Raw genomic sequence first — 104,076 nt, 5'->3', positions numbered from 1 at the left:
CCTTTCTGTAGATCTCATTGCATGGCCTTGTGCCATCACTGCCTGTGTCCTGGCTAGAAATACAAAGTATGGTTCAAAGAAAAAGGCAGCTCATTACTGAAACAACTACTTGCTCAAGTATGGCAAAATAGCATTTGCACAGTGAGAGAGACTGACTTCCTTAACTATTCCTCAACTCCTCCTGGTGTTACTTCCTTTAAGCTCATTGCAGAATGCTGTAGTGTCATGAGACAGACACAACAGACGGCTCAGTAATGGCCTAGTAAGGTTTAGTTTGCTTGAGAAGGAAGCAGCCATAGGACACTGGAATACAACAGTCTGTGATGGTGCATCCTGCACTGAAATCAGCCTGGGATACAGAGTTAATCGTGGAAAATTTGTACTTTGTCTAAATGAAAAGAGTTGTTTGGAATGACTGTGCTCTAGCCTATATTGCTTCCGTTTTACATCCACCAGATTTTCAGCTGAATCATGTTCACTTTGACTGTGCATCTGAAGGTACAACTGAGTTCCTGAGCAGAGGTGCATTCTGAAGCTACAACCCAGCATTATACTGAGACAAGACTCTTCTCCCTACATGCCTTCCTTTGTGAATAAAGGAGAGCTGAAAACATGGACGAAAGCTGCAACAAGAGGTAAGTAACTTCTGCCTTCAACTTCTACCACTTATGAACATGCCAAATACCCTTCTTCTCCACTCATCACTTGCACTCCTCTCTCTAAAGCTGAGACTTTCTTGCTGCTCTTCACTTGGGTGACTTGATGGGCCTTGCTCTGTGTTTGATCCATGTCTTTTGATCCATGTCTTTGTGCTCTTTTCATGTGAGGCTAGGCTCAAATTCAGACTGAATTCCTTTCCCAATTTCCCAGCTCCACTGTGTTTGACAAGAACTGGGATAATCACTTACCCTTCACACAACGGGAACAACAGTGAAATCTTGCTTTTACCTTCCACTAGGAAACCAATAAAAACACCATCTAGATCCTGAAGGCTGTAAATTTCTTTTTCTCTAGAGCTTTCCTTTCTGATAATCCAAGGGAATACTCCTGGATATTTAAAAAGTGGGTTGTTGTAGAAATGCCCCATTTCATGAAGCACACTGATTACTGAAGATTAAACATTCTGTAAGGCAGTGTTTAACACAAGAACAATCTTAATGGCATTTGTGACTGCACAGAGTTGCAACATAGTACACTACCCCAGAGGTATTCTCAGGGATAGATTAATGACAGGTTGAGCTTGACCTAATATTTCACTTCTGCTGAAAAATAGAGTTCTCACTCCCTTTCCTGTCCTTCACTCCCTCCTTTCCAGAGAAGCTATGGATACCCCATTCCTGGATGTGTTCAAGGCCAGGTTGGCTGGGGCCCTGAGCAGCCTTATCTAGTGCCTGATTTAGTGGTTTTCAACCTTGCATGTGACAGGGGGTTGGAACTACATGATCTTTGAAGTTCTTTCCAATCCAATCTGCCCGATGATTTTATGTTTCTACTGTCCATCTCCCAGTTGCTGGCTAGGACTCTCTGCTGTACTTGGATCAAAATCATTCTATATCTAACTTAGAGAGCCATCGTCCACTTTATATGATGGGCAAATTTTCTGTCATTTTGTGTCATTTGATTGTCTTGGTGCACAATCAGATGCACATCTCTAGCTCAAGATGCACTGCAAAGGTTACATTAGCGGCAAAGGGGCGGAAGGGGTGACCTGGCTGTCCCTTTGGGCAGAAGCAAACTGGTAATTCACCTCATGCTGTACCATGAAACCACGCACTGTTAGGCACATCCCAGACACTTTAGAGTTGTACCAGTGTTATGGATGGCACTCGAGTCTGGAAGAGATCAGCACAATCACACATTTCAGCACTTTCAAATAAAACAATAAAAGCCGTGTCTGCAGCTTTCTTTGCCTGTCGTGCTTACATGATTTCCTCAGCAAGCACAGCAGCAAGACCCTCACATGCTTATTAGGCACCACCACATCCATCTGGAGCAAGATTTTTCCCCAGTTCCTTTTTGCCGGAAGGGTCTGTCCTTCCAGACAGCTTCTCGATCGCATCAGCATTTTGAGGAACCGTAGAAAATTTGTTAGGGTTTCCTCAGGCTCATAGACAGATTTCCTATTCACCACCACCAAGGCTCTGTTTCTCTAAGCAGTCTCCAGTCTCTCTACTGTACTGAATCTCCTTTCTTGCGGAGCGCTGCTCTCTGCCTTCTCCTTCAACTGCCCCATATTGAATTGTGACCCTTACAGGTATTTTCCTCTCTGACCAGGCTGAAGTGCCTCCCACTAGAAAAAGCTTTCCCTCCTGGAAGCCTCTACCTCCCCCAGTCACTCCTTTTGAAAAAGATGAAATCAGAAACTCTTCACCTCACCCATGCAATCTAAAAGATAGAAAAATCACAGAATCACTGAATCACCGAGTTGGAAGGAATTACAGGTCATCTAGTCCAACACTCCTGCAATGAACAGGGACACCTACAGCTTGATCAGGTTCCCAGAGGCCCATTCAGCCTGACCTTAAGTGTCTCAGGGCAACTTGTGTCTGTGCCTCACCACCCTTATCATAAAAAACTTTTTCCTTATATCCATTCTAAATCTCCTGGATTACAAACTCTGATATAATTCTAATCAGTTAAGAAACATTGTGAACTATGCTCCATTTTGGATGACAGCATTAGTGCTGATAAGCAGTTCAAAAAATTGTCATTTGTCATCAACTTCTTCCACTTATGGAGAAACAGACTGTTCAGAATGAAAGATGCAAAATGCTAGTTGTACAGAGTATGACCTGGAAACCTTGAGAGCGTACAGCCTGACCTTGAGCTTTAGACTCTGTAGTGACATGGCAGAAGTTCCATCTGGACTTTAGAAAGTCTCAAATTCAATACTTAGAGGTACAAAAGTCCAGTGTGTCAGACAAAAGTCTGGTGTGCCAGGCAGCGCAGGTATTTTTTTACATACTATTCTAGATTTGACAGCACTGGCTTGATTAATTTTGTGTAGCAGAACACAGTCAGCACAGGTGGAAATCCGTAGTAACCAAACTTAAATTAGGTTTACCTCAAGGCAAATGAGAAGAGAATACAGCCACTATAATAAAAATTTCCCATCTCTCTTCCATAAGCTGTCTTTAATCAATGGGATAAAATCCAGCACTTATGACTAATGTGTACACTTAGTTTTGGCAAAGTCTAACACAAAAATGACTGTCTGAGAGAAGGCTGTGTTTTTATCTTTGCACTGTAAAATAATTAGAGCTTTGTGAAAAATGACTGAATAGGGATGGTCACATCTGCAGAAATCAATTTTTTCTAAGCCATCACCACAAAGAGTGAAATGCTTTCAGTATGACAGTGTGCCTGTGGTATCACTTGCAGGGCACAATTTGTTTGCATGCAGTGGTTATATATTTCCTTACTTCAGACCATTCAGAATTCTTTTCATTTTAAGAGTTATACCAATTCTGCTAGGTGATGCTGGAATAATTCTTTATGAAATGACATCATTATGAAATGGGCACTGATGCCTACTTTCTTAATATAACCTTTCTGGCCAGTTGGTCCTGCACGGATAATGCTGGGAGGAAGATGAGGAGACAGAGGGAGAATCATCATTATGATATGGTAGAACCAATCAGTACACACCCCACATAGCCAATGTATCAGGTGCCATACTAGACATCTTGTTATTTTCTGATGATAAGCAAGATACCAGAATGTAAATCTCCTTGGTGATAATGATGAAGAGTAGCATCTACACAAGAAATACAAAAACATACATCAACCTTATCCTCTAGTATATTAAATACACATTTCACTTTTGGAGGTGTAGTTAAACAAATATTTTTTCACATTCCATGGAAAACTAGAGCTGTTTCTTTAAAAACCTGCTTCTACCAGAGGTCAATGGCTTTACCATTATGCATTAAAAGTTAAGTAGAATTATTGACAGGCAAACCACAGAAATTGGCTTATGTCAATGAAGAATGGCAAATAGATACATGTATCACGAAAAGAGCCCTAGAGGAAAAGATCTTTGCACAGTGAAATTAGATTCACAGGTCACAGATGATTTGTTAGTTCTTTCTAAGTTGTAAAGCAGTAATTTATGGGAGAGCTCTCATGTCCCTTTACCTGCATTACAAAAAAGGAATCTTTTTTATTAAAGTTTAAGTTGCGTGTCCTCACAAGTGGCAACCCATAGATCTGACGGAATTAATATAATCCCCTCAGAACTGAGCTCTCCTGTCATTCTGGAGGTAATAGCCATTTCTTTGAGCCCTTCGTTTGTATTCTTCTCTGGGAAGCCTCCCTTTAAAAGCCCATATGGAGGAGTAGCTAGGGGGCTGGAAAATTTGCTTTTATTGCAAAAAGGCTTCAAACTGTCATCTATTCAGGTTGCCTTCTTCATGTAAACAGATTTCCACTGCCTACTTGTAATTTCTAGAAATAAGCTTTCTAAAAACAAAAACAAAAATAAATTCAACTAGTGCAGCTCACAAGGCAGAGATGCTCTACCTCAGCAGATACCTGTAACTCTTTCCCAAGATGTATTCTGTTTTGTTGCAGTAGTACAAAGCCAGCTATGAAGATTTATGTCTCTCATGGTCCTGCTGTGACAGTGCTTGTGATGACAGAAGAGTTGGGGCTCTCCTTAAGGTACTGATGGGAAGTCCCAACAGGTCGGACAGAACAGCCCCAACTTTGGGGCTCTCTCCAGCAACACTAGTCTTGCAGCTTGCCAGTTTCCTAGTTGACCTCTGCAGAGGAGGAATAGAGAGACTGAGCTTCTTGTAAGGACAAATTGCCATAGCAAACAATGCTGACAGTGAGATGCTATGAGATACACAACTGATATTCACTCTTCAGATCAGGAAAAACAAAGACCTGGAAGTTGTGTTTGCATCTGCTTCTTTCTATGTTCTCCACTGGAGAGAAGGACGTGACTTCAGAAGCCTCATGAGCCCATCCATGCTGGGATCCTGTTAGGAATGGGAGGTGCCGTCCAGTGCTGGTTTGCAACTTAAACATGAGGTTGTAACCACTGCTGGCTGTCTCTGAGAAGGAAGGAGGCAAAAGCACTGTTGGACAGAATTTTCCATCTTTTCGAGATTTCTGCTGCTAAGTTTGAACTGCAGAAGTAGCATCAGCTTGAGCATTTTATCTTTCATGACCTCCAAATACACTTGGCAAGGCCTCAGAATCATTTGTCCTTGGTGAAGAGTAATTAAACACTAAATATATGCTTCTGAGATTAACAGCTGGACAGCTGTGTGTGAAAACATCCCTTGCAAAAAAGGTTAGCAGGCTGAACAGGAGTGTCACAGAGCATTGTGGAGCGATGAAGTGCTTTAGACAGAGCTGTCAATAATGTATCTCTCTGGTATGACTGCTTTATTAATAGGCTTAATTATTTTCTCCTCCATTCTCCTGATTTCCATCCTTATTAGAGATTTCCTTATGGCTCTGGATAGCGGTGCCAAGGGAAAGTCCCTGAAGTTATTATCAAACTTGGGCTCCACAGAGGAGGCTGCATAGTGCTGGTTGCTTTCATAAAATCACAGGCTCATAGCATCACTGTCTTGAAAGGAACCCTTAAAGGTCATCTAGTCCAACCACCCTGCAATGAACAGCTTGATCAGAGTTCTCCCCTTCCAGCCTAACTTTGAGTATCTTGAGGGACAAGTCATCCACTAGCTCTAAGGGCAGCTTGTGCCAGTGTCTCACCAGCCTTATTGTAGAAAACTTCTTCTTTATATCTGTTCTAAATCTCTCCTCTTTTACTTTGAAACCATTTCCCCTTGTCCTATTACAACAGACCCTGCTTCAGAGTCTTTCCCCTTCTTTGCTTATGGAGGAAATGTCACGTATATACTGTGCTTGATTTCTTCACTCTTTTCTTCACCTACCCTGTAGATGACCATGTGATTGTACTGTACCATGATGAAGAAAAAGCCACTGCTATATGGGGAATAAGACTGTTCATAAATTAAAGATAATTCATGATTGTAATTGCTGATTTTTTCCCCAGTGTTTACTTTTGCTTTTGCACTGTACATTTGTGTATGGATGATCATGATTAAGAGAGGTGGACTGATGGAGAAAAATCATAGAATCATAGAATGGCTTGGATTGGAAAGGACCTCAAGGATCATCAAGCTCCAACCCCGCTGCCCCTAATATCCAACCTAAATCTTCCCTCCTTCAATTTAAAACCATTTCCCTTTATACTGCCATTATCTTCCCTCGTAAACGGTGGACTCCCTTCCCATTTGTAAGCTCCCTTCAGGTACTGGAAAGCTGCAGCAAGGTCACCCTGCAGCCTTCTCTTCTCCAGGCTGAACAAGCCCAGCTCCCTCAGTCTGTCTTCATAGGGGAGGTGCTCCAGCCCTCTGATCATCTTTATGGCCCTCCTCTGGACCCACTCCAATACTTCTTGTATTGGTGGTCCCAAGCCTGGACACAGTATTACAGATGGGGCCTCATGAGGGCCGAGTAGAGAGGGACAATCAACACCCTGTCCCTGCTGGCTACCCCTCCTCTGATGGAGCCCATCTCCTGGAGCACTCCTCTTTTAGTTAAGAAGGAGATATATGTTATATATTATATATAATATAATATATAATATATATATTATATAATAATATAATATAATATATATATATTATATAATATATATAATAATAATATATATAATAATATATAATATATATTATATATATATATATATAATATATGAGATATATATTTTGATCAAAGGTAACATCAGAAGTAATGAAAGGAGAAATAATCTTCAGAGAAAGAGGATTCTTTAATAAAGAAAGGATCTATCTTGGAGATTTAACTTTCTTAAATCTTTCAAATCCTTAAGCCAAACGCTTTAATATTCCAAAATTTTAAGACGGTATTTATTTCATGTGCATTAGGAACAAGTAACCATCACCCCCCTAACTGACAAACTGGACACTCTGTCCATGTGGAATTGGCACACTGGAGCCCTAAACATGCATTTTCTGTAAAATATTTCCAAGTTCCAGACTTCCATTATAAATCTTTCTATTTGCTGACACTCATGGTATTGTTTTGCCCTTAATGGTTTATGTACATATAAAAAGGCACTGGGTTGTATTTACCACCTTCCCAGCTACTGAATTGCTTAGCACAGATACATTCTTTCATGAGTACTGTCATTAAATGCATGAAATTATTGATTTAAACTGCTTTCCTGAGAGGCTGTTCCTTAAAAAGAGCAGAGTCGGGTCTTCTTTTGTCTGCAAACTAGGCTGAATTTCATAATAAAACTTTCATCAATCAAAACTCTGAACAACAATAACCTCCCTATGATACATCAATGACTAAATCTCCAAGAGAGCAGGCTTTATTTTTTTCTTAGGGAAAAAAAAATATGAAAAAGAGAGAGAGAAAGACTAGTAAGGATGCAGTTTTTCTTGTAAGGAACTCCTTTTGAGGAGATCATGCTAAAAAGGCTCCTAAAGGCATCACTTGCTGCTGTAATTTGTAGACGGGAGCTCTCTTAATTACAGCCGGAGTTTATTGCATCTCTCTTTCTCTCTCTCCCCCCATGTGCGTGCACGCAGAGAGCTCGAGAAAGCTGGCAGCACTACCTGAATAGCTATTGAAAGAGTGTGTGACTTCTCAGTGCCTGCTTCATTACTGGGTGCAGCTCTTCCCAGGCGTGAGAGCGCCTAACTGCATTCTCCCATCGCAAAGACCTCGGTAAGTCCCCTCCGCCGGCAGAGCTGCGGGTTAACCCAGCGATGGGGAGGAGGGAGAGGCAGGGGAGGTGGGGGCACTCGGCACAGCTTCACATCTGTTCCATTTCTGTGATAAACGGGTGGGATCTTCTCTGCTTTGCTGGGATGCAAAGGCAGTCGCGTGGAATGTTTTGCGTGCTCGGGAGTGGTGCTAAGTGCCTTCAGGAGTGCTGGAAACTGAGTGGAATTTTTCTATGGGAGATGAGATTGGTGAATGCTTTTCAGAACTGCAAGAAGAGTGTTTGTGTCTCGGTTTGGTTTCCCCTGTAATTACCCTCTTGTTTTCCTCTCCCTCCTTTTATTTATTTTGTGTGTGTGTGTGTGTTTAATATGCTATTAGGGTCAAAAAGAAGAAACTGTGTCTTCCTGCTGATTGATGGCTTTTGAAATGTAGAACTTTTATCAGGAGAGGGATGAGAGCTGCAGATCTAGAGGAGATCTGACTGCTTTTTATTTGCATGTGCCTTCTTGTCCACGTTTCTGGTGCTGATTGTATGGGTTTTACCATGCTCAGAAGTCCAAAAAGCTAGTATATGCACATTTACTTCTGCAGACGCTGATGTTTATGCTTGTTAAATGTGCTCGTGTCACATGTTTTATTAGTCACAGCCTGACAAGTGGCACTCTCCAGGTAGCTCCTTTCAGTAGATGCAGCAGAAAGTACTCCCAGACTCCCTGGCTCTTATTTACCCTGATCCTGTAAGTCAAGCTCATTAGACTCAAAAGAAAATGATAGAGGCCATTGAAGAAGTCAGCCTGTAACTCTCCTGGCCCCAGCTGAGCAATGGCATTAGAAATGAGAGCTGTGAATGATGCAGCTGTTGGAGGATCCCAATGCTCCAGAGCTGGCTGCCTTTCGATTTGAAAAGTGTGAACGAGTTACTCCAGGGATGGGCTGGAGGTTATTGGCTAGCAGTACAAAGTATTAACAGAATGACTGTCTCCTAACTGAACTCACATGCATTTACCCCATATGGAGGTAAATCCAATCTAGAAGAACTGCTTTTTAGTAGCACGATATGTAACCATTGGCTCATATCTTATTGCTAGTCCAGTCCAGATGTCTGTTGGCAACAGCTGTCCATTGGATATACAGATGACACAGACATATTTATGAGGGGGAAAGCTGCTTTTTCTATTTAGAAAACATACACTAGTTGTTTGAAACTGTTGCTTGGTGTCCCCAGACATCACTATCTCTTCTACTGAGCAAACATGATAGCTCAAAGGATTAAGTTTTAAGGTCAGCAATGCTTGCTTTTCAGTTAAAGTGGGTAAATTTATGTCTCTCCTACAGTCAAAAGGACCAGATTGACTTTTTTTTTGTTTTGTTTTCTTTTTGGAAGGCTTCAGTGCATAATATAACTTTTATAAGCTAATATTAAAACAGAGCTCAGATCTGTAGCCAAGAACAAAACAGGTGCGGCTTCTTGAGATCCAGTTATTTTACATTATAGTGATAGGGGAAGGTGTGCAGATGACTACAGAATTGAGACAAGGGAGCTCCTATAGCTTCATACAGTGGAGGCAGTAAGTAGGAATATCCTACATGTTCCAGGTTTTCAGAGGCAACATTACTTCATTGATAAACTAAACTGTTGTCAAAATCACATTGTTACCTGGGACACTTACTGCATCAGATATAACAGTGGGATGCAATACAGAGATGAATAAATCCAGGTAGATGTGTGTGTGTGTGGCGGAGGAGAATTTGTAAGAAAATAACAATTTTTTGTTGCTGTTTTGCTTTATTTTGTATTTGTGTGCAACAGCTCTCTAAGTTTGTTGCTAGAATACTTTCAGTACAACAGTGCATTGCCCTTTCTCTGTTTTGCTTTAATTATCTGCCTGGACATACAGAAAAAGTAGAAAAAAATCAATAAGAAGAATCTCAGTGTGTAGAGGGTAGGAACGTGTACTTCTGCTGAGCTCTGTGCCACAGCCTTCTGTCAAATTCAGCCTTGATCACATTCATTTTAGTAAGGAGGTCTGCTATCGGCATGGCAGGATGTTCACAGAGCAACTTGATAGCAGGTCAGGATGGCAGAAAAATGCTGAGGGCTGTTTGCCAGAAGCCAGATGCCATGACCCTTCTGCCTACTGGAAGTGAGTATTCTGAGTATGTTACAACCAAGAACATGATGAAGAGACAAGGTATCTTGGCTGACAGGTAAAATTTTTGTTTATGTTGTCAGTGTCTGCTCTGTAATGCCTCACCCATGGCACATGGGATCTGGCTTCTCTGTTTGTCTATCCCACCAGGAATTGGATGAGGCTGGAGCCATTTGTCTCTTCCCACACAAGAAACTATAGGCACCTGTCAGACAAGGCTGCCCTACACTTCAATATGCACCCACACATCCATTTAGTAGGAAACATAGTAAGTGGACATACTGACTATGTTTGGACTGCTCTAACACAGTTGAAGTCAGACAGCACATGGAAATACAACTTACATTCCCTCTCATCCAGTTGCGACTACTCTGGAGAAGAGGCCAACACCCTCTCTACCATAATCTCCTTTCAGGTGGTTGTAGAGAGTGACAAGGTCTTCCTGGAACCTCCTCTTTTCCATACTACACAATCATACTTCCCACAACTGCTCCCCATAAAACTCATGCTCCAGACCCTTTGCAGCTTCCTTATCTTTCTTTGGACACATCCCAGGAGGGTTGTGTTTGTAAGAAGGCTGGACTCACTGATAGAAAAAGTCTTCACACTTTGCCAGCAAGAGCTGCTGAGATCTAAATGTACCTTTAAGCCAACCTGGGTTTTCATCAGAAATTCTTTCTGTTGCTCTCTGACTTGAAATGAGCTTGTCTCCCTGTATCCCTGTCCCCCATCAAAGATTACAATTCATGAAGCAGAAAATGCCTGACGCTCAAACACTGGCAGAGTTCTTTTAAATTATGTTTCTAGTTTATCATCCTTTTGTATGTCAAAGTTTCCTATTTCCCCTCTCTATTTTTATATATAGCAAAATGTTTCAATCCAGGCATTTCAATACCCATCAGTAAAGTGTATGTGGCAGTATATCCTAATCTACTGAACAAACAGGGATTTTCAAAGGGCATTCCCTGCACTGGCTGTAGGTTTGGGCTTTTTTTGTTTGTTTGTTTTTTGTTTTGTTTTTTGTTTAACTTCAATTACTCTACAATTAGTAAAGCCAAACTGAAAGGAGCAGAGACTGGTGTAATTAATTGTTCATTGACCTAAAAACCCTCTCTGTTGCCCTCAGACACTTTCCTTCTTCTCTCCCTCTTTCGTGTGGTATCCCTCCGAGTTTAACTTCAACTGAAGCTCTTTGGAACAGCTAACATGTATCCACTCACTGCACACTTTCTTGTCCACCATACTTCATGGAAATATGAAATATTAACCATAGCTGGAGTGTTTGGAGTGGATAAAAACTAATGCAATCTTCTGATCTTAGCTGCATTTTTTTTTTTTTCTATGATTCCTTGCACCTTAGTGTGGTAAAAAGGAGAGAAACATCTTCAAACCTTCTGTGAACTTTTTGTTACTACCCCTGGAGAAGGAACTCAAAACCCAACATCTGTTGTCTTCGACCACTGCATGATCTTGGCAAGGGTGGAAGGACATTGAAAAACCATGCTCATGCAGTGGAAGAACAGTAAGGATGTTTTTCAGCATGGCATTCTTTTGATTAGAATGACTTACAAATTGGTTTTTGTCATTGCTAGGACAAGAGTGGAATTGACATTTAGTAGCATATGAATTCCCCAGAAATTTGTACCCTATAATATAAATTAGGTTAAAAGCAATTAACCAAACCTCGAGACAGCAAGTTTTCATTTTATTATTCTCTGAAAGGAAGAAAATCTACAATGTAAATTCTAGGAAGACAACAGTGGCACAAGAAACATACAACTCTAAATGAAAATAAACTGATGAATTCAATAGGACATTGTAGTCAAAATTCCTCACTAAGCTGAAAAGAATATCTAGATACAGAAGCCACACAGTCTCAGTTTTCCACTTACTCTGTTTTTGTGTTAGCTGTACAAAACAATTAAAGAAGGGGAAGGAGAGCAGAGCAGATAACTGGATAATAGCAGGAATGATCACAACTAGTCTGTACATTTCATTGAACTTCTACCCAAGTTTTACTTGAAATTGATTTTTTTTTTTCACTGAAAAACGATGACAGAATATGTTCCAGCACTACAACAGATGCTATTAAAGCAGCTTCTTTCCATTATGAAAATAAAGCTGAAGCACTATAGCATATGTTGTGTTGATTCATGTCTTAGGAAATACCATCCCATGGAGATATATTTGATAAATGCAATAAGAAAGCAGCTGATTCCTTGGAAAAATGCATTTGACTGCAGCATTAGCCACTTGCATATTGTACTTGACAAACACTCAGAGGTAATATGTTCTAATACATTGCCACAAGACCTAAAAAGTTTCATTCAGATGCAACAGTATTCCTTTATACTCCTGAATGTCTTATAAGATGCTACCTGCAAGATGAAAAGATTGGTAAACAATTCCTTTTATGGTCATCTGGCCCTGATGTTCTGTTGCTAGCACTCAGATAGTACAGTTCCTCATCTGCAAATTCAGATTAGTTTTTCTGCCTCCACCTTCTCCACACATCCTTCATCTGTATCCTTTGCTTGGACTGCATACTGAGGGCAAAGACCCTGCCTTGCTATATGCACATGGTTCTTGGCTGTAGGTGCTTCTGCAAAAGAACTTCCTCCCCCAAGCTAGTAACTAATGTTGTTGGTATCAGCCTCAGCCAATGCCAGTGATGCTGGGAGCACATACCCCAGTTCTGAGCCTGGAAGCACCTGCGGGCTATAGACCCCTTCTGGGTGTGATTGCCCTGTGCTGTGGCCACCAAGGGCTTCAGTTCCCCCTTCTACTACATCAACATTTCTTAGAAAATCCATACTTGAGTGTTTGAAGAAGAGGTCGTGTGTATCAATTCTAGAATCAGCATCTGGGAATGGACGTAGCAATTATATCAGTGACACTGAGAAATACCAAATTCTCTGACAGTTCTGTTAGCTCCACAGAGCTGCCTACAGTAAGTAAGCGTTTGCTTTTGACAGTTAACTAGATAAGGTGACTCTATGGGGAGCTGATAGGTGCCCTAACAAGTTATGTTGTTGCAGCACTTTCTTTCTGACCAGGATTTCACTCACATAACTGACAGCTGGCACCTTTGGTAAAATTCAGCATAAATCAATCAGAACAACAGCCCATCTTCCTGATGCAGATATGTCTTGAGTCTAACCCTGTGTGTTTGGATGCAACAGGCTCTGTGAAACAGGAGCAGGTTTTGGAGCCTGCTCTTAACTTTGTATTTAGTATATTTTATGTTAAAATATAATCTAACAGTACTGATAGAGTGTTCTGTTCTACCTTTAAAGAGCAAAAAACTATCTCTCTATTGAAGTAAGAGCATTCAGTGAATTGATCCTTGATGAATTTCTTTCAATTCAAGGAGGTTTACAGGTGTACAGACAAAGCACGGATCCTGTACAGTGCAGCTGTGCTACATGTTTCCTTGTCTTATTGCTCCATTGTGATCACTAGGAGAAGATAAAAATTAGAGTAGCTCAGCACAGGATAGGGAAAATAATTAAAATATTGCTTCAAAAAGTCCTGCAAAACTCTTATAGGGAATTACTTTTATGTTGCTTTTCTTGAGATAGTATAAAGGTGACCACCACTCTAGACCAACTAAAAGCCTAGTTTCTTACGGAGTCTTAAAAAGAAAACTCAGGTAGTTAAATGTAGAAGATCTCTCTCTTTCACTGTATTCCAATTGAAATAGTTGGAAAATGGCTCCAAATAAAGCTAGATCTGCCCAACTCATAAACCTCTCCTGTCTTTTAGCTGCATTCAACCAAAAGTCAAGTCACAAGGTGACTCAAGACTAGTGTCTAAGTTTCAGCTGGGATGGAATCGTTTTCTTCAGTGTCCGGTATGACGCTGTGTTTTCATTCTAGAAGAAAAGAAATACTGATAACACACCACTGTTCATGGTTGTTGTTTAGTAGTGCTGTGCAGAGCCAAGGCCATTCCGGTTTCTCAGTGAAGAGCTGGGAGGAAACAGAATCAGGACAGCTGACTTAAACTGGCCAAAGGGATATTCCATAGCACATGGCATCATGCAGAAAGAGAGTCTTGAAGGGTGTGGTAGTGCATCTCGCACTTTGGCTTGCTTGGGGGTTAGCTGGGCATTGGTCTGTGCACGAACAATTGTTTGCACATCATTTGTTATATACATTCATATATACATATACACAGTCATAACTATTTTCCTTTTCCTTTTCTCTATCTTAATAAATAGTTTTATCTCAATTCAGTAATTCTACTTTTTTTTTTTTTTTCTTTTTTTCAAGTCTCTCCTCCATCCCACCAGGAAGGGAGGGAGGGAGTGAATGGCTGTGTGGTGCTGAGCCACCTGCTGGGTTAAACCACAACACATAGATTCACTACAGAATAGGAAAATCCCTAAAGCTTTTTCTCCAAGAAACTGTCTACCTCCTAGAGCTGTAATCAGCTCCCTAGAGCTTATTGTCAGAACAAGCACCCTGAATTTGGCTCAGAAAAAGACAGTTATGCCTTTTCTGTACAGCTGGGAGTTCCTGCAGCTCTACATGTTGACATCACATATCTGAGCCTCCTTTGGGCACTGCTGGAGCTCTAGGGAAATAACGGTGGTGTGTGGTTCTTCACTCTCCAGACTTAAAGAGTCCAGGTTTCTTCTTCTGAGTGACACAGGCCGGCAGGCCACTTTCACAGAGTTAAACAAAGTCATTTGGTGGTGAAATCATTCAGCAATGAAGGAGAGAGAACTTATGTATTGACTGAACTCCCCACAGATGTTACGTGACATTGCTGAAGTACAGTTTGCAGGATCAGTTATTTGTGCCAGCAAACTGTAATACTAAAGCTGTAGAAATTGTAAGTAGGTGTAGTGTTATATTTAAAAAATGAAAAATTGATTTCTTCATGAGAATGCTGTGCTATGCAGGCAAGAATTCATTCTGCATTGCTTATTGGGAAGCATTGCTGGATTTTACTTTCCAAGGAACTACAGAGAGCAGTACAGATGTGAGCCTTAATCTCACTACGGATCCCCCTTTGAATTCTCAGAGCATATTTTTTAGCTCAATATCCTACTACCAGGTGTGTCTGAGGTCAGAGCTCAGCACCTCTGCTATTCAGCTAGCTGCCACGGTTTTAGCTTGGCCTCCCAGCAGAAGTGGCTAGTAATAAAACCAAACTAAAAGGCAAAGCATAAGGGTACTTCCATGTCCTTCCTCCCTAGGATTTGATTTTCTTGGCATGGAGCTGGGACAAAAACTGATATTTTTTCAGGCCAGCAGTGGGAAGGAGCGGAGCTGGTAACAGGATAGTGGAGGGAGGAGAGGACATGCATCATTGTAGTGTAGCATTCTGCGTCACTTCTATCATGCTCCAGATAAAATATCTGAAAATTCATCAGGCTTTTGCCATCTGTTCAATTTTTGGAATGCTTCCAGAAAAGGACAGTGCTTATAAAGAGCGTGTCCATTTTAACTAACAGATTCTTCCCTCTCCTCAAATGCAAACAATATACATTTCATTAGTGATTATGGACACAGGTGTATGTGCCTCAGCTCACATGGACACAACAATAACGAGGCTCCTAATTTGCAACTAATCCACCCGGCGACACGCAGACTTCTAAGCAAGCAACTCTACATCCCAGTAATGAGTATGTTATTTATTAGAGTTGACTAAGCTTGCCTGGTTTAAATCTGGATTTAATCTTATCTTAAGGTATTCAGTTCTGGGATTTTGCTTCAGCAAAGTGTCAGCATAGACATACATACTGCGATGTCTGGAAGTACCTACTGGACAGCCGTGCTCCAAAGCTGTTCCCCAAGAAACACGCAACACTTCTATGTCAGTGTATATCTCCTCTTTCATTTTTAACAAGTAGCAACTGAGAGTAAACCATAGTGATCACCTTCTGATTATGCACTGCATGAACTACCAGCCCTGTGCACTGCTGAAACTAGTGACACCCAAAGGAAAAAAATAAGGACCAGCACATTTCCACATAATACATATTAACACCTGACCTCAGGATGAAGTCAGGCAAAATCAGAACATGATTTACAGAAGTGATTTTTCTTCTCAGCTCTGCAGTTATTGAAGGCATTTAGTATACATTAATTAAAATTAAATAATAATAATAAAAAGAAATCTGCTCATGGCTAGCTTAAGGAGCAACATGTGGCACATAATTTGGATTTCTGGGTGATTTAGACAGTAAGCTGCATTACTCATCCCTCTCATTTAAGATATGTTGATTCCATAATCTTCCATTTGGATTTTCATCCAAACTTTGTTTTAGTGTCTGCCAGAGAAGGAGGTACATCGTAGAGTGAGCAGTGCAGGGTGAAAATTGTCCAGCTGAAAAAAGTGAATATGACAGAAAGTGACCCTGAGCAACAGCAGTGTATGGGAGCTTCTAATTTCTTTTTAGTGACAGAACAATTATTTTACTTTTTCTCCAGCAGCAAACAATCCTTCTGTATTTAGTGCAGGATACATTTATAATCAAGTGGCAATTTAGCGTATGACCTTCTCTCCTTGTTTGAGCTGAAAATCATCTCATGGAATCATGAGAGATCAGACTGAGAGAGATCTATGGGCAAACAAATCGAAAGCTTCCACTATCGGGAGGAAAAAATAAAAACAAAATATTTTTTAAAAAGAAGATTAGAGATAGAAAATGCACCATTTTCATCAAATAGCCCTGTGAATCAAATATCATTTATTTGAACATGCAGTAAAAAAATACCCAGCTGCTTGCATGACTGTTGTAGCAGTCCAAATCCATGTGTTCCTTTTCATTAACTAGTGTACTGGGGCTTTCCCCAGACACTATCTATCCATGATTCAGCAGAGACAAACCAATCTGTCAAGCAACCAAGCTAGAGTTAGGTGTGATAAAAAATAATCCTATGATAGGCCTGCAGCTAATACAATGTGATCAATTATGAAATTAAATCATGAAGTTTGAAATAGAAGAGATAAGAATAAAAGAAAGGAAAGGAAGAGGGAGAGGCAGAGTCAGAGGAAGAGGCAGAGGGAGGAGGGAGAGGGAGAGGGAGAGGAGAGGGAGAGGAGGGAGAGGAGAGGAGAGGAGAGGAGAGGAGAGGAGAGGAGAGGAGAGGAGAGGAGAGGAGAGGAGAGGAGAGGAGAGGAGAGGAGAGGAGAGGAGAGGAGAGGAGAGGAGAGGAGAGGAGAGGAGAGGAGAGGAGAGGAGAGGAGAGGAGAGGAGAGGAGAGGAGAGGAGAGGAGAGGAGAGGAGAGGAGAGGAGAGGAGAGGAGAGGAGAGGAGAGGAGAGGAGGGAAAAACTAATGCTCTCCAGAAAGATATGAACTGTGGTGGCATATCTGGCAAAGATAATTAAGTCATGTCCGTATGAAGGTTGAAATTAATCAGAAGAGGAAGAATTAAAGTTTATATAATTTCCTGAGCTTGTAAAAAATTTGTAGCGAAGATCACCAGTAGGAACAGATGCTCCAGGGAGATAGAGAAGTGCATACAATCACTGTTTCCCCTGCTCTGTCGCAAATGAAAGAGCAGTAAATAGGAGTGGCAGATTTTCTGAGCACATTTTTTCCTTGGCAGAAGCCCAACCAGGTTCACTGAAGCATCCTGATAGACTGTGTAGGAACTATGGGAATACCTGTTACTTGAACATGGATCTTGATCTGCAACTTTGTTTTTGGATGGACTAGGGAGGATGCTGGAAAGAGAAAACTGATGACTTCATGGTGAGTACAGTTCAATAGAGCTGACTTCCTAGACAATTGTTTTATAATTCAAAGAAAAGGGATAAGCTTGAGCATGGGAAAAAAATAAGTAACAAAAATCAGTTTGATGGCAAGGAATGCGAGGTAATTTTGGCCTCATTTGTTCATTTAGCCCACTGGCACACTGCAACATGAGATCAGCTTTGTGCAGCTGAAATGTTGGTCTAACATGCTGCCAAATCCCTGGCCACCCTGAAGCTGCTCAAGCCAAAATCTGGAAAAGCTGTGTGTGAGTGACAACACACAAACATTGAGAGCCAAGGGCAGATTCGTGCTGAGAGTTGAGGTGGGCTGCAGGACTTTACAGTGGAAGAGGCTTTACCGAACTAGGAATGATACTAATACAGCCCTTCCGGTGATCTCAGAAGGTTTTCTGTCATCAAGAAAAGATGCTATGGGAAAGAAGAATGCAGCAGTGTTGGCTGGTGGCTCTGTGGGGCCAAGATCACCTTGTAAAGGAGAGCAGATGAAAGTGGTTCTTCTCCATCTCTCCCTCCTACCTCACTGCAGAGAGATCGGCAATGTAGACAAAACCTGTTGGGGATTTGCATTAAGTACAGGAAGACTATTAGCTTACATGATAGGCATTCCTCCTGAGCTGCAGCGAGCATCACTTCACCAGCAAGATCACCAGAAGTTCCAAGATACACATCATGTTTATATCCTAGATTCTGAAGGGAAAATATGTGGAGGATGAAGGTCATTTGTCCTATCATGACAGCCCACAGCAGACAGCAGACAAAGACAAGCCCTAGTGTGGGCCAGAATAGAGCGTAACTTGACCTACCTAAAGGAAACAAAACTTCTGTAAAAAGCATTAGAAACAGATCTGTGAAAAAGCAGCATGACCACATTTGAGCTATTATAGATTAACTAAGAACGGACAAGAAGAATATAGGCTGTTATTCCCTTGGTGTGCCTGTTAATTTGGTGAGCAGAGTTTGGGAGTCGAGGTGGTAGCGAAGCAGGACCAGCAGCAGGAAAACAGGGGCTTCACTCAGAGCACAACTTCTCAGGCCAAGTTGTTTAGAAATTGGCAGCCTCACACATGCAGCAAACACCAACATCAGAATGAATTCAAAGCTGTTATCCCACAGATCCAGAACAACGACAACAAAAATATAGAAAGGTGTTACCAGTGTGAGCCCTGCAGAATTTGTGTTTGGCTTGGCATCAAAAGCATGTTGTGAGATTTTTGACCTGACAGTGTCAGCTGTGGTCTTCTACTGAGAAAATTTATGCAGCCCTGAAAGTGAGGAGTTGGCAATTAACAAGAGCAAGTTTGTCAACTGTGCTGCCTTATTTGGACACTGTAGAAAATTCTGTGCACACCACGTGAAAAAACAGTATCCTATCAGATATTTTCATTGTCAAGAAGGTATAAGCTTTGGATAATCATAGAAGAAGGAAATGCACTGGCAAAAGTGTGAAATATCTCAGTGTTAAAAAATCTAGACAACATTTCACACTCACTTTATTACAATTTCTTCATGGTTTTGTTTTGTTTTTAGAACAGGATTCCCTTTTAAATAGAACACAATCTGTTTGGAAACATTAGGCTGCATGGTGTCTTGCATATTTACAGGGCTAAACTTGCTTTGGCATATTTAAATAGGCTATTTTGAGCAGTGTTAGGTTTTTAGTGCATAAGAACTACCATGGGCAAGGTTCTCAAAAACAGACCTCTGAGAGGAATCTCTATCAACCTTTATATAGAAAACTACTGAATTTTAAATATGGCTTTCTGAACTTATCAACGGGTGCAGAATTGAGGTCCTGGAATTAGGATAGCTCTGCTAGGAGGGCATGTCCACCCGCTGTAGATCTAAACTGCAACATGCAGCTTCAAGAGCATATGCTAGCCTGGATACCTTCATACAGCCCTGTGTTATGCCAGGTAAACATGCCCCACTTGAAAATGTGACATCCAAGTTATCAGCTAATATTTGCTTTTATCATGTCTGTTTGAGGACAGTCATATCCTCAATCTTATTGGCACTGTAGTGGAAATTTAGGAAGTGCAAATGATTTTCCTTCCAGGCTTTGTTCATGTGACTACTTTTTGACAAGTTACAGTACTGTTTCTGCCAATGAAGGTGCCTACTCTATGAATAAAAACATAGGAATACTATGGATAATCTTTAAATTCATAAACAGTACACCCGTTATTTAATTATTTTATTATTACAAATAACTTCTGCTGTTTGTTGTCATTATTGGGTTATATAGAGTCTTCCTTTATTCTCTTTCCAACAGACAGAGTAAACCAGTCCTGACATCTGAAGGAATGTATCTATGGCAGCACATAATGTGTTGCTCTGTAGAATGGCTCACCAGCTTTTTTATTTTTCGCTCCCCCCCCTCCCTCTCCCTTCCCTCCCTGCCCCTTACCCACCTCCCCCTTCCTTCCTTCCTTCCTTCCTTCCTTCCTTCCTTCCTTCCTTCCTTCCTTCCTTCCTTCCTTCCTTCCTTCCTTCCTTCCTTCCTTCCTTCCTTCCTTCCTTCCTTCCTTCCTTCCTTCCTTCCTTCCTTCCTTCCTTCCTTCCTTCCTTCCTTCCTTCCTTCCTTCCTTCCTTCCTTCCTTCCTTCCTTCTCTTTCTCATTTTCACTCTCTCTCCCTTTTTTAAAAGATTTTGAAATGGAACATTAAATATGCTGCTTTGCTTTCACATTGAAAAACAATATCACATACTTGTATGAGGTAACTGAATGTAGCATCCACACTGGATGGATTTTGTCCTTGTCTCCTGTCTTCCCAGAAAGAGAGGAAGCATCAATTGTCACTGCTTTGTAAATTGTTCAATTTTTCCCCTTGGTAAAGAAGCGAGTTTTAAATGCCAACTGGCACAGTTTGCAAGGGCATATAATTTATGAGGAGTGTATGAGAAACTGAAAAGAAAGCTACAATCAGTATGAACATAAGCAAAACACTCAGCCTTCAGTCTCTGCCACAGAATGTAGCTGCCCATGCCTAGTTATCACTCCAAACACATTTCTTACTTTCCTGAACTGTAATTCTCAAGTCACTGGTTTTTTCAGTTGTGTTTTATTTTATTTTATTTTATTTTATTTTATTTTATTTATTTATTGGAAAGAAAATTGTCTTTTTTTTTTTTCTTTTTTTTTTTTTTAAGCTGGAAAGCTTCTCAAGGGAAAGAGGGACAGTCTGGAAAAAAAGAAACAAACAAAAAAGAATGAAAAAGTATAAAAATACATATATCTTGCCACAGACAGATCAACATTGATGAAAACTGTAGAGGATGGAGGGGATGTGAAGGCAAATTCAGGATTCTTACAAAGACAGGTTCTTACTGGAAATGGTAGGAACAAAGATGGGCAGGCAGCCTTTCACAAACAAGAGGGGAAAGGAAATGCAAGCAGGATTGTACAACAATCTTGAATACACAGAGCTCCTGCTATTAATTTTTAACTTTTCTAACCAAGCTATCTGCAGTTCTGGCACTATCTATCTCCAGAACAAAAGCCAGGTGTCTGCAGATTTGCATAGATCTACATATGTTTTGTGATATCTGAGCAGTTTTGCAAAAGCATATCTGATCGTATACAAAAAAGAAAATGGAAATACAGATATACTTCGGGATTTACATTCAGGTTTTTTTGCATATATGTTCACCTTCTTCCCCCATAGCAGGAGAATTTCACTCTAGTATCACAGCATACTGCAAAAGATTCACTTGATGATGATCCCCACAGCCCTATCTCCTCCCTTAAGTTAACTACGCTGCCCAGCTCCCACAGAAAACTACAGTTTATTCTCAAAGTAAACCAGCCTTAAGCTCCATACATCTCAGCCAGGTGTGAACACAGATAATGTTTCTTGGTGTAATACATATCCAATCACTTTATTAAATAACAGTCCTCTGGCTTACATAACACAAAGCACTGATGCCAGCCCTGCTGGGAGGGGTTTGGCAAGGACTATGGTGTCTGTGTTTGGAGGTGCACAAGATGCAGACAAGGATTTATGTTGTCATGTGAAGAGCTCTGGCTCAGCAAACAGGCTGTGCAAATCTCCATTACATACCTTTATTCATGCAAAATTACTTTTATGCGGGGGCAAAGAATGGAGGAAAAGATGGAGAAGACTTCAGCTTAGCATCGTGCTCCTGGTGTGCATGAATATGCACATGCATGAGAAACAATGCCTCAGTCTACACAGAATTGTGGAATCACAGGATGGTTTGGGTTGGAAGGGATCTCACAGCTCACCCAGCCCAAACCCCTGCTATGGGCAGGGCTGCCTCCTAGCAGCTCAGGCTGCCCAGGGCCCCATCCAAACTGGCCTTGAGCACCTCCAGGGATGGGGCACCACAGCTTCTCTGGGCAGCTGTGCCAGCGCCTCACTGCCTCAGCGCCTCACAGACAATGACAACTGTTTGATTCCATCTTCACTATCTTTGGTGGAATAATTGCAAAATCAATTTATTTTGGCTTAATATATGTTTCACGTGTATCCGAATTTCGCTCTTAAGTGAAAATAATGTTCAGGAGTCTCTTGTTTTAAAATCTTATACATATCTTCAGAACAAAAAATACTCACTCTTGAAGACAGATTTGTTGGTCTATCTGTCTTGCTGGAACTATTTCTAACTGGGGCAGCAGACTTAGACTTCAGATTGCAGTCCACAGATTATTTCACTATATCTTACAGCAGTAGCAGGCAGGATGATAGCACACAGAATTATTTATCAGAGTGAATATGATTATGTCCTGAAGTGAAAAGTGCAAGAAAGAAAGAAAGAAATCAGTAGACCAATATGGGTCAGTTATTTACTGAAAAGATATGAGAAAGCACAAAAGGAAATGCGCAGAAGAAAAAAATGATTATCTTCTCTCCAGTACAAGTAATTGTTTTAGCAGATCTCCTGTCAGAAAATGTTTTCCCAACTAGTTTTATTTAAAGATTCTGTGAAAGGGCAAATTGTCTAGTAATCAAGCCATTTCATGACTTAATTTACCTTGATTAGCATGGCACTTCTCAAAAAGTGCTAATCAATTTTAGCTTCTAGTAAACTGGGAACACTGCGCAAATTGCTGTTGCAGCCTCAAACTACTAATCAATTTTGAAAATCTAAATCAGCATGTATCTTATACTATTATTTTTCAGTCACTGGCTGAAATGCCTTCCTTGACCTTGAAGTGAGAAATGCATTTTCATGAAAAATAATTAAAGTATTGCAGTTTCTAGTTAAACTCCTGAGTGTGTAAGAAATATGAAGGGCAAGAATTTTTTTTTTTTTTGTAAATAAGGTCATCATAAGGTTATTTCACTTTTATTTTTTCATCTAATGAAGATCATTCTTACATATTTGGACCCTACACTCTTTCAGCATGCAGTGCATATTTACACTGCATAATGCAGTGTAACTGCTGGGCATGTTATAGTAACAGGTTTTTTAAAAAGCTTCAGCCAAAAAAATGTTTATGTTACATGAGTTTTCTGTTTTGCAAGCATAAATGTATCCCAAAGAATACCATGAGGTAATTGATAACACAATCACATAACAGTTTTCTATATTGTTATGCATCTCTTTCATGTTCTGTGTTACTGCAAATAAACCTATTACAAGTTTTTGGGCAGTTTAACTGTGTCTGAAAATTGTGAATTTTCAGATGTTAAAGGTTGAGACAATTTTTAACAACAAAATCTAATCATCCACCATCTGGAGCTTCTTTCACTTGTATGTTTATTAGAAGAACACAGGGACCTGCTGTCTTTTGGCAAGAAAAAAAATCTTCATTTTAATTCTAAAGACACAGAGATATAGCCTATTGCAGTGTGCCTATGTTTTGTTTTTTTTTTTCCCTCTGCGTGTTTCTGAAACAGACATATAAAACATTGCCAGCAAAAGGCAGGACATCACAAATGACCATCTGATACAAAGGAACTGGCTGGTTCAGGGTGTCATTCCTTGAACTGGAAGGAAAATTGCATAAGATGGGCTAAATTTTGGGAGAAAGAACAGAAGAAAGAAAACAGCTCTCTGTAATACGGAACAGCAGCAGAGTGGAGCTGATTTCCTCCAGAAGACACTGGTATAGATACATGTTTTCTGACTTAAGAATTAGCAATTAAGTCATGGTGTCCAGAGGCCAAATGACTGTGCCCTGTGTTCCTCCAGATGTCACCTGATCAGGAATCTTAAAACTACCTGTAGTTGTATGAATGCCTATATTTAGAAGTAAGTCTCTCTGCTGCTAGAGAGACCAAGAAAATTTCAGAGAAGTTTTTTGAGCTGTATTGCCTTTTGCCTCCCTTTGACTGCACGTAGAGTCTCCTAGGCTCGTACCTGCACCTCGGGTAGGAGTTTGTAGTGGCATGATGCAAAGACTTCTCAGTGCCTGCTCAGGCTGTGCCTTGCACTTCTTTATTGTTTCCTACCACTGTCATGTCCCTTCACTTGCGATAGGTGTTGAATGACTCCACACGGAGTGGAAGTCAACTGTTTTTTGTCTCCTTTGAGCAAAAGGCTGTCACTAAAGTGTCACTAAAACATATTAGGTAACTCAGGATGCTGGCTATTGAAGGTGATAACAATAAGTAGTTAATACTTTGAAGATCTGCCATCATGCTCCTATCAGACAACTAGAAGGTCAAAGAGACACTTACGTCCTGAAGGCCAGTAAGTGCAGGCTCTGTCAGAAAATGAATGGGTGGAGAATACACATTTGGGTAAAGCACTAACACATGAAATGCTCTGCTTCAAATGTCTGTAGACAGAGATTATGAGTCTAAGTGCATTCACTTCTGTCAGCGACATGAGAATGCCAATGAAGATCACATCAAAAGAATCTGCTGGAGCCAAATTAATGATCATTAGACTACAATTCATAGTAGCAAAAATATAAACCTTGTTTATATATGAAGGATGAGACAGAGATAATGAAAGAGAGAAAAGAAATTGAAAAGGAAGGAGGTTAAAAGAGGAGAGGAATTACGAAAAAGTGTATAAGAGCAGAGAAGGTAGGAATTCAAGGGAACAGGCAATATGAAAGTGAGAGAGCAGATGCCAGTATAAGAATTGTCATACCACATCTGAGCCACTACCCTTGATGCTCAGCATCTTGTTTCTTTTAGAAACTAGGACTAAAAAATGCTTCAAAGCATGGTGCAATAAAACTGTCCAGTGAAAATCTATAGTGTTGAGACCATCAAGGAAGTTTTCTTCCTACTGAGATTATTTGAAGCCCTGATTCTCTGAGTTCCACCACTAAGCCATGTTTCTTAGTACCATGTCCACACCTCTCTTAAATGCTTCCAGAGATTGCCACCCCACCATCTCTCTGGGCATCCCCTTCCAGTACCAGACCACCCCCTCCATGAGAAATTCCTCCTGATATCCAATCTAAACCCCCTCTCGTAAAATTTGAGACTACTGAAACATAGGAAGCTACCAAGCAACTCCACTAAAACTTCTCTCCAGCAAAGGGGCAAAGAGTGGTAATTGTCCCAGGACAGCACTACACCTCTTCTGACATTAAAACAGATACTGCTCTCCATGCTTGCACAGTCAGCATTGCCTGTGGTATCTGAAGTAGGATGAAAAAGCTAAGAGGGAATGTAGGAATGCCATTATTCAATAATTTTACTTCAGTAATTCAAGACAATGCAAAACCCAGTAGCCCCTTTTGTTCCTCCAGGTGAGCTCTTATGATGGCTTTAGTACCTAGATGTTAAGTAGTAGTGACAGCTAGACCAGGTCCTGTGCACCTCTGCATGACAGATATTTCTTTAGGAGGAGGAGAACCAGAGGCAAGAAGCTGCTGCCCAGCATTCACCATGAGCACAGAGGAGGGATCATATGTGAATGTTTTAGGTCTTTTCAGGACAGTGAATCATTATATCAGAGGTGTCTGATGTGTCAGTTTTGTCATTCATGGTTGTTCCTTCTGTTGAGACTAAATACAAGATCTACTAATTTTGTGGTATTGTCATCCTTACTGTGGGCATAGGCTTTTATACATGGCTTGGACAGAAAAAAATATAACAAAATGCTTCCTATACACCACCCATATGTCCCAGAGTGCTTCAGGTTGTGCACCTTCACTTTGTAATAGAAACATCACTTTCTGGAGAGTAAATGGAATTCCATCTTAGCAGGAAATCCTACTCCAGAAAACATGCAAATTTTTTCATCTTCAGAGAAATAAAACACTTTAAGGATATGACAAGGTGAAAAAGAGAGTATCTGGCAAGAATTCCCATGCTGCCATAGCAGAGAGACCCTTTACATTGCTGATTTAAATGGCATGCCTCTTTTCATACTGCATTAGTGTTTCAACTTCTGCCTCTCCTTGAGTTTAGCTTCTGAGATTTTGCACTTTATAGTCCAATGTTCTGCTTTTTTTGCTTCTAGTCTCGTGTTGCTGGCTTTGCTCAAGCCTGTAAAACCAGATGACCATCTTGCTCTGATAAATTTGCTCAGGGTCAGCAGGGTAAAAAGTCTGACAGGGGAGTTATAAAAAAAGAAATGCACAAAGACATGGGCAGAATTTCTCCTCAAGCACAGCTAAGTCAGCTCCAGACTCACTCTTTATTTATGGCATAGATGCCACTGTTTGCGCTCTGGGGAGGGAGAGGGAAGAGAAGCAGTGCTGGAGGAATTTGAATATGCAGTACAGAGAGCACACTTGTTTGCCGTGGCACCTGATAGACCCCCTCATCACCCAAATGTCGGAGCGTAACAGATTGCTTTTTCTCTGAGATTCAGATTGGAAATGCTTGGCAGACAAAATAAAGGAATGAATGTTTTCTAAAAATAGTCGATCTGTTTTCCCTATGACAAACAAAGATTTATGTGAACCCAAATTAATAACAACATGTTTCACATTTCCTGGTCTGACTGCTATCTGTATCTCATCAATTGATATCTTTATTCATAGGATACAAAAAATAAAACTTGCAAGAGTAGCATTTTTCAGAGGATGAAAGGAAGAGGCTGGTGTTTCCAGAAAATAAGGCTGTGCTTTGTGCAAGAGAGTGGGAGCACTGGGCAATAGGAAGAGAGACAGTGTGTACCAACTGTCCACCCCCTAAAGTGAGATGTGAACATTTATTTCTGCCTTAGGGCAAAGATTCACGACATATTAGCCCCTTGTAAACTGGGGAAGAAAGGATTAGGTGACAGACCAACACTCCTGTGAAGATTTCCTATGTGATACTAAGCATGTCATTTAGGGACTCAGCTGCCTTTAGCCGTGCACAAGTTAGAGAGCTTTTTAAAACTACTTAAAGTGGAGAGATGAATGAATCCAAGAAGAAATAAGCTCATAATATCAGGCTGATCTGCCTTGCAGACAACCCAGCAACTGCAGCTCAGTGCCTGGTTAAGCCCCACTGTGGTCTGGCTGCAGTGAGGGGTAAATGCCTGGTGCTCAAGACTGGCAGCGTGCTCATGTAGAGCTGAGTCCAAGCCCTGGATCTCCTGTGGGACTGCTAGGCCATTCTGCAGGAATAAGTGAATCATAGCAGCAGTTTCTTGCCTTGGGCATGGAAAACATGGAGCTTTATGGCAGGAGGTATCTTGATCTAGAGAACTGCAGTGTGAACAGGCTTCCTAACTGAGCATCCTATATAGTTTTGTGTTTCAGCTTCTGTAATTTATGAATCCACTGACAATAAAACCAGGAAAGCTGGCTCCACTAAGTGAAATATGCAGTATCCTGTGTCTTTACTTACCATTCATGGATGGAAATCTGGTGTGATCTCTTTAACACAGTAACACTTTTGCAGCTTGTTATATCAATTTCTCTACTGATTCCATCAGCATTCATGAAATCCCACTGTTCCTATAGTATGCCTGGGCATATCCAAAGTTTAATTCTCCTGCTCCACACTGTCATACAGCTGAGCCTGTGAGTATGTAAGCTATAAGTACAACGGTCTGAGTTCCTATGCACCCCTTGCAGCTGTGCTCTGATGCCCTTAGCCCCATGCACAGCTTCTTACAAAAGCATATGGAAACATTTTCAAAGTGAACTACTTCAAAAAGTTCCTGTCTCCAGTACAGATGGGTTTGGAAGACATGTACTTCTCTCAGATTTGACACAAGTTGGCAGAGTTTGCCTCACTCCTCCTGAGCTCTCCTCTCAGGAAGTCCATGGCACTGTGCATTTTGGTTTTGACTCCAAGAAAGAACTTCTTTACTGTCAGGGTGATGGAGAACTGGGACAGGCTGTTGACAGGATCAGTAGTAGAGTCTATTTCTATGGAGATATTCAAAACCAAGCTGGATACTTTCCTGTGCAACCTACTTTAGAGAGTCTGCTTTATCAAGGGATTGGACTCAATGGCCTCCAGAGGTCCAACCTCTACAATTCTGTCATTCTGTAATATGGAAAATGTAAGGGGGGGAACAGCAGTAGATGTTCGGATAGGGCCACTCTAGCAGAATACAAAGGGGAAATTTGTTGTGTTTGTCTGAACTCCTGTATGCTCAATTCTTGTCAGTGGGGTCTGCTCTTCATACTAAAAAACAGGGCATGTGACTTGACCTGAGAAGTACTTGTCCCTGTCATGGAGGAAGATTTCTGATCCTACTCTTTCTCCTGAGCTGGCCTTGAAATTCTCAATCCCTTCTCATGTAAGTTGACATTTACCCTATTTTCCTTCTGCCTCCATTCTTCGAGAAATTAAATTTTACAGAAATAAAATAAGCACATTGAAAATGGACACACGTTTCATTTACTCTAATTATGCAGAGCCAAAAGTTTCCATTTTAACAAACCTCATTGATATTCTACTGTGAACATGACTAGGGGAAGGAAAAAAAGCACACAAAAGGAGATTTTACCAGCCAATCGACTTTACCTTAAGGAAAAAAAAAAAAAAAAAAAAAAAAAAAAGCTTCTGTGGATTAAAAGAAAAATTCATTTTTCACTTAATTTCCTTCCTCTCTCTTTAAGATTGCTGCAGTGACAAGACGCCTCTCGGAATCACCCTAAGATTCTGAAAGGGCTGTGGTACCCTAATATCCTGGTACAGTAGCTAGTGTTATTTTGTGGCTTAATTCCAAGCAGCAGGATATAAAGTGTCAATATTGCACAGGGCTTTGTGCTGGATGTGAACATGCCAGCTCTTAGGCCTCTGGGAGAAATATTTATTTATCTCACAGATGTGGTTAAATCTCTCAATATTTCATGACCCCTGTCACTAATGCACTTAGACTCTACATGATCTTTACAAACAGCGTTTATAAAACTTACATATACAGGGATTTAATAGATCTGAGAGCAAGCTCAAGAATCATGATGTGAGGCATTGAATAATTTATTAGAAAATGTAGAAAACTCCAAGACAAAAAAGAAACAAGAGCATTTTTCCTTACAAACCCCATGAACATTATTTTAGTAGAGGTGGAACCTATTACATTTTGCTGATCTTGGGAGATTTTCTTTATTATTATCAGTAATAAGTAACTTAAAAATAATAGAATTATGATTTCATAAGTGTCAGTATTCTTCCTTCCTTCTCGAGCTAAAACATTGAAATCTGAGCTGAACCTACTGCAGTAACTGTCTGTACCTTGAAAAATATTGGTGTTGTCATGAAAAATACCACACCAAATCACTTCCTGCATTCTTGGACGTGAAAGCCCCTTGTTATGCTTGAATAAAAGTCTTTAATATGTATCAGTGACTTAAGAGAATAAACAATAATAACATCTTATTGCTTAATAGTCTAAAGATCAGGAGTACAAGATGATACCAAAAACTGAAAAAAACTATCAGCTGTACTATGAAAATACAGACAGAGAGAATAGCACAATGGTTTGAACCTGGTCCCTATATATATAGGGATTTTGCTGTTGTTGTTTTTTAAACTCCCAATTTTGTCTGCTTAAGAAATTGGTCAGAATTTCTCTCAAAACATATATGCAGCTAAAAAAGTGAGATGAGTTTGTGAATGTTGTCTACAATATCAGTAGGTTTCTATCTTTGCCCTTCTGAGAGGCACTATGCCATAAACCTCCTACAGGGCGACTTGGCTTGATAGTGGGTTCATACTATCCCCACAACCACTGCTCTGCTGTGTATTCTCCTCCATCATATCTGAATATTTCATCTGTCTCCCCTATCAAGTCTGGGACACTACTATGATAGATGCCAGCATATGTGGCCCATGCCTTAGTTCTCAAGATGGTCACCTTCACACCAACTGCATGAAGAAATAACAGCCTTTCTTCCTTGTTTTCTTGCTCCCTTCTTTTTATTCCCCTTGTATTTTGGCAAAAGAATAGCATTCCCTCAAGGCCAGTATCCCAGTATTAGATAAGATGTACTGATACATGAACCAAGGCTTCCCCTGACAACCAGCTTCATGCATATGTTGGTTTGCTTCTAATCTTTTCATGCACAAATACAATTTTCTCCAGAATTCCCCACTGTGCAAAGCTCTTCACCCATCAGTCCCCTGACTCCACAGAAGCATCAGGGCTGATTTTGCTGCAGATTTAACAAATCCTCATTACATCATTCAAAGCACAAGCTTTGCTAACTCAGTGAAGAAACATTTATGTGTTTCCAAGGAGGCGTGGCTCTCTAGTCTTTATCTGTCTCCAGAGCTCTTTCTCAGCTCTTCCCTTCTGATAGTATTAGCGAAGAGGAGCAAGTAAACTTAAATGGATTTACTAACTTAAACCTACAATAAAGGTTTAGAGGTTGATACTGTACTGTATTACAGTATTGTTACTTTTGATTTTCTTTTTCCACTGCTCCTTGTGCTGGGACATCATTGCACACTACTATAGACTGTCATAGTTACTGTTGTAGCCATAAAAATATTCCTCACTAATACATCTCTTCAGTGGGTGTTGCTGGATGTCAACCAAACGTAAGATGAAAGCAGAAATGAAGCTTTGCGTCTGGCATACGAGACCTGGCCAATGCCAACGGTATTAATGTCTCCATTTGGCCTACTGGTTCCACAGAACACAGGAATAATTTAAAAGAGTTTTATTTAAGCATATACTGTCTAAATAAATAAATAATGCCATTTCAAATGTAAAAGTTGTTTTTAGTCAACTTACAGTAAAAAAAAAAAAACCTGGATGTTACTAGATTATCTAAAGCCCTCTGAAATCAAGAGGTGCTCTTCCATAGGGAAAAACAGCAGGGTAGGATTTTCTCAAAGGCTTCACAGATGGGAAAAAAAAAAAAGAAAAAAAAAAAAGAAATAGGTGTGACAGAAGACACAAAAGCTGCAAAATAAGTACTTTGAGATCATTTGATGGAAAATACTGTGTAAAATAGGGAAATCCATTACTGCCAATAATAGGAAAATATACAGGACATTTAAGAATCTCTGGGCTATTTCTTTGCACCTAACAAATGAAGGAAAAAAAAAAAAAAAGAACCAGAAACAAATCTCCACCATATTCTAGGTGTCACAATAAAAGTGTATTATTTGAAAAAAGAGCAGAAATTTTAAACAGCAGAGCTGGGCACCATTTATAAGTTCAAATTTATTGAGGACCAGCAAATTAGTTATTCCTGGAAGATTACATCAACTCATTTCATTGCATTGCTCTTTTCATGGTCAGAAAACAAAGGAAGAGAAGAAGAGATTTTCTTTTGAATTTTCCAAATGAAATGATTTGAGTTTTCAAACAAGCTTCTCGTTTTGAATTTCCTTTTCTCTCATCTCTTCTTCTGGGGAGAAAAAATGTGCCCGTGTTTCAAAATGATTGCAACTGGAAAGAGCTTCAAGTTAAATATGCTACTTTAATGGGTAAAAAAAAGAAAAAAAGGATTGTCTTTCAATGCAGCAAACTTTTTTGACACAAATTTGTTTTCAGTTTGTTCTGAGATTATTGTTACTTCTGTCTTTCTGCCAACACTACTGTCAAGAATGTTGCATGTTATTAAGACATCACAAAATGCTGTTGTAAAAGATCTCCAGAGAGTTTATGTGAACTCTCTGTGACTGGTAAACAAGGACAAACAGAATCATTTACAATGACAATGCCAAAAATTATACTGACTCCACATTCAGTGTAACCGGATGAATAGTTATGATGAAATAATAACAATAATAGTAATAATAATAAAAATAATAATGAAATACAACTTTTCTGGATCTCATGAATAGCAACACAAAAACCACTTGCTGCCTTGCAACCCAGTATTTTTTGCTCAGCTTTGTATTCTTGCAAAAGGACCAAATGAGCTGTACATACTCTCTCTTCCTCAACAGAGAAATACAATTTGATGACTGTGGCCATACAGAAAACTTTACTTTGTTGTGTTCAAAGCAGAAAGCTTTCCAGCCTTGCTACATTCTGGCAGTCATCTGAGAAGCAGCTTATACGTTGAATATGGGCAGTGTTAAAGGTGTGTCTGCATTGAAGCTGACAGCCCATGGCTTGGGCAGGTATACTCTTTTCTGGCTGGACAAACACATCTAGAGAATGGTGGTGAATGGAGTTAAATTCACTGGTGACAGGTTACTGGTGCTCATCAGGGATCAGTGTTGGGGCCTGTCCCATTTAATATCTTTATTGTTGATCTGGATGAGGGGATTCAGTTAACGTTCACTTCAGTAAGTTTTCAGATGACACTAAGCTGGGAAGTAGTGTCGATCTGCCTGAGGGTAATAAGGTCTTTCAGAGGGATCTGGATAGTTTGGATCACCAAACTGAGTCCAGCAGCATGAGCTTTAATAAGATCATGTGTTGGGTCCTGCGTTTTGTTCACAACAACCCCATGCATTGCTACAGGATTGGGGCAGAGTGGCTGGAAGGCTGAGTGGAGAGGAAGGATCTACAGTAATTGTCAGCACTTGGCCGAACATGAGCCAGCAGTGTGCCCAGGTGGCCAAGAAGCCAGCCTTCCTTGTATCAGAAATAGTATAGCCAGCAGGACCAGGGAGGTGACTGTCCTCCTGTACTCAGCTCTGGTGAGGCTACACCTCAAGTACTGTGTTCAATTCTGGGCCCTCGCTACAAGAAAAACATTGAGGCCCTGGAACGTGCCCAGAGAAGGGCAGTGAAGGTATGAAGGGTCTGGAGCACAGATCTTTGAGGAGCAGCTGAGGGATCTGGAGTTGTTCAGTCTGGAGGCTCAAGGGAGACCTTACTGAGCTCTCAACTGCCTGCAGGGAGGTTGCAGCAAGGTGGGAGTTTGTTTCTTCCCCCAGGTAACAGTGATAGAAAGAGAGGGAATATCAAGTTGTGCCAGTGGAGGTTCGGGCTGTGTATTAGGAAAAATGCCTTCTCAGAAAGAGCGGTGAAGCAGTGGCACAGGCTGCTCAAGCAGGTGAGAAAGCCACCATCCCTGGAAGTGTTCAGAAACAGCATGGACATGACACTGGGGAACATGGTTAGTCATTGGACTAGATGATCTTAAAGGTCTCTTCGAACCTTAACGGTTTTGTGATTCCTGTGTAAAATCTGTAGACCAAATCCTGATGGCATCATTCAGCAGCTGAAAGCTTTTGTCCTCATTGAAATATTTTCCTTGAAGCGCCACTTCTCAGACTGAGTAGAAGTTGAGACAGGATTTCTAAATTTAGTTTTTTGTAATTACTCTCTCTGAAATTGAATTTGGAAATTTGTTTTGGTGTCTCATAAAAAACCGAGCATATTTCTCTTCAGCCACTCATCACTCCCAATTAGGAAAAAATATCATTTCTGTTGCAAACAAGTTGTCTTGTTCTTATGAGATGGACAGATCCGAGAGAGAAGTACTGGAGAACTTATTCTGTAATTCTTCAAAATGTAAATTATTTGTAGCACGTCCTATTAGCGCCAGGGAAACATTATTTAAAACCAGACAAAACAAAAAATTGAACCAACATGAACACAGTTAAAGAAAAGAGAGGTGAGAGGAGAAGGGTAGAAAGGAGGAAAAAAAAAAAAAAGACTTTGCAATAAAGTAATAAAAATTAAATAATAATTTTAAAAAAAGACAAGGCAATAACATAAATGCATCTGTATTGGGTCAGATTGATACCGCTCAGTGTCCAAGAGCCAGAAGGGGATACACTCAGTACAGGAAAAGAGCAAGTGCACATGTTGCTTTGCATAAGCACTCTTGGTTTCCAGACAATTGAAGCTGTTGGACAGCCCATGTGAGTCATGCTTCCTATTTAACTGGTGTGTTGCTTCATGGATTTCTAGATCCAGGTATTTGCCATCTCAGCACCTTTGGGGTTTATGATAAACTGTTTCAAGAAGTTTCTTAGATTAAACACCAGTGTTTAAGAACAGCCTGCTTTTGCTTTGTTTATACTGATTTCCTACTAACTCCATTTGATGCTCCTAATCCCAGAGTGTGAAGTAATAACTGACTGTCTATCTCAGTTTGCTTCTTTTATGCCATCGGTAACTGTAACTCAGATGCTACATTCCAAAGCTGTATGTGTTTATTCATATAATTTTATTTCAAATTAACCACTTCTCATATATGCCATGACAGCTTTCAAAACTGATGAGGAATTGCATCATGTTTGGATTGTGAATACTCTGCACCTCTAAAAATGTAGGTTGCAATAAAATCTGGAAATGCTTCATCTGTAATGCTATGAATATTTAATAAATTCTAACTGAATTCTTCAGCAATGTAAAAACATTGCTAGGATTAACTGTTAGGTTTAAGTATGTTCATTTATGCTGATTCACAGAAATTAAATAGATTTAAGTGTTATCGATGATCGTGTATTAACAGAATGCATTTTATGTAAGCTTAAGTACAATAGAAATAGTAAAGGAGAGAGATCTGAAAGGTCAGAAAAATAGCATATCCCAAACACGTAAAATAACAGCGGATTTAACTCATATCCACAGAAGCCGGAAAAAAAATCAGAGCTAAGCCTACATTTCCTTTCTTAAGTCATCCCATTTTGCTTCAGAATTTCAGAAGCCTTTCAAAATTGATAGTTGATCTTGCAATTACTGCCTCGCTCTTCAATGATGCAGGTTAACATAGCATGGGACAGAGGCTTACCTGCCTGTGGAGATCATCAGGCTCTCAATGGTGCTTTAATGTAGCCTTCCAGGGGGTGTTCTGACATACAATTAATTATCTTGTTTAGATCCATGACAATGCAGCAGTGATAATCAGCATCCCCTTGAGAATGGCAAACTAGAAGTGAAGGGTTATCTTACTTTATACATTGTTCTAAATGCTGAGAACTCGTTCAAACTGGAACATTAATCTCTATCAAAACCTCGCGACAAATGGCCCATTTCCACTAAACTCAGCCACTGTAGCCCACGTTAGCACCACATGACTACTATTAAGGCACTGAACACAGGTAAATTAATTCTGCTGTGCTTCAGTTTCCATCAGACAACTTTTCAACATCTGGGCAACTTTTGTAATAAAATACTTATAAAATGCAGAGGAAAATATAATTACTGTAGAAGTAACCCACCAGTAAGAGTACCTCTGCTAACCACATACATGTTCAAGATGGGCTGGGTTGAATATTACCTGATGAAGTTTTAAATGTTTCACATGTTTTTTATGTGTTGACCCTCTTAAGAAGGCAGGTGCTTCACAGCCTTATATAAAAGAACTCTTCGAAGTCAGAACCATTTCATTTTCAAAGACCATCATTCTTTAAGCCATTTATTTCCTTAACAAGCAGAACTAAATATAACCACAAAACTACTCAAACCAATCAAAACAGCACAGAGTAATCCAATGTTCTATAGTAGTTTACTTTGATAATCCCTTTTGTTTACCCAGGTGAGATTAGTTGCTCATGACAACTCTACTCTTCATCAAAATTCATAGTCCATAAATACGTATTTATACAGCTATGCATCAAGGTTTAATGCATTTATTGGCAAATGTTTGCTCAAGCTGTTCTGATAGGTCAGATCTGTTATTTTGGCATCTCCACAGTAAAGTCATGGAATATTCAGATATCTACTAGCTTGATAACAATGGATTAATTAGCTTTTCAGCTAATTCCATGCCAGTCAACAAACAACAACCCAACAACAAAGGAAAATAAAACACAGGTGTTAGGTGTTCGATTTAGTGCGCTAGAAACTACTGACCAATTAAGGGAAGACAATAAATACTCCCCAGTTCCTTATCTGCATTTTTTATTTATTTATTTATTTATTTTTCTGATGAACTGGGGGGGGGGGAGGAATGGAAGCAGCTTTAGTAGGGTAAGTGTAAGCAAATTATGCCTTCTCTCTAGCTAGGAAACAGTTAAAACTTTTTATCCATCTTTTTTCCTTTAGCACTATTTTTCCTTCCTTTATTGGCATCTGTGGCAGTTTTAGTCATTGTAAGTCTGATAAAGATGATAGACTATTCTTAACGTTCTCTTCTTTACTCAAATAAACAAGTATTACTCTTGCACTTAGTTTATAACTTGACAATTAGAAAACCTTTAATCCTCTTTCCCTTTTTCATAGAGAATTATGAAGAGCTGTATGGGTTTTTACATGTTGCAGCAAACACTCATTTAGAGGCTCAGGTAGGGTTTTTTTGTGTTTTTAAAATTATTTTTATTTTTAATAGAATGATTATTTATGGAATACTGTAGTAAATGATACCATTGCTACAGTCTCTCAGGAGACTGAGAATGTGAAATCTCAAAAAGCATTTCTCAAAGTGGTTCTTGGTAAGATACCATGGATGAAGATGGACTTGCTGTTAATTGCTTTACATATGAATACGGGTAAAAGCTAGTTCATTTTTATAAATCCACAACATAACAATGTTGTAAAACCATTTTATGGTTTGGATTTTATTTTAATGAAGTTGAAGCACAAATGTAGACTCCTGGTCATCTTCACTGTCTCTGTTTCTCCATGGAGTGTTGCACAAAAACACAGGGGAAGCTGAGTCTTTGGAACCTTGTCCAGAATTTAAATAATCTGAGATTCACCACTTGTTCAGCATCTTATCACAGTTTCACTCATCACACCCGCAGAGATTGTTTCTCTGTAATGACTGTTTCTTTGCTCCATCTGTCCGCTTTTCACCCTTTACTTATCAGTGTATGGGTCTGAAGTTTACATCTTGAGATCCTCCTAACTGCAGCTACTGCATTCACAATTGCCAATCCGTCCCAGCAATCACAATGTAGAATAATACAAAACAAAAGCCCTTGGAGAAGTGAGAGGCAGCATACCTTTTAAAATGATTCATATCTGACTTCAAACATACTGCTAGCTTCCATTTGGACAACTTTTTTTTTTTTTTTTTCCATTTCTTTTAAGTTTTTGGATGGGTAAATGGATGTGCTCCACTCTTGGATGAACGCAGACTACTTATACCCCTCACATGGTGCAGGTGTCTATCAGAATCATCACAGTAGAACTTTGAGACATCACATCACACAAGTGCTTTACTATTTTATTTTTTTTTCCTGAAGCATAGATAATTTTTCATGCAGAATTTCTTGAACTGAACTGATTGTAACACTGTCCCCAAGGAGAGAGCAAGAAATAAGATATTACATCCTAAGAAAAGAGAGTTTGTCTGGAAAGTGTACTCATTTCTCAAGTATGTTTCCAGAATCTGAGGATCAGCCTGAGGTCTGCAGGTAACAGCCTGCACATTCACATCTGCACAGGTAGAATTGTGAACCACACTTATGAACAGGACCTTCTTTGTACTAAAATGCAATTACTAAGCCATCAGGCAGGATTTTGAAAGTACAAACACAATACACACTGCTTCATGTACAAATCTGTTGTCACGATCTGAAAATTTTATCTCCAAGTTTTCTTCAATCCTTAACAATCAGTGATCTCTATGAAGACAAATAGAAACCTAATATGACTGTAAATTTTGGCAGCAAGAAGTGGAAAGAAACTATCTCTGCTGGTACTAAATTAAACAAACCAGACCTCTTATACATCTTGATCCTATCATCAATGAAAAGAAAAAAAACCTTAATCCCACTTGTGATACAGGTCAGATTGGCTTTGTGATGGTCAGTTTAAAATCTATTCTCACATAATTCCACTTACATTAAGTAAATAAACAGAAGAAACAAATGCCTGTCTTAATTTCAGATCTAAGCATATTGACTCTAGTTGATATCTCATTTTGATGCACAGAAATACGACACAGCTGAAGCATGCTCAATCTTAGACAAGAAAAGAAAGACCAATGTAGTGAAAAAGGAAGAATTTTTGAGACATGGAGGAACAGTAATAGGAAATCTATGTAGATTCTGTGTAACAAGACTAGATAAGGAAAATCACTCAGATTTATAGATCCAGAGACTTGTTAACTTTCAGAATAGACAATGGTGTTATATCAGCAATCCCTTCAGTGCACTTACACAGGTAATATGACCTTTGTATTCTTGATTAATATCCCTCTGTTTACACGTGGAAGAACAGCATTGAATCTTTCATCTGTCGTCTTTATTGTTCAACATGTTTTACGTAAACTATATCCCCCTAGTGTTGCCTCGCTTTTGTGAAATTAGTGCATCAGTCAGGTTCAATGGCAATAGCTGCAATTCTCAGCTATCCAGGTGTTTGTCAGATTTCTGAAATTTTGTTCTTCCTGTGCTTCATCCTTGAAAACAGTTGTTCACAAATGTATGTGCTGCCAAAAGCAATGACATGAATAAAGTGCGACTGTGATGCAAGGGATATATTTCTCTTATAAAAGTCTGCTAAGACACATCATAAGATCTGAGTCGAATACCTGGTCGAAACTATAAGTTCCATTTGAAAAATGCATTGAATGAATGAAAATGGAGTTGCAAAAAACAAAAAAAAAACAAAAAAAAAAACAAACCTGCCAACAAAAAAGATCGATCTTGAGACCTATTCTCAATTTCTTTTACCACAATGGAAAGTGCAACTGCATATTTTTCTCTGCTCACAGGACTGTATGTAGCCAATGTATCAAAATACATGATGTTATTTGCCATTACTTGAGTTAGCACCGCATTGCACCCTTGCCTGCCCCGATTTCAGTGGAGACAATGCTAACAGCACACTGATGTGTGGTTGTTGCTTAGCAATGGATGTGTGCAGGGATGGGCAGGCAGCCCAGTGGGACAGAGCTATTGCCATGATGACACAGGGCAGGGAATGGTTACAGGATAGGTGGGCTCATGCAGGCCACAGGTTGGACATGGCTGCTTTAATCAGTGATGGTTCTATATATGTATTTCTGGGTTTGCTGGTAAGAATCATAATAATCAACTTACACTGAGATACTTTAGGAACATTTCATCTTCCACTGAACTTGGATGTTGATGAATTGACCTGTTTTAGCTTCCTTACTGTGAGGCACAACAAATTTGCGCTTACCTGTTCTTTCAGATAAAATAAAACACAATACCAATTCATATCCTAACATCTCTCACTGCCCTTATCTTCAGCATTAGCACTTCCAGTCTTATTCCAGTCAACGTGCTGCATTGGTTTTTATGTTGTATTTACTGTAATCACAACAACCGGATTTATTTTTCCAACTCTGCAAGTGAATCTTGTTCAGTTCTTTAAATTTCCTAGTGTACAAAGACTGACAGGAAATCAATATTAAAGGTTCAAGAAGTTCTTCAGCTTCTTTTTAAGCTCTTGGGTACAAGTTATCCAGACTTGATTTAAAAAATACCTGCCTTTAGTAACTGCTGTTTAAGGGAAGCTAGTATTTAAAGATTATTGACATTAAGATATCTCACACACAGAAGAACAACTATATCTATTTAAATGATTGAGTCCTTTCACACCCTTCTCACACAGAATGAGGTAGTCCCAGTTTTCTCCATGTGTGTTTCTTTGCACCAAGGTGTTCTGTTAATGAAGAAGAAAAATTGCTTCTGACAGGATCATGGCAATACCAGGTGAAGCATTTGCTGGTAGGCCAGTAGTCATATACAGAAAGAAGAACAAAACTCACACATCTGTGAAGAAGCTCTCTGGCTATGCAATACTCCTTCACAAGAGGAAGGGTCCACCCCTTCAGGTTACCTGAGGAGCACAGATGCAAACAATTTGCCTGTGTTCCCTGAGCCAACCGCACCACCACACCCCTTCAGCAGATGCTCAATCATCAGTTCAAGCTGTGACCTAACAAGAGTTCTTCTTACTACCAGAGTGGTATGTGACCAGGAAGCTGTTCAAATCTTCATTTCTGAGCACTGAAAAAGTCGGAAAGGCTATGATGACAGTGCTCCCTAATAGGAAGAACAGGTCCTACATGTCAATGTTTTGTTGGCTGCAGAGGTGGAGTACAGTTCCTGAATTAATTTCTGAAGTGCGATTGCAAAGGTTTTACTTTTCCTGGGGGAGAACAGAGGGGAAGGAGGGAAAAAGCACAGTGCAGGTACCTGAGTGGTGGAGAAGTTGATCGTGAGAACAGGGCCAAAATGATGGGCAGTATCTTGGGAAGAGATGCTGGTAAGCTCAGCTAATGCCAAACAGAGACACCTGAGCATCAGCAATGGCTCCTCTGGTGGGAAGAGAGGGCAGTCCCCAAATGGGGAGGGGAAAGGAGGAAATGGTAGCAATTTTAACCTAAGTATAATTAATTTATTGACATCATAAACTTCTGATCATTCACTTAGGTACTTTTAAAGAAAAAAAAAAAAACAACCAAAAACATAATAATTAAATACTTCTCTATTCCCCCTCTTCATCTCAACTTCCCCTGTTTTTACAGAAGATTATTCTTGCTCCATCCCAACTCCTTTAGTGACACACAGGAGGTTTGAGGCTTTGTGCACACGGATTTCCATCTGCTGCCCCATGCACATTGGATTTATCTCTGCTTATCATAGAATGGCTTGGTTTGGAAGGGACCTCACAGCTCACCCAGCCCAAACCCCTGCTGTAGGCAGGGCTGCCCCCTAGCAGCTCAGGCTGCCCAGGGCCCCATCCAACCTGGCCTTGAGCACCTGCAGGGATGGGACACCACAGCTTCTCTGGGTAGCTGTGCCAGCGCCTCACTGCCTTGGTAAAGATACCTGCTTCTTGCTGCTCTCTGTCTGTTGCCTTTTGACTAGAGCCTTCCTGCCCAGCATGGCTCAGTTGCTTCGTGAATGTCCTTGCTCTGAAGGGCCAGTCTGTAGCTTCCCACATTGAGGCTGAGGTGTGATGGTCGCCCTGAGTGAGGCCTCATGACCAGCCCAGAGTGGAGCATCCTGCAGGTGTCAGCTCTCTGCCAGTGTGTTCACCTCAGAGCATTACAGTATGCCAAACAAACTGCCTCCACATCTCTGTACCACACTCCTCCTACCACAAAAGCATGCCCAGACTTGAAAAAGCCTCTGAGAATAACCCTCTTAATGCTCAGAGGAAGGATTGAATTAAGTTATTCTCCTCTGGCATACATGCTGCATGTTGAACTGCATATGTAACGACCTCATCTCTGACTTATGAGTGTCAGTGTTTTAGTGCAGCATATTAACATTTCATTGAAAAAAAATAAATGTGTTAAACGAAGCAGCAGCCACAAATACAGAGAATCAATTTGCTGAACAATAAAAGGTTTATCAACATAATTATAAATAATACTTGCTCTGATGCCAGCTCTGTAAAACTGCATAGATTAGGAGCAAATGTGTTTGGAGATGATCTTGTGGTGAGGTATCGAGGTGACATCTATTACTGAATAATGTGAAGTGTTACCAAGATAAGCTGACGCACCATTGTTCTTAAAAAGCAATAAGAATAGAAGACAAAGAAAAAAAGAAAATGCTTTGCTATGCAGTTCAGATATTTTCAGGGCCAGAGAATGAACAGACATTATAATACCCTCTCTAGATTTTAGATCCCTTATAATCCTGCAGGCGCGTATTCAGATATTTTTCTAAGCAGCTAAATGTGTTGACAGGATTAATTTACAGCTATACATTGTTTTCCTGGCACACATTAGTATAGGAATAGAAGGGCAGAAGGTCAGGCCAGTGAGTCATTGTCTAGAGTGTTCAGGTTAAAAACTTTGCAAAGGTTTTTCCCTAAACCTTAATGAAAACACCTGCAAAATGTAATTAGATATAATCCACAGTCTGATTACATCCATAAACCAATCAGTTTGCTTTGTTTTTTTTTGTTTGTTTGTTTGTTTGTTTTCCCAGGACAGAAAACAGTTTAAAAATGTCCCATATGCTCAGAAATCCATCTGTTCTTGCTATAGGCAGGAATTTGGTACCTGGACTGCCCTCGGAGTTTATGACTGGACTCCTCCATCCTTTGGCACTGGGGCAGAGAAGGGTCTCCTTCTGCTTGGCTGGGCCATGTAGTGCTCTGATCATTTTGTTGTCCTATATAAAGAATAGCAACAACAGGCAGAGCTCTGAAGGTTTTGGATAGCCTTAACTTTAATGGACTTCATAAGTATGCTTTGGAGGGTGGAACAACAACCTCGCAATAGACTCACTCCTAAATCTTTAATTTGCACAAGCTTTTGTGTGGTTGTCAGCCCTAAACCTACAAAACAGGAATAAATTACTCGTTTGCAAGAAAGAAAAGTACTGCATTTTATCAGCTCAGGTGAAAGTAGCACAGCCTACATGCATATGCTAAATGTCATTACCTATAAAGAGAGCACTGATTTAATATCTTTTTCCATTTCTAGCACTATGACACTGCAAACGATGATTTCCCATTTTATTTGTATTAATTGTATACAAACTTTGAAAGACGGTGATAGTGTAAGAGTGATTGCAATTGAACTATAAATTTAGCATAGAGAAATGCCATTCATTTAGGTGGACAGTTCTGTGATGAAATACATTTCTAAAGTACAGGCAGCAGGCAGAGTGTCTGAGATAAAAAATGATAAATGCCTCCTGTTTATAGCTACAGAGAGACTATCCTCAGTAAAAGTGAATAACTCCTGGAAGAGCCACCATAAGTTATTTTCTCTTGATTCTGCACCACAATAAATATTTTTGTGTTAAAATACTATATATAACATGAGTAAAATGCACAAAAGATATGTTCTGAAATCTAAAATGCTGTGTATCCTTTTGTTGCATTGTATGTCACTAACCCGCCAAAAGAAAATACTTTTACATACATCTGATTAAATCAGACTCCTGTTATATGTATACTTGTGAAATAGCATGCTCACAAATGCTCAGAGATGCATATCCACAGCTATTGTACACTGCTGTGATGTCGCTGAAGTCAACAGAGCTTTAATTCCGTATACCAGAATACCTCAGACTGTGCATAAACCTATGTGGGAGCAAATCTTAACATGAATTAAAACATGTTTTGGAGGTGACTATGTAAAGCAGAATTTTCCCACATTTTTGTTTTCCTGCAGAGAAAGGGAATTAATTTCATAAGCAAAACAATTCATCATTTTGGTTTGAAGAACTCTTTAAAGAACGGTAAGAGGATGATTTCTTTATCAAAAAGATAAAAGTTCTCCTGTGAATTTTAAAATTTTATCTGCATGACCAAACTCCCATTCTTGAGTTATTACCTATTTCCGCAAGTATTTCTCTGGGTCTCACCAGCCAGGTGCCTTGGAAAAGATTTAGATTTGGGATGAAGAAAGTGGAAATGGTCCTATAAGAATGGATGGCAGAAAAGCAGACGGTGTTGTTTACATGTGAGAATAGGTTCAGTTGTTGGTCTGTCTTCCATGGTGATATACAAAGGGTTTTGTGTCCTGTAGACATAAATTTCCTACAGTTGGTCAGTGGTATACTGTTGTCCGTGCAATGAAACCCTTAAAGGTGCTAATGGCAATGACTGCAGAAGTTTACCAGACAGAGAGTTCCTATTCAGTGACAAACTTTCTTTCTCTCGTAGAGTTATGAACATACCACATTACTTAACTGCATATTAAGAATTTGTTTTAGGGCTGAATAAAGTTCTGTGTTCTCACCTGCATTAGATACTAGAGATCAGCACAGATAAATAGTTTCACCAGCACAAAGTATACGAAAGGATTGCACAGCACAGAATCATACAGGTTGGAAGGGACCTCTACAGATCATCGAGTTCGAACCGCTGCTAAGGCAGGTTCCCTATAGCAGGTCACACAAGGAAGTGTCCAGGTGGGTTTGGAATATCTGCAGTGAAGGAGGCTCCACAACCTCACTAGGCAGACTGTCCCATAGAATCATAGAATGGTTTGGATTGAAAGGGACCTTCAAGATCACCTGGTTCCAACACTTCTGCAGTAGGCAGGGACACCTCCCTCAAGACCAGGTTGCTCAAAGCCCCATCCAGCCTGGCCTTGAATGCTTCCAGGGAGGGGGCATCCACACTGGGCAACCTGTTCCAGTGTCTCACCACCCTGTAAAAACTTCTGTAAAGAATTTCTTCCCAATATCTAGTCTATGTAGTTCCAGTGCACTGTCATCCTCAAAGTAATGAAATTTTTCTTCATGTTTGTGTAGAACTTTCTGTGTTGCAGTTTTTGACTGTTGCCCTTTGTCCTGTCATTGGGCTTTACTGAAAAGAGCCTGACCCCAACCACTTCACTACCACACTTGAGATATTTACAAACAGTGATAGGTTCACATCTTGGTCTTCACTTCTCCAGACTGAACAGCCCCAGGTGTCTCAGCCTTTCCTCACAAGAGCGATGCTCCAGGCTCCTCATCGTCTTTGTGGTTCTCCACTGGGCCTTCTCCGTCAGGTCCCTGACTTTCTTGAACTGAGGAGCCCAGAAATAGATGTTGTACCCCAGATGGGGCCTCGCCAGGGCAAAGCAGTGCGGAGAATCATCTCCCTCAACCTGCTGGCCACGCTCTTTGTAATGTACCCCAAGATCCTGTTGGCCTTCTTGGCCACAAGGGCACAGTGCTGCTCATGGCCAACATGTTGTCCACCAGGACACCTACAGATATCTTCCATTCAGTCCCCACCAGTCATTACAACCTCAGTACTGGGAGTACAAAGCAGGTATCTCTAGAGATTCCTTCTGCCTATCAGAAAAACAGGAGACTTTTTATTCATATGAAAAATGTTTGCAAAAGAATATAAACAGTAATTTATCTGCAAGAAAACAGTACATACAGTGTTTGAATGAAAAAAAAATGGCCTGTTTTGAACAGGAGTCAAGTGTATTTAAGGTCTTAATGCCTAAATGTTTATTTTGAGTCCATAACCATAACCTATTTTCTTTTGCCAATACTCTACTTGAAGTTCATTAAAAACAGTTAACTGAAGCAGAAAAATAACTTCATACCTGTGCAAAGCACAAGCAAAAGGTAATCTGGTTTGAATGTCAGAAGGTTTGAATATGACCCAGAGTTTTGCTGCTTAATTGACACCACCTTGGTAAAAAGTGATCTGCATTCTAGAAAAGCTGTTTGAAAACTGACTTCTCTTTGGACTTAAAAAAGATATAAATTCTCTGTGTCTTGGCTTCAACTAAAAATGCAAATAATGATGAGGAATTTGGCTTATTCTGCAGTCATCCTGAGCTGTATGGCTCACTGAACTGAATTTGTGCAGATGCTGATCAGTTTGTGTATTCTGCACACATTCGATGCATACAGACCCGGTATTTTGGTTTACTCCTGACATCTAGAATAATAGCTCACGTCTTCTGCCAGAGATGAATGACTGTAAATGACTGCTTAAGAGACTCAACTTCATCATCGATTGTGAAGGCCTTTTCTTTTCTTTTTTTCCTGCTGTTTAGTCTCCACCAAACTCAAACTGCTCTCCAATTTCTGCCCCTTTTCAGTTTGTTTTGCAACAAAAATACATCAACCAGTGTATGCTCCTGAATGTATAAAACACACTACATGTTGTCAGTATTTCAGCAGTAGCTTGTTCTGGGGTGCTTTGCAGGACTTCACAATCTTTGCAATAGTAAAATGTTGTAAGGATAGAAATGTTATACTTTTTATTTGCTTCCTTTGTAAGCAAAATGTCAGCCCAAATTAACTGTATGTCAATGCAGGCAATTATCAGAATGATTGTTTAGAGAAATAGAAAGAATATGTATCAAGGAGATTGGGAAGGGGAGATGAGACAAAAACTTCTGTTAAAGAGCGAAATGACAGGCATCCTGCCTGTCATTTGATGTTTGTTTATAACTACTGCACCCTGGACTTTGGCAACGTTTCAGTTTTCTGACATTTTCCCTCTCTGCCACTGCAGCAGCTCCTTCTGGTTTGGCCAGAAGATGAGTTGGAAGTTGGGAATACATTCTGGGGTCCCCAGCAATGAGTTCTGCCCTTCAGCACAGAAGCAGTATCAGCAGTCCAAGGAGCAAAAAGTCATATATCCCTTAGTTTCTTTTAATGTCTGTGATTCTCCAGTAGCACTGACAGTCAGGGAAGAAAATGACACACCATGGCTTTTATCTTGGTTGGTTATCAGTCATTTCTTGCTAACAGTCCCTCTTCTTGCATTTGCCTTCCTTGTCTTATCTATTTCTCCTCTTTCAGTCTCTGAATTTGTGGTCCTGTAAAGAACAGAAGTTCTACTATTTTCTAATCAAGGGCTCACCTTTCTTCTCAAGTTTTTAAACACAAGTTTCTTGCTTGAGGAACCAATGCAGAAACAAAAGAGCTTGTAGGCTCCTTCTATGTCCCAAATCCATGCCATTACTGAAGGTAAGTGTACTTACTGCAAGTCTGTCATTGCTTCACAGACTACAAATTTGTCACAGTTAATTCAGGATGCTATGATGCGGAGAAATCTTTTAAGGCAGATTGTCTGAAGAAAACCATGTGAACAGATATGTCCCATAAAAAAAAATAAATAAATAAAATAATAATAATAATAATAAAAAAAAGCCAGCTATATACGCAGAGGGAAACTTAGGCAATCATAACTACATAAACTATTTCCTTCATGTTTCTTGGCAGTATTCCACCTGGTCATGTTCTCCTCAGCAACTCCTCCTTTCTTTACACTTTATTTTTGTTTCTTTGTTCTGTGTTTAGTATTTTCTTCTTAGACTTTGGAGCACCCTCCTTCATCTCCCATTTTGGTGTGCTGCGAAAGGGATGTAATACAAATGAGAATCTGGCAGCCCTTCTTTATTGCAAACCAATGTATGGATGAGCCTGCTGCTGGCAACCTCTTTGTAATCACAAAGCTGACAGCTGGTGTGGTAATGAGTCCATCTAAAAAGAGAAAAGTTTGTTACTATTAATGTTGACCAATGATTCATTATGCGCTTTTCAAAAATCAGAAAGTGCTGAATCAAAAAGTGGAGGCAGATCAGGGAAGGATCTAAGAAAAAATAAATACAAACAGTATTAGAAGTTCTTTATTAGCGGCTGTTTTAGTGATCTATTGCTGCCTAATAGAGTAACAGGTCCTAGGTATTTTCAAAGAACAGCAAGGTGAGGTTTGAGGAACATATCTCTGAAAAACATGCAAAACATGAAACATTGGATCCTTTCCTGATGCAGTTAAAACTTCACCAGAGCCAGATTTCTATCTTAAATATTAGACTAATTCTTTGAATTTCATCAAATCATAGAATGGTTTGGGTTGGAAGGGATCTTTAAGATCACCTAGTTCCACCCCCCTGCTATGGGCAGGAACACCTCTCTCTACACCAGGTTGCTCAAAGCCCCATCCAGCCTGGCCTTCAATGCTTCCAGAGAGGGGTCATCCATAGAGGCATTTGTGTCATACTGGATCTCTATAAATCTCTTTAAATTCTGGATAGAGAGTTCTTAAGGACTCAGTTTATAATGAATAATCTGTGCATTCATTTGCCCTTAACATAAGAACCTTGAAAAAATAATTTTATTCCACTCTGATTTTTAATTGAACACCACTCCTTTTTTTCTTATGTGCAGCCAGTTAACAAAACATATATATACAGGCTGTATGTCTGGAGAAAGAATTTCAAGTCAGTGGCCGTGAGTTTCCTCTTACTTGTGGGAGGACTGCTTCTGACTGCTGTGTGTCAAATATTTGAAACTTGGCATCCAAAGCCTGTAATTTGCCTTATGAATATTAATTCCATAGTAACAGTTCTCAGTCTGTTCTGCTTACACAGGACAATTTTGATTTACTTTACTGCTTTGGATTTTTACCCCTCTAGCTGAAAAAAAGGAATGTGTTGGATAGCTAGTTTGCTAGCAAGATTTTTTTCTCTTTCTTACATGTAGAAGGAAAAGCCTGATCTATATTTCCAGAGAATACTCTGTTCTTACACAGATTTACAATTGAAAGATTCTAGAAGAGGCCGATAATAGGATGATGATTTAATAGACAGTTCCAGATGGCGTCTGTACACATGGAGAAAATGCGTACATGCCCCCCCCCTTTTTTTTCCCCAGCTATTATCCCAAATAGCATAAGGGATAGCAAATCTCTGCAGCAACTGGTAACTCTCAAAGCCTTTCATAGTAGGATTTTGTTGGCAGAGAAAAGGTCATGGTTATGGGTACTGACAAAGAATTCCTGGGAGGCCCCTTTTCTTCCAAGAGTCTGGATTTTCTTTTCATCTTGTATCATTGTTCAAACACACTGAAGATCATCACTGCACTGAAGAAAATCCTGAATAGGAGGTGTGTCCAAGTGGAATAGCAATCATTCATTGAAGTTCATGACACAGCAAGTTCTGCAAACCAGAGAAGCTGATAAACTCACTGTGCACAACCAGCCAAGAACTAAAATTGCTGTTTCTTTGGAATTGTTAACAATTCAAGGAGGAAAATACAGTTTGTAATAAGAATAAGGTAACTAAAAATGATACGTCTGCTCTAAAATGAAAATAGTCTGAAAGCATACTTGTGGAATCAAAACATCTGAATTTAGTAGAGTTCAGATGTTTAACTTTGACTTCAATACATCATCATTCTGTTTCAGTTCAATATTTTAAAAAAACTTTAAATGGAATAAAAAGCTTTCATTAGAAAGCAAATCTAAACACATCACATACAATAAATATAAAATGAACAGACAGTATAAATAGATAAATGCATTATATATGTATTCTAAACAAAAATGTATAGAAATACATAATAAGAAAATCCTAAGGAAATGTAGAGTTTTCAGATTTTGCAAAGATAACATTTTTATATTTCCTATTCTGTAATACAAAAAAAAATAATTATGTGTGCATATATATGCATGCATTTATATATTTTAGGTCTAATAAAGCTGTTTGATTTTGGTGGAAAATGGTTAAACTAAAAAATGTTGAAGTAACTCAAGCTGCTCCATTAGACATTTACATTTGGCAATGACAGAATACAACCTTGAGCTGATCTTTGTGCTGACCACTGTGTTTTCTGTAATGCAGTCCTAAATGCCACCAATGCCATCACCATTTCCATGTGATTTTTTGTATTACGGGCACCATCTGCACTAATGAATCAAATAGTGATCAGGAACCTGCTTCCAAGCATGACACTAGATGCTGTGGTGCAGCTTGAGAACATATATCTATCTGCTCTTGCCCTTCATAAATAATCAACTAAATATATTTTGGTCTCTCAAACCATTTCTTTCTGACCCAAGCCAAAACTTTTTCCACAGCTTTTAAAAAATTCAAAAGCATGGAAAGACAAGGGGCAGCATTTTGGACTATGCTTCAGCTCTTTTTTAGTTTGCTCATATGGATGTGGCTGTGAGCCTACTGACTGGGGCTACAATCTCCTTCTCAAATATATGTTTTTGGTAAGAACAAACAGGCCTTGCAACAGTAAAATTGAGAAAGAAATAGCAAAAATCCTTCAGGAAGAGAAATACTGGAAGGACCTATGAAATCTCAAAACATGAACGGGTTTGTTCACATAGCTTTGAATAAACATTAATGGAATTCTTGGGACTGATCTGGCATTAAAAAAGAATTGTGAGATAGACTGCACCAGATTAGATATCCTGAATTGGATTCCTAGACTAAACACAAAAAACTTCCAGACCAACCTTATACTCATCCACCTTCTAGACTTTAAGTCATTTCATAAAACTATTCTTTCAAGCAATATTTAATCGTGAAGCAGTCTTGTTCTTTTCAGAACGAGTGTGTATTGAAGTTATACAATCAGTTCTTTAGCTCCTTTGTAATAATATATACAGCAATTTTGTGACATATCCATTATCACATACATAGAACATTCAGTTGATGATGATTTATGCCTCCCACTGCTGCTGTCAAATCAATGATGACAAGTGTCCTTGTCTTACTCTTCAGTTTTCTGCCATAGCAGCCTTGGTGTAGATCCTTCTGTTTATTTAACAGTGGTAAGGAGAAGGTGCCAGCTGCATCCCATCTGATGGGAACCATTAAGACAAATATTGCCCTAGCATAAGGAGTTCAGTGACAGACCAGGTTATGTTTAAAAAGGTGTAAATATTTTTCTGTATTGACATAATTCTTCAGTGTTTATTCTCCTTTCAAAATAGTTTATAGTTTCAAGTATTGCATTGTGACCCTGAACTAGAAAGCTACTACAGTGAAGTCAGAGAACTGGAGGTGACTTGCCAGGATAACTTTGCTTTCTAGGGTTTGGAGAGAATCCAGGCTCATGCTGCTGTTGCATGCATATAAACTATGCAAATACCTGCACAGACCTAATGCAACAGACTCAAGGGATTCCCAGGTCAGAGAAAGAGTTTTTGCAATGAGAGAAAATAGAGAGAAAGACATTTTGCAATGAGGAAAAATAGAGAATGCAGCTAAGAGAGAAAGAGACTTTGCCACAAGGCTACTAGCAACATCAAAGATGTGTTAAGGACTCTATAGAAGCAGCAGATCTGCTGCAGGTTTAGTTTCCAACTGATAGAGGAGAGTGGGATGAGTGATGGGGCAGAAGAGAATGGAGAGTGTTTGTTTACCAGTTGCAGTTGTGACCACTGACCTTGTTCTTGAATGCAGAGTAGGTTAGAGAGTTTCTCTGAGCACTTTTCTAGTCTAGCCTGTTACAGGGAAAAAAAAATGGAAAAAAATCTTCCTTGATTTAGAAATCTTTCTCAAAAATTGTTCAGTTGTCTCAAAGTCTAATCATTATTACAATTTGAAGGTGCGTCCTATTTGAGTTCTGAGTTTGCTGAACTTCACCTTTCAGCTCAGCTAGATTGTAATCAAGTGTACTGTAAGGTTTTTTTTGAGAAGTGAAATAGGTGAAGCTTCTCATATGTTATACCATGGCGCAACTTCCCATCACTTAATCACAGAGGTTCTCTTCTCAAACTGCTGCTCAGTTTTTACCTTTCAGCTGTAAGTACCAATCCCTCCCACCAACATACTACATGCATTTTCCCACTAGAGTCTAAAACAATAGTAATAGTAAAAATGGTAATAACTTCCAACGCAAGAAACAACTCCATAGGCTACTGCTAACAACAAATCCACTCTGTGATGATTTGCAGTGTTCTGTTATATTTCTGAGAATGTAGTTATTGCATTTTAATACCAGTGTCTACCATGCTGAATTTATGCTGTCCTTCTTTTTGGTCAAATTTTGCACACCACTACAGTCAAATGCTCTGCAGAAGCCTGTCACATGAATACTATTACTGTTATCTGTTCATCAGAAAGAAGAAATTGAGTTATTTTGATGAAATTACTTTTCCCCAAATCTGCACTGACGTATTATTTATAATAAATGTTGTTATCCAGCTGAGAAACATTGAGTGCTATGTCCAAGCACCCTTTCAACTCATTTTTCAGAGTGCAGTTTACTGCCAAACCCACATAACAAAGCAAGACTGTTTTCCTAACTTAGGCACTGCCAGGTCTCAGAAGAGTCGTTTGACTCTCTCCTTATATGCCTTTGGAAACAAATATTTCTTCATGTAATGGCATCAGTCTAGGATCATCTGTGACACCCTAGAGTATATAAAACATCTGTGCAGTGTTTCTGATGTGGCATAGAATCTAATGATAATCTCTACCCTACTGTGAATGTCAGAATGTCAGGCAGGGTGTCTTAGGCACTCTTCTTCCACGTAACTAGAGATAGGACTAGAGGGAATGACCTCAAATTGTGACAGGAGAGGTTCAGGCTGGGTATTAGGAAAAATTTAATCTCTGGAAGATTGGTCAGATACCAGAATGGGCTGCCCAGGGAGGATGGTGGAATCACCATCCTTGGAGGTGTTCAAGAAACGTTTAGATGTGGTACTTAGGGACACAGTTCAGTGGGCAATGTGGTGGTAGGTGGATGTTTGGAATAGATGATCAGAGAAGTATTTTCCAACCTTTATGATTCAATGAAATGGCAGCAAATGCATTCAAAGATAAATTGAGCCCTGAGTACTCTCAGCATGAGCTGGCTGCTTCTAGTCTCTGCAGCCTGTATTGACCAGAATTGACTGGAATGGGAGCTGAAGCATCTATCTTCCATATGGTAAAGCATAGGCAGAATTATTTAAGCACCTTCATGTAGAGCTAAATATTGATTCACTATTTCGACAGCTGGCAATATTTAGGCTGCATCTGAAATAACCAGAAGGTATAAGTTGTTCTGTGCCATGTAGATCTGATTCCTTGCAGGGTCAGAAGGCATGGCTCGCATTCAGCCCACCATGATTTTGAGTTTGCCCTATTTCTTTTCAGAGTGGGAGAACATAAAATTTGAGGAGGTATGGTGGATTTATTGCTGAAAAACAGTGATCAAAATGTTTGCAACATGCTATTTTCAAAACTTCATACTATTTTTTTTCTTTCATGTTTCAGAAAGTCACATGTTTCTTACTGGAAAAACAGGGAATGTCATAGAATCATAGAATCATAGAATCACCAAGGTTGGAAAAGACCTAAAAGATCACCCAGTCCAACCGTTCACCTATTCCCAATAGCTCCTACTAAACCATGTCCCTCAACACAACATCCAGCCTTTCCTTGAACACCCCCAGGGTCGGTGACTCCACCACCTCCCTGGGCAGTCTATTCCAGTGCCTGACCACCCTTTCTGAAAAGTAATACTTCCTCATGTCCAGCCTGAATCTCCCCTGCCGCAGCTTGAAACCATTCCCCCTGGTCCTATCACTAATGACACGAGAGAAGAGGCCGACCCCCAGCTCACTACAGCCTCCCTTCAGGAAGTGATCGAGAGCAATGAGGTCTCCCCTGAGCCTCCTCTTCTCCAGGCTGAACAGTCCCAGCTCCTTCAGCCTCTCCTCATATGGCCTGTGTTCCAGACCCCTCACCAGCTTTGTTGCCCTCCTTTGAACACGTTCCAGGGCCTCAATATCTTTCTTGCAGTGAGGGGCCCAAAACTGGACTCAGTACTCGAGGTGCGGCCTCACCAGTGCTGAATACAGGGGAACAATCACCTCTCTGCTCCTGCTTGCAACACTGTTTCTGATGCAAGCGTCTTAGTAGACGAACATCAAACATCAAACATAAACTGCTCTATTAGCAGCAGTTTGCAACCATGATTTAGCCCATCTGGAAATGCCAACCATAATGGCATTTGAACATTTCATTGCGTGTTTTTTCTGGACAAAGGTATCCATTTCTGTGTACAAGGATGTGTACAAGTGGGCTTGTGTGTATATGTGTGTATGTGTTAGCAACTGAAAAATAATGGAAATAAAATATGTGATAGTCATCTGTTAATAAATGAACTGGCTAAATTCAATTCAAACTTAAGACCCCAAATTACCCAAATTGTTGTGAGAAGAATAAAACAAGTATTAGAAATGTCAACACAGTGGTAAGCTAGAGGAGAGAATGCTATAAACTGCGCAAGTTAGAGCACAAAATGGGAGTACCTCTTCAATGAGGGAAGACCATTTTCTCCCGGCTTTGGCACTGCATTCTTCAGAGATAAATTACGTTCAGAAATTACTTCAAATCTTTTTTTTTTTTTTAAGTATAAAATAAATACGATTATGATAATTAAAATGAGAAAGAACTTCAATAATTTAGATTTTAATCATTTTTAATGTAGAATCTGTCAAAAAAACAGCTGAGAAGAATGTTCAACAGAAAACGCTTTCACAAAGATGACCTTTTATCATAGATCAGATTAAATCAATTAGTGTTATAGTTAACTAGATATTTGTAAATCCAGAGGCAATTTTTATTCATGGGTGAACGGAATGCACTCCATGAATAAATCACATTCATTTTATTTTATGTACTTGAAATATGGCAGAATTGCCACATGTATCATGAGATTTGGTGTTTTTTCCCAGTGTACCAACTTCTGAATGCACTCATTTTTAAACTGCACTGAACAGTGCTATATTTAATTATAATCCATGAATCCTAAGCAGTACTGTTGTTTCTTTACACAAAATTGCTGTAAAGAAATATTCATTGGCTTGATCATTTCCTGCTTCCCATATTTATGTTTTGTCACTCTTGCTGTTACCAAAATACAGCTTTGTTATTTTTCTTTTAGGAATGAATATATGCTATTAACCCATGATAGCAGTGCAGCAGACAAGGAGGGAAATCTGGTTTTGTTTTAGCAGTACTTTTAAATAGTGGAATTCCCTAACTGGCTAAAATGATCAATTCTAAGGTTCAGTAAGATTGTGTTTAGAAACCACCACATTTGTATAATTATTTTCTTAAGTTTGTATGCCATTTGTTCAAAATGTTGAAATCAGCACAAACTTTTGCACTGACTTCCATCAATTTTTGTTCGTGCTCAAGCTGTTCACAAAGGCCTAACCCTAGGTCTTCCATCTCCCATGAAGAATAGGATTTATAACTGAAGATCAGCAACAATTTAGCATTATCTCTCATCATCTAACTTTCTGCAGCTAATGATGGGATAAGACTGTAGATTAGAGCACTGACTGGTGAACACTGGTCATGCAGTCCTGCACTATTGCCTCTGTACAGTTGGCTCTCAGTGTGTGAGTTTCATTTACCCACTGACAGCACAGCTTTCATGTAATATGTCCTCTTGGAATTCCAAACAAAAGACTTTGTGTCAGGCTCCAGATGGAGACTGCAGACCCTCTCTCAACCTAATGATCTTCACCATCCATCCACACATCCAAGCTGTGCTGTCAGTTTCAGCTAATAGTATTCAGCTGCACACTGATCCTCATCAGGACAGTGCATTATCCCCAGCAAAGTTTCTTTTGTGTGTACTGGGAATATATATCCTATCACTCAGCCCTGAAACAACTTCTTTTTCCCTTGCTGATAACCTTTACATTTTTTAACTTTTAATTAATTGCTGAGATGATCACCTTAAAACAGAATTATCTAGGCATGATGGTGAACAGAGTGAAATCTAAAATACTGGGGGAGAAAGAGTGGATAACAACAATTACAAAAGGCCATCAAAATCTGCCTATAACCAATGGGTGAGTTTGTAGAAATAATAAGCTTGAAAAAGGCATCAAGAAACACCAAATGCTGGAACTAGGCTTGCTAATGTTCTGTTTACACTTCAATTAAGTGATGACTAAAGAGCTGAACCAATGAGGAAACTCATTGGGCTAGAAAGACGTAATTTCAGAACACAAATGCCAAGTATATATATAGAGCAATAAATAAATACTACCATCTCCCACCAGTTTGGGAAACACAGCATGCTTCAGCTTTGCTGGAGTCATTTTTGCTTCAAGGTTTCCCTGAATCTTTTTAGGTGTCTTGATATCTTGGTTTAAAGAATTAGCCAGTATCTAATGGTGCCAGCATAAAGTGTTTATTACATAAAGCTCTTGGTTGTTTCATTTGAAAGAAGCTTCTGTGAAGTACTAGAATGAACAGATTCTTCCAATTATTATTCAGTTTCTGAAGTACCTGAATAATTAATAAATGCTTTGCTACAAACAGATATCATGAGATACCAAATTCACTGCAAATACCAAAGACTCCCTCACACCAAGTCTTTTTAACCTTCTGTGCCTGTTCTGTTTCCAGTCCCTCACTAGGCTCTTCAACATGTTCCCATTCTTGAACTCCTTTTAAGATTAGTTCAATTTAAAAAAATTGGAAGCATTTTTCCATTCAGAACGAGGCCCCATTTGCTGGGGAAAAGTATTTGCTGTCTTTTTCGTTTGCTATTCAGTCATGCTGAGGGCTCTCAACTGGGTCTGGAGGACATGGTGAGCATTGCTGCAGGATATACAAATTCTCCTCTGTGAGTAGTTTCCATTTTGTACTCAGGTAATTGAAAGAACTACTGCCTTTTCATTGCCTTCTTTCACATCTGACCATGTCTTTCTGCACACTGGTCTTCCATAATCAAAGTACAACCAGATCTCATGAAGCAGCTACCTCTTATGATCTAGAGATGACTTGTTACATGGCTAGAAGAAGAGGATTTTTTTGTTTCAGGGATAATATGAAAAGGCCTCCTTTTTTTTTCTTTCTTCTGATGAGTGTGACAAGGTAAATGTAAAAGTGAAAGCAAAAAATAAGGTACTATGCCATATTTGAAATTAATTCATTTATGCAATTTGTTTTCCGTCTCATCTGTTCCATCAAAATTACATGAATGAGAATTGCCTGCTAAAACACTGGAATAGATCATAAGGCTCCTTTTTGTCTTCTCACTGCATGTCTTTTAGGTCCATGGTGCCCATCTGCAATTCTATGTAGTTAAGCTAGTGTGTGAGGGAAGCGGAGAAAGATGGACTTGAGTAATTGATTACACTAGCTCAAATCTGGAATAGCTCTTCTAACTTCAGTGGAAGACTTGTCTTTAAAGCAGTGGAGAGTAGATTGTATCTTGATGCCTCACTAGCCTGTCTCTGCCACCACAGGTAATCCTCTGTGACTCACATATGTCTGTATGAAAAGAATTAAGGGGAAGAATAAGTGAGAGACTGTATTTGCAAACAGTGTTGGAAAAAGAGAAGAAAAAAACCCACAAAAGTCTTCCTTTGTATTCTGTTTTACTTTCTGTGAAATGGTGCTCAGAAAAGGTCTCATGCTCTGGAAGACTAATAGCACTGCACAGACTTAGTTGTTAAAGGTCCTTTTTCCTGTGCTAGAACTTGTTAGCATTTTACAGATCAGAGAGAAGTGCCAGCTAGTCATTATTAAAGTTCATTAGCAAATGATTACACATAACAGTTACGAATCTGAGTCAGCATCAGAAACTAATAAATTCATCCTTATCATGAATGAAAATGACTAATGAGTATGGTCTGTACATAACCAAACAATGTAAGGTCATTGTAACTTATTAAGCAAAATAATGGATAATGTGAGATTCTGTTTCTGACCCTGCTCACACTGAAGTCAATCAAAAGGTTCCTGATACTTTTCAGCAAAAGAAAGCATGGCACTGTTTTCTTTGTCATGGAAGACATATATGTATATATAATACATTTGAAACAGTCTTCTGTGACAGATAAAAGATGAATTGATACTCAGGGAATGCCGACAAATAGCTGGATTGAGTTTAGATGTTAGATTCTAGACTTCAGTCTTTCTCAAAACAGCTTTAGGGAGATCAAGAGTGAAACATCCACATGATCAATAAGCTGTTAATGATTAGGGTAATAATTCAGGGATACTTATAAAAGAATAATCTGAGTTTGTTGGGAAAATAAGTGCTGGACATTTACATGAGTCTTGTTACAGCTGTATGCATTTTAGGTTTTTTAAGAGTTTTTTTTTTTTTTTAACTGCTTTTTTCACAGGAGTTTGTATAATAATAATATCAGCAATTAGATTCATAAAATTACAGAACAGTTTTGGTTGGAAGAAACCTTATAGCTTATCTAGTTCCAACCTCCCTGCCATGAGAAGGGGCAGCATCCACTACATGACATTGCCCTTGACCTGCTAGCTGCACCTCTTTTGAGGCGACCTGGGATACAAATGGCATATTAATTACTTATTACTGTTATGATACCACGACATTTCTCAGGAGACAGGATCAGGAAGATGAACAGATTTTCTTCTTCCTAACATTTTAACAAGTAGCAAAATAGGCACCATCCTATTGCTGTTTGGCTATTGATCTGAAGGGATTGTGTGAGAAGGTACCTTGCCTAGGGAATTAAGATCTTCTCTCTACCTTTGAAGGGGTGAAAACATCTTTCCTTTCATGTTGCTTTCATTTATCATTTTTGCTGTGCACCTGCAGTTTGCAGGGAAGTAAGACCGGTGTCAAATCCCAGCTGTGAGTTAGCATCATATGCCTAGTCTTGTTAAGATAGCAAACAAAAGATCACAGCCTTCCAATGATCAAATGTATAGTTACCCTTGGTGCTGTCTAAGTGCTCTGTTTCCATTGGCACAATCTTAGAGTCCATCTTAAAGTTATATTATGAAGCTGAAAGGCAATACAATGGAAGAAGTAATTCATTCAACACATTTGAATTATGTTGGTAATGCAAAACAAACAAGGAGCACTGTGTTGTGTCACAGAGGAAGGAATAAGCAATTGCTGATGTGGTTTAGGATTTAAGTAATCTTTTTGCTCCGAGATACAAAGTTTTATTTTTATTCAGACCTAATCACTTCCTACTGAAACACATTTTCAATTCCACATTGAAGTGTAAGAGCAGAGCAGACCCTCTCCATTTTGTGGGAACCCAGGAGCGATCAACATAGTTTCCACTTTGCCTTGTCCATGGCAAGGTCCAGCTTACAAACTCTCCAGGACCCCAACCTTGGAAGTTTTATTTTCTGTGGAAACAAAGGGAGTTCTACAGAAACTGAGGCTTCAGGTTAACTACCCCCTTTTCTGGTTCCCCCCAGGGTTACTAGAGAGCAATATTAATAAATTGTAGTTTTAATTTTCGTGACGTGCTCTTTGTCTTCATTACTGCTTCTGTAGCAAAGTCCAAGTGGCAAGCCTTTATAGTGCAGGGTCCTGTCCCTAAGGAGTGTCTATGCCAAGGTCAGTCGAAGACTAAGGGAAGCCAAAATAATAGAATGAGGAATTGGTTTTACAGAAAATCCAACTAGATTTAGGGAAACTAGCAAAGTTAGGGCTGCAAGAAGGATTTAATGTGGATTGGCTGGAAGATCTGCAGATGAATTCAGAAAGTTTGGACTATACATAAGAACAAAATTCAAAGTTGATAACATGCCCTCTGCTTTAATTCTGCAAATACTATTCACTTGTGTGGAATTCTTCTGTCTCTTGTAAAACTCACAACTTTTCAGGGTTTCAATTCATCCCACCTCTAGAACAAACTGATTATGCAATATGACTAAGCACCTCTCTGGCTGCGCTGGCAACCTCTCCACCATTTTACTATCATTTCTGGTATTCTGGTGTTTGTATGAGAGGAAAAAGCTGCTCATAGCTATCACTGCAAGGTTACTGCAGGATCGTGAGCTTCCACAGTGCACTGCCTCTTTATCCTATCCTTCATTTATGTGGTGGCTGCAAAGAGGTGGTTCTATCATTTACTGCTTCCTGGATTCTTCTTTGCTCTCGTACCTTCATGACTCTTGGATTTCCTCTATGAAACAAGCAAACATACAAAAGAACAAACAACAATGGAAAAACCTTACAGACTTCTTCCTCAGTAATAGTAGTCAATAGTAGTACTCATTTCTCTTGTTTTCCTGTGCCCCAGAATTGGAGATTTTCCTCTGTTCAATAAAAGGGAATCTATTATCCATAACTTTCTTTCAAATTACTGTATTTTATTCCAGTGATTTGTTTAGCTGACATTTTAATAGTCAGTAATTTGTTCTCTATGGGTTCTAATGCTGGATTTATTGTAAAGTATGTGGTAGGAACAATTAAGCATTTTAAAATTGCAAACATATATCATTTCCTCCATATTTTAGATCAGGTAATGCCTGCAGTTTTCCTTGAAAAAAAGCATTTTCTGCATCAAGGATACAAATACAGAGTTTTGAAGGAGTAGGGAGCTTGTCAAGGACACAAGACTTGGAAAGAATCAACCCCATCAAGGCAAACCAGCCTAGTAAAAGCTAAATGCCTACTTTCTTTCTCAAATTAATCCATTGATCACTGTACTTTTAATCCACAATCCCACTCAGTATTAGAGATTGCATATAAATTCAAAACATGGCTGAAAAAAAGCCCTGTCATCAAAGTAAGTCTTTGCTCTTAAATCTGTGTGGGCTGCACAGAGGGATTAGGTTCCTTTAAACATACAGTAACTGTTGTTCTTGAAGGACTAAAGCACCTTTTCTGGGCATGTGAGTCACAGTGGTTGTGTTGCATTTCTCCAGGATCATGAACATTTTAAAACCTTTGCTGTGGCTTTTAGCATGCTGGAGGCATATTAATAACCCATAATATTGTCCCTCCCTTCTACAAGTTCTTCTACAGGAGAGACAGACTTAATTTCCTATGTGTACCAAGAATAGAAAGTTTGAATGGTTTCCTTTTGCCTTCACAAGCTCAACACCTTTTTTGTTTCATAGGAAATATGAAAAACTAATTTCACAGAATTAACTTGAAAATCCTTCTCTGAATAATTCATTTTGGAACATCTGGCTGACTCACAGAGGCTTTACGGCTGCAAGAAACTTCCAAGCCTCAAAATTGCTCTGAACATATCTGCATTTCCTTTGATTATTAATACCATGGACAAGTTTCACAGCTGTTTGTGCCAACATGGAGTAGCTGCGCAAGAGAAATTTACTCTGAATGTACCTAATGTTGTGTGAACTACAAGTTTTCTCCAACTGAAAGCTTTATTTTCACTGTTGTTGAACTCAAAGAGGGGTATCAATTTTGTTCTCACAACTAAAGCAGCTGTCTTGTCTTACTGTTGTCAGCATTAGGCCATTTGGAATGTTCTTATTACGTATCTTGGATTTAAAATATTTGCTTCTAGTCTAATCAAATGTAAGTTTTATGTAACGTGCAGAAGGAAATTATATGTGTGGTTCTAGGCAGATAAACGGAGAAAAGTAAGAAACTCGAAATGTGCAGGCTGATAAAATTTGATAAGCAAATCATCTTATTGTATGAAGACTTATCTCCTAAGACCCTTGTCCTGAAAGTGCGTTGAACAGCTTTTTAAAAACACCTGCTCAGAAGCACCCAAACCGGCTTACAACATGACATTCAAAATCTAATACATTTCCTTGGGCCCCATTTGTTGTCTCTCAATGTAGTCTTCAAACAAACCATCTTCCATTTGTGGCTGTCTGTATAGACTGCACAAAAACATCCATTGGAAGGTGTGGAAGCGCAGGAATTAAGCAGAGGTATTTAAAAACCTGTCAAGGGAATGTGAGGTACAAAAGTGAGAGTTAATGTATATTAACATTAGGTTTTTTAAGTTCCCACCCAGATTTAGTGTATTAGCTGCAGCCCAGAGAAGCTTCTGATTTCCTCCAGCAATGTGCAGGCCCAGAATCACACAGAATCCCACCTCAGGTCTCACTCATTTACAAGAGCAGGGGCTGAGCCTGCATAGCTCTGTTTTTCACAGCAATCACAATTCCCATGGAAGCAACAGCTACGTTAGTCCTGAACTACTTATGGCCTTCAAGTAGAACTACTGCAGAAGGCCCTACTGAGCCAAGTTCTGCCTTTTTCCCCAGGGGAGCAAAAGGGAGCTACATGAACAGACAGCCTCAGTGACTGAGAAAGGAGCTCAGGATGCTGAGGACTACAAGGATGATTGCGGAGGCTTGGACTTAAAGGCTTTCATTAGAGCTTTTTTTTCTTTTTTCTTTTTTTTTTTTTTTTTTTTTGTAATTGCAAAATGCAACAGCTTGATAATGAGTCAAACTGAACAAAATACTCCCACCTTGAAGAGCTGAAACCTTGAAAAGGCTAGGCCTTGTGAAAAGTCATCCAGACAGCACGGGAGGCTGGCTAAGATAGGATGTGGGAGAAGTCTGCAGCAATTAGCTACAGTGTGAAACAACCTGCCGAAGGCAATGACAACTGCTCCATCCCGTGTTGCTGGAGCCAAAAAATGTCTCTGAATCCAGCCTGTAGACAACATAAGCATTTGGTGTGCGCAGCGCAGAGCAGAGGGGCTGAGGGGAGGCCTGATGGCGGTGCAGCTCCTCACAGGGAGCGGAGGGGCAGCGCTGAGCTCTGCTCTGTGTGACAGCGACAGGGCCCGAGGGAATGGCATGGAGCTGTCAGGGGAGGGCAGCTGGGGGAAGGGAAAGGGGCTGCAGCACAGCGCCGTGGGCATGGAGCGGGATGCACAGGGCTGTGGGCACGGCCCTGAGTGGCAGAGTTCAAGGAGTGATGGACAGTGCTCTCAGACATAGGGTCTGATTTTGGGTGGTCCTGTGTGGGGCCAGGAGCTGGACTCGATTATCCTCATGGATCCCTCCAGACCCAATGATTGTGTGATTCTGCATCTTGCCTTTCTGCATGGCTGTGAATTTTTCTGAAACACTAGCAATGCAAAAGGGAAATTTTCAGACTGGAAAAAGAGATGCCAGCAATTGTTTCATAAATATGTTTATGGGGAGAAATAGGTTAAAGGAGAGGAAGGCTATAAACCTCCAAAAGACGTATTACAGAAATCTTTGTGCAAAGCACTACCTGGACTTTCAAAAAATGATCGTGAAATTGCAAAAATTCTCATTAGGCTGAAATGCTGGCCCAGTAAAGAGCTTCTTATAATAGACTGGTTTCAAGAGTACTGATAAACAGTGAAAGGAAGAAGCTGCAGGAAGAAGAGTTTGAAGTAAATGTGATTTAAGTGCTACCTATTACCGACAAGAAATCTGACAAGTTCAAACGAGAAATGTAAAATGAGCTAACTACACAGGAGCTGGAGAGAGCCATCATAGGCAGAGACTAACAAAAGAATAGCCGACCAAGTACACAAAAGGCTTTGCGATTATGGGCAAGAAATAGCTCAGAGTGATGGGATTTTTTGTCAGAAAGATTGTCAAAATAGCGTATCATACAAGTTCATTAATGTGGTGCAAAATCCATAAGAAATCTTGAGTGGAGCAGGGCTTGTAGTATCCAGTGCTGCTCACAGAACTCTGTCCAGCCACAAACAGTGCTGCCGGAGATAAGGTACTCAAGTGTGAAATCTACAACATATTCAGGGAAAACATGCCAGAGAGTCAGTTGTGCTATGTTTTATTCCTGATTACCCTGAGGCCGTGGATGGCACAGTCCAAATGAAATACTACACATCTTAAACACTTGAATCCGTAGTAAAGGAGTCACAACACCCCTTCCATAATTTTTCTGAGCTAATCAGTTTCAGAAGTTAGGAAAAGGGAAAAAGCATCTTATTAGCATCTTCTGAGAAGCCACATAAACCAAATGTATGCAGCACTGAAATAAAGGTAAAGCTCTATGCCAGGCAGTGGGATTAAAGGACATGAACAGTTGTCATCCTCTGGAAGTAGAAGAGTGAGTTTCAACCAGAAAGTATCAGCACCACGTGTCACTGATGGAGCTTATCATATCTACTTCAAGGCTAACTGGTGGACACTGAAGCAGAATCAAGGAGAGGTTGCAGTAACATTCCTGTAAGCAAATAGAAAGTCTGTGTCACCCATTTAGTGTCTAAAGGGACCAGACATTAAAGAAATAATGTGCTTTGGTTGTGGATATGGGAGCTGACTGCAAGTTAGTGAGTGCAGGGTTAGAGATATAGTGTGTTTTTGACCACTTGTAGAGACAATCTCAATGCCTGTATGCAAACCTAAGCACAGGTTTACTGGGGGTTATTGTAGCTTTATGTGGCATAGTCCTGGCTCTCATGCTGTCCCTATTAGAATATTATGTGCTTAGGAGCGTGGAAAATGAGGGGTATTCAGCTAACACCAAAGTTATGCAGTGTTTTACTGAGCTCAGAACAGCTCTTGACAGCTGCTACTAAAACTATGCAGACTTATGTTTCTGTGTTAGCGGAGGATGCAGTAACACTCCCTGGGTCCCACAATAGGCACAAGTTCGCATCAGCTGCAGAGGGATCACTCACACCAGTGTTTGCACAGTCACACCAGTTGGAGATGCAGCTGGTACGAGCCAGGCTGGAAAGTGTTCTGGCTTTTCTATTGAGTTTATCTGCTCCCTCTGCAATGGATTAGAAACACTGAAACCACAGGGAGTAGCAAGGGGAAAAACCATTCTGAAAATGTCTTCTGTCTGGTCAGAGGACTAAACGTAAAATCACTATACTCCAAAATGGAGAGTATGTGTGAATTTAAAGAAATTCAAATATAACTTTTCATAGAATCCTTTGAGTTGGAAGAGAACTTTAAAGGTCATCTAGACCAACTCCCCTGCAATGAAAAGGGTCATACACAGCTAGATCATGTTGCTCAGACCCTGGTCAAGCCTGATCTTGAGTGTCCCCAGGGATGGGACATCCACCACCTCTCTGGGCAACCTATTCCAGTGCCTCATCCCCTCACTGTAAAATACTTTTTCCTTATATCCAAACTAACTCTCCCCTCTTTAAGTTTGAAACTGTTTTCCCTTGTCCTTTCACCATGGACTCTGCTAAAGAGTCTATTCCCTTCTTTCCCGTAGCTTTCTTTTAGCTACTAACTTTAAGGCCACTATCAGGTCACCCCAGAGCCTTCTCTTCTGCAAACCGAAGAGCCTCAGCTCTCTCAACCTGTACTCACTGGAAAGGTGTCCATCCCCTAGATCATTTTTGGGGCCCTCCTCTGGACACTCTCCAATAAGTCCATGTTTCTTCTGTACTGAGGACTCTGCATCTGGATGCAGTACTTCAGGTGATGCCTCATCAGTGATGAGTAGAGGGGCAGGATCACCTCCCTTGACCTGCTGTCCATGCTCCTTTTGATGCAGCCCAAGTTATGGTTGGCTTTCTGGGCTGCAAGGGCAGATTTTTGGCTCATGTCCTTTTTGCCATCCACTAGCATTCCCAGGTCCTTTTCAGCAGGGCTGCATTCAATCTTTTTATCCCCCAGCTTGCATTGGTAGTGGAGGTTGCCTTGATTCAGGTGCACCTTGCACTTGGATTTATTGACCCTTGTGAGGTTCACCTGGGCCCACTGCTCAAACCTGTCTCTCTGGATAGCATCCTGTCCCTCAGGTGTGTCAACCACACCCCAGAGCTTAGTGCCATCCACAAACTTTCTGAGGGTGCACTTGCCCCCACCCACTGTCAGTGTCATTGGTGAAGGTATCAAAAAGTATCAGCCCCAGCACTGACCCCTGGGGAACACCACTTGTCACTTATCTCCATCCAGACATGGAGCCAGTGACCACCACTCCGGATTCAATCCTGCAACCAGTTCTTTGTCCATTCATCAAATCCATATCTTTCCATTTTGGAGAGAAGAATGTTGTGGGATACCATGTCAAAGGCCGTACTGAAGTCTGGATAGATGACATCAGTGGATCTTCCTGTATCCTTTGATTCAGTTACATCATCATAGAAGTCCACAAGGTTGATTGAGCAGGATTTGCCCTTGGTAAAGCTATGCTTGTTCTCCTGTATCACCTCTCTGCCTTCCATGTGTGTTAGCATAGCTTCCATGGTCTTTCCCAGCATAGAGATGGGACTGACAGGTCAGTAGTTCTCAGGGTCATCCTTTTTACCCTTCTTAAAAGTGGGTGTGATGTTGCCTTTTTCCAGTCACCAGGGGCTTCACCTGATTGCCATGACTTTTAAAATATCCTTGAGAGTGGCTTGGCAACTACATCAGCCAATTCCCTCAGGACCCTGGGATGCTTCTCATCAGGATCCATAGACTCATTAATGTCCATATTCTTTAGGTGGTCACGAACCAGATTTTTACTTACAGCACAAGGGTCATTGCTTCCCCAGTTCCTTCCTTCTAATTTAACTAGGGCTGTGTGATGACCAGGGAAGACCAAGGCAAAAAGATTGTTGAGTACCTCGGCCTTCTCCTTGTCTGTTGTTACCAACAATTTTATTATGCCTTTATAGGTATTTTAGTGAGAAAGGAAAATACATCTCTATTTATTTATTTATGAACAGATAAAATTCCTTGTAGAGACTGTTTTACTGGCATTAAGGTTATCTTTTACTTGTTCCTTTTTCCTGGAACTATTTGCTCTGATATAAGGCAATGGTTATGTCGTTGTACTTGTGCCCATCCTAGGGAAACTGAGTGATTTCTATTATCCTGGTAGCCATGCACTGTCTGCTACTAACCAAGGCCCCGATATTCATATTCTTTTGAATTCATTTCTGAGGACTTGAAATACTTTTTATATCTTTCTTTTTAGTCATATTAGGCAGTTATGTTGGGACAAACTCAAAGAGAATCCCTAATCATCTCCTGCATGAGCATTGGTGAATTCCATTTTGCAGCAAGAGCAGAGGTAGGAGAATCTCTAAATCAGGTTAATGAGATGCCAGAGCCAAAAAAAACTTATCTCCAGGAACAACAACAAAAGCCCCCCTGAAAGATAGTGATGTAAGTGCCAGAGATTTTAAACAAGAAGTCACAGTGATGAATGACATGCTGCTCAAGTAACTGGAAGAGTTTGCAGTACAATCTAAATATTAATTTTCCAGCATTCATATGTATTGCATCAATAAAAGTTTAGAAGAGATGCAGGCAGATCTGACAAGGATCTCAAGTGCAGAGCAGCCTGACTGTGAAGTCCTCATTATGTTGTTTTATTGTAAGCTTTTCTGCATGTGATATATTTTGCTCCTGTGTTGATGCTGTAGTTCAAAAAATCTCCTCTGCCTTCCTCCTGTCTACCTAGAAAGAGGGAAGATACAAACAACAAAGATTCAGATGAGTAAATCTATCATCGTTCATGCAAGTATAAGTGGTAACTTAGGAAATTAGAAAGTTTTTTTGAAAATAACTCAAAAAAGTATTTAATAATCTTGCAAAGTATTATCTCAGTGTAAATTGTATTTGAGGAAGGGTGGCATGAATGAGGTCAAAAAGACAGGCCATTCAATGTCACCATATACATATTGTTAGAGGAATATCTGGCAGTGCTAACACAATCACATTGTTTTGTCAAGTATACCTGAAAAAGGAATCCCCTTTCATTTGAAATTAGTTTTATCAGCCCTCTTTTGTCTTTTATTTACCTTTTCAAAATATGTGGTATCTGAACAATTTTAAAGTATTAAAGAACTAATTGTGGTGGTTTTTTTTTTTTTTTTTTTCTGTCTTCTTCTCTAATTATTCAAAACTGACTTCGATTCTTCTGCTGCCAGGACCCCCTGAGCACATTGGCATCAATGTAGCATTGCTGAATTCACTGCTGAAGAAAATTAAAGTTTCTGCTGTGAAAAATATTTGAACTAGCTGTAGAAGTATAAGGAATTGATAGACTTCAGAAATCTCAACACACTTGAAAGCCAGTTGACTGTACTGATTCATATTAACTAGATCTGATTTATATTGTTCTGCTAAATTAAATAAGCTTTCCTAAACCTTTGGTTTCCACAACACTGTTCACGTGTCAGTGGCTAGTAGCAGATACTTTAGAAAGAGAGGGAACAAACCCTGGAAAAGCTCTTTATGGTAGAAAACACCTCCATAATACCCTGCATCAGTCCCTAGGCAGTGTTCATCCAAAGGAAGAAGGGGTTCTATTGGTGCTATTTAAATTAAAGATGTGGCAAATCACTAAAACTAAAGAAAGATCAATGGATTGGAGTCTGTTCCCTCATTTATCCACACGCTGCCGGTTGGATTTCTTTTTCAGTAGGATAAACCTTTTGAGATTTTACTAGATTTTCCAAGATGAGGTCCAGGTCTCTTATTATACATTTATTACTAATGCATAACCCAGAAGCACGGCTAGGTATTTCAAGTGATCCCCTTCAGTGCTCATTACCTGGCATTTGAGAAGAGCAGAATTTAATTTGGCATCACACTCCCTCAGCACCTCCTTTCTCAAGGTCCTTCTGATATTCTTCAGGCTAGTCTCTATCTTCGAGTAATTCAAATTATTTTGTGTCCCATGCAAATATCATCACCTCAGGCTCCTTGTGGTTTGAAGGGCAAACTGAAAGAAAGATCAGCTTATGCTTTTATATTCTTTCTAAGCATCTACTCTTGGTCACTGTTGAAGCAATGAGCTAAAGAGACATTTTACATTGCTGTTTTTCCAATCTCAAAGTCAGCCATTGTCACCAGTATCCTAAATTATTAAACATTTCACCACAAAAAGTAGGCAAGACCCTAAGATTATGAACATTCACAGTGAATCATAGAATCATAAACTGGCTTGGGTTGGAAGGGACCTCAAGGATCATTAAGCTCCAACCACCTGCCGCAGCAGGGCCGCCAACTTCCACATTTAATACTACACCAGTTTATCCATCCATCCATCCATCCATCCATCCATCCATCCATCCATCCATCCATCCATCCATCCAGTGCCACTGGATAAACTAAGTGGGGGAAGTTGTAATTCAGCAGCAACCACATGTGCGTAGAAACACATAGAAAATACCATGCTGTCTCACCAAAACTAGCTCATACCTCTGATTTGCTAAATTTGCACTGCAAAGCCAAACTGAGAAGATTCAGAACAATCTTTGAAGAAGTTTGAAAACACCCACCGTGGGGCTGCCATGAAAAAGTCGGTGATGCACTGCTCTAGTTTATACCGTATTTTGGTTATGATATTGCCCTGACCGATGGAAAAAATGGTATTTGCAGAGTTGTTCGTGCTGTGTCTGGAAACAGTCACAGGCAAGAAATATTTGAAATATGTTGATATTTTGATATTTTAATTATAAGTGGAGAGGGAAAGTACTGATTCATGACATATATAACATTGGTACCTTCTTGTTTCTGATTTTTACCTATGCTGCCTGTAGACATCTTCAGAAAATCCAGGTGATTGATTGCCATCTTCTTCTAATTAAGAAAAGCATTGTAGAGTTTATTCTGAGCATTTTACACTAACCTCTTCTTCAGCTATCACTGTGAACATAATCTGCTTTCACCCCAAATGGAATACCCAAAGGATACTATTTGTGACTTGTGAAACCCTTGGGAGCAATCTGTGCATCATATTCATAGAATCGTAGAATGGTTTGGGTTGGAAGGAACCTTTAAGATCACCTGGTTCCAACCCCCTGCTATAGGCAGGGACACCTCCCTCTAAACCAAGTTGCTCACAGCCCCATCCAGCCTGGCCTTGAATGCTTCCAGGGAGGGGGCATCCACAGCCGCACTGGGCAGCCTGCTCCACTGTCTCACCACCCTCACTGTAAAGAATTTCTTCCTGATTTCTACCCTCTTCCAGTTATTAGTGACAATGAAACTGATTAACATTTCACAAAGAGCTCTTGTCCAGTCACTATTTGCTATTTAGTTGCTAACCCTTGAGTCATTCTTTTCATACAGATGTAATTGTTCTGCTGAGGTTTCAGACCTGAATTTTTCACAGATTTGACTGTAAGGAGACTGGAATAGAGTATCTCATACAGGGGAACATTCCCCTTCCAAGAAAGGTTTAACAACAGTAATATTTTTGGCTCATGTTAATCCCATTCGATATCAGAGCAAGTATTGTGGTAAAGGAAGGATAGTTCTTTGCTTAGGGAGGTTATTTTTCTAAGTATATGATTTTCAGTTATTCATAAAAAGCAAGTGTTCATGTGATGATAATTATGTTGTTCTGGTATCAGGCATAAAGTACTAATTAACAATTTTACTAAAGATGATACATTTATTTTCACTAATTTTACTTATTTGATAAGTTGTTTCAATGAAGCTCTGATAAATTTTAAAAAAGGTTATTTAAATGGCTGCAAGCCGAATCTATTATCTGCAAGTCACACTTGAATAAATCTTATAGTTTAATTTTTAAAGCTTTGCTACATATTTATCAGAGTCATTATTCACCTAGATTAACAATTTCTTCTGACCTCCTGCAACATGTGTGTATGTTATCTCCTAGACTTTTCTGTCAGCTAGATGCTCACTTCCTATACAAGCAACACTGTATTTGTGTAGAAGCTCTCCATAGCAACTAATGAGCTCCTGAGGGTAAGAAAAGCAATGAAGCTCAACTTTGATTTACAAAAATGAATCAGTCATTCCTCCCCCCCACCCTCCCCTCTCTTTTTTGTTTTTGACAGGGACTTTTAAAAGATTTATAATTCAGCTGTATTGTCATTTGCATCCAGTACAATTGCCATAGGAAATTTAACCCTATCCTTAGCAGAATTTGAGATAATCTCTCTCTCCAGAGCTCCCATATACCTCAGGTACAGCTTCCTCTGCATGATGCTTTCTTTATTCTGTAGTTCAGACAAATTTTGCAAGTCAGATGATCTCCTGTTGAGGAGTGACACAGATCAACTGAGCTGTGAAAGGAAAGACTTTCTATGGCTTTACTAAACCTATTGCACTATTTCTCCTGTGATAGTGGGCACCACTCAGTTTTTCTTTGATTTGCTCTGCTTCTGCTGACATTGACATCTGGTCAAATGCAGGGCACCCTGAATTCTGACCTTGTCTAAACACCGTTTCCATCAGTGTGGAGCAGGGAAGACATGGGAAATTTGCCAAGGAAGGTCCCTTTCTAATAGCTACTAGCAAAACCCCCAAGCTATGTTGTATTTTCCTGATTGTTTTTTTTCCTTTAAAATTCGTTTTTGTTTTTGTTTTAAAAATTGCATCTGAGCCTCAGGAACAGTATTATTAAGTTCCCGCTTCAAAAGGAAACAAAGAGTAGGCATAAGAACATTTCAAAACATTGTGATGAATTAACTGAAGTTCTCTGATTTCACTGCTGACCACTTCATTACACTGACTGATACCTCACTGTGTGCAGTTGGCTTTGTTGTAAATTCTTCATATGTGTCTCAGCGAAATAGGCACATGTTGTTCTTTCATACTTTTCCGCTCTTCCCACAGTATTGTTTTTTTAATTTCACCAGAACAGAGAAGTATCCACTTTATTCCTTTCCCTATGATCATTTTATCCCCAAGATTTCCTGGAGAATAAAAACTAGGCATCCTAAAAGACCAACTCAGACATTGTAAATGCAAAATATCAGCCTCCAACAAGCTTCTCTGTCATTTACTTGCTACCCAATGAACAAGTATTTGTTTTGGGTTACATTCTGAGGTAGAGCCAAATTTTTTGTTCCAGTTCAAAAAAAATGCAATTATTTCACTTTCCAGAAAACGTGAGAAAAGAAAGGGCAGTTCCCTCTGGTTTTCATGTATAACATTCATTTCAGATGTATATTCTTGGTGTCTGGTAATAGAGTTATGATCAGTGGGAGTTCAAATACTCGCTCACCAGCAGTAGTAAGAAGACAATATCTTTTATAAATCTTTCTGCCAGTTAAGTAGAAATTAGTTGATGCATTCCAAAATTATGTCAGGCTGACAGACACAAAAGAACACAGGTAGCAAAGATCTAGTTTCCTTAGATAAATGGGATAAAGGTCCCTTTAGATTCAATCCTCCTTTTATCGTAAAGATTCCTTCTTTTCCTCTCTCTCTCTTATTGCTTTTGAAGTGTGATGGAACAACTAATTTCTTGCTGCAGATCTTTCTACATTCAGTTGTATGGGCACTAGAAATCTGCAGTGAAATCTTCACCACTTTAATGCCAGACTTGCTCAGGTGTTACAGAGAAAAGGGCTAGACTAAGCTAGATGGACAGTTATTTTGTTTCTTTAGGTTATTATTACAAGATAAGCAGTGTTTTCAAATTACTCAACACCCTCCTTTCTAAATCCTAAGTAATCTTTTCTCCAAAGTGCACAAGGCTGTTCTATTCATGACCCTTTATGTGGCTTCTCAGTGTTTAAAATGTATTTGTTATTTATGCAGTTCATTAGCCCAGCAGATTATTATTTACCAACATTATGAATCACGCCTGTACTTTCAGTGTATCACTCAATCAAAATCCCACAGAGTTGTTTTTTTTTTATCTTTCACAAAGAACAGTTTTATTTTTCTCTTGTGAAACATCAAAACTTGAAAACAATTAAAAATAATTCAGTTACTTCAGAACAAATTCACAGAAAACTGGCTGTATTTCATTAAAATTATATAGCTATAATTTCAGCAAGTCATGTACTTGCTGTATTTGTATGAATTTGCCTATCAGTCCAGCTGTGGGGTTTTTTTGTGTAGTATTCCAGCCCAGTTCTGGTTTCAGTTACCTTTAAAACACTCTTGGCTTTCAAGACCCTTGAGAAAGAGATTAAGTGGGCACTTGCATAGACATATCTCTTAGCTATCAATTTTAAACTAATCCAACAGTGTAGTGAATAATGGGATATTTCAGTACACAAAACCTGATGGTGAAAGCATAATGCTGTAGGAGAAGAGAAGCACATGCAGAATGACTTCAAACTTTTGAAAGGGTAAACTTGGCCTGTTGTCTCCCCTGAACTAGAAGAATGCCACTGGAATCAATGGTCTTCCATCACCAAGAAATAGGACCAAACTCAGAGGCAGTTTTATCAAGACCTTCAAACCTTCCTGCAACTTCCACAAAGACCCTAAAATGTGGGCCTTGGCTTTTATTGGTTTTCCTTGCTATGACAATGTTTGGCTGCTATGTCTATTGGAGCATTCTGTAGAGGAATACTAAAACTAGTAAAATACATGTAATTTCTCAGTATTAAAGATAGAGCTTTTTTTCTATGATAACCTAATGACCTTTTTTTTTCTGCTTTTTATCTTGCAAAGAGCATCATTCAGCTATTTTCTTGTCAGAAAACTTATGATCATTTGTGATCATAAGGCATGTGGCATGTGAGATCATGAGGCAGTGCTAATGGATTGTGTATAACAAACTTATTAGCACTGAAACTGTTAGCAGTAAAACTCTTCACGATTTGAGACACATCTGCAAAATTTCTGTTTGATTCTTTTTACTGGAAGCTGAGTAAGGAAATGTCAGGTTTTTTATTTTGAATATCTGATGAAGTTATGTGCATTTTCTTCCTTCTGATGGCTTTTCCTTTTGGGAATATTTGTACTTACTTCTCCTGAGAATGGCAAAGGCAAACGTCATAGTTTTGCAGCTTTACTTTAAAGCAGAGCTAGGAATAGAGATGTTGTATTTGCCAAAATCTGATAGTGCACTTCCATAAATACATGAAATGAAACATTTCCTGAACTGGACCTGTAATGTGTGTGACATCATGCTATTTATATTACTGTGGTAGAGATAACCAATCCACAAGTGTATGGTATGATTCAGATAAGAATCAAGTTGATAAATATTTATCTGAAATTCCTTCATGCTTAGACTAAAAATCACTCCAGTAAAACCAAATTATGCATTGTACATATGGTGCCACTTTTTGTCTGTTCAGTCTCTACACTGGGAAGGACTGGAGATGAAGACCTGGCAGCACTTTGGAGCTCTGATTTTAGACAGATATTATTGCAGAAAAAAATTGAGACATACATATCAGTTCTGCTAAATGTAGATTTCTAGCTGGTGACCTCATCTAAGGGCCAGAGAGAACAGCAGTGTTTGGCCGTAGAATACATGGCAAGATGGCAAGAATCAAATGAAGAAAGAACAAAAATTTAAGTGGAAAATCACAAAGAACATGGAGGGGAGAATGGTGAGAGAACAGTGAATGTTTCAAGCACATTGGGAGCAAGAAGAGAAGAATAGTTTATTGACAAAAGAGGATTTTCTAGACGGTGTGCTTTCTCCAGAAATGGGTTCTTTGTCTGTGTCTGTGTAGGTAGATGGGGAAAAGACAGATACAGACAGGGTCAGAGTAGGGAAAAAGATGAGGTAGATTGAAAAATGAAAATTTCTAAGGGAGGGAGATTAAGTATGCATCTATTACAGGACAATCTAGTGTGTCATATAATATTAACTCTGATGGAAAATGTGTCAATATGGCTTGGATTTAAAGACATTTTTTTTTAGTATGGAAAAACATGCATGTGGAGTCTGAAGACCAAGCTCATGAGAACAAAGCAGAATCTTTCAGCCTCACTGGTCATTGTATTCAATGGTTTATGAATGTGTGCAAGACTTTCCTTGTCAGTATGCTAACATACTAACTTGTCAATATGCTCCACACTACATACTCAATAGCTTGCTTGATGTTAATGTTCAAAGGCTGCTAACTGGATGACAGATGCTGAATGCTCTTCTCTCACATTTTATATCATCTTTAGTGCCATAAGCTCTTTTTCCATGTATGTGTTTTGTTCTTATATGGGTGGAAACGGAGTATCTTGACATTACCATTGGGAGCTGAAAAGTTCCTCTTCAGGAACAAGTAAGATGCTCAACATTAGCCTAGTAGTTGAAACCATCAGTGAGTATGTGTGATCCCTACTCTGCCTGATTTAGACCACAGAAGTGGACATCTTATCTCCCAGAGAAACACCATGACCACAGACCTACTAGCCAGACTGTTGTAGACTTCTTTCATTCCCCTCTGATAAAGATATTGCACATTCAACATTTTTTGTCTCTAAAAAGGAGAGAAAAAGTCTCCCAGTTTCACACTTGCACTACACACAAAGATGTACTGAATGATCCAGTTTTTTTCTACATGTGTTAGTGTTTGTGCATAGTGGCTCTTCTTCAGTATGTTCATAGCCACAAAAACACCATGCAGTAGCCCACTGTTTTGAGCCAACAGGTGCAAGACTGGAGAAACATCTCACTAATGCCACAGGCATGGTGTCACGGAAGATCAATCTGAACTACCTGAACCTCCACTGGAGACCTGAAAGATCTTTTAGAAAAGCAGTTTTGCATTGAAGTGGCACTTTCCAACTTCTGAACTCAGCAGGAACCCGTAGTCCCTAAGAGTTTGCTACTGGGATACAGTCAGCTGTATCCAAGGATTTTTCTGCAGCATGTGCCTACCCTGTGCAACTTTTGGCATATCTGGGACATTTTACCAGAAAAGTAGTCCTCTGATATTACATCTGCTTCCTCTGCACCTGTCTGGGAATCCTTTGATATCTCTAACTGTCTGAAAAGATAGGATTTCTCTTCCATCTTGACAATGCTGCTGGTGCAGCAAATACTCCCCTCTGTTTGCACGAGGTGATCATGCTCAGTGTAAAATTGCCTTTAGTACTCAATGTGGGGAATTCAGCACAGAAAAAAGAAAGAGGAGAATGAAAACAACTCTCAAAGAAAGTAGCTTTGTCAGATCAAAACAAGGAGGTGACAAAAATATTTCAAAATGCAGTATGCACATCTCAGAGATGGGACAATGCAGTCATATTGCTATCAACTACTAAGAGGTATAACACTCATCTAGCGTAGTTTGTATTGATAACACAAAGGAAATATGCAGTCAGTCATGGATCACATCAGTCAAGTCTTATTTTTGCGTGGACTGTTGAAGAGGAATGAGGTAATTAATGCCTTGTTACACAGCAGAAAGAATCACAATATAACTCACCTTTGTGAAGAACAAAGTCAGCATGGTTTCTCCTCCCTTACTGAATGCTTCTCAAGGGAATGAAAGAACTGTAAGCTAGTTTGTATGATTAATAATTACTCAAATGCAATAAAAATAAACCCAGAAATAAAACCAGTGCCCTTCTATAATGATGTAACTGAATCAACAGACAAGGCAAGAGTCATTGATGTCATCTATCTGGAGTTCAGTAAGGCCTTTAACATGGTACCCACAACTTCCTTCTCTCCAATTGGAAAGATATGGATTTGATGGGTGCACTGCTTGATAGACGAAGAACAGGTTGTGAGATCACACCCAGAGAGCTGTGGTCAATGGCTCCATGTCTGGATGGAGATTGGTGATGAGTGGTGTCCCAGTCTTTAACAGAGTGCTTTTTAACATCATCATCAATGACACTGACCATGGGGTCAAGTGCAACCTCAGTAAGTTTGCAGGTGACAGCAAGATGTGCAGCGTGGTTAACACACCAGAGGGATGGGATAACATCCAGAGGGACCTAGACAGTCTTGAGCAATGGACTGAAGGTGAATCTCATGAGGTTCAACAATGCCAAGTGTGAGGTCTTGTAAGGATAGAACACACCCCTGCCAAAAAGTATCTGGGGGATACCAGTGGATGGGAAGCTGGATGTGAATCAGAAATGTGCCCTTGTAGCCCAGAAAACCAACTGTATCATGGCCTGCATCAAAAGAAGCATGGTCAGCAGGGCAAGGGAGGTGTTCCTGCCTCTCTACTCTGCGCTAGTGAGGCCTCATATATAGTACTGCATCCAGATGCAGAATCGTAAGTACAGGAGAGACATGGACCTGTTGAAGCGTGTCCAGAGGAGTGCCCAAAAAATGACCCAAGTGGTGGAAAATTTCCACAAGAACAAGCTGAGAGAGCTGGGGCTGTACAGTCTGCAGAAGAGAAGGCTCTGGGGAGACCTGAGAGTGGCCTTTCATTAACTAAAGTGGAGCTATATGAAAGAAAGGAACAGACTCTTTAGTAGGGTCTGCTCTGATAGGACAAGGGGAAATCACTTCAAACTTAAAGAGGGGAGATTTAGATTTGATATAAGGAAGAGGTTTTTTACTACAAGAGTAGTGAAGCACTGAAACAGGTTGCCCAGAGAAGTGGTGGATGCCCCATCCCTGGAGACACTCAAGGTCATGCTGTACAGGGCTCTGAGCAACCTGATTGAGTTCTTGTTTATTGCAGGGAATTTGGACTAAATGGCCTTTAAAGGTCCCTTCCAATACACACCATTCTATGAATCTATGAAAAATGACTATCTGCTTCAAAAGTTTCAGTGAATTCTAAAGAACTGAAAAAAAAATATTCTGAGTTTTTTGAGTGGGAGACAATTTTCCAAAAATACTGCAGTCTTACAGTAATTTTACTCATGCAAAAACAGGAGAAGTTCGGCTATATATATATATATATATATATATTTTTTTTTTTTTCTCACATACTTGACTGATTATAGCCTGTCCATTGATTGCAGTAATACAGTCCTTTAGGTTTCAAATGGACAATTGGTTCATAGTGCACCATAACCTGATGGCAAAATGCTCTGGCAGAGGCCATTATAACCTGGGGCTGTAGTGCAGCCAAAGCCCTGCACACACTTGTACAGCAGCCCTGAACCAGCTTTGAGCTCCGGCACGACAGCACTGTAACCATGGCAGCACAGCACCCAAGGATGGACCACAAGTCTGTTCTGCGGCTGATGCTGATGCCCATACTACATTGCCTCCATTACTGGTGCCACTCCCACAGTTGCTACATATGGGTAAAATATTAGAGGCTTTGGCAATTGCTGTGATGAGGCAAGTTAAGGTTTGCTTGGATTTGTCTGGACTAGCCACCCTCTGCCCTCTTTGAGGGGATTGCATTTATTAGCTCTGCTGGGATAAGTGGCTGCTTCTCCATTGATGTCAGGGAGACAGCAGAGCTTAACAGCTGGCCTGCTGAGAGCACATCCGTGTGCTCCCAGCCACAGCCTGAACAAGTGGCTTTGTATGCAGCAGCTGCATAGAGATCCAGAAAACAATCCTGGCAGAGGAATCTGAGCTGAGCTCATCACAGCAGGAAGTTTCCCTGTGCACATCTTCCAGTCCACATAAAAGAGCAGCAGTACCTGTTGCTTTGTAGAGTGATCATGAAGAGAGCTTTATATTGCAAATAGGTGGTGTGAGCATCATTCACTTTGAAGTCGAAACCAAAACTCTAGGCTTTGAGGGCAGAAATACCAGGACCATCATTAGCAACATCTCAGTTTCTTCAGCACACAGTTGAAAGGCTGCTGTCACGGCAATTTTTAAACGTCTGCTTTGAAATTATTTCAGATGCTTCTTTTGCACTTAACCTAACAGTTTATTATCTGCTCTGTTTGCAGCTCAAACAGTGTAGCTTTCCTTATATGTAAGTTCCTTATGTTTATTTCCTTATATTTAATTTTGCAACAGGGATCTGGGTTTGGTTTAGCAACGTAAAAACAAAGTGCTGCAAAAATGTTGAGAGTATGATGTGAATGGGTAGACAGACAGATTTATCCTTCTGAGAACTCAGTAAATCAAAACCTGATTAACTTGTTTTCTCCTTCACATCACTTGTAACTTCTGCTCAAGGAAGCAATCTTATTACTTTCTGCTTTGGGGGCAATATCTCAGGACAGTCAGAATGTCAAACAGAACTGCACTCTTTAGCAGGTGCCAGCCAAGAAAATCTTCAGTGACTTTGCTTAAAACAAAGCAAAAAGCTGATAATTTTAAAATAGGGTGGGACTGCTGAAGATATGGGATTCTTCTACGTACAGATAAGCCTTCTGGACTCTGGCCTATTTATATATTAGTGCTGAGTGTGAGTAGCCAAGAAACAATATAACCATGTCTGTTCATGGAAAGCAAACACTTCTGTGTTCAGCTTTTCCTTATGACAGAGCAAAACAGAGATGTGTTTTTGAGGCCCTCACTGGCCATCTCAGGTACAGGAAGGGTGGGAGGTATTTCTTGTGAGCAATGGTGGTTTTACTTAAATTGTGGTGTCTGTTCCAGGTGGCTTCAATTATTGGGGCGTTTGCAATAATAAATATTTCTTTAGCACATAATAAAAGTAGTTCTTTGTATTTTTTTTTTTTAATAGAACTGGATTTCTGGAGAACGCTTCATGGGAAAGCCAGTATATGAACTCAGGCAGCTCCTTGTGAATTATTTCAGCCTGTGGGAAGGGTGGGGATCTGCAGGAAATCCCAGCTCTTCCACCCCTGCCTTTCTGCACAGCTCAGGCTCCTTCTCTGCAGTCCAAGTCAAGCCTCCAGCTTGGTGATGCTGAAAGGGACAGGAGTGAGGTCAAACCCGGCTCCACCTTGCTGATGCTGTAGCAGGGCCTGCCTAGAGGAAGGGAGGAGCAGGTTGGCCTCCTGCTGCTCTCGGTTTCATCAGCAACAAGGAGGTTGTCTTCAGTTGTCTTTTCCCCTACACAGCACAAAGCTGGGTGAAATGCAGATGAGGAAGATCTTGCTCACTGCAAGCTCCTCCTCCTGCCTACTGTTTGTTTACCAGCAATATCCTCCTTTTCTTCTTAGAAAGAAGTCCTCCTTTCTGCAGGAATAGCTTTTCTTGTTAGGGAATGTTTGGTTAGTCTTAAATATCTCCATCCTAAGACTAAACGAGGTAAATTAATAAGTAACGGCAACAAGATTAGCAATAGCTGGGTCATGTGGCTAGAGTTTCTGCTGATCATAGAAATCAAAGCTGAATGGCAGACCTCTGGCACCCCAGCAGAGCTCAAACAGAAGAGTAGGCTAAATAACTAGTGCTTCGTAACAATAACAGTAATTGAAACCACGGCAGGGGATTCTGCCCCCACCTGTGCAGAGCCAGACCTAAGCTCCTTGAAGCGATGGAAATGCTTCCTCTAGTCCAGCTGCTTTCAGTCTGCACTTGAAGAAGCAGTAGTAGAATGGCTTTAAACAAAAGGATGGGAAGTTTAGATTAGTTTTCGGGGGAAGTTTTTCACTGAAAGGGTGGTGAGGTACTGGCACAGGCTGCCCATAGGGGCTGTGGATGCCCCATCCTTGGAAATGTTTAAGGCTAGGATAGATAGGGCCCAGGACAACCTTATCTAGTGCTTGTCTAGCAATTGGCATGATCTTTGAGATCCCTTCCAACCCAAGCCATTCTGATTCTGTGAAAAAGGAACACAGGCTGCCTTGGACAACTGGCAATGGGTGCATGGGGCAAGGCAGGACCACGGTTCTTCTTCCTCAGGAACTCTCCAGGAAAATATCACTATGGGAGTATGTCACCAGCTGACTGCCATCTCCCAGATTCAGCCCATCTGGCTGTTCTCCTCAACTCAGCAAGGACTGACAGCGCAGGTGCCCAGTGGGCTTATTAATGAGAAAAACAAAAAATGTTTTTATTTTACTGCTGCATTTTGTTTTTCAAAATTCAGAGATCTGTGTAGGTTGCCTGCTAGAAGAGTTGGGGAAAACAGCCCAAACAAGTAATATGATTTTTAATAAGATCATCTGATCCTGCAGCAACACTGAGTGGGAGGAAGAGGGTTTTTTGCCTTTTAAAATACAGCAGTGATTATAAAAACATGACAGGAGTGTGTCTTCATATGGGAAAGCCTGTCATCTTTATTATTTCTGCTGGCAACAGGCGCTAGATGTCCCTTCTGAAACATATAAGTGTTTCACTCACAGGCACAGCACTGAAGCATTTCTCTTGCAAAATGTTAGTAGAAAGCCAGAAGTGGATGCAGCTAATTGCACTGGGACAGGCTGTTAGAAGGATCACTCCTTTCCATCTTCATTGCTTACACCACAGCAACACACCTTGGGCCAAGCCCTTCCTTTGCAGTGCATCACAGGAAGGCTGTGATCTTATGGAACAGAGAAGACTACTTTTCTTTCCTGCTAAGTACTTAACCAAAGCCTTAAAAAGCCTGTGTTTTGTTCCTTTGAAAACATTCTTTTTATTTGACACTTTCTGCATCCAGAGTCCCTTGGAGACACTTTAAGATGTGTGTGAAAAACTCTTCATTTTTAAACTCAATTTCCTTTTAACTGGAACAACTAGAAGTTATTCTCACTCTGAGCTACTGGAAAGAAGGAGAATTTCAGAGCAAGGATAAGCAGCAGCAGTAAAAACATACGAAGAAACACAAAGATTTGTGTCAGAATGGATTGCTGAGAAATTGCAGCAGTGTTGCAAGGAGACAAGTTACAATATTTGTGGAAGGACAACAGATGGGGAATGAGAAGAGAGGATCCCCTCTGTGCCACAGTCCCATGTGGCACCTAGGGTGTAGAATGTGGGTAATGCCAGCATTTTTCAGTGCTGTTGTCAGATCTTGAATTTGGTTGGCTAACTGTGACCTATTCACTCCTCATTCATTTCACTCAATGACAAGAATTAGCCTCTTGTTAAACCATTCAGCTCATCCAGCATCAGTGTGAAAATCAGGGTCAGATAGTTGTCTTTCTGCTGGTCCCATCTATGGGGAGTTTGAGCATCTCAAAATCGGCATCTTGGAGAGCTCCAGAAGCCATCTGGACGTGGGCCTTGGCACCTTACTCTGGAGTGTCCCAGCTGTAGAGAGGTTGTGCCAGAGGGACTCAGACGAGATGTACTCTCACTATATACTCACAGAATAACCTTTTGGTTTAGAAGGTTGAATTTCAGCGTGCTAGAGATGAAGACTTTGGAGGCTTTCAAGAGCTTACCACTTAGGAACAACAATAACAAAACAAAACAAAAAAACAGCATAGTTTGAAAGTTTGTTTACATTGACTTTAACAGTGCTTAATTTCAAGCCAATGAGCCTGAAGTGGCATTTGATAATGAGCAAGCTAGCAACTTCTTTTCCCTTAGTCCACAGTGCAAACACCACAAATGACCCTGTGCAATTCTTCTACCATGAGAAAGGGATTATATAGTCTGCATAATTGCACTGAACAATCAGTTGTGATGAACAGCCCAATGTTGCCTGCTTGTTTTATAAATGCAAGAGGGGTTCTAAAATCCTACACATCTGTGTTTTTCTTTTGGGAAGCAGCTTCACCTAGAGGAGACAAAAATAAACAAGAATTTTAAATGAGGTGGAGCTATCTATGTCAGAGCAGTAGGTGGTCTGGGAACAGGCCTCTTTTCTGTGTGTTATCTAATGAATGAACCAATTTGCTTTCTCCTTAGGAGAAAAAAAATCAGAAGAGGATTTCATCCCACTTAATCAATATTAGTCAATATTAGTCTGCCTTGGCGATGCTAAAAGGCAATTAAAGTGCACACACTTCCCACTCTAATTCCACACTCATAAAGATCAAAGCAAATTACCATTAATGATCAGCTTCTCCCATTTGAACACTATGGTCTACCTTTGGCAAAAATGAGCTACTTCAGGCAACCAAATAGCTATCAGAGAAATAAAATCAAACACTGTATTATCTCAACAGCTGTTGACAGTTTCTAGTTGCTTGCATGATGATGTGTCAGCATCTGGTATGGTACATGCCCTCAGAGATAGGGACTGCTACTTATTATTTGGGGAATTAGATTCCAGCACATACCTTTGTTTCTGCAGTTTCAGCAGAGCTTGTCACAAGTGTGAGCTCTGATCCATCTCTTTTGTGCAAAGTGACAAAAAGAGCATAACAGAAGAGACTGGAGGACAGCATAATTCAGATTCTTTGGCTGTAGTGCCTGTAGATCTAGTAGATCTAAAGGAAATGTTTTGATATTTTGGTGGTGTGGATAAAGGCTGCCTAATCTCCTTGCACCTGGTGGAACTGTTCACACACTTGCTGGCATTTCAGTGGCCCACTTATTCTCTGAGATCCCAAATGTCCAGGCATGCAAAAAACACACCATCTGATTTTCAAGTGGTATGACTTTCTGAAAGTTGGAAATGCACAACCAATGCACAAACACAAGAAACACAAAAAGATCCATCTGCTTTTAATTTCTTTTCGTGTCTCATGAATCTCACTCATTCTATCAGTTTCTGTTCTGCTTTCAAGTAGTAATTAAAAATGTTACTATTTTTTAAAGAAGATTGTATTGATCTAGAATCAAAGGGGACCTAACCTGTGTTTAAGCAGAGCTCTTTATTCAAGCTCTCATAGATTGCTGCAGCACAGCCTCCTCACTGTCTCACATTCCTCTCCTCTCCTTCTACCATCACAGACACAGCTAATTAACAGCTAGAAATGGATGCCACTCAGTTGCCATTTACAGATGTTTTTTTCAATGCCTTTGTATTATCCTTGTGGGTCTGATCCAAGTAGTTGGCTACAATCTAGCTAAGTATCCTTTTTAATCCCACTCAGATATATTAGTACACTCTGGCATTATGAGATATTTGGTTCAATGAGGTTTGGGGATGAACCATATGGAGGATCTCTGTACAGTCAAGGTCCATCTTTGAACAGCACTACCTCTGATCTCAAAGAAATGTTATGAGGCTCCTGATCATTCATCTTCCCAATCATATCAATATCCAACAGGGCCAGCACAATTCTTACCATTGCACTGTAAGTGCTTCGCTATAATTAATCTCTTTGTTGCACTCCTTCCTGAGTGATTTCCTTTCTAACTAGATATTTCAAAGTAAGGAAGAAAAATGAGCCTTGAGTTGCAGCTACATTGCTGGCTTTATGAAGATACATTGTACTGCTGCACAACCAAATTCTCCAAACTTGAGCAGCTTTCCTTGAAACTGCAGATATCAAGCAGACACTGTGAAAAACAAAATGATAAATTTTAAGCAAAGGAAATAAAAAGACTTCTTTTAAAGTCATATAAACTAATTATTTCTCATTCAAGCACATGCATTCTTTCTATCCTCATTTTCAACTAAGAGCAGAAGTAAAAGGATCAAGAATAAAAGGCTACTGAATGTGATGTCAAGGGTAAAATATCCAGAATCGAGAAAAAAAAGGCTACTGAATGCGATGTCAAGGGTAAAATATCCTCTTTGCATTTGTTCTCTCCTAGACGTCTCCCAAGGGTTGATAACACTGCATATTGCAAGTCTGACAACGACCCCTCAAAAATTGCTGTGCCTCGAAAATAGTACTAAGCATTGTCTGACTGCCCTGGAAAGTGCTCCAAAATTTTTGCAATCTCAGGACTGCCTGATCTGCAGAATGCAGTGCCTTTGGAAGACCTCCATATAGCTTTAAATTAAGGGTCACAAAGAAGGTCTTCCAGTGAAATGAGAGTCCTCTATTTGCTTGAGTCAGACTCAGCACCAGACTAGACTTGACTCTTCTGGCTCACATGGCATGCAGACCTACGCAGAGTAGTTCTCCTCTATCTGGGACGAGATCCACTATCATGCCCTTAATCCAACAAATGTATAAATTCAGATATTTTTCCTTTTGTTCGGCCTCGTCCCTTTCTTAGACTGATCACATATCCTGAGGGGTCATTATGCAGAATTGCATGCTGTGGCCAGAACAGAAGGTGCATGCAAGGTGATGTGTTGTTCATCACCTTGTTTTGTTGTCTTCTTATCCCTTGCACAGGACAGGATATTATGAGTTATGACATCTGATGCCAAGATTATTCGTAGATGCCATACATCTTTATCTTAGGTACAGAAAAGGTTATGTAGATCTAGCTGGAGCAGCCATTGCCTTTATCTCAATTACTATTCTCATAGCTGAGACATTATTCTGGTAAGTGTGGGCACTCCCAAATTGTTTTTGCTGCAAAATTAGCCATTGCATGACCTCTGGTTTGGGGATCCTTCGGGCTTGGATTTGTGAGAATCACTGTCACCCGGTAATCCTTCAGCTTCCAGCAAGAATATCAAACATCCCATTGTAGTCGAACACATGTGAACAAATAGAACGTATGCTCTGCTTACATTTTTTCTGCATATGTGACTGATACATCTTGATTTTTTCACACTACACCTACCTGCTATGTAACTAAAGTAATTTCTCCAAACTGATATTGTTCTATGTCCATAACGAAAGACACCAAGGAGCTTGATTTGTGGCATGGGCTAAAATGAAACTATACCAGAGCTTTATACTTTGTCTTTTTTTTCTGAGTACTTTCTCATCATTCCTCTGTGTCAGGATCATAAGAGTCAGATGAAGACACCATTTGTGTTTCAACTACATGTGGATGCATGTGCAACATTCTAGAAGAATATCTCTCTGTTCCTTCACATGGAGTCATGCTGCCTACTGTCCTGCTTTTGTGCCAAGAGTGATAGATGAGAAAAGTATTGTGTTAAAAGTTCATCAAACCAGATAGCACAAAGAAGTGCCAACTTGGTTGAGCTTCTTTTTCTCTGAAATTTCTTGAGGATGGTAACCTTTTAGTCTTAAATAGCTATGGTTACTATACCGGTGCTGCATCAGAGAGATAAATCTACCTGTACCTATGTCTTGTTGGCTGTTATTTTTTTCTTTCAGCTAGAAAATGATCTTAGTTTATTCTCACCCTTCAGGGACAAGTATATTCTCATTGTTTTCAGAGCTTTAAAGTATGTTTGTTTAGAGATGTTTTCTCCCGACATGTAAATTTAAAAAATGTTGATTGTGCAGAATGAAAAATGTAGTACTCTATTTCTCTGTTGTCAGATTTCATGGCTTGTGGGGAAAAGTGACAAAATCTACCATTGGACTAACCAGAATCTCAGAGTTATACCCATATTTTTTTCCTTTTTTATTTTTTTTTCATTTTTAACATAAAAATCCTGGAGAAAATCTGTGTGCCCAGATTGTCAGCTGAAGTCACATTCTTCAGACCGCTATAAAGTGCAAAGAACTACTCCAGTTTGCATCAACAGTAGAGCCAGTTTGCAAATGCATTTTCTCACTGCTATCCTATTTTTCTCACATTACTCTAGTTTTATAATATATAATTTTTTTTCTGGCAATATCCACTGTTCTTTAGGCATCTTACTAATACAAGAAGAGGAATTATTTTGACCAATAAAATAAAATAAAATAAAATAAATAAATAAATAAAAGGAGAAGGTGTGCTAATGCATACAAATCATAAGCTCTGCAATTGCTTTTTAAAATTAGAAATTATCACAGATTAGTACACCCCAAGCCATAATTTCCAAGTAACTGCAATTCTGAGAACTGGCTGACTGGCAGAGCGCAGAGGGTCATCGTTGGCGGTGCAGAGTCTGGTTGGAGACTTGTAACTAGCGGTGTTCCTCAGTGGTCGGTGCTGGGTCCGGTCTTGTTCAACATCTTCATCAATGACCTTGATGAGGGGATAGTGGCCACCCTTAGCAAGTATGCTGATGATACGAAGTTGGGAGGATTGGCTGACACGCCTGAAGGCCGTGCTGCTATTCAGCAAGACCTGGACAGGGTGGAGAGCTAGGCAGAAAAAAACCAGATGAGGTTTAACAAAAGCAAGTGTAGAGTCTTGCATCTGGGGAGGAATAATTACATGCACCAGTACAGGTTGGGGGATGACCTGCTGGAGAGGAACTCTGCGGAAAGGGACCTGGGAGTCCTGGTGGACGACAGGTTGGCCATGAGCCAGCAGTGTGCCCTTGTGGCCAAGAGGACCAATGGCATCTTGGGATGCATTAAAAAGAGCGTGGCCAGCAGGTCGAGAGAGGTGATCCTCCCCCTCTACTCTGCCCTGGTAAGGCCTCATCTGGAGTACTGTGTCCAGTTTTGGGCTCCCCAGTACAAAAAAGACAGGGATCTCTTGGGAAGATTCCAGCAGAGGGGCACAAAGATGGTGAAGGGCCTGGAGCATCTCTCCTATGAGGAAAGGCTGAGTGAACTGGGTCTGTTCAGCCTTGAGAAAAGGAGACTGAGAGGGGACCTGATCCAGGTCTATAAATATCTGAGGTGTGGGGGGCAGAATGGCGAGGCCAGACTCTTTTCAGCAGTGTGTGGAGACAGGACAAGGAGAAATGGCTGGAAACTGCAGCATAGGAAGTTCTGCACAAATGTGTGAAGGAACTTCTTTACAGTGAGGTGACGGAGCACTGGAACAGGCTGCCCAGGGAGGTGGTGGAGTCTCCTTCTCTGGAGATGTTCAAGACCTGCCTGGATGCCTACCTGTGCAACCTGGTGTAGGGAGCCTGCTTTGGCAGGAGGTCCCTTGCAACCCCTACAATTCTGTGATTCTGTGTTATTATAAAGATGATAAATTAACATTTTAAAATTGCTGAGAATTCTAGGAAGTATTCAGGAGCCTTGCAAATACATGGCTTAAGTCGTATAAGTAAGACTAGAAGTAAAGTAAGACTATTATAAAGTAAGACTATTATATTACATTAAGTAGCTGTCAAGCCTGTGGTGGAAGTTCTTCCGTGGGTTTAGTTTTGACTGTTGTTTACAATGTTATTGTTTTAATTACTTATTGTGACCCACTGACTTCAAAGCAGTTAAGAAAAAATGACTCGTATGCAAAGATAGTTGATGTCAGTAGATAGGTGTAATGCTCAGATTAGGGATAACTATTCCTTATCCGTAGCCTTTGGACAAGTTCTATCCTAAAATTCATATGCATAGATACCACTGGTGGAGACTTAATTCTTCCCTAACCTCATCATAAGCAGATATCTCTGTCAATGAAGATCTTGCCTTACACTGGAGGTATGAAATAGTGTTGAATGCTGTGAGACAGAGAAAAGACATGTTCAGATAACTCCATCTTGTTTGAAAGCTGCAGATTGAATTATTTTATCTATAATAAACAATAATCAGTATTATATCAATGATTTTTTTCTTTTACATTTTTGGATTTTAGAGTGACTGTCTTCTTCCTGCAGTCCATCAAAAGTATTCCCTTAATATTGTTGCTCTCCTGCACACTTCATACTGGCATGACACAAGCTATGATGTACCTGACCTGAGAAGAAGTTATTCAAAGCAAGGGGACGAATAAAATCACAAATATTCATAACAGAAACAACTGTGCTGTTTCAGTGCAGCAGCTGAGAGCTATCAGGGTGGGTAGGATGCAATACACAGCAGGGTTTTAGACAAACATTGCCCGAGGTGGGCATCAAATGAGAAAGATGGGGAAAAGTGACTGATGAATAAAGAGAAGCAAGAGAGGGAGACAAAATGAATCATAGAATCATAGAATCATCAAATGGCCTGGGTTGGCACAAGGCAGGCCAAGAAACAATATATGTTGTGTCAAACTGTGGGTAAATTAGGAAATTAGATGAATCTATGACAGAGAAAGAAACAAAGACTTGTCACTAAGGAAGATATTCACCAGGAAAAAAAAAAAAAGAAGAAGAAAAAAAAGAAAAAAAAGAAAAAAAAGAAAGAAAACACAAAAAACTAGTTTAATAACAGCCTACAAATTCCATCTGAGATCATTCTTTCTATATTTCAGAAGTGGAAATTGGACAAGTAGAATCAGTTTCACCTAAATGCATGTGTCCAAGTAAGGTCTTTTTCTGGAGGGCCTCAAAAACCTTTAATCTCTCAGCTGAAAATGCAACTAACTGAAGCACCTCTGTCAGATGACTTTTTCACCAGGGAGCTATGTTTATTTATCTATATTAGGCACCTATATAAGATCCCTAAATTAAATGGACAAATCTCATACAGTGGCACTAAGGAAAATGAACAGCATCATGCTGATACTGTCATAAAAATAAAAGAAACCACAGGATATTCTTGTAGTAACAAAGCTGTGAAATACTGGAGGGTTGAACTTTTCTTTGATCTTCTCATACTTCATCAGAAAAGCCCTTCTGGAACAGCAAAGCAGAACAAGGACAGGCAGAACTCTGCCTTGCTCCTCTGCTCCCTACTCCTTCCCTTCCTGCAGTTTTGGTGACTGAAATCAGCTGGGAAGGGAAATCAGATGAGAAGATGTCTAACATCTCTTTTCTACTCCTTTCCCACAAGAGTAAGAAACAGAACTGTTACCCTGTCTGGATGGGTTTATCTTCTTACTGCAAGATTTCAACGCTGAATAACAAAATGAATTTCACTCTACTTGGAAGCACTAACGGAGGTACAACTAATTTAATGCTGGAATACCACAGAATTGGAAACCAGAATCTTAGATTTGCAAAAATATCAGATTGCTTTGGAAAGGAAAAAGTAAGTCAGGCCAGATCACTCCAAATAAGTGCAGGAAAGATTGAGACATGCAAAAAGATTGGGGTTGATATGACAAAATATGGTACCTTCAGAGCAACCTGGGCCTGAGATCATTAAGCTTTTTACTCTGAAGTGGCAGAACAGAAGCATGCCTCTAATCTGCATGGTACAGAATGAATACAGTCACTATTGTACTGAATTTATTTGCTAATTAATGTTATCTGTCTCTTTTGTTCTCCATCTGGAGCTTTGCCAGTGGATTAGCAAAACTTCTGCACAACCTCAAGACCCTGACACAAAAAGCAGATCTGTGTTATAACACAGCACGAAGGGGGATGTTGGCTAAGGAACACAAACTTAGGACACAAACTTGGCAATGAAAGTGTGTGAGGACTTTCCCAGCCAACGCATCTTCCAGGACTCTGACACTTGCTGATGAGAACACCTCAGTGCTGAATATGGACCACAGCAGTGTGCGTCTTCCCTTTCAACAGGGACAAACTTGGCTCCATTATCAACTTAAATAACATTTCACAGCCTTGTGACTTCATGGCCACATCACCTGCCTTGAAACAACTGGTCCTAAAGAAAGAAGTGTTCAAGGCCAGGTTGGATGGGGCCATGGGCAGCCTGGTCTAGTATTAAATGGTAGAGGTTGGAGGACCTGCATGCTGCAGGGGGGTTGGAGCTTGATGATTCTTGAGGTCCCTTCCAACGCAAGCCATTCTATGATTCTATGATTCTATAAAGAGCAACAACTTTTGTCCTATCTCACTCCCTGCCACTGGTAAATCTCTGTCAATAAATTCACACCTGCTTGAAGATCACTAGGCAAATAACACACATACCCAGCCATGTTAAAAATATCTTATAAAAATGGAAACACCTGTTCATTAGTAAAACTCTGAACACTTAAAGTCTTGTTAACTCGGTGAATTCTGATAACCAACCCTGGAACTGCTATTGTGCACATGGCTCCCAAACCCTATGTAGAGCGCAACAGAGATGTAATTCTTACAAACAGGAAAGGTAGCAGTTGCCACAGGTTAGGCATTACCAAGCACTGAAGGGCTTGGAGGTGAAGATAGGTCACCAGTGATAGAAATGAAGGGAAAGGGAGTGTCACTGAGGAAACGTGTTTGAAACAGGAATATGTCTATCACAGCAATATTTACATGAATATAGTTGAGAGGCCCTGAAGAAGGAACTCCCTATCACATTGTTCAGTTGATTTTTTTTCTTAGACACAAGTTATTTTTTCATATGAAGGAGAAAAATTTCACCCTTCTGAGAGCTGAGAAAACTTTCCCCATTTATTTCAGAAAAGCAATTTGGAAGATTCAGGAATCATTTCCAACACAGTTGATGTAACTTTTTTTCTGTTTTACCTAATGTATTTTTATTGATTTAAATATAGCATTACCAAAACTAATTTAGGGGAGAAGGATGTAGAACTGTCTATTATAATTAATTTATCTGTCACAATCTATATACCTGCTACAATCTCTATTTCAATATTCTGGTGTATTGCCACTGGCAGATTATTCTCTGAAGATTCTCCTGTATCGACAGCAAAATGCTCTTGTGATTTATTCTATCACTGCTGGAGAGAAAAAAACACATAGACACAATGCCTAGCTGCAGTTTTTGTGGGGACACCATACAGGCTAAAGGCAATGTTAAACAAGCTGGTGCTTTCCAGAAACCTGACCTTGCAACCATTCACCTGCCTTGCTTATGCACCATCAGCAGTGACTGTTCAGGTGCCAATGAGTAGTAACTCCGACAGTCAAACCACTACTAACAGAGGCAAGTCCTGTCTGTGTCCAAGCACTGACCAATTTGACGTGGCTGATGTACCATGGCTTGGAAACAATTACTTGAGGAAATACTCCATTTCTTCTTCCCTGAGAGGTTCTTGTCAGCTGCAGAGATCTAGGTATTATTTCTTTCAATCTATCTGTTGTCATTAAAGCCAGTACCTTGTGCTTGTTTTCTATAAAGCAGAGGGAATGTGCTTCATGTAGCTCATGACTCCAAAAGGGTAGAATGGGAGTGAACTGTATGCTGGGCCCTTCTGCAGTTTATGGTACAAACATGTCTACAATGATATGCTTTCCCATTTTTGGGACTAGAAAGATGCTACTGGTTCAGACAAGCCAGTTCGTGTTTATTTGTATCTTCCTACACAAAGTGTGCTGAGGTCCCAGTTAACCTTGCCAGTGAGTCAGAAGGTTGCTGACCACAGAGGGGCCCATCCTGTCTACATGATTTAGTTGGAACTCATTGTTCGCTGAGGTGAAAGGTCAACTTTTTGGTTTGTTTGGCAAGGTAGGGCAGTGTCACTGCACTCCCAGAAGGATGAATGACCTTGGGTGTTCCTCACGGTGGCTCCTGAGTGCACAATGAACATTTTGGAAAAGCCAGAAAAGGGTTAAGAAGTCTGCAGCATCTTAGAAATGCTGTATATACTTTAATGGTTGATATTGTTTCCTTCTCTTCTTTTCCAGCTGCCTTGTAAGATCTTTACTGGCTGACTAAGTAATGTAGGAAGAGCAGCATATCTACAGTGACAATAAGATAAAAATTATCCTCACATACATTTACTGAGACAGACGAGACATCCTGGAGGGCAGTGCTCTTGGTGGCACTGGTCCCTGCACCACTGTCACTTCAGCAGAATTACACTCTGTACCAGGGTGTGTGAAATCACACTCATCTCCCATGCCACATCTTCTTCTTTTGCCTTAACTCTCAGAGGCAGTTTCTTGCTTTTACAATTTATTCCTTGCTAAAAGGCAAATGACTTCATGGGTTCTCTCTTCAGCTTGTTAATATCACTTGTGTCTCTATGGGTGGAGGACAGATTTACCCCTTCCACTAAGGAAAGGGATTAAGAAACTCAGATATGGCAGAGTAATGGAAAGAGATTAAAAAATTCAAATAATTGTTACATGGGTTACAGCTCAGTTCCTATAGCATATGAAAGTGCTTTGGAGAGAATTTGAGAGGTCAAATACACAATTACTTTTCACCACGTTTCTAGTTTTCCCTTGCTGCTGTAGAAAAGCACAGTAGAGTACTATTTTCCACTTCTACTTCAAGCAATATTGTTTCTCTCATTACAAAACCACTACACAAAAATCTGTGGTATGCCAGGTCTAATTCTGGTCTCTCTTACATTTCTGAAAAGCAATCACCAACTTGAAGTGCAATAACTCCTAGATTTTATGCCACCATGGAATGTGAGGAATGGGAAGAAAGACAGAGTCCACTGTGCTGGAGGAGAAAGTGTTCACCTTTACCTGTTCAGACTCTTTCCTTTTAAACACAATACTGAAGCAAAGAATTATTTTAAAACAGTTTGACGTTATTATACTGCAGTAATCTTCCAAAATCCATGCTAAATCAAATGCTGAGTGTACAGCCTCTCATAGTTCCTTGCAGCTATGTTTTCTATGATTCTCCAACTGCAGTAATTTCCCCATCTTTCTCTAGAGAAATTTCTTTCTGTATTTCCACACCATTGTTTACAATTACTTCAAAGTGTAGTAACATGGAATAAGCATGAAAGTCTGTGCAAAGATCAAAGAGGACCATCTTAATGTTTGTTTTGTGTGCAGTTAAATCTTACAAAAATATAATTCCAAAAAGTCAGTGTTACAGAAAATGTGCCTCCATTGCAAGCCAGCACTCACAAAGCTTGATGCATGGTCTGTGGCAAGGTCAAGGGAAGTATATTGGAGCCCAGAGGCAGTCATACAACAGCAAATAGACATGCATCACCGCAGCTGATACTGCTTTCACACCACCAGCAGTCCAGGAACTGAGCTGGGGTCACAACGACATGCAGTGTAAAGCAGCACGGAATTCGACCCTTCTTGTTCCAACCTGATGCAAGAATCTCCAGAGAGGAAAGCATTTGTAGTGCACAGTACCATGTTTTTGTCGGTCCAGTAAAGCACAAGAAGCATGGTAAATATTTTCAAATGCCAACTACTGGTACTCTATCCACAATTTACATAAATAGAGCAGATGAAGGACTCTAGAAATTGGATGTCTCGTCAGCTGTCTGGCCAGTGGTTGAGCAGACCTCAAAGATCAATACTGCCATCATTTTGCACACAGCATGGATATCGTACCTCTCTCCTGAGCAGTTCAGAGACCTGCAAACACCAGCTAAATCTTTGTAAATCCATGTGAAGCAGGTGTAACCAGTGAAAGAGCATTCTCAATGCAAGCAGGAGAGCTAAGCCCACCAGAATATTTGTTATTTAATTCTTGGTCCCACTACAGATCTCATGATACGCGTCTTCTGAATGCTTCTGCTCCTTGAGCCAAGAGATTGCACGAGAGTATTTGCCCTTTCAGGAGTGAAATGGTATACTTGTATGTTTCTAGAAGGTGGCATTGGGGACCTGAAAACAGGACTCCCATCAAACTTGGAAGCAAAGAAGGAAAGTGGTCATAAGACTATTTTTGTTTTAGATCTTAAAGAAAGGGAAAGAGGCGGTTAATTAATTTGCATACTTGGACTTGGCAGGACTGTATAAGTTGAAGAAAGAGGCCAGAATCTCACAGGAGCGCTCCGATGCAGCTGGCAAGAAATCCCAGACATTCTTACTACCCAAGCCCTGCATGCAAATTGCTTCACTGATCAGTATGTCTGACTTTTTTCTGAAGATGCATACTGATTACGGGATTGGAGCCTGGGCTATATTTATTTTTGTTTTTGTTTTCTTCTTGTCCTGACACTAATATTTCTGTCACTTCATGTGCCATGTCTCCATATAGCTTGCAGAGCTGAAGTGCCTAGAATGTTGTAAGAAATGATTTTAAATACTTTGAGAGAAAACAAAATGGATTTAATGAAGTCAGAGTGACTCAAGATAGCCATGAGTTTTTAGGATAAATTATTAGTCTTCTACAAAAGCTCCAAACAAGATTTATATATAGCTTGCAGAACTCTCAAGGAGTATTGAGGCTAAGGTCTTACAAACCAGTTTAGAAGAAATTATAAATCTAAGTGAGCACATCTGGACATGAACCTTGTCATTTTTTGGAGATCAAAACAGTATTTATTATGAGAGTTATGAAACTTTGGACCCTATTATGTATTAAAGAAACCTATTTACAACCACAGAGTTAAGTCTGAATTATTGGGCTTATTCCATGCACTGCTTTTGCAAGATTTATGCCTTGGTCACTTTACCACTTCTAGAAACTCGCCATTCATAACCACAGCAGACAAAAAAAATTCTCTTCTGTCTTTTTTGTTTGTTTGTTTGTTTGTTTATTTTTAATACATTCAATCAAGATTCAGAACTACAGAGGTGGAAAAATGTTACTTTTGTTTTAGAAAAAGCTTGCACTTACTGAAAGAGATTGTGACCATGTTTAGCTTTAAAAATGACTGAATTTTAAACCAGTTCTACACATCACGTGCTAAGGTCCCTGAGTTGTTTGGACTCAGTGTTTACAGTACTGTTCTTCTACTGTAAATGGCTAGGAATCATTTCCCACGAAAAGCAATTGTTGCATGTCATCTATAACGAAAAGGGTAATATTCATGAAATTATTTTCTTGCAGCCTGTAGAATTAACTCATTTGAATAAAAATAGTTTCAAATTTTGCCATTGAAATTTGAAAAACATTCAGGTCAACAAAAGCTCTGCTCAAAGCTCAAAGCCATTCCCAACTCAGAATTCCCATCTCCTACTATCCAAAGCTACAAGACATCACATCTTTAGAGAATTAACTGATTGTTGATATCTGCATCACATAACCCCTGGACAAACAATCATTACTTGTCTTTACAGACTGAAGGATAGCCAGGATATAGAAAGCCTGGATTATAGCTAATCCAAGCAATTCACTGCTGTTTTGAAATGAATTACAAATGTGAACCTCACACATTCCCCTGGAACAGCACAATAGTTGTTTTTTAAGTTCAGATGCGAGATTTCTGAGAAGAAAAAAAAAAGCCTGTGGGTTTTAATTAGTGCTTATTGCAAGTAAACATTGTCTGAAAGAATTCTCAGTGTTGTAGATTTGTGTCCTCCTCATATCGTACCTTGACTCTACTAAGCTCAAGTATTTTCACTTTGTGGAACTAAATGTATTTCCCATGGTTTTCTTTTGACAGACAGAAAATCCTCTCGCAATAGGGGCAGTTGGATTTTGTAACAGTGAAAATCGGGAGCTCATCAGTGCCTCAAGCAGATTCACAGACCACTTCGCAGGCAACAAGCGACACTGAACATGTCTGAGCTACACTAATATCCACAACCTGAAGATCTCCTTTCAGGTAATTTTATGTCCTTTCTGTTCCCCTAATGAAGGATCTTTGCTATGCTAACACATGGTGTGATTCTGAAGATGGTTCTGTAAGACCTGGGAGGTTCCCTCAGCACGTAAAATCTACAGGCATGTTCTCAGAATTTCTAACTGAAATTAATCATTTCAGCCCCAATCAAAAACTGAAATTGGGTTGGGTGAAATTGTTCAGCTCTGAAAAAAAGAAAAAGTCTGCAAACTATTGTTCTGAGACAGTGAAAAGGTTCATTTGAGAAATTATTTTTTGAAAGAACAAGCATACTCAACTTGTACACAAACAGAGAAGGACTGGTGGGAGATGTGGAGGTCAGGGACTGTCTTGGGCAGAGCAACCTCAAAATGGTAGAGTTCTCTTTTATTGGTGATCCTATGATTCTATGTTTCTACTGCACTCAGAAGCTCAATCATAATTCCAATGACTTGGAGTCTTTCATTTATTTAATGTCTGAAAGCATGAGCTGAAGGCCTCGGTTTTTCCGTGTGAAAGAAGACTCAGTAGGAAAACTGGGCAAGACATTTGCTGTCTGGATGATCTGACGTGCAGATGTGAAGTGTGTTTGAGTGTTAGTAAGCCAAGTGTCTGGTAAATTCCTTGCTTATCAAGTATAATCTTCTAACTTGGAGAAATTATCCATGGTAGAAAATGTTGATTTTGAGCCCTTAGTTAAAAAAGAACAGCTTCTATATTACTAAACTAGGGCGCACAGAGAATTAAATGTTGGAGCAGGGAGAGGTTAGCTTTATGGCTGTTAAATGTGTGTCAGAATTCCATAGGACTGTGAACCAGATCCAACACCAAGCTCTTCATTTTGAAGGCAGTAGAATTTCTATGGTAAAGCCTTTAATATATTCTTCTACGTCTTCTGTTTCTTTCTTTTGTTCTTTGCACGATTTTGTATTTTGCATGATAATAATAAAAATGTCAATATTCAGACAGCTTATTTCATCTAAGTATCATGTTAGATTTATCAGAATGCTACTGGTGTCAATGTCATGATCCCTATCTATCTAAGCCAAATCTGAGCGAGCTTTGGAGACTGTGCAAGTACAGATTACCTCTGGTTTCCTTCTGATTGGTATCGATGACCATGGAGTTCTTCTGACAGTTTTGATAGCTTCAACAAGGATGTAAAAAACACTGTACATTCAAAGCTCTGTTCTTTCTTGGAAATGATCCTAAAGAGTGTACTGGGCAACTGTTTATCTGTCTTCAGAGCTTGATTGTAAGCTTCAGGGCATTCTAGCTTCCTGTGCATTCCTGATCAGTGTGTGCATCAGGATATCAATTGCACCCACTGTGCATGTAAACCTTGAAGTGGGTTCCCCCATATCCTCTTTCCCCATTTTCCCACATTACTTGTTTACCTATGGCCACATTACTGCAAGAAACAAAATTGTCACATGGGAAAATGAAAGGTGACTTAGTAGGTATTCACAATCTCAAAAATAAAATAATAAAAAATTACGAGACTGCTTTCTCTGACAGTGCAAAATGTCATATCTTTGCGACTTCACCTGGCCTGTGGTTTTGATTTGAATCTGGCATAATGCCTCTCATTGTGTGGCTGACTTTTGAAATGACTAATTTATTTACACTGTAACTGTGCCCTGAGCTCTCTGCAATAGAACCAGCAGGGAAGCTGCCCTAGCTCTCATGCCAGAGGAGGGCTGAGAATGGCAGGAGGTCTCTGAGATCAACTCCTCCGTGATTAAAGGGAGGTCTGAAATGAGAACAAAGCTTCCAGCTACTGTTTAAATGGCCAGGTCCCATGCAGAATTGCAGGTAGAACTGAATGGACAAAAAACTCTCACGCTGTCAGCAGAAGGCTTCAGCTGGTGCCCATGAGGCACTGAAAAAGTTTGGCTGTACTGGCAGGAGAGTGCATAAAACCCATTAGCAAAATATGCCCTGTATGGCATCTGCATATGGCCCAGTGTAGTCATCAACACCTTTGCTGCCAGACCTGCTAAGGGAAGTTCAGCAGTGAGAAGGTTAGACTTAAGTGGATTTAAATAGATTGAAATATATAATAGGAGTATTCATTCTTAATGTAGGCATAATCATTTTCAAACAGAAAAAAATGCTCTTGTAATTGTATGAGAGGTGATTCTCTGTGGAGAGAGTGTTTTTGGAAGTGTGGCTCCAATCCTCATCAAACATTTCATGTGCATGTATGTCTACATCAGTAATTCAGACTAATCAAGTTTGAAAGTCTGCTCACTTCCGCATTTACTTTTGCAAGACCATAACCAGCTTTCCCTTGGAAAGAAACGAGAGCCAAATGGAAGTGAGGTAGTTCTCAAGTTGCATTAACTAGGAGAGCCTTGTGCACAAAAGGACCACTCACAAAGCTGTTCCTATGAGGCATCACACAGAGTTTGGCCCTTTTTATGAAACTCATTACTTAACAATACATTATTGTATTTGATTGAGCTGGCACAGACATGCTTGGCAAGGCTGTGCAAAAAGTCTGTGTTGCCACGCCAAATGTTTTTCAACCTGTGTGCGCCTGTGTTCAGGTCTGATAAGGTTATCTGTAGCGCATATGCTCCTTGTTAAAAGGTTACATTCTTATACTGTCCATACAGGCCTGAGAGAGGTTACGTTCAATGCTGAAAAAGTTCATCTGAAAGGGCAAGTCTACCCTAGCCTATGGGTAGATTGAGGGCTCCCTCCACCATTCTGTTTATGTATCTATGATTTGTGCTTCCCTGGCTGCACCATCTTCCCAACTCAGTACGACAGTGGGATGGGGCCTCATTCAGCCTCATCTGCAGTCCATTTGGCATGGCACTTACGGAAGCAGAAATGTCAGTTTGCATATTATGGGGCTTGATTAAGTGATTGAAGTGACTCCCTCACATCTCACATGCAAGCTTTAACCACTGTACAGAAAAGTGGGCTTTGCCTTTCTCAAAGTTGTTTTTGAATGAGCCTGGACCGAATGAAGGCTGTCCATGTGCACTGAGCAAATGCTGAGCATGCCTATTCACCATGACTGGCTACAGTTCAGTCTTAAAGAGAAGGCTGTAGATAGAACAAGGTATTCAACTCAGCAGTCTTTTTTGTCCATATTTTGTATTACTTTGAATATATCAGTCTTATTAAAACAATGCTTTTCTGACATTATTAGAGACTTCAGAATTGCAACTGCCCAGTTTTTGCATCTGGCACTCTAATAGATATTGTGTACCCAAATGCACATTTCTGTCATTAGAATGGGATTCCTTAAAGACATGTGGTGCAAAATGTCAAGTTTGCTAACTTTACATTAGTTTTCCAGTGATCGAAGAGAAATTTCTTCCTTTACTCTAAAAAATGTTCCAGTTTCTAACCAGCTTATTTTCACCTGCCTTTGTCTCCATCAATCTTCCTTCCACCATTTTGTCTTTTCTGTACATATACGTGTAACTGCAGGGTGCGTCCTGGGTCATCCTGCCTCCTCTTCTTCCAGGATCTCTGTTTCTCTTTTCCCTATTATCCATCCCTAAAAGCAATTCCCTTGCTATCTGGAGGATTCCCAAGTCTCTAATCAGAATTCACTCCTCCCATTCTTTCAATGTCTTCCCCAACCATTTCTGACTGTCTCTGTCTTGGCAAAATAAAATCTCTGAATCTATTGTACCAGTTCTTACCAGGAAGGTCTTGTTTGCCCGCCTGAGGACAGGAAAATACGTGTTTTTTTCTTTTTCCTTTTTATTGCTATATCCCACAGAAAACTGTTGTTAAGAAACAACTTGTTGTTTAGGCACAGCTGCTCTTCCTCGGCAGTAATAGGAGTTTTCCTTCCTTGGTTGAGCAAGACTTTTTTCCACTGAAGAACTGGTACAGAACACTTTGCTAAAAATTTCAGATGCAGGTCCTTTGTGAGTTCTTAGCTTCAAAAGCAGGTTGTGGAGAAGAAGGAGTCTCTGAGTTGTATGCTGACCGGATGCGTGGCTCTCAGTGCCAACTCTGATCGCTCTACGTAAGCAGCTATAGCTGTGAGATGCCTTTCTTGACCCTAGGTTTTCTTGGCCTCCCCTTCAATTATTTGACTGAACTCAAATACATCTCTGCCTTTCTTATTTAAACAACTCCAACCTGTTTGCCCAGGGAGACAATTGCTTTGGTTACTTGATCTGCGTCAGTGGCAACAAGCTGCAGAGGAAAGTGGCTGTGTCTGTTCTGCTGCAGTCTCCTGTGATAAACCCGTATGTCTGTCTGGTGTAACCCTACACAGGCCAAAGAGTGCAGGGCAAGGACTCTTCTTATTCTACAGAATTGATGGCATTCAGACTTACAGAGCAGCTTCATATCTCTTCCTCAGATGAGAGCTGGGCCATCAATTCGTATCTCTTGTGATACACATATTTATGCTTGTACATGACTGTAGCAGCAGTTGCTGACCTTTGAGTACCAAGAGACTTAGCAAAAATGCCTTCAGAAGCAGCATTCTCTGCACTCTTCCCCCACTGCCAGATGTGGCTTACAGCCACAATCCAGTCCTTAGATTGCAAATGACTTGGAGTGGGAATTATGCTTCTCTTCTATGTTAAATAAGAGCAACCTACACTGAGCGTGCTCATTAAAAAATCATGTTGTTCAACACTGATCCCTTGGGCTATGGTTAGAGCTCCACAGTATAACTTGCAAGAGACAAGTTGGATTCTCAGGCTAGCCAGGCTCAGGAAAGGAAGAGCAAAACAGCATTTTGGAAGAATAAATGGCATACCTATGGTGGAACAACAAGGCAGCCTTCTATAGAAGATGTTCTTAAATGACATGATTCTTTAAATTAGTCTAGGAAAGATCCTAACAGGTATGCAAGTGTGACTGTTTCTGTCAACCAGAAAGATAAATTATCGACCAGAGTGCATCACAAATCACATTAAAAACAAATTAAACAGTACCTTATGCCACTGCTACAAGGTATATTTTCCAGCTTTCCCTGTCCAGGAAGCCTATCCATCTATAAAGACCGCATGAGTAGGTGGATAAGTGACACAAGAAAGAGAAAAATGACTATGTAGCTAAGCCTATTGTGCATCATATTAACTTCATAAATGGCTCTAATGATTCTGCTATGGGTGAAACACATGAGGGAACTAGCAGAGATAAAAGATGTTAAACCACATAACAATTTAAGGATACTAGGCATAAAACAGAAGCACCAATTGGGCTGAAAGCAGGATGATGTCCTAGGGAAATCACTGAGGTTTTTTTCATCCAAAATATTAGGAACCTTAAGAAAAGAGAACAAGATCCCATCCATAGTTGCTTCTTCAGCTGTTTTGAAAACCCAGCCTTGTCTGGGACTCTTCTTTCATTAGATATGTTTCTGTGGAAGCCTGCTAATCTGGTTTACCCATCTCTATCTGCATGAGAATCTCAGAAAACAACTAAGGCACAAAAGAGGAAGGAGAGAATATGACAACTTTCTGAGGGAGGGGCTGCCAAACCAATTGCAGTAATACCCTCTGTATTCCCCATTGAACAATTTGTGGGTGATATTAGTTAGGAAAGGTTCTCTGCATCACAGTAATGGTGAGAGAGCACAATAGTTTGAGCCTCAATGCTCCACCAGTGTGAACTGAAGAAGGAAAAGAGAAACTTCTCCATTGTTAAGACTACAAGTGTGTTACTCATTGTTGGGATACAAAAGGCTGAAGCTTTAAAAAGCTGGCAGAGACACAGACATCATAGAAAAGCAATGTCTCTGCTGCAGTCAGAGTGCAAGATTAAAAGGATATGTGTGACACAAGGAGATCTGAGGTAATTTAGAGCTGCATTTCTCCGTCTGTGGTCTGCAGAATAACAACAACCTAATATACTCAGAGGTGACCCTCAGAGAGAATCTATTTAAATGACAGAAACAATATAATTTCTCTTTTTTTTTTTTTTTTTTTTTTTTTCTTCCCAGTTCATGCAGGTAAGTATGATGATGAAATAAGGAGAGAAAGCAAGAAGTATTCAGAAATCCCTCAGAGTGACTCCTGGGCTGTACATAAGCTTGGCTGTGGCAGTGCTGCACAAACCAGGCCATGACTGCCTGCGGAGTAAGCAAGATCAGAAGAAACTCAGAAACACTCAGCCCTGCAAACAGTTTAGCAGCTCATGCTTTTAACTTCTGAGAGGTTTTTTTTCCCTCCAAGAAGTTTATTGCATGGGTATGATTGTATATCCATGAACTCTAGATCACATACTGATGATCATCTGTGCTTTTAGCAACCTGTTGCCTTTATGGTACTCCTTTTCTTCATCCCCCTCAGTGAGGCAGACATAAACCTGCTACTTTCATGGGCCCTGAATACATGAAAGAAAAAACTAGCACCTGTTTTATCAGAGGGCAGGTGAAGGAAAAAGTGACCCAAAGTCACAGCGTTTTTCTTTTGCACCAGCACAACTGCGTTAAGGACATAGAGTTTGCCCTAGGGCCTACAGAGGCAGAGCCTCTGCAATGCGCATGAGGGTCTCATTTGCCCCGCAGAAATGTTGTGGCTCAAAAGCTGACTGACTAGCTAAATCACTCTCTTTGCAGTGGAAAACTGGCATTTTACCAACATTGTTGACCTGATGCTTGGGCAGTTTTGACAGCTGGGGCATGTAAACGGTATTGTCCTAAGAAAACAGCCTGTGCAGCATATGCAGTCATGCTCTGTGTCACCGTCAGCTATCTGACTTTGGACCAGCACACAAGAGATCCTGCTTCTGACTCTGAATCCAGAAGGGTAATGGGGCACACATCCCATCTTCCCTCCTGGAAGCCTCAGGCACAGTCTGAAGGACTTCCTTGCTTGTGACTGCGAAGATAAGTGTTCAGACCTAAAAATACCATCAATTTGGCTTGCCATGGTACCATCTGGAGATCGTTTGTAATTACTATAGCTCATGGGTTAGTGCACACCCCTTCCAATAGCTGGAGGAGAACTACCATGAAAATGGCATCTTTATTTATAGCAATGAAAGTGCTACAAATTTATAGCTAGAAAGTGCTTAATTGGTTAAAAAGCTGCAAAATTGCTTTTCTTAATATAGACTTGAGTTAAACAACAAAACTGGAAATAATTATCAGAAATATGTTTTAGAAATGCAATATTTTATTCATCTGGAAGCAAATAAGTTACTTACTAGTGAATGGAAGGAGAGCAGGGCGTAGTCCTTTCCATGGAGTTCTCTTTCACTGGAGTTATTTTATGCCTCAAATGATAAAAGACATTTTGCTGCTGCTCAATAGGAGAAAGCAAGATTGTAGTTCAGAATATGCAGGCACAAGTGAACCAGTTTTTTCCAGCTGAAACTAGGTTGTTGCTATAGCAACATCCAAATGATAGACAGATTTTTTGAATGTGCAGTGGTCTACTGTGATAACAGAGCTTCCAGGATTTCTACCAAATAGCTTCAAACTTACTAGAGTGCAGTAACACCAAATGCCACGTCTCTGAAATAACACAAGCAAACAAAAGACAGCGCAATAACAAAACCATTTTTCACCTACCTTTCAAATGAAACCCCCCACTTAACACGTAGCGTTTATATTCCTAGACAATATCTTCCTGCCAATCCCTTTTCAGTGCAGTGGCATACCAAAAGACAGACCGCATTCCGAGTTTAACACCACCTACAGACCCATTCAGTGCGATGGCATGCAAGTGATGTGCGTACAAGGTGTGAGTGCCTTCAGTCTTTTTTTAGGCTGCATGCTGCCTGCACATTGCTGAGAATCCCGTTGAGTCGGTGAAGTCACACAAGAGCACACCACTCACTTCATCACTATGTTTTGCAGCAGAGAGACCTTGAGGATTAAACGGCTTAGCACGTGGTGGAACAGATATATTCACAAACAGTCCAAAGACAGGCTACCCTGGGCCACTTCCATGAAGAATAAGACATATCTGCCTTGACCATGTCCCCCTTGTAGACAGTGGGCGCATGGTTTTCACTCAAAGCAACTTTCTCCTCTGCTCATTCTTCCTGCTCTGCTCCAAGGGGGGGGAGGGTCCAGGATTTTGGTTTTCCTGGAAGAAATCCCTTCCTGAGCACAGCCGGGATTCATGAGCATTGCAGAGACTGTTTGACTGTTCCTCTTCATCATCCATTAGCTCTCAGTGGGAGTGCTACTGCACTGTCTGCAGTCTGCAGCTTACAAAGGGTGTTTAATGTCCTTTTGTCCCCAGTACCCAATCCCTCAGGAAGCTTTTCTCCCAAGGAAGCTGCTGCCAATTATATTGGTGAAATCTTTCAGTGAACTTAGCTGAATGTGTGCAAAGTCATTTTTGTCCCTACTGGCACATAGCTGTAAATTCAAGACAAGTTTTGACCTGTCAGTGTGTATGAAATTCAGTTTGTACTTAGATTACCCTCTGCGCCCAATTATTATACTGACTTCATCCTCACAAGAGACATGGAACATAGATATGATAGTAGATTTAGAACAGAATCAATAAACAAAAGAGTAACTTAGTTACTCTATTAAATAGAGTCACATACATTTAAATTTTGGTGTGCTTTTTAGTTAACTTACTACTTGAGGTTGCGATGGATATTTTTTCTGATTGTTTATGTAGTTTATATAGCTTTGATAACGTTCTGCAATAGGGCTCAGCTAAATGAAACGATGAACTGCCTTTATGATTCACAAGCCACTCTGGATAATTAATTACTCAGCATTTGTGGCTTGCCATGTGGTCATCAATCGTTCAAAAAAACTCACATTTGTAAACACATCCTTTGCAGCTGGTCTTATGTCAGACTTCAGAGTGACTAGTGGAGATATCAGAGAGCTATAAATGTTTTCCTTTGAAATTTACTGGTTGTACTCCAGTTTATCTCTTGTGGGAAAAATTAAGCAGCAGATGTGGGAGGACAGGAGCACTGAGGAAGACAGGTAAAGTATCTTGAATGGTTCTCAGATTCACTTTCTTTTCCCAATTTTTTGTCGGTATATCTTGGAATCCATTACCCTCCCTCTTCTGACTTTAGTCTGGGAGCAAATGCTCCTTCTGGTGGCTTTGTGAAAAGTCTGAAATACAGATAGGAGAAAAAAAAAATCCTGAAAAAATCAGTTTATTTTTCTTATAAAACCAATAGTTTACTGACTTACAAAACAAATTTTGTTACATCATCTGATCTAAAATTTGTCATGCTGGGGATGAATTTTGCTACATGAGGCAGTTGGACTGCAACTAACTGACTCCAGCACTGCACAGTCTGAGTTCATCACTACTCAGGGCTGCTCGATGTCCTGAAAGAGGCAGATATCACATGAGGAAAAAAAAAAAAGAGTCTGCTCATACAGTTGAGAACCAGATAGACTTGTCTTCATGTTTACTGAGTGATCTTCATTCTAACATTTCCTAACTTTCAAACAATTTCCATTTCAACCTGTACATTTTGTGCAAAGCTAAGGGCAGTCACTATATGTAAGCATGTATGTATATAAATTCAGACAGTGTATGCAGTATCTATTTTTACAGGTGATACAGGAAACTAATCACCCCTCCTATTTAAATTACAGTGTCTGTTGGTTTCCCCCAGTTGCTTTTCTAAAGAGTATATACTGTTGCTCTTAAAATCTGATACTGGCTACAATGACATAGGACAGAACTCTTATCTGCCTTAAATACAGGCTTCAGCTACAGACCTGTTGAAGGACAGATATTCAGAATAAGAAGGACCTCCCTTGTTGACATGGAGCACGCAAACATCTCCACCGTCTGTACTAGGACAGTAACTACTGTTAGGAAGAACGTTGGAGAAACCAGAACAGAGGTGTTTGGCTACAGGTGCATACTCCTGGCTCATGTTGAGTTTTTCGTCTGCCAGGACCTCTAAGTCCTTCTCCTCAGGACTGCTCTCAAGGAGTTCTCCCAGTCCATATTATACCTGGAATTGCCCCAGTCCAAATGAAACACCTTGTTCTTGGCCCTGTTGAACCTCATTAGGTTCTCGTGGGCCCCCTTTTTCAAGGCTGTCCAGGTCTCCCTGAATGATGTCCCTTCCTTCCTG

General features: G+C 40.0%; 1 long non-coding RNA gene across 1 annotated transcript; it reads right to left on the bottom strand.

Moving 5' to 3' along the window:
• Positions 1-64,589: 64,589 nt before the first annotated feature.
• Positions 64,590-101,323, bottom strand: LOC128092188 (uncharacterized). The gene is made up of 3 exons (XR_008211675.1): positions 101,200-101,323; positions 67,123-67,293; positions 64,590-66,023 (listed from the first exon to the last, which is right to left on the bottom strand). It is a non-coding gene; the product is annotated as an uncharacterized LOC128092188 (long non-coding RNA).
• Between the last annotated feature and the right edge of the window lie 2,753 nt (positions 101,324-104,076).

The sequence above is a fragment of the Tympanuchus pallidicinctus genome, unplaced genomic scaffold, assembly GCF_026119805.1.
Source record: "Tympanuchus pallidicinctus isolate F22 unplaced genomic scaffold, pur_lepc_1.0 scaffold6, whole genome shotgun sequence".
Classification (NCBI taxonomy): domain Eukaryota; kingdom Metazoa; phylum Chordata; class Aves; order Galliformes; family Phasianidae; genus Tympanuchus; species Tympanuchus pallidicinctus.
Note: the sequence above shows the minus strand (reverse complement) of the source record. Positions and strands in the feature narration are given on the sequence as shown.